The sequence below is a fragment of the Acanthopagrus latus genome, chromosome 21 (genome assembly GCF_904848185.1).
Source record: "Acanthopagrus latus isolate v.2019 chromosome 21, fAcaLat1.1, whole genome shotgun sequence".
Taxonomy (NCBI): Eukaryota; Metazoa; Chordata; class Actinopteri; order Spariformes; family Sparidae; genus Acanthopagrus; species Acanthopagrus latus.
In genome coordinates this window covers 23,622,562-23,765,213 of record NC_051059.1, presented here as the reverse complement: position 1 = coordinate 23,765,213, position 142,652 = coordinate 23,622,562, and the positions used below count along the sequence as shown (strand labels likewise).

Here is a 142,652-nt window from a genome sequence, read left to right as displayed (position 1 = left end):
GCGCCGGCTGATATTTAGGACGCGCTGAAGGGATTCACCCCTGAATGGAAGTGAATTACCCGCCTGAAGATGTGAGGATGCAAAGAGGCCACAAACCAGATAATTGTGGTGTGTTAGCGAGCGCTCGGCGGGGACGTTGATGGGAGTGGAGGCGTTGATAATTCTTTCAGGTACGACGCTTTGGTTCGCTGTGATCTCACAGTTTTTATCGTCCTCATTCATATTCCAGACGAGACGCTCGCGCTGTGTCAAATGGCTGATAATTACAGCGAGCTGAGAGAGTCTCACTTCTACAGCCGCTGTGATGTGACCGAGGCCCGTCCAGCTCCGCTGATGGGAAGAAGGGCTGGACGCCGCCGGCCCACAATCCTCTGCTCGGGTTTCATCACCGCGGCAGGCTGCCATTGGCTGGATTCAGGTGTGAACTGAGCTGATGAGATGAAGATCTTTTTAATTCTGTAGAGTTCATCAGATATAACGAGGGGAGGTTTTATTTTCTGTTAATGACTCGATGCTCAGAATATCTCAGAATATCTCTCGGTAGCAAGTATGATTGTAGGTCACAGAGCCGGTCACATGATCCCAGCAACCATTGGGACGCCTTCTTCTTCTTCTTCATTTCTTCTTAACTTTTTCTTCTTCATCTTCTCCTCCTCCATTTCTTCTTCTTCTTCTTTGTCAGGAGTAGACGAGACGACTGGTACGACTCTCACGCCTGTTGGCTCGTTACGAAGCTTCAGCTCGTTAATGTAAAGACGAGCAACAGATGCAAACAGCAGGTCTGTCTCTGTGATGGCTGGGTGAGTGACGTCCTCCAGACTTCATGAAGTCACTACTCGCACCACCAAGATGGAGTCCATCTCACTAGCTCCAGCTTCAGAGGGTCATATTTACAATACCAGCAGTGTTTTTCAAAGGGAGAGAGAAGGTTTTTCTTTTATTTGGGTGAACTGACCCTTTAATGCTTGTCAATGCTTGCTCCTCAGCAGCTCTGGCTTTGCGAGAGGGCAAGCCTTATCTGAAAATTAATACAACAAATGACTGTACACAGCATTCATTTAATCAGCGTTCATTTAATCACAATTAAGATTCTGACCTGCTGAAAGTCGACACAACAGTGTCAGATTTCATTCTGAAATTTATTCATTAGGACAGAAGGAGAAAGAAAAAAACAAAAAACCCCAGACCATGTGGAGCGAGGTTTTCTCTCTCTCTCTCTCTCTCTTTGCTCGGGTCAGGGCATTAATTAATTCTACTGTGACAAAAAGGGAATATTAAGCATCTAATTAGTCTCGGCAGAACATAAATGAGTGCAACTATGAATAAATGACCTGCTGAATCTCGGCTGCTATTCAGCACCTGTGGAGAATTAAAATGTGTTTGCAGGTTGCACCTTTAGAGACAGAGAGGGAAGAGAAAGATGGGAGAGAGGAGAAACCAAAACCAGAAATAATCAAATCTCCTCTCCTCTCTCCTTCTACTCAGATTACCGTATTACCGCCACATTATTTGCCTTCTTGGCCCTAAAGGAGAAATAATCCATTAACCTTCTGAACCTGCAGCAGCTGAAGCACAAACAGCTCCACTCTGATTCAGTGGAGTCATTAGCGTCTCCATTAATTCCACGCTCAGCAGTTTCGCCTCCTGCAGTCGACGACTCAAACAGCCTTTGGACTCAACAAGCACGTCTTCGCTTCACTGAGACGAAGCTCATTACAGCAGAGTGAGTCGGTTCTCCCCCTAATACAGCAGTTCAAATGGTCCCGTGTGGGTCAAACGCTATGATACCGAATCAACAGATGATTGGTGACATTTTGGTGGCGAGTCGCTGAGACCGTCCCGAGCTCTGAGGGACGGGTGCAGCTCGCCCATAAAAAAAAATGCTGAATTGTCGTATGATTGCTTGACCTTTGCAGCAAACTGCTGATGGGAAATGAGGTGTTTAAGTTATCCGCCGTCAGCCTGACCATTAGTGTCAGCGCAGATTGAGTGCGACCTTTGACAGGACTGAGCGGGATATGTGACACAAGGTAAAAAAAAAAAAAAAAAAGAAAAAAAAAAAAGGATCTGCTGACAGTTTTACGTTCAGGTGTGGAAGTTTCAAGAGCACCGTGTTCTTCTTCAAGGGAACTGTCGCCGTCCAAGGGTTTCATCACCCGAGGCTTCATTAAATCTTGTTTCAGTTTGATGATACAGCCGTAATGATGGATTATACGGAGGATGTAAAATGGGTTTTTTGACAGGAAATATTTAGAAAAAGCTGAACAGGAAGTGGCAGCAGAGGACAGAGACAAGCTGGATTATGATTACGCCACGTGTAGACATGATTATAGTCGTAAATGTGCAGCTTCTGTCACCACTATCAATTCATCCTTTTGATCAATATTTATCATAATTATCTCTGTCTTGAATCAAATGATCATAGTAATGTGAGAGGTTTGGCTCACCTTAATGCACCTGATCGTGGAGGACTGTAGGAGTTTGTGTCTCAGAGGAATGTTTCATTTGTGCGTTGACATGGTTACTCGCCGTCCTTCACACTTGGCATGCTTATGTGAGCAGCGTCTGTGTGTCTGGAGGCTCAGATAGGATGAGCCTTGAGGAGACGCACCCCTTTATAATAATAATGAGCCAGGAGACGGCATTGACCGCCAGCTGCAGGCACATTGTCTGGTGCCCTGCTGTCAGGTGACATGATCATACGCATTACATACTGGGGTCGCTGACAGATGGTCAAAAGCAGCCTGCTGGTTAATGTTTAATTCATTTTTTTGGTTTCACATGAACTATTATGAAAATTACACATGATTGAGAGTTGGTAGGCACTAAAAATGAGCTAAATTGACGTTTTATGTCAGCTGGGTGCTAACACATTAACAATTGGTCAGACCAATGGCTGACAATGAAGGTGCGTTCAGAATAATGCACAATAAGTGCCCTCTATAGGTTTTACTTCCAGTGGACAAAATGTGGTGCGGAGGAGACGACTGGCAGGAAGGAAGTGCAATGGGTGATTTTTTTTTAAATTCAGCATAATGGCACACAAGGAACAGGCAAACATCGACTGGTCTTAAATCCAAACTCAACTAACAAGGGGATGAGGGACAGGTGGAGTAAAGGTGGAGAAACACAGGTGAAGGTAATGAGTGGGAAAAGGTGATGGACAGGAAAAACACTAGGAACAGGGAAATGAGATCATGGACTGGAAGAACAGTAGGAACAGGGATGGAGCTCATAGGCTGGAAATAAACAAACAAACAAACAAAAAACACACCAGGAACAGGGAAGAAGCCGAATGTCCAGAAAAACATGAACCCTAACCCTAAGCGAAGGAAGTGATGGACTGGAAAAACTCTAGGAACAGGTAAGAAGCTGAAAGTCCGGACAAACAGTAGGAACAGGGAAGGAGCTCATAGGATGGGATAAACACTAGGAACAGGGAAGGAAGTCCAGGAAAAAACACTTGGAACGGGGAAGGAAGTGATGGAGTGGAAAAACAGTAGGAACAGGGAAGAAACCAAACATCCAGGAAAAATTACTTGGAACGGGGAAAGGAGGTCATGGGCTGGAGAAAACAGTAGGAACAGTGAACAAGCTGACGGGCTGGATGTCATGTGGAACAGGGTTCAGATTCATCAGGTAGCAACACAACTCCAAGATGTCTTGTGCTCCAAATGTTTTTTGTCTGCTTTTGCAAACTTCTCCAGCTGTGAAACTGTATGTGATACCGATTGTAGCAGCTTTTTCTCGTTGCCTCACTCGCTGCTGATGCTGACGTCTTCTCCTGTCGCGACGCACTGCTGTTGCGGAGAATTGACGCTCGTGGAGTTCCTGTAATGGAAGCAGACCGCCACATGGAAGTGTCCTCACCTGCTGCGGAATTGAGGTCAAAGCTTTCACCGGGTCTGTTGTGTTCAAGACATTTAAAAACACTTCAGCCTCGGATGTATGAGCACTTTGTGTGATCTTACATCCTCCCCTTCTCTCTCTCCCTCCCTCTCTCTCTCTCTCTCTCGGTGGTCAGTAATGGATGTTTTCATGGGAGTAGAAATAGTTTGCTCAGATCAGCCTCGCTGCTGTCAGCAGGAGATTGGTGGAGGGAGGAACAAGTGTCAGCTGTGACAGGTAGAAGCTCCCTGCAGAGGAAAATGACCGACACTGACAGGAAGTCGGTGAGACAGGAAGAGGACAACATGGAGTCAGTGAGACGGGAGGAGAAGCAGAGGAGGAAATTACACATGTAAAGGAGAAACTCCGTCTAAATGGAGGATGTAGCCTGAGGCAGCACTAAACGCATTAAGAGTTAGCGAAGAGCAGGAAATGATGTTATTACCGAGGAGTGTGAAGCAGGTTATTAGAAATTAATAATTGTTCAAATGTATATGTGGCAGTTTTCTTTACATAGATTTGAGCCCTGAAGCCAGAACAGCAGCACTGCAGTGTTTTAGAAAACGACTCCAGCAGATCGGTGTTACAAAACTCACCACTGAGGAATGTTTCTCCTCCTGACGTTTTATACTGACCAGGATTTATCTCACACAATGTTAAAAGAAAAGGGTGATTTTGAATTCGATTTGGTCCCAGTCTGATTAATAAAAGGCCTTTTTTTTTTTTTTTTAGACAGCTTCAGTTAAAAGCATCAATAAGAATTTTTGGATTTCCAGTCTGAGAAAAATCCGTCTGGCTGTTATTTCTTATCGTCTTTAATCACACATGCTCGCTTGCTCTTCAGTCCATCACAAGAACCCTTCCAGTGAACAGTCGGCTCTAATCCTCTGCAAATATGCATCCGGACCAAAATCAGTTTTAATAACCATATTTTTAATTTAACACTCAACACTACTCTCCTCACCCCGGGTCATTATCAGCAGTCGACGCTGCTTGTTGCACTTCGAATGAAAATGAATATTCCACTGATATTCCCGGTAACTTGCCGTCATGCATACTCGGACTGCGATGTGCAAATCTGTGCACTCAATCCATGCAAACTGTTGTTGGCCAGGCAAACACACAGATCTGACCTCAGGCAGGGAAAGTGTGCAAAGTGATCAAATGTTTAATTTCAACATCCCAGGAATTTGCACCATCGATGACTTTATGAATGTCACGACTGCGGGGATCTTCAGGAAAGAGAGTGAGGGAGACGCTATGACATAAAGCTTTTGTCTCATCCAAAACCAACTGAGTTTTCCTCCTTCTAGCCATTTTGCCATGAACAGATCTTGTCAGCCTTTGTCACCCCACCACAAAGCTCAGCACCATCTGTTTGGTGAAGGTCAGTGGGAATGATTTTCTCCCTCTCTTGCCACTTCCCGACCTGGTGTGTCGGCCTGGACTCCTCCTCCTCACGGCGCCCTCGTGTCATCCAGTGATCTGTGGTTCACTTCTCCCTCCTATTGGCAGCTTCGCTTCTCGGTCTCGGCCAAATCCATCAGCGATGTCAAAGCGTTCAGTAATCTGTAGACATTCACTTTGTCGTAATAGCAGGTTTAGTGTGCTGACCGTCTCCTCGTCATTTCACACAATTTAGGCGGTCTCTCCCTTTTAGCGGCGTATTGTTCCAGATGAGAGCGGCTGCCAGTCACAGCCGACGGGTCGGAGATGCTCAGAAGTTGTTAGGACTCTCGAATTCCCTCCCGCTGCGAAGCTCGCGGTCTAATATCACGCTTCACAACACTCCTCAGAGCCCCTCAGCTGGATACAAACCTCAAAATTCAGTCAGTCAAACGGGCACTCGCCCGCTCAGCTGTTCATTCAGTCCTGCAGCGAAGCTCTGGGCTAATGTCACGCTCCATGACACTCAGTGACCCTCAGACCTGCAGATACTGAGTGAGTTCATCAGCCGGTGAGACAGCGATACAGCCACCCAGCAGCAGAACATCAAGTCATTTTGATGTTTTTACTCATAAATAGTGCTCCAAAAACTAGTCAGCTAAAACTTGAATTCCTCCAATAGAACTGATTAATCAAAATCAATATCAATATCCACCATGACACCTGTCGAGATCCTTTCAAATCCACACAGTTCTCTTAATCTGTTCGACCAAGGTTGACTTTGTTTTTCTCCCTCAGGTGTGATGGAGCAGGTGAAAAGCACCGAAACATAAATGTCAAATGTAAAACTCTTTTAAAAAAATGCCTTATTGCCTGACAAAAAGTAAATATTGGCTTTTTCTGATCTGTGTATCTTAAACTGTTCCGTCTGATTTTTTGCTGTGGCGTCTCCTCGCAGATGTTCCTGCATCAGAGGCATCAGTATTGAATTCAGACTGTTTCATAACCGATCGAAAATACTTTTCACAGCTCAGCGTTCAGTCGTCAGACCTGGTTATCGAAGACTTGCTTCTGAGCAACATTAATCTGTAATCTGCGTAAATCTGCATGAGACGAATGGCACCCACACACCGCGCTGCTTTATTGATCACAAACCAAACGGAATAACTCGACTCAGACGTTTTGCACTCCTGGTTCTGATCAGATCTCACTCCTCTGCAGATTCAGCAGCTGGTAAACAATTCTCCACTGACTTTTCACATTTTCCCTTGTGGAAATATTCTCGCTACATCTTGTCTGACAGCGTTTTCAGGAAATCACTGGAGAGCGTCACTGTCTCCGAGTGTCTCTCAATAAATTCTGTACGACAAAAAGTTTTAGTGTCTCTAAATAGTCAGAGAGAGAGACTGAGGAGTTTGTCTCAGCTCTGTTCAGGATACGATCAGCTTTTGGATCTCCGTGACATTTCGACCAAAAGGCATTTTCTGTCACAACTTCCCTCCACCTGATCTGATATAAACAGTTACTGTAGAAGAATTAAGGAGCTCTGCTGTCACTTATCTTGAAAGAAACGTTTCAACTCGCGAGGCTGTTAGTTTGCGTCAGGCGAGATAAACCGAATGCAGCTTTACAGAATCACTTGGCTCTATTTTCATGTATATTCTTGCTTCTGTCTGTCAGCGTGTGAGTAAATCTCCTCTGAGTGCAGCGAACAGAGATCTGAAGCACGAGTCCAACAAAGAAAGGAACATTTCCATTTCTGAGGCCGTTCACTTTATATCAGACGCACGGCTAGAAGTGGAGACACATTGAGCTTTATTCAGACTGCCTGGATAAACTCGACAGATATAAATAGACTTTAAAAGAGAACAAATTAGAACAGAGGCGTTTGTCTCGAAGTGCTTGTACTTTCTGAACTTCTTATTCTGCCTCCTTAACCCCGTCACAGCTGAGCCAGCAGAGATCTGGACCTCCTGTTAGGGGCGGAAAGAAAAGCGACAGGATTTTGGTGACTTCTGAAACGATAAACTGTACAAATGGAATAAAAAGCCACAGCGGAACAAATCCTGAATAATCTGTAAGAGATGATTACAAGCACAATGTACATTCTTGTCATTTAACTTTTATCAACTTTGCCCCAATCACGATGGCACTCATAAACCTTTGAATCATAGCAAACCACTTAATGACCACCTCACTATGTTCTCCACACAACTTACTATAAAAAGTCTGACCTTGAATATTTTTTTTTGTCTCTCCTTACTTTCTTTCCTTCCTCTTTCAGACGGACTCTGAACATTCAACAAGTGTTCGTACCTCAAAAGAAAAAAACAGCGTGTCCAAAATATATCATCCTATTCTCTTAGAAACGGTTTATATGTGTGTTTTCTGATCGACTGTCCCTCCGTATACACAATACACTATTAACTGTTATTACTACTATTATTTTTGTGGCAACGCTAGGAATAATGGTGGTCCAATCCTGTCCAATTAGTGGGCTGGATCGGGCCCAGACTTGTTTGTGGCTCTGATCTGGTAAAACATGGACTGGACCATCAAAGTGGCATCATTATGTGCAGTAATGTAAGATTTTCGTCATCTACACAAGTGGTCATGTACCGGCTTGTTATTGTTTCCGGCGCCTGAAAGACACAAACAGTCAACAGAAACCAGGACTGATGAAACACCAGGATTTCATGTGTCAGTCAGATGCACCACAGCTGTATTCTGTAGCTGACAACAGTGTTTTGTCATCCATTATTAGATAAATAATCAAGAGTTGTGTTGTTGTGTGTTGAGTCGGACACAGGAGCAGCGGTGTGAGCATTTAAATGAACACTGAGAGCACAATACATCATCACTCATGAACTGTAATTGCAGATGTGATTGAATGATACTCAGCAATGTCTGTGTCTGACTGTAGTGTACGACTGGTTTGTGTGTGTGTGTGTGTGTGTGTGTGTGTGTGTGTGTGTGTGTGTGTCTGGCTTCCTGGCTGAACACATTTTATATTTGTAACACTTTACTGTTTGTGTAAAGATAGGATCTTGTCAGGGAGTAAAAAAAAACTCTGTTGAAATGAATTCTCAGAAAAATATAATTTCATCTTGGCCGTCCATCTGTCCATCCCGCCCGTCTGCACGCCGTCCAGCTCGCCGTCCAGCTCGCCGTCCAGCTCGCCTGGCCAATATTCTGGGTAATTGAGCTATTTTTGAAAAAAAAAAAAAAAAAAGTCTCCTCTTCTATTTCTTCTTCTTCTCCTCTGTGCTGCAGCATAGTTGTAGCTACTGACAGTGAGGACGAAACTGCACCCTGGCAGCAATAACTGGAATGAGCCAAACCAATCCACATTCAAAAAAATCGCATTAACACAAAAATAAATCCAAGTAAATCCATATTGAATTTATGCATCATTAGAAATAATCACTGCCCATTTTTTTTCTCCCTCTCTGGACTGAAGTTCTGACAGACAGAGACGTCCAGCCAATATTCGGTGTGGTAATTATGATCTGCGGGATTAATTTCCTCCCCGGTTGAGCTGCCCTCCAATAACGGATGATTTTTGGCTCTGATGAATTTCCTTTCAACAACATTTTTAATGAAAGAGGTGGATTGAAGCGCTATTTTGAGGTTTAATGAAAGCCTATTTCCCTCTTTTCCTCAAATGAGGTCATTAATGGATATTAATAGTGAGGCTCAGGTGGAATCAATGCACAGATATGTTCAAACTATCTGCTAACACAGTATGTATGGGTAGCAGACTTTTTTAAGTAATAATATGACAAACACAGTCTGGGTCAGTAGATTTGCTCCTTCTTCTTCTTACTGTGTTTGATAAAAAAAATATGTATTTATAGTCAAGGTGAATCCATATGTGTTCCAGTAAAAGATGATCAATAGATTAACATGGAGGATATTGTCTTACTGTGGTAAATGGATGTTATGTGCGTCACTGACAAATGCAGGGAAACACAAAAACCATATGAATAATAACATATGTAATTAATACTCCACAAATATGAAATTCAATCTGCTTTTGAGTCCTCCAGAAGTCCACAGGGTTGTATTCTCTTAATATGACGGTTCACCAAAGATATTCTCAGAAGGATCATGATAGACTGTTAGTGAAAATGTGAAAGGACACATCAGCAAAGCTGCAACATATAGAAACATTCAGTTTTCAGCTCTAACATAAATATCTAACATTTATGCTGCTGATTGTTACTAAACGACTAAACGGGTCGTTTGCCAGTCACTCCAAAAATGGTGGAACGGTTGCAGATTGAAGCGTTGGCGACCAGGAACAGGTTTTCAGGAACTTCTTCATACAGTCGCCTTTTGTTTTGATTAGGTTAGGTTTGGTAAAAACATACTGGTTTGGGTTAATAAAATGAGTTACCATGTGTTTAAGTTACGTACAAAACTGCAGTAATGTATGTGATGCATCTTTACTTAGTTGGACACTAACTGGGTGAAAGTTTTGTGCTTGTCTGACTCGTCCATCCGTCCTCGACCTCCTCCGTATGTGGACTTTCTCAGTCTTTACAGTACATCTCCTCACTTCCTCCTTTGCTGCCATAATAACAACTACGGCCACTAGGAGTCGCCACCTAACACCAGCGTCAAAACGGGTTGTAACGAGCTGCTCCGTATGGTCGTTTTTCTGACAAGGAGAGGATGTTAGCCAACTCTTGCTGACCTCAGATATGTTCTGGTTTAGTGAGACATAGGAAGTTAAATCAAACACAAAAGTTTGTTCCATCACTAGCTTGGGTTAAATTTTGAAGAGCAGGGAAACAAACATGGTAAGATATCGGTGGTTTGTTTATTTGTGATGTTAATACAGAGAATGTCATTGTTATTGGTGTTTTTGTGCCCTTTGAAAATATATCGCTGGATTAAAATCAAAGCTCCAGTTTATCCCGACAGAGTTCACGTTGATCCATTTAAGACATTTGGCTGATGATGAATGAAAGTGAATTTCAAAGAGAAAACGAGGTGAAGTTTTTTCAAGAAAAACTAAAAGCAACGCAGTAAAATTAGTAGATTTCTTCTGCTAATTACTGCATCGATATGAATTAGCAGTACCTTTGTTATGTAGATGAGAGTTGTGAAGAAAGATGTATAATCTGCTTGACTTCTTCCTGCTTTGATATTTTAATGTTTAATTGTTCTAAGACTGTGAGGGAAGTAAAGATTACACTGTGACGTCTTTATTTTATAACACAGAAGTTTAAAAAAAAAAGAAGTTTTTAGTGTATTTTCTCTGTGATGTGAATGTAGGAGCTGTTGTCTGCCGCTGTATAATCCATCTGAAAGCGTGTTAATTCCTGTAAGAGATGAGCTGCAGCGAACCGATCAACAGCTTCCAGGAAGCCGCGGCTGCCAGTCTGATCAGCTTTGTTCCAAAACAGCAAAAACCCCGAAATGCCATAAAAGAGAAACATGTAGGATTAGCGGAGGTGTTGTCTGTAGTCGTAGAACATCAGTGTTTCGAGGATAAAATAGGAAAGTTTTACGGCCATTTGAATCTTCTTTCTTCTGCTTCCAATCCAGGCTCATAAAACTCCCTCGAGGCTGTTTACAACCGCTAAATGTAAAATATCTGCCAGGAGGAGCCGCTTCAAGGTGAGGGAGGATAAGATGGCTCAGTCGCGCCCACAGATTGGACCAGATTCACCTAGATGGTCTCATCTGAGTCACTTTAAAGGTCCAGTGTGGAGGATTTAATGGCATTTAGTAGTGATGTTACAGCTTGCCCGCTAAAAACACAAAAGGTTGATCAGTGTTTGGTTTGTTCGTTCTGGGCTTCTGTAGAAACTTTGCAGACTCATGGTTGGAGGACCTACTCCATCTGAGGATATAAAAGGCTAATAACACAGCTAAGTAGCACTTCAATTTAAGTGTATAATTTTGCCATACAACATTAGAAAGCTCAGATTTGTGATAAGGCTTCCGTACAGATTCTTGGGATTACATTTATGCAAACAATTTCGAGATAAAACCCACATCAGTCAGGCAGGTCCAATCGACAACAAACACACCAACTAGCCTGCAAACAAGTGAGTACGAACTTTTTATCTGGGTGTTAGTGTCTCTTATTCCCAAATGAACACTTGATATTTTTCAGTAAAATATAAAACAACCCATAAAACCATAATACAGAGGTACCTACAATGGGTGCCGACCTCTGGACTATTGTTTAACACCTGAGTTGACCAGTTAGGAGCTTCCAAGTCCACCCTGACAGTTAAAAAGTCTCAATTTTAAATTTGACTTGTTCAGAAACGCTGCTAAGAGTGATGTCATAGATTGATGATTCAAACAGATGTACTTATGTTTATGGCAGACTTCATGCCGGTCCATCCTACAAGTGTTGAGACATTTTACACAGTTCAAACAACCTCATGGTGCATGAGGAGGTCAGCAGGCTTCATCCTCTGGTGACCATGAATGTCTGTCCAAAATTTCATCTGTAGATGTTAAACAGTTGTTGAGATATTACCGTTGAAGTTAAAGTGGATCACCGACTCTCAGACCAACATTGCCATTGTTGGCACTTCTAGTAAGGCTAAAGATCGCGATCACATCGGCAGCACGTGAGATTTAACCTGTAACCACTGAACAAACGCAATAAAAGAGCTCGCTAAGACACGTAGCTCTGAATGCTGGACGGCTCTCTGGTTTCAGAAAGCGACGTAATCCCACTCCGTTCTCTCAGGACGCCACTAACAAAAACTATTTCAGCCTTTGTTGATAGTGACATCTGACATTTAGATAGATGCCGTGAACATAATCCTGCTGCATGATAAACATAAATGAGTAATATGAGATGTCAATACAGCGTTATTGCTCCGCAAAGTAAATAAATGGGATTCAGGGCTCGGCAGGCATCTGACATTTAAAGCCAGATTCTGGAGCAGGAAGTCGTCGCTCCTGCATGTTTCTGTCCGCCATGAGTTAAAGGGAGAACCATTCCTCATCACGCTCTGTTGGAAAGCATCTCTGGATTTTAAATTCAAGTGCACAACACCAAAAAACTAACTGAATAAACAGAACTGAGTAGAATTTATGGCACAATCTTGTTGCTTGAAGAAATACGAGAAAACGTTCCTGGATTTGTGTAGATTTTGTCGCTCCAGCAGTGATTTGAAAAGCGAAAAAAGAAAAAGGGGGGGAAAAACAGCAAACAAGCACACGCTGATAGATTAGATATAAAATCAGCAAAAGTGGAACTAGACTGAAATGAATATTATCAGTTGAGTAAACACACGACTCTGATAAAATCATCAGTGGGATTTATTGGAAAGAAATAGGCTGCAAACAATCGTGGCTTCTCTTTTTGTTTGTGCCGACAGATAAATAAGCACGATAATCTTTGGAAGCAGCGTCTGAATTTCAAGTGGTGCAGAACTGGTGGTCATTAAAGATTGTTTTGCATGTGAGCTTAAATGATGATGATGATGATGATGATGATGATGATGATGATGATGATGATGACATGGAGGTGATGGAGAACCTTCAGCTCGACAGCTCCGGTCCTGAAGTCCTGCTGCTGTTTTCATCATCTCTTTCTTATACATAACTATCTTAGAAAATGGTTTTGATTGTGCTTAAAGGTGCAGCATTTACAATTATGTGAGACCTTGTTGTAACTAAATCAAGGAATGAGATTCGAAAAGTCAGATTATTTAAAAAGGCCCTTAAAGTTCTCACAAAACCCATTTTCCTGACAGTTCGTGTCAATTTGATGATGTCCAAACTGTATTATCTACCAGATAAAACCCTGAAAGCTACAAATCCTGCCGTGAGTTAAGTCAGTTTGATCAGTTGCAATATATGTTTGTGAATTTGCACCATTTACAGAATACACATTTCCTGTTCTGGTGGGTCCTACTCAGTAAACAAAGTGTCAGCAAAGAAACAAGACGTGGTATCTTCTCTCGTCAACAAAACAAAGAACAATCACTGAACATTTCTTTCGATGGTGCAGAATCTCCCGCAAAATTTACTCGTCCTTTATTTCCTGTCGAATGCAGAGTTAAGAGCACATGACCTCAGTTCTGACTCTTTGTTTCGGACAGGCCGGAAGTAATTTCATCTCCGAGCGCGGTCATGCGTAGCCTCGGCAAGATCCTAAAAAGCAGCAGAGCTACGAGGCTAATAAGCGCTACAAATCACAGATTGTCCCGAAGCGGTGAGCTGAACTCAGAGCGTTAATCAGGCCTGACATGTGCTGCCAACCTGCCTCATTAAATCACGCTGGATATTCTCCCACAAGTGATATGTTCGAGGTTTTAAACTGTGAACATGCAGAATTTGATCTAGTCTGTTGTGCAGTGCAGTGCCAAACCCACTGAGGTCCAATGGGGGCTCACCAGGCACACCAGCGGGACTCTGGAGGGTCGCTGGGGGGCTTCAGGCTCTGCAGATTTATTTTTTCTTAACAAGACTCTTCTGACTGTGGTGACATGTGATGAACTGTGAAAATGAAACAACATATTTCTGGATGAAAAACAAAACGCTTTCATAATTTAGGACAGAATGTGATTTTTATTTTTTTATTTTTTTATCGGCAGCCAACAGCGTGACTGCGGGACACTGCGGCTCAGCGGGAAACTCTCCGCTCTGCAAAACAAAACCTGCTGCATTAACAGATTAATTAACTCTCAATAAAACTGAGACAAGATTTAAAACATTCAGAGACACACTTGTGAAAAGAAATAATAACTAACACAGTTTGTTAGATGGAAACCTTTTGAACGTTTGATGTTTCTCTTTCTAATTTTAACTTCTTCTTTAATTAAATTCAAACATTGTTTTTGTGTCAGCAGGGGCACAAGAGGATGATAAATCAACCTAATCACAAGAATAAATGTTAGCTAAGTGTAGGCACAACTAACGATCAGGTGCACTAATTAAACCCCAGTTTTATCTTATTATATGCGCGTGAAAACACTTCTACTACATTTCAGCTCATTAGAAAGGGTGACGAAAGAAAGAAGCTTTTATTATCTGTGTTTCTTTCATTTTCCTTCGATCAGTTTGTTGCTAACGAAGCTAGGACCTGCCTGCTAACACGTTCATAACCGATGGGCTCATTATTATGCACTTACTCTCACTCTTTATTTCTACATTTGTGGACTTGATGTATGTATTTAAAAGCTTATTTCATATTTTGTTCACACTGGCAATGTTTTTTTTATTGGTTATATTTGTTTTTCTCTGGCACAGAGGACAATTTAGAGGAATTAGAGGATCGTGAATCCATTTTCTACAGTAATTACTTTCCATGCTTTTGGTCTAAACATGATCATCTACCACCGAGCTGGATATCCACTGATGTTTTTACACAGTTGCCTCTGGTAAAAACTTTTAAAACAGGTCAGCGAGTGTCTTCACCCTTTATTAGATTCACGTCCAGCCGGAGAGCGTTAGGAGGCCGGCGGAGGAGTTCAGTTCGGGATGTCAGCTCTCTTCATTGGCTGCCATGTAGTAGGTCAGTGCCTGCGAGGCTGGATCGAAAAAAACAAAACAAAAAGACACCCTAACCTAAACATTCAATCTTTAAACATCATCACCTACAACTACTTTACAACAAGACCTTTGTGGCAGAGCCTTTTATTTAATTCGGTAAAAGGTGGAAAGCTTCAGTGTACAGCTCACGGTGTAGTTGACTTCTCTTTCAAACTGGTGGGTTTCTCTGCCTCCGGCTTCCAGCAGCTTGATCTCTGCTCTGCTCTCAAAGAACCTCTGAGTGTCTTTTGTGTTTCAGCCAACCGGCCGGCCGGTCGGGCAGCAGGCCTCCAACAGCCTGCAGCTGCTGCTGTGAATATAAAGTACAGTCAGAGTGCATCGATCAACCTGCTCTCGCTCCGCCTGGTATTCAACAGATATATATATATATGTACACGAGCGTGGACAAAAAAAGACGAGGCAGCAGCAAACTCATGCCGGAGACACTTTGAGCTCTTAATACTTCCGTTTACTCCCTTAATAAGTATTTACTGACGACTCGCTGCAGCTTCATGCTGACGGATGACAGAACGGATTTCAGTAGCAAAAAATCTAAACATATTCTGCTTGTGAAGTTTGAGTACTGCGCTAAAACGAACGAATATGAAGCTGTGAATGCAGATGAGAAAACTAATTTTCCTGTAAAAATATGCCCGATATGATTATTGACATAAATGAGATCAGAGACGACGCCACGGTAAACGCACTCAAACGAAATGTGCCTGTTTCTTATCAATATTTATCCACCGAATCAAACAGAATAACTAACCCGAGCCGGTGTTTTCTCACATACTCACACGGTTTGGGTGTAAATATTCAGCTCGTTCCTGTTTCAGATTAGTCACCCAGACACTGTGTTAGCAACGACTGCCTGTGAAAACACAATGAGCAGCCTGAAAGTAGAGACTCTAACTACAGATAAAGAGTTGCCACCAGGACACACTCGTAATGAAGCACTGTCCAGATGACACTCTTGTCATAACACTCATTTGGTATCCACAGAAAAACCTGCCTCTCCATCCAGCGCCCTCCGGCTGTCCCCCGTCTTCTGTTCCAAAGTCCATTCAACTTGTTTAATTGGTTGTTGGGAGTCAATTGCTTTGCGTAAATGTTCACAACAGTTCATCCAGTCCGTTCCTCGTTTAGTGGGGTCAATCTGGCCAAGAGAGGGAAAACGATTTGGACTGGAGGCGGCGGTGATTAACAGAAAATTAAGTCAAGTTTAATTCTCCTCTTCCAGGAGATCTGCTTCAAACTAAATCCAGAGACAGGTGAGGATACACGTCAGCCAGCACATTTTAATACTGAACCAGTATGTTCTGGAGAAAGATGCTGGTTTTGAGGTGATGGACAGATGGTTCATCCAATCACCTGCCAATATTTTCTGGAAGTTCTGCCTTTTAATGGTTTCTAGCACCACATGTCCATATAGTTTTGTTAAACAAACCATTTTTGTGCATGGGATTGGCTTGTGTCTCTCTGTTTTTACACAATGAAACCAAACCCCCACTCCTGGGATGAAAGCCTTGACAGCTGGTGCTCTGTGCTAAATGCCTCCATGATGAGTTTTGACAGGAGAAGTCGAGAAAACAGAGATTTGTGGCTCTTGTACACCACCGCAGGACAACAAGATGGAGGGAGACGATGGGGTCCATGCACACACACGGGTTGATTTGTAAAACAAAACAATCAGCTGCGATACTGACACAGAGGCTTGTGAGCTGTAGTTCCCCCAGTAAACACACCGGCCACTTCAGCGGTCGCAGCTGCTTTGCCACTGGTTGAATTCAGCAGATCAGACAGGCGAGTGTCCACAACAGCCAATCAGTGGTCACTTAGCTGATGTCTGGCATCCAGAAGATGACTGAGCCCGTGTGGAGCAGCAGCAGACCAGGTACGAGTAAGAATTTGGCGTATTATCAGGGAAACTTTAGCTCATAACCAACCAGAGCTGCATCGGACAGCTTCAATGCTTGACAAAGAAAAGTAGGGCATGTTTTGCAAGAAAAACAGTGGAATCCATAATAACACAAATTATTTACCTCTACAATATCAGTCTGCATCCTCCACCCAGAACCCCACAACACTGGACACAAAACGGTGTCACTGAGAACATGGATCTGTTCTATTCAAGTGTCCCAGTAAGACAGCGAGCCAGAATAAACAATATAAGACCCTGAAACTGAAAAAGGTAAACGAGATTCAGTCTCTATTATTTTATCAGCTATGCTTTTCCTACTGTGACATGTCCCACAGGTTATAAGAGAGACAGGCTGGCGTTCGACATGCCGATCAGACATTTGAACCACCTCACCCGGCTTTTTTTTTTTTTTTTTTGCTCTGCTCCTCCTGGATATCCAATCTGTCCAACCCGTCCCCGAGGACACGCTCAGAGACTGTGAGGGAAATGTATTTCGACGGCTTGTATCTGCGATCGTATCTCCTCTGTCACCGCTCAAAGCTCGTGACCTTAACTGGCACTTTGTAAATCAGAGCTCTGCTCCCTCCTGACCTCGGTGGTCCACGTCGTTGATCCACCTGTCACACTCACGCCGCCTGAATGAGATTATCAAACGTCTTCATTGGGGAAACAGGTCACTAATGCACCTTTTCTCCTGCAGAGAATTGTGGAGGTGCAGAGCAAAGTTATGCCGTTCCTGGGAATCATATAATAAAGTCAATCCCCCCCCAAAATAAATAAACAGAATAAAATCATTGTGCACACATTTCTGAGAGGCACAATTCGGTCAGCAACGAGGGAGGACGCATTTTCTCCTTGAAGTGAAACAAATTGCTTTTCCCCCACATTTCCCATTGTAGCCAGTTTCACTCATGTCTGCCAGGAGATTCTATCACACCTTTGTGACCAGCAGCGAGTAATCTTCCCCCGGAACAAAACAGACATCGTATTCCGCTTTCTCACAGGAGGGAAAAGCTGAAAGATGTTTTTTTTTTTTCTCTCTCTCTCCCAACAATGAAAGTGTTAACAAAAGCCACATTGTGTCATCACGCCACCATAAACTGACAGGGAGGAAATGGGAAGCTGGGAGCTGGAAGCAAAAAAACATCATGGTGACCGTTCAACAGCCTGTTGAACGCATCTCAGCTCCACATAGTTTTAAAATCTGTCGCCCGGCTGATTTGAACAGCGAACAGCCGGCCGGTGTCTCAGTGTGAGGTGTGTCCGCGGGCCACCGAGGCGTCTTTTGACGCTAACGTTGATTGTGTGTGTCACGCACGGTGTGATCCCTTGTTTCTGTCCGACTCTGACTTCAGCGTTATCCGATTCCCCCCCGCCGTGTTTCCACTCAACAGGTCTTTTTTATCACCTGATTCCCCCCGCTGTCTTTACTCTCAGTGTGTTTTCATTATCAGATTCCCCCTGCTGACTCTCTCTCTCTCTGTTCACTTTCCCTTCTCCTCTCTGTTTTCAGGGCTTTTCTCTTTTCATGTATAAACCCCAGCTGAATGCTACCAGGAGCTCCCCTCCCATGTGGGTTCACAGTTACCCCTCTTGTCCTGCTAACAGGGATGTTTCTTCGGCGCTAACACAGAGCTGTTTTAGTCAGGTTTTCATGGCCGGCTACGTGAGCTGCATGAAAAATGGGTTTGTATTTTGCATGCCATTTTTTTTTTTTCCTCGCTGCTCCTCATTTTACACTGAATGCCCACTGGTACTCATTTTCACACTGGCAGCTGTTCTTCTCATTAATTCTTTAACATAAAAGTCTTTTTTTTTTTTTTTTTTGAATGGGTTATATAAGCAAATTGTAAGACATGGTTTCCTTGTTGGACAGTAATAGGATGAAAGCCTTGATGCTTTATGCTTCAAGAACCCCCCCGAGGTGCATTCATACGCTTTACCACAGCCTCTTACAAAGGAAACTACGTTTAAATTGTTAGCAGTTCTGGTAAGTGTCGGGGATAACGCTTGCTGCAATATTACCCAGAATCCAACACTCCTCCTCGTCCTGCAGGCTGTGGTGAGTTTGTAGTTCCTGAACCATTAGTAAACTGGAATTCACAAAACTAATATTAAAACGAAATGCAATCATCACGGTTTTACAAAGTGTTCCCGAGCCAGCCCAGTCGCAGTGCTGACATTTGTACCAGACCTGGCACATCACATGCTGCAGTTCCAGTCTCTGGGGGCCATTTTAGTGGTGACCATACAGGGTGTTTTTTCACAGGAAGGCAAAGCATCTCCAGCTGTTCATGTGCCGACCAGAAGTGGTATTTTAAACCAAACTAACAGTAACCAAGTGGTTCTCTTGCCTAAGGGGCCACCCAAAAGGTAAACGCACATGTTTTGCATCGTTGTGGTCGATCGTCCACATGGATCCTGTGAACGCACTTTTTTGAAACCAGGTTTATGGGAGGGGGGAATTTGAAAACGGCGCCCTTGCGTTTTCGTGTGGACGTCGAATCTGCATGCTCTGCGTATCGATGGCGCCATCGCCCCACCCCTCGACCTCGAGCCTTCGACCTCTTCACAACAACAGTGGCGGACTACATGCTTGTGTTCGTGCTGCAGAAGATATTGAGCCTTTCCGGGTTACTAGGGCAAAATATTCTGCTCCTCTGCCGCTACACTGAGTGAAAAAGGATCATGGACATCGATTAGCCATTTTCGTCTTCTTCTTCTTGTGCTCTGAGCAAGAGCAGAGCAACCACAACATCTTAACAAACAAGAGAGAAGCTAAAATTGCAACACAAAGAAAAGTTAAGTTTCAACTTATGGGGACATCACTGTGGAAACCATCACAGATTTTACTTCAGGTGCTCGGGAGAACTAGCGTGAGTAATAAAGTACGATAATCACTGACACACTAGATGCACTTTCAAGGCTTAAGTGGACTAAATATAATAACGGTGTCAGTCACTCTGTAAAGTGGCTAACCTAGAGGTATAGGATCAGCATCCAGTTACCACGGAAGTCAGAGTCGGTTAACTGGTGTGGATACGGTGGATACCATCACGTGTTGACGAAGTGGTGAACCTCGGCCCCGTCCTTGAACGATACCTGATGCCAAGTGAAGTTTATGAGGTATAAGATCTTTTAAATAGCGTTGTGTTTGTGCTGTTTCCAAGCTGTCATCATTTCACCAAAATAGATCTCGACTCGCTGCTTTGTTGGGAGGCAACTGTTCTGTTTTTACGCTCTGCTGGGAGCATATAGGGCCCCTATTCTGTGGAAACTGTGAGTGTTTAGAGCGTATTGAACTTTATGCTGCTGGGATGGTTTTTCTTTGAATGTTTTCTCTCCCCCCCACCTCAGTGTCTCACTGTTAGAATCAAACAATTTCAAGCCAATCACAGCCACTTTTCTGTGCTTGCGTGGAAGCTACGAGCCTACGATAATTTGGATTTCAGGTTCCTTTTTAAAACCAGTTACAACAGAAGTCCAACCAGGCCTTTCACATACACTTCTGGTGCTTTTATTGCACACCTGTGAGCCAGTCAAACTATGATTGTGGCATCAGCGTGAATAATGTAACACCAAATTCATTTTTTTTCCCACAAAGCAGCAAGAAAGAAATTGTGTCACTGCTGCCCATGAAAGCTCTGATATAACTCATGAACTTTACTGACTTTATGTTCGTTATCCGTAGAGAAGCAGGTGGGCGATTCTCGTAAATCAGAGAGACATTTGATTTACCGTCATATACGATAAGACAGCTCTCTTGTGACCTGGATGGGATCACTCAGTCTTCCTCACATCTATTCTGGGATCACGCTGTACCCCGTGAGGTCTGTATGATCCGACCTCCCACTCGTTTCTTTTCTTGTTTGCTGTCTTTCACTCTGTGTCACACTCATTTCTTTATGTTCGCGGCTGACGATCTGTACAGTACTCGATTTTTCAGGCCCCCGGGACGGTATTAGGCGTGACACACTGTAGACTCTGACTTCCTAACGATGTTACTGTCGCTCATATACACTCATCACTGATCCATCTCCCATCTGTCCTGGTTCTGAGAGGAGTCTGTGCTGCTTATAATCAGCTTTACATGCTCCTTTTGTCCATCAGAGTTGTGTATCGCACATTTTTTTACTTACAGAAACTGTGCAATACATCCTTATATCTCCTTCAGTGGAACACTCAGACCGCCATCTTTTGAATGTATGTGATGATTTTTAATCACATCAGTGAGTCTGTAGGGATCCGCTGGTCAGAGGTTGCACTTTGACGTTGGCTCGGACTGACACATATCGGATGGATGGCGTGCAGAGGTGCACAGAGGATGAATCCTAATGACTCTGCTGACTTCTCACCTCGTGCCAACAGGTCAGTTTCCATTTTTTGACATTTCATGCAGACATATGTTTTGGCAAATTGGGAAGAACAGAAGAACCTTGTGCAGCTCTTGAATGCTCACCAGTTTTTCCAAGAGGGAGACACACACTTCAAATATAAACTCTTTATGTTGTTACCTGTTTGTAGAGGTTTAGTTAATTAACTTCATCTTAAGTGCTTTTTAAATGGTTGAATATGCAGCCATTCCACAACAGGGTTTTAGTTTCCACCATATTGGACTGTTGCCGTGTGAGACTGTGACACTTCCAGCTGCGCTCGTGTTGACAAATACCAGATAATTCTGACAGGAAGTCGGGAACATCTCCACCCTTTGTTTGTGGTTAAACCAGGTATTTTAAGCCCGTTTTAATGAAGCCAGTTTTCGTGATGCACCGCAGCTTAAAAATACATTGTGTCTATAAAACAGTGGCAACTTTTTATTTGAGTGTCACAAACTTGTTTCATTATCATAAATTTGATCCCTGAGTTGTCGGCGAGAAGGCTGCTGAGCCAATTACTGCAGCTTGAGACTCTGTTTCAGCGTTTGTAGGTGTGACACCACTGGATATTTTTAAGTTGACCTCAGGATACCAGATGAGTCTGACAGGAAGTGGAGCGTCTCCAGCCGTGTTTGTGGCTAACAAGACAGGTGCGTTAAACCATTTTAATCCTAAGCCAACAAATGTAAAGTCACACATGTGAAGTTTTTTGTGGTGGCCAAATGAAATTGTAAAAGATATTTTACCATACATGTTGAAGGAAGCCGCTGTGAAATGGAGGATGTGTTTTTTTTATTTGCAACACAACCAACATGACTTGTTTCACCGTCAGAATTTGAGCCATTCGGTCCAATTAAATCTGGAACGACTAGAGAAGCAGGACGATTATCTTGTTCACATACAAGTCAGACGGCTGGTCGGCAGAAGACTCCACGCTGCATTGTTCCCCACAGCACGTTACGTCTGGGTTTCATGTAACGTCCTTGAGATTCAGATTGTGTTTCAACATTTGTAAGTGTGACACGACTGCAGACTTTTAACCTCGGGAAAAATTTCAAGCCGTCTTTATGGTGACAAGTACCCGATAATTTCAACAGAAAGTCGGGACGCCTCCGACTGTGTTTGTGGCATTTTAATCCTGATCGATAACATTGAAAAGAAATGTAAAGTCACATTGAAAACATAAGTTAAGAGCATGTTTTATTTCCAGGCTGATATTAGCACTTAGCCCTTAGCTGCCCTCATTTAAAGTCTGGTTTTGTTTTGAACGACTCTCTCAGCAACCTTATATACATATATATGTATGTAACTTTAACCCTTTTAATTCGTGCGCTCACATGCAGTGAAGCTCAAGACAGCGTGGCATTGTGGGTAACAAAGTTCCCAAACAAATCATGTCCAGTGGATTTATTCATCACTGACTGCAGCATGTGGCTCCAACCACAGAGCTGCTGAATTCATGAGGAAACAACAGACCGCACACTTCACTGACCTCTCTCTCTCTCTCTCTCTCTCTCTCTCTCTCTCTCCCTCCCTCCCTCCCTCCTCCCCTCCTCCCCTCCTCTCCTCTCCTCCCTCGGTCGGGTTTGAGGAGATCTCTCTTGGAGCTGGAGAGGAGAGGTTGGCCGTCTCTCTCCTCCAGCAGCCGCCGGGCTTCTCTGCCGCCTCCCGCCGCTTCATCATGGATCTGTGGACTAAAACACTCGCTGGGATTATCGCTCAGGTCTTCCTGCTCCTCTGCAGCTCGCTCGGGACAACCGGAGAAGGTGAGCCGGCTGTGCGCTTTTACACTTTCCTCCCCGGAGGAGACGGAGCGAGTCCGGGCAGCGCGGACCCGGAGGGGGCGGCTGTAAAACCAGGGGGGGCTCCATCCTTCTGTTGCTCCACCTGGATGATACACCACTTGTGTTTTCTGGATAGACTCAGATGTTTGTCTTGTTTACTTGTTTTGTAAATTAGGATAAAGTACTGGGATTTCTTCCACACTGTATCGGTGGGATTTTACGCGTCGCAGTTACGCATCAGCTTTTGGCTTGAAAGGAGAAATAATGAGCGTTTGAGTGATTTGATGTAAACGATGATGATTTAATTACCTTACTTACAAGCACTGGATTACATCTAACAGCTGTCTCCTCACTTCAAAAATCATTTGCCAACCACAATCCTCCGTTTTTAATGAGCTGTGTATTTACTTCAGCAGTTAATGACCACATCCCCTCGTGGGAATCTTTAGATGCTGGAGGACACTTTTTAAATCTGGGAGCCAAAAAGATCCATTTCTTTGGAGTGGAGAAGGAGCCAGTTCATCCACCGTGTGCGTAAAAACAACGTTATCGCTTTTGTTTTTCTGGTTAATTTGGCGCTCAGCGCAGCGTGATGAGCAGCCTGGGACTGAGCCACGGTCGTGCTGGCGCTCTCCAGAGCGCAGGCACAGTGTGGAGGGGATGTGAGAGAGAGAGGAGGAGGAGGAGGAGGAGGAGGAGGAGGAGGAGGAGGAGGTAACCTGTGCAGATTGGAGAGGTTAGGATGAGGCTGGTCTGACCTCTGTGATGGAGACACAAAATAAGTTATTTCCTGTCAGATTTGTTGGTTTGGCTGAGCTGTGGATGTGCAGGTGTGTGTGTGTGTGTGTGTGTGTGTGTGAGAGAGAGAGAAAGAGAAAGAAATCCAAGTGAGGAGATGGAGAGAATCCAGATGAAGGGAGGAAAGAGGCTGAGATGAATTGTGATGAGCCTGAATGTGAGCAGATGGCTGTTTTCTTCCTCTCATTGATTTGCAACCCGATCCTCTCCTCGACTCCTCTCTTCTCCGCTTTTTTTGGGTATATTTTTATCTTCTTTCTTTGCCTTTTCCGATCTACAAACCTCTCTGCTTTGTGACCACATTCTCCCTTTTCCGGCGTCCTCTGTTCTTCTTCTTCTTCTTCTCTTTAATCTGCCTCACGCTCATCACTCCGGTCCTCGTCTCTGTGTGACGGACCGCCTCTCGCCCCTCATCGTGAAAATGTCATACGAAGCCACGTGCACGGTAATGATTGAGATCTGATGCTTCCACTGCGGTGTAATGGAGAGTCAGCCAGCTGTAAGACAGTTAGAGAGAGTCAGAAGACTGATCGCTCCTTCCACAGTTGGACACATGAGAATAGAGATGATGTGAGGAGGAGGAGGAGGAGGAGATCTGTAGTTCTTCCTTCCTGAAAGAAGCATCGACAGCCCACCAAAAATATCTGACTTCCTCTTCGCTCTCTAACTCTTCTGCCTTCTCCTTCCTGTCTCTTTGCCTCCCCGCTGCTTCTCTCCTGCAGTCGCTTTCTCTTCGTCTCCCGGCTGCTTCTGACTCAGATCTGCTGTCTTTCCTCCTCCCCGACTCGTCCTTCAGCCCCTTGTGTTTTCCCTTTTTCTTTCCTCTGTTCTCCTCCTGCTGTTTTGCTGTCAGCTTCTGTCCTCCTCCGTTTCTCCAGCTGTCAACAGGCGTATCTCTCCTGGTTTTGCGTCCCGTCTCTTCTTCCACGCTCGCTGAGTATTCCTGTCGCTCCTTTTTACCCGCATCTCTGCCCTCCTGCTGCATCTGAATCAGAGCTGCCGCTGTGTCACTTGATCCGTCCTCCCTAATTCCTCCCTTTTACCTTCTGCCACACGGGTTTCCTCCTGCTTCTCGGCTCCTGATTTATCTCTCTCTCTCTCTGGCTACACTTTCTCCTCCTGCTCTTTATTTCCTCAGGGAGATTTGATGTTTCTGTCATTACCCCCCCTCTGTGCGGCTTACAAGTTGGACTTCACTCATAAGGGGATTTTCAATGCTAATGCTTCCATTTCCTCCTCTTGATTTTATTCCTGTCAGGGTGTGAAAGTCTCTGAAACAGTATTTAGTCCACAACAGGGCAGTAAAACCCTCCACGGAGGCCTCGGGGGAGCACACATCGTTTCAGGGTTTGCAGCTTTTCCCTGCTGGTTGTCTCAGTCGTCACCACACTGAAGGTTTAAAGATCCATAAACTGAACATAATATCGATGATTATGTTTTTATTAGTGCACAGGATAATAACCTGAAACTAACAAAGGCGCACTTCTGTTTCTGCAGCTGTAGGCAGGGATGTTATCAGCTGCTCCGGCTGTAACTCCATTTTCACTTCCCCAGGAGTTGCTGCTGCAGGTATTACACTGTATATTACTGCCAGATGGACACAATATACACATATATGATATATATTATACATTATCCTCTGCCCAGACTGCACTCAGTCTTTTTTCCATAGAAACCTTTTTCACGGCGTGTTTGTTTATTACAACGAGGAAATAACTTTCTTTGACAAAAGTCTGCTGAAAGAACCAGAGCGCAGACGACGAGGTGACTCAAGGTTGTTTGGCCTGATTTAACTTCACCTGTTGGTATCTGACTGGTGTGCCAGGTACCTCAGCAGGAGGGTAGCAACTGCATGAAGCGGTTCTATTGGCACCATCCAGAACGTTTGATAACGGCAGTGTGAGCCAGTGTGAAACAAACCTGCTGCTTTGTTTCAGAATGAGCCTTTAACATCTACAGAGTGAGCAGCTCCTCGTCCATTGTTCTGCTGAGGGTGAGACCGAGTTCTCAGCAGGAGCGCCAGGCTTTGATGCCAGTCCGACGTAATGGCTGAACCATGTAATTACACCGTCAGGTGGTGCGCTGGGACACAAACAGGCGTTTTCCCATAAACTCATCTTGACACCCCAGTGAAATCACTCACTTCATTATCAGAAGTTGATCCATCCGTACCGATTAGCATATGGCAAGTCAAGAACAACTGTTCTGTTTATTTATTTTATTCCTGTTCAAGCTAGCCGGCTGCTAAACAGGAATGTGGCCAACTCAACCGGCGGGAGTCTCCCATGCAGAAGATCCAGGTCATATTATAGTCGGAGCTCTGCATCCGACAGTGTATCCACCTGACTTCTCTTTTTGAATACGCGGGGTGTTCAGATGTTTGCAGTCTGCAGCTTTTATACCACAGTACGTCACTGGAGTTGTGGCTGGAGAGAAACAACCGAGATACGTATTGAATGTTTGTTAAAAGCTGATATTAAGCTCAGTCGCCTGTTCCTGTCCTGCTTTCTGTCACTTGGTATCAGTTTCTCTTTTTCTGCCTTATCCATTCTCTCTCTCTCTCCTCTGTCTATCTCTATTTGTCTCGCCCGGCCCGACCCAGCAGCACACTCATCATGCACGGACCATAAACCACAGCAGCACAATAAGTTAGCCTGCAGAGGCGGAGGGATCCCAGCCGTCGGGTTCTCAGACTCCGCTTCGCTTCTTCCTTCTCCTCCCCGCAGACAAGCTCACTGTTCATTATGGAGGTGGTACTAAACGACAACAAAGTAGATATACATATTTTAACAGCCACAGATGGCGCTCCGATGACTTGTTAGCCGGAGGAGCGGAGCGCTCGGGGTTTATGTGATGAGATTCAAGGAAGCCAGCGTGTGAAACAGCAACCCGCGGGGCTGTGGAGCCGCTGAGCGTTTAATCGCCTTCTGATATTAACAGCGTGATAGAGTCACTGTGTGTTTTGAAATAACTTTGTGCATGAAGATAGTGGAATAAAGCAGGTGGGGCCGGTGTGTTTTATGGAGACTATGATTTAACCAGAAGATGTGATTGGACAGCAGATCTCTCATGGGGATGAGGAAACAACTGGTTGGTTCAGGTGTTGATTTTGAGTTTAGTGCCACTTTGGGGGCAACGGGACAAGTTTGTTAGTTTATTAAGTTGTTGAACACCAGATGGTTAGGTTGTTGGATCATTTCCGTAGAAGTTGATGGAGACAACAGCCGATCTGACTCGTAAACAGATGAATGACTGACTGTGTTCAATGTGTCTCTCTGCTGTTTGGGCAGGTGGCATAAAGAGTCTCCTACCTGCTGCTGGAGAGGATTTAATGAGCGGGAAGTAAAACAGTTGCGAACCATTAAAAATAGATAAATGAGCTGAAAGACACTAAAAAGTTAGGATGTCTATGTCTTGTCATAAATACTGAATGGTGAAGCTTTATAGAGAACACTGAAATAAGATTTACGTGTCGGTCCCTCAGTTAAAAAGAAGGAAAAGCTTCTTTCCACAGCAACAATTTTGCATTTCAAGAATGATACACTAAGAAGTCGATTGTAAAGACAATGTGGGACCAGATTTTCCGGTCAGAGCTGCAGAAAACAGAGCAGTAACCCCACAAAGCCTCAGGACATGTTGTGCTCTGAATAAAGCTGGTGGACGTCATCGTACTCGGTCCACAAACAAAGTCAGTGAGTCTAAACTTCTTTGTGTCACCACTGAGTTTTCTTAACAACCAGTTATCTGAAGAAGTCTGGCTGCAGAGTAAAGAAGTAGATGAACGATGCATCAGAAGTGAAAATGATGTTTTTTCATCGTGGATTGGTCCTTTTTTTAAGTTTTACTCCAGTAAACTGAGGATTTAATCTCTTCTTGCAGACAAACAGCTGCACATGAAAAATGAAAAAAAAAAAAAAAAAAAGAGTTTTTCTCCTTTGGGCAGCTGTGCACCAATTTGCCGTTGAGTACAAGGTCACCATTTTTAAAATGAGCACCTCTAATTGAGTTGCTAAGATGTCAGAGGTGGAAAATTGGATTTGTATTAAGACCGAGACGGAGAGACGACGAGCAGCTCTGTGACGCTGCGCTTAGGGATGAGGTGGTTTTGAGCTAAATGCCAGATTTAGCATGTTAACGTCCCCAAAATGACGACGCTAACAGACTGACGCTGAGCAGATATAAAGTTTATCATGGTGACCATCGAAGGTCGGTCTCACAATTTATAATTAACACCAAATTCAAAGGGCAATTAAATCAATCACAGCTGTATCTGATGGGGATGGCAGTGGCTGGCGTGCAAGGTGCCGAGAAGCAGTTTGGGGTTCGACATTTTGCTCAAGGACACTTCGACACGCAGACCAGGGGAATCAAACCAGTGACATGAGCCACAGCTGCAGGGGTAGAGCCAGGAGCCAGAAAATGTTTGACATTTGTGCTTGAAAAATGACTTACAAGATTAATCGACCATCAAAATAGTTTGCAACTGGTTTCCTTTTGACTGACGAATTGATCAACAGACTGATTGACATGTTGTTGTAACGCTGCTGTCAATGCAGAACTAAGAAGAGGGACAACAAAGCTGAAACAATGAAAACAAGGTGTCAGGGGAACATTTTATTCAATGTCAATCTATCTAGTTATTGAGATATTTCAGTTTGGACCGATGCGTGTGAAAAAGGCTGACGTTACCTTAAATTGAGCCAGCTTCATTAAAAATGTGACCGTCTGCCATTGATGCAAAATGAAGCCAAAAAAAAAAAAACCCAGCACATTTTATTGCTGACCTTCTCTGAATAACATTAATGTCAGTAACAGTAAAGCCTGCTCTATTATTCTCACGCAGCTGAGAGACGTGAACTGTTGTGCTCCTCCTTCCTCTGTTGTGTTTTATTGGTTTCGTCTCTTAATTGTGCCCTCAGAAAGTTTTCATCTCTTGTGAGTTACTTTGCTCTGGTTTATTTAAGCTTCTCCCTCCCCAATTTCAGTAGGTACAACACAGGCTGGATGTATTTCTACATTAATTAGTGGAATATTTAATTAGTTGGTGCTGTATTGTTATTCTGTTGCCTTCAGAAATCCTCCTGATTCCTGCACTAGTTCTTGTTCTGGATAATTCAGCTGTTTCTCAAAGCATAAATTCAGTCTGTTCAGGACATGTCACACTCTCGTTGTTAACTGCACATGAAGCCCGGCGCTGTGCCGATAAGTAATATGAGCTTCGGGGGATAAACTGTACGTTATTGATTGACAGGGTTTGATTTCTCCACGACTCTTGTGCAATTACGATAAAGAACATAAAGGCCTGAATTATTCAAAGGTGGCTTTGATTTTGAACAGATGTTGAGTACAAGCTAATGAATTCAAGAGTTACAGGACTTATTGTGTGAAGAAATGTGATAATTTACTCTTCTTTTATTACATCTTTTCCCCAGCGGCTGCACTGAAATGTGTTTTTAAAACATCAAATTGAGTTGTTAGTTTCTATTTTTGCTCGGCATTGCTTTACATCTTCGTTATTTTTGTAACTACGATGTGATGTTTTCCGATTGTTTCATGGTGACGACGTCCTAAAGCAAGAATACACAAACCCAAAACCTCCACAGAGTCCTGCAGAGTGTGTGTGTCTGTAGCTCAGCTCCACCCTCAGTCAACAATGCAACTCATCATGCATCCATCACAGACCCAGAGCAGAGGAGAGAGACAGAAGCCATCTTTTTTGCGACTAGGTCCGTGGATATAAACAGAAGGTGGTATATTGGGGGTCTGTTTTGGTCTGCCAATCTAACGCTTCGGAGGGTACAATTATTTCCACCTCCACTGCTGTGTAAATTCAAGTTGTCGATGTGCCGGCAATTGCATGAGACGGGTGGAGGTGTCGATGACGTGCACTGTTGTGCGACCCACAGCCGGGGAGTTTTAAAACCAGGAAACAGCTGATCACAGCTGGACTGCCGCTGAGATCCAGGAGATGCAGCGTCTCCTCGGTCTCTGTAGCTGTCTTCACTATTCGCTTGTTGTTGTAGCAGCAAACTAACAGTCGCTACTTTCAAATTAAAAGCCCCCTGCTAAGAACCCAGTTCTAACCTCCGATGGGGTGCAAATGTAAAGCTCTTATTTTGAAGACAAATTCGACCTGCTTCACTGTTCACAGCCCAACTTCGTGCTTCACGTCACGTCACATGTTCACACCTACCCCAGTTTTTTGGAAAAGAAGGAACATTACACCTCCCTTTTTGAAAGACAAGGCGGCACATTGCAGCCTTTACCTTGCTGCTGTTATTGGCATGGGATGACACAGCATTGCCAAAAAAACTGACCCCCAAAAACATCCTGAACGAAGAAAATAATGCAGATACCGACACCGCCAAATATTTCTAGTGGGTCAAATGTGGTGATTGAAAGATTTTACTTTTGTATGAGTCTAAGGGAAATCCAGCTTTGCAACACACAGAGTGTCCATTCCACTGTTTTCAGAAGCTGTTTAATACTCCATATTGAGTAAAATGAACTTTTAGAGAGCGTTCATCGCCTCTCTGAACACGCTACAAGCTGGTCCGTGTGTGTTTGTGTGTGGATATGTGTGGATATTTCCTAGCAAGAGGGCCTGTGTGTAAATTAATGTGTGTTAGTTTTCCCGCTGTGGGTTGAAATTAATTGCGTTTGCCCCGGGTGTTTTAAGCAAACATGAGGTCAGAGTTTATGTAAGTACATTAATATGAAGATGCAGCTGCCGCGAGGTGGAGGAGACACATCTGACCTGCTTCTGCATCCAGTAATGAATACAGTACATCTCTGCGGAGAAGACTCTTCCTCCCTCTGCGGTTCTTCCTCAGGCTGAGGCTGAAAATGAGAAAGTTGCAGAGGTAAATGCTTGCTTAAGCGCAGAAGTGGTCAGAGAGCAGAAGATAATGTACACTGAAGCTCCACAGTGTGTGTTCACACTTGAAGATAAGAGGGAGATTAAAACGGCTGTTTGGAAAGGAAATAAAACATTTGGTGAGATGAAACTTTCCAGATGGAAGAAAAATCAGTTAGGATTAAATTCATATCTGTATGTTGGAAAAAAAAAAACATTATGCAATAAAGTACTAAAAAGGAGGCGTAAATATTGTAGATATTTGTATCATCTTTCTAGTATGAAAACTAATAATTTAAGCACATTTGTTAACGTGCCTGATAAAGGTTGAAAATCAGGATGAAATCACAAGGTTGGCTTGGACAGGAATTTGGAATGGGTTAATAATATAAAGATATATATGTAGTATAAAGATGGATGACTAACACACGTCACAACAGATACAACAAGCCGGTGGTGTCATAATATCGAAAGGGCAGAATGAACAAAAGGATGAAGAGAGGAAAGGGCAGTAAAAATGATAAAGATCACCAGATTAAATTATAATTGACAGGCAACAGCTGGATTAAAGAATTCACTGCCTCAAAGGAAATTACTTTGGAAAACGACAGCTGTCTGGCCTTTATAAAAGCCACCGCCACACGAGGAAAAGGACCGACAGCTCGCTCAGGCCAATGTGTTGTCCTTCAGCTGTGTATCCCTGAGAGAGCCCACCTATTGTTCATCATTCACTTAATAATCGTCCGTGACTTCTCTCCACACGTCATTTGCTCCGGTGCTCTGCCGGCGCCGGGGGCAAGGTCTGTCCGAAGCCGTTTGTCAGAGTAAATTGAAGGCGCTGAAATGCATCCTGGGAGGTTCTGATGTTTGTGTTGCTCCCTTCAACAATAATTCGGCATCTCTGCGGCACTGCAATTGTTTTTTTTTCTGCATAATGACAACTATGACGAGGTGGCTGATTTATAGAGCTGTTAATGAGGAACAGTTTTATTCCAGCGGTCTCTACATCAGTTCTGCCGAGGGGAAATTACCCTCAGTGCTATTAAAAAAGCAATTTTTGCCGAGCACCTATAGGAAATACTATGAGACTGACATTCAAAGTCAACACTGTTTCTATTAAAGCAAGTCTATGATATTTCCCACACCATGATCACCTAACCAAACTTTAAATATAGGCGGGAGGCAACGCAACAGTCAGCCTTCATCTCCACTGGTTCTTTTGGTGCCTTATACCTTGGTCACACTACATGACTTCCTGTCTGGTAATCATTGCGCTTTACACGCTACATGACTGATCAGCGACAGGAGGTCCAGTCGGTTGTTTGTGATTTGGTTTGCAGCAAGAAAAACAAGGATTAAAACAGAAACAGTACAGAACAGAAAAGGTGTAACTGCCTGTTGACATTGTGGTTCAGCGAGGACGACGCCATTACACAAACTGAAAGGTTTTGAATAGAAACTGTTATTATTTGTGGCCTCTCCACACAAACTGATGCACGATAAGAGTTCAGAGAGCTGCTGACATCTGCAGCAGCTCTCTGAACCCAGAGAAGGAGATTGTTCATGGCGCCCCGACCAGTGAGTGATTCAACCAGGTACTTATCCTCCTAGATATCCAGCGGGCGCTGGCGACACACCTGCAGGCTCTGGATTGTGTTTTTAAATTGTTCACAAATGGAGAGAGGGCACCAGTTTGTCTCTGCTCTGGGGCTTTTCTTCAGCGTTCTCTCAAAACCACGGACAAGTGGAAAATCAGCTTTAGCTTCAGCCTCGTTCATCGTAGCAGTTCGTCTTCGCCATCCCTTCTATCCGTATTTATTCAGGAAGTCTCACTGAGATCAAGACCAAAGAACATGTTAAATATAGATGCAAGAGTCAGTCGCGTGCAACAATCATCACACAAACTCATTTAAATAATCACACGTTTCCTTATTAGATCCCTGAGTTGAGTGAGTGAAACTACTCCTGAGGTAGCTTATAAACATACGTACAACACACACACACACACACACACACACACACACCATGCTGTAGCTTGTAGTTACAGCTGATATTATCTACGCAGATGATTCCGTCCTCTTCATGTTCAGATCATGTTCCCTGCAGAGACTGGGGATGAAAACGGGGTCATGTTGCGTTCAATACACGAACCAGCCACGATGACACACAACCCATCATTTATTCATACAACACACCATCTTCTCCAGCTCTGCAGCGGCAGAAAGTCATTAATCATCTCACTCATCATCCACACATGAAGGATTGAATGGCTGCCCTCACTTTCCCGACCGCCGTCTTCAGGTATGCTGTCTGTCTTGCTCTTCACTGCTCTCTCTCTCTCTCTCTCTCTCTTCGCCTCATCAGTCTTCCCAGAGGTTTTTTATCCTCCGTCTGAGCTGATTTAGAGCCACTGGAGTGTGTGCTATAATCATACCCTAATGACAGATAATCTCAAGAACACTAAATGACTTTAATCCTAGCCTAATGACAGATAATACCACTACACTCCCGCTGTGTGCGTGTGTGTGCTGATGTGCTGAGATGATGGCAGGAGTCAAAGGATTCCCAGTCGTCCTCGATCGGAGAAGTTTTTGAACTTAAAGCCGTTATTAGTCATCCGTTTATTTTCCCGCCCGCAGAGGGAAAGAAAGGCGGCCCGTCCTGCTTCAAGGTCAGTTGTCGGGTTTGAAAAGCTGTTTTCGGGAGTCAGATGTTTGGTCAGGTGAAAGTCAAGGTGAATTTAATTCATATTCAGACGGGCTCTGAGATATCGTTTGCTCCGTGTCCTTCAGCTGCCCTGTGATCACGACAGGCAGATCATGACTTCCTTGCCTTGATCTTGGTATGAGCGTTTCCGATAATTAAAGCCAGATCTGTTTGGTCATTCACACGTTTGAAGCTGAGGGGAAGTGATTGAGATGCTGCAGGCCTAATGGCCAACTCAGGGGTGTTATTACTCATTCAATAAAGGCGACTGGGCTCTTCAAAGAGTTGGTTATTTAAGCTGTGGACGCTCCAGGGGGAATATTAAGGGCGCTTGATTGAATCTCTCGAGCTCATGAAGTAACCCTCTCGTCTGTTCCAGGATTGGCCTGGTTAAGAAAATGCTGAGGTTGGTGCAAATTCAGCAGCCTATTTCAGGTTCTGGCACTGCCCCGTCTCGTGTGGATTTATTGCTTCTCAGCGAGCCGGTTGTTTGCACTGAGACGAACATAAAACTGTGAATATGAACTACGAGGTGTGAATATGGTGAAGTGTAAACCCTCCTGGTGCTTTATGATTCATGAGAGGGCAGCATCAGCGAGAGCCAGGGTGAGGAAGAAAAAAAAAAGAGAGAGAGAGAGAGAAGTAGCTGTGGATAATTCCCTTTCATATTTCTTCTTTAGTGTCATTTATGGAAATGCGTGCAGACAAAGTGGAGCCATGAATGGGATTTGATGAACTCAAGGTTACAGAGCGAACACGCAGCCACCAGTCATGAAACAGGATTTATTAACCCAGGAACAGGCGGTTAAGTGTGCCGCCGTCCTGCTGGACTACTGTATTACATCGAAGGCTGCCCACAGAAGAAATCCCAAAATAAAGCCATTCATCATGGGAGATTCTCGTCATTTCTGTTGACCTGTGGAAGTCACGACTGTCTATCACTCGTGTTGAAGGGCTGATGTTCAGGGGCGTCTTCCACCGAAACGTATTCACTGTGTGTTTACGCACTGTCAGGGGTGAGTGTTTAGAAGGTGTTCGAGAAGAAATGTGCAAAATCAAGACCGAAGGCAGCAGCCAGTCTCACATCAATGAATATGTTATACAGCCGCTGGAAGTAAAGAAGGTGAGGAGGGAAATATACCTGGTGGGATTCTGAGTTGTTGCATGAAAAACTGTTTGTGTTTGCGCCTGTTAAATCTCAGTATCTCAGAAAAAGGAAACTGTATACTTGGTTGGGGAAATATCGCGGTAGCAGTTAATACAAATTAAAAAAGTGAATTACACATCTGTGACAGAATGCAAACTCTCTCTCTTGCTAGTTTGTTCACAGATATCGGCCACGTTTAACCCCCCCGATACTAACTGATGTGAGTAAGACTCAGGGAGACGGTTGGGATGGATGGACGAGTTTGCTGCTCGTTTGGAACGACGTCTCTTGAAATCGTTGCCAGAAGAAACAGAAATATCATTGTGAATGTCTTTTTGATTGTCTGCTGAACCTTCGGTTAGTCATCTCTGTTCGAGTTGACAGATTCTTGTGTGTGTTGTTTTGACCTTGGATCACTTTGAATCACGTTGGTTCAGTCAGTGTTGCGCCACAGGATTTCATGAGAGGGTAGTGGGTGGACCGCGGAGCCTCTGAGTGGGGTCCAGTGTCACGGTCGCTCGGGAAAAGAAATGTGCACAAATTGTTAAAAGTTAAATGCATCAATCTGCTGCACTTGGAGAGGAAAATCAAGAGGCTAAATCATAAATAACATGACCATGAGTAAGAGACTGTCGAGGCAACGACTTCACTCTGATGTTGAAAGAAATGTTACTTTTATTAAAATCCAGTGTTTGGACTTCTTCGTCTTGTCAGCAAGAAACTTTATAACTTTCACGTTGTGCTTCTAACTCTATAATTTAGTTCATCAGTTGTGTCTTACTCATTCGTTTCTGACTACCCAGGATGTTGTGGGTGTTTCTGTTAAATGTTACTGAGAAAACAATTATTATTTTCCTGGCATTTAAAAACAAATTACACCTCGTAGCAACCGCACCCACGCCCGCGAGCCAAATGACTGCCAAACACGTTCGGCGACGGAGGAGCGGCAGAACCCAGGAGCTGATATCAAAGAAGCTGCCTTTTCTAATAAATGGTCATCCTATTAGCCATGGTCATGAGTTATGTTAAGCTCCCACACTTTGAAAGTTTGACTTTGCCTTCACTCTCACTCTCACCGAGTAAAAATGATGAAATACAGGCTCAAGACGCAGAGAGAGGGAGAGGCGGAGGCAGGTGGTGTTGCTGAGCTCCGGAGACGGAGACTGCTGTGGGAATTTTAATGTCACATTTTCATACGTCCCTCCCTACATTAGAATAATCAGTTTCACCTTGAGAATCTGAAAAGTGGGCCCCATAATATGTTACTTAGTGTAGTGGGAGACTACCTTCCTTATCCGTCCAATTATTCCACTATCTGACTCTGTGACTCCGCTCAAAAGTTAAAGTCCAAATCTGAGGAGAAACGGCTCTGAGACTAAGTCCAAAACCAGAGGCAAAACAGCTCAGAGACTAAGTCCAAATTTGAGACAAGACCGCTCAGAGACTAAGTCCAAAACAGAGGCGAGGCAGCAAGTCTTCAGTCCAAAAAGGTGTTTATTCCAAGAGAAGAGTTATAAATCCATGAGGTACCCCGGGGCAACTGAGAAATCTGCCCCGATCACCCTCTTTTATACCCGAGGTCCAGGTCACCAGTGCCCTCCTGGACCACCCCCCTTGTCATGATCACGCGAGACTGTCATCTTACTATTCTCATTTTTGTCTGACTTCCTTAAGGCCTACAAAGTGTCTCACCCAGGCCCCTATCTGTGGCCTTGAGTGAGCTGTAGCTGCACCTGCTGCTCCCCCAGTCCAGCCTTTATTATACCGGAAGCATCAAACCTTGGTCTTTCATCAGGCTCAAATTCCCTATTAATACAGAACTGCAAGTTGTATTCTCAAATCAATTTATATGCATGATCATGACCCTGTTTGTATCTGCCACTACAGTCCCCCCTTTGGTCCTTCTAAAAGGACCAACACTTCAAACTTTAACATCAGGGAGTGCAGTCGTCTTATCATCATAACAGAAACAACAGCCTGAGTATACTGTAAATGACACACGATATATATAGTTTCAAACAGTGTAAATGCAACCCCATCCTACGAGACTGATAATGAGTATCAACCCACAGGGAAGTGCTTCAACTATCAAGACGATAGTTGAGAGCTCTCCCTGAGCCATCTTCTGGACCTGCCCTCAAACAGATGACCCAGTGATATTCATTGACAGGTTTCTATTCTGACCTGGCAACATGACTGGGGAAACGTCCTCTCCAATTAGCTGTTTATGAGAGGTAAAATGCCCTGCCATGTGGCCCACCAACTGACCTGTTCTGTGGGTGCAAACATAATATGTGTACATACAGCATTAAATCACACATTGTGGTTAACTTCTTTGAAGGCACTTGTGACTGTAACACACGTGAATCAAACTCTAGATGCACTACACCACTCAACACTTCTAGATTTGTTTTTAAGCATGCATAATCAGGTAATTCGTGCTCATGTGAATATATCATAGCCCTTTTTTTCTCTTTTTCTCAGAAAAGCATATGATTACATAGACAAACCACCTTCCACCATCTTAAACCATCTAGAATTAGAATATTATCTAGACACACTTTGTAATGACAATCCCTTTTTGGTCAGTTCAACGAACATTAGATCAGTAATTATTAGATCATTGACATAAAACTCTCATACCACCTTTTGTTTTTGTAAAAAAAAAATTTCTTCTGGTATTTTTCCAATGATCCAATTACATAAAGACAGGTAAGAGCTCTATCCAATCTTAGCACCTGGACTTAAATGACACGCTTGGGTTATTTGTTAGCCTTGGTGACATATTACCCGTGGTGTTGCCTTGGTTAGTGTGGCGGCCCTAAGGCCAACATTACACCAGAGTCCCTATGAACTTACTGGTTTCCTGTAAACCACACTGGTTTAATACATTTCTTGTGCTTTTTATGGCACTCAGCTTTCTGACGTGACCTTCACAAATGAGTGCCCGCTTTTCTTCATCAACACATTTACAACATTTGACTCTACATAACTATGTTGAATACAAGGGATCGTCGTACAATTGTCGGAACATAATTTATAAACCTGTCAGCCTGTCTCTCTCCTTGTACAGTAGTCTCTGTGTTGATAGCTCACCCTTCTTCCTGGAGGGTGCAGGCACTGACAGATACCTCTGCTCTGTTGTATCCATTTGGATTGTTCCTCTGCAGGAGTGGACAGCAACCTTAGCCAGGCTCACAGCCTTGCTGGCACATTTATCTAAATTACATTTTGACCTCTATCCATGATGTTGTCTTCCTAGCTGATTATCCACGGAGAGCTCATCCTGTAGTTGTGGTTGGGCTAATTGTTGAAGGGCTGGATTCACACATTTTTATGGTGGTAGCATTGCCCCCATTGGTGGCCGGATACCAGGTCTCATTGCTGCACTTCATTAGTCTCACCACGTCAGGTTGGTTGTGTTTCTCCAGGTTACATACACCAACTCGTCCTCGTGCTACACAGAAAAGGAAGATTAGTTTATCAAGTTTACATAGCTGTCATTGTTTTTAATTTTTCATTGGCATATTTGAGAGTTGGAACTCCATCTATCCAATTTCACTGCCATGTGCACTGCACAACAAGCAAGACATTCAGTTATATCCGAACAGTCACCTCTGTGACTTCCTGGCAGTGGTATTCTTTTGACGTTTGTAACGTACAATACACTCTTATTGGTCTTTTTCTGTGCTTCTTAGTTTGGCCAAATCTCTTTTTTCTCAGTTACTCTTTAGCCGAATCCATCTACTGGCTTCTAAAAGTTTCATTTTCTGATTGTTTCTGTGTCCTAACATGACGTGTTTGTGCGTATTACCTGTAATGTCACCATCCATTCTCTTGACAGTCAGTGGTGCGGGGTAGTCCCACCCAATGTTAACCTGGAGCGTTAGCTATTGTGCCATCGGTGGTTAGTGAACAACCATATGTGTCAGCTTTTACATACAGAAGATGTAGTAGTTCTCCCATTTTCACTATGCCCTTGTAATTGTGGCTAAGGTGACCATGGTAAGTGCACAGTTAACATGTGGTGTGTTAATAGTGGCACATGTCATTAGGACTTCTCTTTCTACCTCCCCCCTTGCGAAACCTGAAAGGGTTAGCACAAAAAGAAAGAAAACAAACAAATTAATCTGAGTCAGAGAACGCTCTGACTCTGGCCAGAATTCAGGCGTGGACGGGTGGTGTATATCTTGCAGGCCGGACGGTCCTGCACGTGCGCTTTCCAGGGTGTCACTGCCCGTGGTTGTGCTGGTGGCATCATCCTCGGCAGCCTCTCCGACACTACTATCAGTCTTTCACCTGTTGGAGGACACATCTGTAGATTTGAGTTAAACCCCATAAATAGTGCTGCTGAAGCGGTCCCTCTATAGGGCCCCTGCACTGTGGCAGTGGCATTGGGCATCCAGTGAGCATTTCATGCAGGGTTAGATGGGTTAGTCTGTTAGTTTGTGAGTGCATAGACATTAGTGCTAATGGCAAAGCATCTTCTCAGGTGAGTTTACCATTACCATCAGCCATGATTTTGGCTATTTTAGTTTTTGATATACCACTGGCATGTTCTACTGAACCTTGTGACTGTGGACATGTTATATGTATGTTTTTATTAGATGCTTGATGTTTCTGTAGTTAAAATGATGATTTTACTTCTTCTGTAACAGGTATGTGAACTTTGATGTGAAAATCATGATGCAATCAACACAGACACTTTATATATATGCTTTTTTGTAAAGGATCTCAGTATTTTCAACATCATTATATATCATTTCTAATATTTCAGTTCTAATATTAGCTTTGAATTTCTTTGTTATGAACACACCATTTGGGCAATAGAGTAGGTTGGTCAAATGCTACTTGATTAACAACAGCCTTCTTCAGCTCACACCCTGTAACTCCAAAGAACAGATCATAGCGTTTACTTGAATATAAACTGGCTTAAACTGTATTTGCAACACAATTGGTTATAATATTTGAAATAGCAGCTTATATGTAATCGTCGTAAATTGTATATATCACTTGCATATAGGTATTCACTTCAGACAACAACCACTAATGAGACAGCATGCTGAAAGGAGCTTGAAAAACAACAACAACAAAAAAATACACAACAAAACCTTGATGTACTAAAAAAGGAAAAGTTCACTGAGCTTGGACCCAGTCGACAGCGAGGAGAGAAAGGGAGGGTGATTACGTCACACCGGACGTGCAGTAGAGCGGGGGGCGCTAGCATCCCCCCTCTCACACACACCAGGGGAGGAGCAATGGAGCTGCAGTTTGAAACACAACTTTTCAGCACACAACTCCCTCAGCCATCAGCGAGATAGGAACCCGCTCTTAAAACAATATAAAACCTGCCCGGGGATGTGTCTCCTCGGCTGTAACCTCAACCGACCGTCACTTGGATTCCTTATCTCAACGACACTTTACACATGCATTTATAAACTCTTAGCCTGCACGAATAGTATTCATAAGTCAAAAACAACACACAAGAACAACCATCTCATAAATCACATTCAATACTAATATATCTATTAGCACACACATTTTAGACCAGAACTATCAAGTTTGTCTAATAACCTTCACATCGTTTGAGTACTGCAACACACTTAACCACTTATTAACAGTAATACAAAGCTCTTTAGAACAGCAAAAATGTCTCCAATGTCTGACAGTTACATCAGCACCAAATCACACAACACTGCAAAATAGCACAATTTATTTTAGGAAACACTAATTTTTCCAGTAGATTCTTCAACACACACTCAAGACACAGGTAGTTGACAACACACAGTCAACAACCTCATACACTACTTTTTTACTTTATTAAACCCCCATAAGAATGTTCGAACATTTATTGTTGGTTTAACTGAAACTTTTTTGTTGGTCTTCGATTTTTGTTAACAACTATTATCGTTGTTTATTTTCAGTTCAGATTGTTTTTTTTTTTGTGTGTGTTTTTTTCAGTTTTGGTTCTCGCATGCATTATTCTCACATTTCCTTTAATTTAGACTTTAATTTACCTTGCTTTTTGATTATTTATCCGATGTTTGCCGTCCATGGACTTAAGGCTGTATTTTAACCTGCATTTCTCTGTCCTACAAATACCCTTTTCTTTTCTCTTAGCCCAAATTGAAGAGTGCTCTTTTTTTTTTTTTTTTTCCACCCTGGATAGTCTCTGCCCTTTTTAGCCTGAACTGTCTTTATTTTCAGAAGTCCATGGTCTCAAACTCCTAGTTTAATCTTTATCTCTATCAAAAGATGACTCGTTATCAGAATTCATGCACTCTGGCAAACACATTTGTATAATTTGTATAATTTTGCAGCAGGAAAGGCTTTCCTCAGAGTATTGTTTGCACAAACATTCTGCTAAAGTTTTATCTACTGTGCTTACACCATAAACCTTTCTGGTGGTCTTCTTGAGTGGTTTTAATATCACCACGTTTTAACCACACTAACTGTACGTATGTCAGCCTCCTTCTGGGCTGCTATTAAGGATGGTAAAATGGTGAGTGGTTCACAGTTTTCGGCTGCCTTCAACCGTCCAACACATGTACCGGTTTCAGCTTGTTTAGTGGCCTCGTCAGCCAGGCTATTGCGTTTGGCTATTAGGGAACTGCTTTTTTGGTGAGCAGCACACTTGATAATAGCTGATACACTTGATAGATGAATGCTTGAATTAGTGTTAAGATGGCTGCTCCATGCATTACTGGTGTGCCATTCCGCTCTGAGAAAACCTCTCTGTTTCCAGATATTTCCATATATATGACACACTGCGTATGCATAGCCCACTGTGAGTATACATTTAACCGCTTGCCTTCTGATAATTTGCTTTGCGGCAGTTAAAAGCTTTAATTTCTGCAAGCTGTGCTGAGCATGGTTGGGCAAGATAGATTGTTTGGACTGTGGTAAATATATCATCTGGCAGCAACTGTACAATTTCTTAACCTGTGTTGTTGCTTGTCACGTCTCTGAAGCAGGATCCATCTACAAAGAGAGAGAGATATGTTGTTATTGGCTGATTATGCATATCTTCACGTGGTCTCAGAAACACATTTGTGGCTTGAAGGCAGTCATGTTGCATTCTATCTATGGGTATCATCATCCATGTTGCAGGATTAACTGTATTGCAGCGTTGGATGTTCAGTTGTTGCTGAGAGCACAACTTCATAACCTAGCTTGTGTAAGCACAAACCTTGGACTGGTGAGGTGGGCATGTATCTGGTGAGATGTATACAGTATTGTTGGGTGTCCTATGGTTCCTGTTGAGGCTCTCTCAAAGCAAAAGCTGCTGCTGCAAGTCCCTGACAACTGGGATGCAGACCAGCCTCAGAGTTATCTAACTTGGTGCTATAGTATGCTAAAGGTTGCTTACCAGTTGGAGCGTCTTGCATCAAAATTCGACAGGCAAACTGCGCCCTATCTGCAACATATTTAATTATCTGTTCTTTTTGGTTTTCTGAGGTTAAATGAAACAGCATGCAGAACACAAACAGTTAGAGGACACATAATTATATCAGATATGGTCATAACGTTAAAGTTACGTAAAGTTAAAAATAATGATCTATTAATCACTTTTCGTCACCGTGGGACTACTCTTTTTTTTTTTTTTTTTTAAATAAACACCTCATTTCAGAAATGTCTTATTTTCATGATTTTTTTTCTTTAAGGGACGTCTATGGTCTGGGAGGCCTAAAAGAATAAAAAAAAAAAATGAATGAGAAAAAGCTCAATCTATGGACAACAATAGCCTGCTAAATCCAATAAGGCAATCATTTGTTTTCATTTGCGGTTTTGGAACAAAGTTGGACTGGAGAAGAAAACTATGGCATCCAAATCCATGAACAAAGTTTACCATTGATAGTGAAAGCAACCTTGAACTGTGAGTCAGGATAAACAGGAATGCTAGAATATGCATTTGTTAAATCAGTAACTGAAAACCCACAGTCATTACAGCATCTTAATTTATGACCCTAAAGTATTTTAAAAATCTCTCCCCCCCCCCTTTTTTTTTTTTTTTTGGTTTCTTTTTCGGGCAAGATGGGGGAGGTACATGGTGAAATGAGAGAGTCAACAATGGCACCCTGATGAATGAGCAATGACCTTGACAGCCCTAGGGCTGAGTGGATATTTTCTTTAACCTAGTCTAACAGTCAACAACAGGATAACAACAGAATGTGCATCTTTTATATTTCTAAAAATCAAACTTGCTTAGAGCCCTAAAGCTATCAAATACTGCCAGAAAGCAAAGCTTAGACTTTAACATTCAATCAGTGTTTCCCTCTGTGTGTGTGTGTGTGTGTGTGTGTGTGTGTGTGTGTGTGTGTGTGTGTGTGTGTGTGTGTGTGTGTGTGTGTGTCTTGTGTATGTGCTGCTCAAAGTTCAGACCTCTGACCTCTGCTGTCTCCTTTGGCTGTGTCAAGGTGAATCCTGGGAAATGAACAGACACCTTTAGCTGGTGCATGTGGTCAGGATTCCTCTGGATCTCTCCCTTCTTGATGATTAAGCTCGGGGTTCCCATAACCTTACTTCTGCAGCATAGCTTATCTGGTCAGTGCTGTTGCACTTTCCTTGATAATTTGATACGGGCCCAGTCTCCTTTTCCTCTGGCTGTTGTGCAGTGCCTGCCATCTTTGTCCAGGACTCTGTGGCCCACCCGACTCCAGTCTTTGTGTCAGGTGATACCTCTGTAGCCTCCTTCAATTTGTTTGGCTGACATGGCCTGTGTATAAAACACTTCTGGATCTCAATGACAGTCTGCTTCCTTGTTTGCCTCAGCACGGGGTCGGGGAACATCATCCCCTCAGTGATCTCGACTCCGCAGTCAGTAGTCAGTAGAAGCTGGCTGGTGGAGAAAAAGGCTTTTTTGGAGAAGCAAGGTTAATTTGTGACTCATTTTAGAAGAGAGAAAGAGGGCTGAAAAGACAGGGTGTACTGGTTATCCTCCTCCCTCCTTCACAGAGTCATCCTGGGATGCCTGACCTTGTGTGGAGAAGGTATTGTTTAAAGGAGGGTTGTAGGTGTGGAGACAGCATGGAGGAGGTCAATTCCTAATTCTGGCCCTACATTGTTTCTTCTTTATGTTACTCAAACTCTATTTTCCCATTACCGTTTCAGTCCCACTACTGATTTTAAAAACTTGTCAGTCTACCTTTTTTTCTTTCCTGCTTTCCTGTTACCTTTTCTTTTAACATATTTTACACTATCTTAAACATTCTGTGCTTAATGTGCCTTTTACTGGAAGCACCCCATGGGTGACACAGTGCCAAAGTTGAACATTTTTAACCACATTATTTCCCCATTTGTCTGCCATTATTTCAGCAGAGCCTGTAAGAGGGTCAGATAGAGCTTATAAATTTCCGGTTTTGTTCCTTATGTTTTCAGCTGACTCACTGGGACAGATGTGCTTAAACTTTCAATGGACTTATCATTCAAACAAATTTCACAATCATTCTGCTCTTCCCATACAGTGTATGGATGGATCTCATCAACCACACACTAACTTTGGGTAACTTTTTGGTTTGTATGACACATTCGTTCCGAGCAACGCACCCCTGTAGTATACAGGCTGTATACTAGTCACTGAATGTCACCACAAAGTTTATTCTTTATACTTATTTCATATATTTATTTTCACTCATACACCCATTTTATTGTAGTGGGGCCTCATGTAATACTGTACTGTATCATATCATTATTACAGTATCTCATATTGTATCATATTATATTTTCTTCCTATTATATGCTATTATTTTCATTGTATTACCCTTTATCAGGTTTGCATAAGTCACTTCCTTTCAATTTCTTACTCACCTATAAGGATTATCTTATATCTTAAGAATGTTAGACTCAGTGTGATGAATCAGATCTCTTTAATGCATGCTGCATGTAGGGAAGGTCCAGACTGTTCTCTCCAGTCTTCCAAATGTTACTGACTTAAATACAACAGAGTGGAGGTCACATACTTTCACGGCACTTCATATCTTACTCCCTCTCAAAACGATAACCCCTCATGTAGAGATAATTGCCTCTTATATGACTTTCTGACACTCCAAATGGGAGTCTCTCCTCCTCCTCTCACATCCTGATCATATTCTTTACAGCACATTGATTACAAACCGGAAGAGTCTGTATTACCAACTTTCGTCAAATGCCATAATGTTTGACTGATTTCTTGCTCAGTTTCCAATGTCCAATTTCCTCATCATCAAAATATGTTTGTTCAAGCCAAAAATGCATTCTGACACCTTGATTTTCCATGTCCCGTTTAGTGGCGCAATAGTCATCAGTAATTATTTTATTTTCATTTTTATGCTTGTATCTGTGTTATCACCCACCACTTTATCCTCATCATTCAATTTATTATCATATCATATTACTTTAATTTGCCTATAATTATCAGTTATTTTAATTACACTTCTCTTATTACTTACTATTCTTCTATTATTTACTATTCTGTTATTATTTACTATTTTCTTATTGTTTATTAAATATTATTATTACTATTATTATTAGCATCATTATTGTTGTCCGTCACCACTTCATCCCTTTTATGGGGTCGCAGGGTTTGTTACTGGAGCCAGTCGCAGTTATCTGTCTGGGTGAAGGCAGGGCACTCCCTGGACGAGTCATCAGCTCAGCGCAGGGCCCTCACTGATGGCAGAGGCTGCCACGCAAGGTGCCAACTGCACATCAGGAGAAATTTGGGGTTCAGTATCTTGTTCCGATGACGAGCCTACCTGCTCTACCTGCCGCCTATATTATTATTATTATTTATTACTTATTTGTCACAGCATCGATTTTAATGCTTGCTCTCTACTCCAAGTCTAAGTTCTCTGCTAAATGCAGAAGGTTTGGCTGAAGTCTAAATTGCAGCTGCCCTGACAGTGTCTCATTGTTTTCTGTGCTGGGCGCTGGCTGGTTTTCAAGGTCTCCCCTGATCTATTTTTGATTGTATGTGTGTGTTCTGCTTCTGGCCCTCTCTCTCTCACCTCTACTGTAATTTTTCCCACTATTCTCCCGTCTACTTCTCACAGTGGAAATTGTCATGTTTCCTTCTACTTATCATTATCATTTATTATCATCATTCTTTAGGTCTTTTCTCTGTAATTCAGCCTCTATTCAGTCACAATAATTTAGGTCAAAGGTCCCTGCTAACGGCCACTTTGTGGCTCCAGAGGATACCCCGTGCCATCTTTTCATGCACTCCTGAATTTTTCTCTTTTGCGTTGGGTGTTTTAACATTACTAATTCTGCGGGTGTCAGTCCCGTCGGCCGCTTACTGTGTGTTATGCCCATCCTGTCGGACGCTGACTGGCACAGCTGGCGCTGCGTTACTTTTATCTTCTATTCTTTCTTCCTTGCTGCCGTTATCTTTTTTGGATTAGATTGCTCCTGCTCTGGCCTTCCGATTATTATTCTCTTTTTTTATTTAAACAATTTAACTGTTTACTTACGTATTTTTGTCAAAGAACAAAAAACAATTTCTTCTACTACAATTATCTATTTCTTTTAATTTGTCCTGCCTCACTTGTTCTATTTTATTATTTACACGGTACCTTACTCCTCTATTTTACATTCATGCATTTTTTTTTTCAGTTTTCACACTTTATGTACATATTTTTACAAAGGCCTTATATTATTTTCTTCTCTTCTACTCTACAGCTATTTCACTATAACAGCCCTCTTTCATAGGCGCTGTTCTTGGATCCGCATTATCTTTTTATCGCTCCAGAGAGGGCACAGCGATTTTGGCTTCCCCGCCAAACAGAACTTCATGCGCGTCTAAATCATTCCTGAGAGGGCACAATGATTATTCGTAAGACCGCCAGTTCTCTTGACCCTTCCCCCGGGTCGAATGAGCTCTTTGTTCAAATCTCACAACACAACAACACCTTATTTAACGACTTACAACAACAACAACAACAACAACAACAACTACAGATTAGACTTGTAGTTCTTTCGGCCCTCTTCACGGGCCGCTACAACCTCTTACTATAGTCTCAAACCACAATAACAATTTATTAGCGACTTCTGCAGATTTCCACAATACCACTTTATCACCGACTTCCTCGGATAACAACAACGATAACAACCGATAAGACACTCAGACAACAATAACAACATGTTCCGACATCAACGCGCATTTTATCTTCAACTTATCTGTCCCGTCTCCTTACACTCCACAGCTCGAGCTATTTGTTTTAACAGATAACTGCTTAGTGCAGTTTCCTTGTGCCATTATTCTCAGTACTGCCACATATTTTACAACATACCACACCATTCCACTTCCAAGACTCAGACACATACAGATCCACATGCAAATTAACATGTTAAAAAGCATTCTCTCACATTTATCCATCCCTCTTCATACATACTTTGTTTTATCATTAAAAGGTGGTTAGGGCAAGCTATGCATGAACATTATTTATCAGACATAATTCGCTGCGCACATGAACTGACTTGACTAAATCATACTTTTACATAAACATACATGAAACATACATATATAATTATCAATCACACATACTCACAATTTTGGCCTGAAGGCCGCTGCCATGCCTCTTAAATACTTCAATTCAGGTTATTACTTTTTTATTTTTTTATACAACCAAAACTAATAATAATAACAATACTTAAAATTACTTATTAATTTTTATAAAGGAAAATTTACAATAATAATTTAATTAAATTTATCTTAATTTAATTTTTATTTTTCATAATTCTCAGTCTTAGGTTCTTTTGGAGAGGTTTTTAGAACAATACCTGAGACTTGGGGCTGGGAAGGAGTAGACGGTATCACTCGTAAATGAAGAAAAGATATAAATATATCCCTTAATGGTGTATGTGGGGCGCGCCTGAGATCCGCCGTCCCGTCCCTCCCGGTCCGCCGCCGCAGGCTGTGTACCGGGCCGCTCCTCCTGGCTAGCTCGCCAAAATGTAGTGGGAGACTACCTTCCTTATCCGTCCAATTATTCCACTATCTGACTCTGTGACTCCGCTCAAAAGTTAAAGTCCAAATCTGAGGAGAAACGGCTCTGAGACTAAGTCCAAAACCAGAGGCAAAACAGCTCAGAGACTAAGTCCAAATTTGAGACAAGACCGCTCAGAGACTAAGTCCAAAACAGAGGCGAGGCAGCAAGTCTTCAGTCCAAAAAGGTGTTTATTCCAAGAGAAGAGTTATAAATCCATGAGGTACCCCGGGGCAACTGAGAAATCTGCCCCGATCACCCTCTTTTATACCCGAGGTCCAGGTCACCAGTGCCCTCCTGGACCACCCCCCTTGTCATGATCACGCGAGACTGTCATCTTACTATTCTCATTTTTGTCTGACTTCCTTAAGGCCTACAAAGTGTCTCACCCAGGCCCCTATCTGTGGCCTTGAGTGAGCTGTAGCTGCACCTGCTGCTCCCCCAGTCCAGCCTTTATTATACCGGAAGCATCAAACCTTGGTCTTTCATCAGGCTCAAATTCCCTATTAATACAGAACTGCAAGTTGTATTCTCAAATCAATTTATATGCATGATCATGACCCTGTTTGTATCTGCCACTACATTAGGAGCATTATTCAACATTTTTTTTGCAAGGCTAATTGGCTAATATCTGTCGTCTGCATGAGCGCATCTGCATAACTTCATACCTCACAGTCCGGGCTCTAATGCGTCCTCGTTACGCGCCGGGATAGATGCTGATCGCAGCTTAATGCTGTCACTGCTGTGTATTTTTTATGAAGTCAGTTCGGTGTGACCACAGCGCTGCAGACTGCTGCTGCTGCTGCTGCTGCTGCTCTGCGGCGACTGCTGATGAGAAGAAGCAGGGCCGGTCGGTTTGCATTAGAGAGGAGGACGGAGCTGAGTCAGTGGCCATTAGAGATGGAAGTGGAAGGCTGGGCTTTAACAGAACGAGACGGAGCTTAATCAGAGTTAGGCGCTAATGTGGGAGGCAGAAGAGGAGGAGGAGGAGGAGGAGGAGGAGGAGGAGGGAGGGAAGGTGGATAAGGAAGTGGAGGAAGAGCGGTGTGAAGTATGAGAGGATAAACTTTAGGGGTCAGTCGGCCGGCTGTTGTAGTATTCCCTCTGTGTTTCTCACAACTGCGCTGACATTTTCTACTCCCTTTCCCATTTTATCCCTCACTGACTTTGCTGTATATGTGTGTGTGTGTGTGTGTGTGTGTGTGTGTGTGTGTGTGTGTGTGTGTGTGTGTGTGTGTGAGAGAGACGCCATCTGCTTTCTGGATGCGCCGCCACACATCGCCAAAAAATGATTTGACTTCATAAGACGAAAGCAGGAGGAGGACAGGAGGAATGAAGGAACGTGAGGAGAGAAGGAAGGAGGACGAGTGAGAGGAGGATGAGGGAAGGAGGAAGGAGGAAGAGGAGGAGGTCGAAGGGTCAGTGGAGGTGAAGAGAGGAGGAGAAGATACCAGCGGGATGAGCAGATAGTTTCATTCTGTCTGTTTTTCCCGCAGTGACACTCAAAACCGCCTCGACAATTTCACCCCCTGCTGGCTTTCGAGTGTGTGTGTCTGCGTTTTTCGTGTTCGGCTCTCAGTTTTGCAGAACTCTGCAAGTCGGGTTTCTGCACTGACATTAATATTAATGTCTGGGCAAAAAAAAAAAGAAAAAGAAAAAAGAAATCGCTGTTGCCGGTTTTTGGGGTGATATTTGAAAGGAGAAACAGCCTCGAACTGTTCCTCCTCACATGCTGTTCTCAGTCAATTAAACAAAGACTGAATCAGACTGATAAAGTAAAAACTACAGAGCGCTTGTATCTCCCACAAGTGTCGGAGGCATAAAATACTCAGTGCATCCATTTGGTATTTCTTAGATCAGTTGAACAGATGCTTGAAGTAGTTATCAGTAGAAGACAAGAGGCTTATTTCATCACTCCTTTAAGTTGTAGAGAACTTCTTGGGGCTTGCTTCATGTTAGTCGACATTAAAAAGATATGATAAGAGAAGAAAGACTTCTCACCAAGAACAGTAACATCGATAACATCCTCTAAACATCATCGCCAAGAAAACCCAAATTCTACACCGACACGATCTGCAATCATGACAGCATCAGTATCTTACGAGGTGGGACTGAGACTCACAGATCAACTTCCTCACAAAGTGGAGCTGTAAGAAAAACTGTGTAGAAGTAGTTTCCTCCCTGACACAGAGACATCAGGATCAAACTGGGACTCTTTCATAACCACGCAGAAGTTCCTTTTTAATGAGGAGTATCTGGTTATATCATCTGATGCTTGGAGGTTTATTTGACAGTACGTTGCATTCAGTACAGAACATGATGTTTTCACTATAGTGTGGTGATCAGAGAGACCTTAAATCTCCACCAACTACTCGGCTATAATAGAGGAAACATAATGTTCCTCCTGGGGTTTTATGCTGCATCAGTTCTCATAAACATAGTCTGTTCTAACAATCACCTAACGTATGTGAACAGATGTTGTGATGCAGAGAGCAGCTGCTGGAGGTTTTTCAAGTCCTGACCACTCGCCAAGCAATAACGTGACGAAGTCTAACTCGGAGAAACTAACGACAAATTGAATTTTCTGTGAAGTGCGTTATCAAGTCAGAGATACGACTGACCTCGAGCTTCAGCGGACGATTAAATTAAAGGCAGGCTGAGGACAAATGTGTGTAATACCGGTGAGGAGGAAACTATTGTCTGCTTCTGGACCACAACCGTCATCACCATCGCCGTGTGAGGAGTGTTGTTTTTATCAGTTGGGTTCTGAAATGCTGCTGCAGATTTTCAAGATATAAAAGTTTTAGTGTTCCTGCAACATCAGTCTGTCGAGAGCGATGTGACCAACACTCTGACAGGAGATCCTCACCACCACATCCCACATGTCTGACTGGTGCCCTAATTGGTGTTTGTCTCGTTTGTCTCTGAAACTTCTGGAAGGGACACAAACGCTTTTCTTCTCTTTAGTGTCCCGTGTGTGTTTCCAGCCTCAGGAGCTGTGAGCGTCTGAGAGGCAGCAGAAGACGGAGAACCTCAGAGAAGTTGTTTCTTTTTAAAGAGCATGTGTCTTCTAATGTCTCCTGAGGGAGGACGGCCGTAAAGTGAAACTCCGGCTGTGGTGAAGAGGCTGCACACACACACACACACACACACACACGCACACACACCTTGTATAGAGCCCTACTGTGGCGACAGTTTGGTTCTCTTCAGGAAAAGGTTGTAGTTTCTCTTAAATATGGACGAGCACGCTGCATCTCTGGACTTTCTAACTTTGAATACTTTGTAAAAAACACCTGTACATCTTAACATTTAGGATTTTTATTAAAAGATGAACACAAGAAATCTTGTTCAGCATCTAAGTTAATTTATTTCTGTGATTAGTCAAAGGAGTTGGAGGAAACGGGTGAAAACTGCTTTTCAAATTTCCTCACAGCAGCAACACTTAAAGAGTCTTCTTGAGAAAAACAAAGCATCTTTTGTGTGAAAACCGGAGCTAGCACATCTTTGTGTTACCGCCCCAAAACATCTGGGAGGATGTCGAGGTGGAAAGATGAGTGTAAACACGGATTGTTATGTGAGAAACCAGGGTTTGTATCCTGTCAGCAAACACTGCTTTTTCTTTTAACCATGAGCACAAAATCTTTTTTGTCTAATCTCAACAGTGCGAGTCGTCACTCGTGGAACTTCACCGTCCTTCTGTGTCAGGACTGAACACATTACCGTCAGATCAATGGATTGCGCAGGAGAAACGGTTTGTAATAAGCGTTTCTGGCATCAGTATTTTCTACATTATAACTCCCTCAACTGAAGCGGTGGTGATTTTTTTTTTCCTCCATTTTATGAGTCCCAAGTGCCCCATTCAATTTAATGTCTCACTTTTGAGATGAATTAATTTGGCTAAGCTGCCTGGCTGATGTGAATATCCGTGTGCTCTCTGCCTGAGTGACGGAGGCAGATTACCTTTTTCTTTTTTTTTTTTTTCTATGGAAATGTGTTGATATTTTCAATTAAGAGGCAAATATATTCAAATCACTTACTTTACTGCAGCTGGTGAATTAGTAGATTTTTATGATACACGTCTCCCCCTGGAGCCATCTGTGAGAGTGATGCAGCCGGCAGCATTCAAATAAAAACTGCTTTATTTTTCCCCACGGGGAAATTCATTTTATCACTCAGTCAATTATTAACTGTACACACACACACACACACACACACACACACACACACACACAGTGAGTACAGTACAGCACCACCTATCCACCCTGTACTGACTTGTCCACGCTGGACTTGAACCCACCGCCGTCTGGCCCCCCTGATCGACGGTGGACGAACTGAATCCTGAGAGAACGTCTGGGTCTCTCTCAGCCGCTCGTTTCAACCCTCTGTCTGCGTTTTAAACCTGGCAGTTTAAAGATGAAGTTGTTTTTTAAACGCTGCGGCGATGTGGCTCCTCGCTGTGTTGATGGCTTCATCTGCTTGATGTCTGTCTCCCACACAGCCTCCCACGTCGCCGCTCGCTGTGACGGGCGCTCGGTGAGGAGGATGATGATCGTGTGCTGTCCTTTCAGAGGCAGCGGCAGATTAGCGTAGTAGTGCATCAGGATGGCGGTTTGTGTGGGCTGTTGACTGCACATATACATTAATGTGCTTTTATCATCCATGTGATGCTGACAGATGCTTTGACACCAGAGGGAAATGCTTTTTATTGGACTTTCTTTCTCTTGAACGTCATCAGAGAAAAAACCTTTTTGTCCATGTTTCCAAGGTTTGGACAATCGTTGGTCTGATTGTTGAAACTGTTTGAGGGGCAGATAAATAAGTATCGCTCACATTTAAACCCTGATAGACACAATACATACAAAAACCAAAGTCTGAATGAGTTATAATATGTACATCATGGAGCTTAGAGTTGCTGGCAGGTGGATTTTGTCACCTTTGGAAAGAGCCATACTAGCTAACTGTTACCTCATGTTTTTAGTTTTTATGCTAAGCTAAGCTGCCTGTGATTTCAAAACATCAAAACAAATGAACATATTTACCACAACTTAAAACTTAAATTGCAAAAATCCACTTTTTTTCGAGTTTAAGTGGAAACAGGCAGCGTTTCTAAGTCAGTGTCTGCAAACGCTGTGTTACATTTGTTTGTTTTAACATTTCTGAAGTGACACACGTGTATACGAGCTGTTCAAGATGGCTGCCAAGAAGCAGACCATTTTAGGAGACTAACCGACAGCTTGATATTTTCAACCAGGTAATTTAAGACAGAATTTATCTTTTCCCAACCCTTACCAAGGGATTACTGGGTCCAGCCTATCCTGATCTTAAACACACAAAGTTGTCACAACATAAAATCAAAAAGTTCTCAGAGAGTTTCAAATGTACAAATTCAACATATGAAACCTACAAATGTAACAGATCCATTGTTTACAGAAACAGAGATGCCAAAATATATTCTGGAAACTGGGTTGGTATTATCGTTTCACCTTGATATTGAAATATATATTACTGTCCTTTCTTTCTCAGACTGTAGCATAAACACATGTTACAATAACCTACATTAAATAACTTGATGGTGGCTGTTTATGGTTGATGCCATATGCTGGTATGAAACCTGATCAGATTCTCTCATCCTGTGCTATTAATTATGTGTCAAAGCAATGCTAATTAAACGAGGAGAGGAGAGCTCCTGCCATGTCCTTACCTTCAGGGTATTAGTTAGCACAGTACGCTGCTCTGCATTTCAATTAATCAATTAACAAGTCGGGCCACAGGCAGCTTTAGAACAGATACTGGCTCCTGTTGAATAATTCAGCAGTTTTAATCAGCTTGTTCTATCTATCACAGCCAGAATATAAATCTAACGTGGTGCGTAACTTAAACAGAGAATGTGTAATGTGGTTTACTGTTTACCTTCACAGATGAAGCAAGTTGTCACAACAGTAATGAAGGTTATTGTTTTACTTTTTCCTCATTTTTTTTTCCCCAGGCGTGGTCGGCCATTTTACTTTGGTGTCGATTCTTTCCTCAAGTTTAGTTTGGAATATATTAAAAAAACAGGACAAAAGCTGCAATTTGACTTAATTGGAGTCAGACAGGGAACATTTGAACTTTGCATTGTACTTTGTGGGAAGTGGGAACAAAAAAAACAGAGAACTCTAAAGGCTCATTAGCACCCGTTATTAAAACTGCAAAACTTTGGCAGTGAAATTAATTAGTTCCAATTATATTGTTGTGATCACTAGACTTTCATTCAGGGTGGATGAACTGTCAAACCTTCAAACTGGCACTCTGGAGTGTGATGCACTTGTACAGTCACGAACGCATCATCGGCAGTTTCATGTAGAGGGCAATTACTTTTGGTAATTATTTTTGGAACAACAAGCATGGTGTTCAAAGTTGTACTCAGTAAGTGTACTCATTTTTGACACTTACAGAGTACAACTTTGAATACCGTGCTTACCATGAACGCAGCATTGTAGTTGTCACATGTTTCACAAAAGACAAAGCCAGGCTCAAACGAAATCTGTTGCATCAGTCACACAAAGACGTCTTCACAGATGTTCTTATCTCTAACTCAAACATGCAGTCGCTACAAGATTTAGAAGTAATTGTGCATCACACACACACACACACACACACACACACACACACACACACACACACACCACCCTCGTACCAGAGGGCGCGATGCACCGCCTCACGTGATCCCAGGGGTAAGCAGACATAAACAAAATGGAGACTATGGCACAACAACTTGTTGCAGTAACATTAGCACCTTGCAGTGATGCTATTGTGGTCCCACTGATGATGTACCAACATAATCATCCAGAGTTAAATCCTAGATATCAAACAAGTTAGATATTTGTCAGGGTGGCTCCAAAGTAGGTCTGTGAGCAGCTCAGAAGATTCAGATGTGTCCTCTAATTGTTGTGTCGGAGGAGAAGCAGCCCTGAAACTCCTGTAGTGTGATGCCAGTCTAAGAGAAAGTCCAACTCGCTCCTCCGGATCAGTGGATAGACAGAAGATAAACACTTAAATCGATTTATTGTTCAATGAAAAATGATCACTTCAGTATGCATTGTTGTGTGAGTGTAAGAATTTATTGCTGTAGATCTGCAACTTTTGGCAACTGTGAGACTTATTTTTCACAATTTTCCAACATTTTATGGACTAAATAATGAGTCGTCCAACTGTAGAAATTATTCAACAAATTAATGAGTAATGGAAATGGCCCTGTAATCTCCTGCGTGCCAGGATGTTCTGGCAATATCGGCTGGCTGCAATGAAATCGAGTAAACAAATAAAAAAGTTGCGGCACGCCGTCTCAGTTATGGTGATGCATGCTGTCGCTCCCTCCATGGACTCACGTTGTCAAGTTATTTATTTCCTTTTATTAAAATCATGACTAGCGCAGCTTGAACTCACACAAAACAAACAGCATTATTTTCATGTTTCTTCCCCCTTTACTTTCAGCCGAGCTCTCTTTCGGGTCAGACTGGAGGTAGAGAGTTTGGCGGATTAGTAAAATGAACATTGACGTTTTCTTGCTTGAGGATGATTGTTAGTGCTCTGGAGCAGCAACAACCGTCGCACGGAGCCTCATTATCCTGCTTACCGCTACGAGCTCTGAATGGCTAAATAAGTGGACTGAGAGGCGCTGAACTCTGGGTTTGTGGGGCTTACAGAGCTCCGGAGTGCAGGACCTTCAGTTCGCTGCTGTTTGTTGAGGTGATGGATGGAGCTCATCGGTATTCAGGGTCTCCGGCTCTGTCACGGACTCTTTGGGGGTACTTTGCTATTCAGCCAAACAGTAAAGAAGTGGACAATGCAGGTGAATGAGCCGTGGTCGCCCTCCTCTGTCCCTCCTGTGCCAAGTATTAGTCCGCCCATCATGTCAGCGGTGATTAATTGCGCCTGACGGTGCCAAGGCCTCGGCACTCCAGAGGATTTTTTTTTCTTTCCCCCTTCTTTTAAATCTTTTGAGACTTTTTTTTTTTTTTTTTTACTGCCGTCAGATTCACAGTTTATTCACTCCGAATGATAAAACTGACACCGTGGGTGGATGGATGGGCTGCAGCAGAGAGCTTTGACTCTCTCTCACTCTAAATCCTCCTCAGGTACCAGAAAACGATTAAACATTCATTTGATGGGAGGATGTTTTTATTGAGATGAAAAGCCATATCCCGTCACTCAGACATCAATATAACGCCTGGTGATGTCCTGAATTACACTGGAACTTCCTAAGGAAGAAATAGCATCCTATTTTGGTCCATTATTAGATCAATAAATACTGTTTTCTCTTCTACAGCAGATTTGAGACAGCAGAATCACCTCCTATATTATGTTACAGGCTGAGATGTCATCCTGCCTCAGCTGGCTGGGTCCTTGATGGCCTGAGTCATGAGGAAAACATATTTTTCTAAATGTGTCCCTCCAGAAGACGTCGAGGCTGACAGAAAAAAAAGAGAAAGAAGGTGCGTTTGTTTTCGTGCAGAGGAGGAAGGTGCAGGAGTTTAATATTCAGGAAAAGCTCTCTGTTCTACACAGCCGGGGTCACTGTCGAGGTTCGGTGGCTGCAGAGTCCAGCAGGTATTCAACATTTAGCTCCATTTTCCTCTGAGCTGTCGGTGTTTGTGCTCCACTGGTCACACTGTCAGGGACGTCCACTCTTAAATGCCAAAGCTCTGCAGAGGAAAAGCTGCCCGGTGTTTTTAAACTCCTCTGCTCTCTCGCTCTCTGTGCTGAGTGTTACCTCAGCGAGGATGTGCTCTCACCACACATTATCTCCTCAGGGATTACAGCACTCGCTTCTGGAGAGCCGTCCCTCTCATTTCACCTCTTCAGACGGCTGTAATTCACCTGCGTTTCACGCTGAGGGCTCCCCGACCACCCACAGTAACAAGTGTCTGTGGGGCCCAAGGCCTGCGGGGATAAAGACTATCAGGAGGAGCTTCAGACGAGCACAGAGCTGGAGGCCTTCAGATGATTGTTGAGTAGTCGGACCGCATGTAAAGCAGCGGTGTTAAATATGTATGAGGCTCGAAACCACTCGGTCACTAACAAAAGAATGACTTAAGACTGAGTCTGAAGTGTAATGTGACTGTACATCGAGACGCTTGAAGAAACTGACTCCAGACTCAGTATCAGAGCCGCAGCGTCACCTTTAAAAACACCGTCTGTAACATTTAACATCAGTGAATCGTTTCACAACTAGATTAAATTATATCAATAATAAAGTTGGGAATTCTAATTGAATAATATTGCTGTTTTTAAATTGTTGTGTAATTAGAACAAACTTAAACGGTCAAAGGAACTGAGCTTTTCTTGGCACTGATGTCTTTTTGGTCACTTGCTGAATATGCAGCATCAGGTGTTGTGGGCCTCCCTCCTCCACTGTGCAGGCAGATCCATAATACTTTGCTAAAATAGTTTGACTGTGAAGTGGTCTTTTTTTTTTTTTTTTAACAAATAAAGTCTATCAAAGCCAAACCTGTTGCGCCATGTACCATCTGTCCATCGCAGTCCAAATACAACCCATCAGATCAACAGTTGGTAAATCAAACTCTTGCTGAAGCCAGTTGGGCGTTCAGCGAAAAATCTCTTTTCAATCAAGAAAAGCCTTCAGTCGCTCTACTTTCACTAAAATATACTCTCCGGTTCTGATGGAAGTGATGCAATAGCAACTTACATCTTGCCTTTTGAAGAGCCAGCAATTGTTGCTTACAAGCTTAGAGAAGACAGTCTAGCTTAGAAGAACCACCTACACCTTTCCTTTTGACCCTGGACGTAAAGCTGCGAGTTGGAGGGATTGTTTGTCGAGCTGGCTATTCACTGTATTGATTTCATCCTGGTGCTTGTGATTCAGTGAAGACAATGAAGCGGTTATTGTAAGCTGCATCACAACGTTTCCCCAGATGTGCTTGTCACATTATTAAACGGATGCTTGGAAGTGTTGGAAATCTCAGAGACAAGAGACAAAAGCGGAGTGAATTCTTGACACGTGTGGTCTTCTTCACTTCGTGCAAAAGAATCCATCAACTCAAGACAAACAAGCCGAAGTTGTTGTGAAATCTGTGTCTGTTTAAATGCAAAACTCCCTTTTAAAAAGCAGCGAGATCACCAGGCGGTGGTGGATAACACGAGGCAGATGAAGACCTTGTGCTGTTCAGATGAAGTACACCGATGTTGACAGAGTAATCAAAGCGAAAGCCTCGTTGTCAGAGTTGTGGGCCGGGATCGGACCGCGGCGTGAATCACAGTAATTGGCTCTTGTCTCAGAGGTGGAGAACAACATCCATTAACAGGGAGGCTTCAGACGGAGGCAGCGTGAGTTGGGCTGGAGCTTACAGTGTGGAGCCGCTGAGGAAAAGCCATGAATATTTACTGAGCTGATGGTCACAAATCTGTGAGTGTGTGTGAGTGGGATGCAATTGCACTACAGGCTGTATTTTCCACTGTTTGTTATGCCGTTCCTCTAAATGATAGACGACAGAGTGTGCACAACGTCAGCGCCTCATTATAGAATAAAGTCGTGACTACGCTTCTTGAAGGATGGATGACGTCTGCCGGTGTGTCGTGCACGAACTGAGACAAACCTATTACAGGAGAGACTGAACTTCTGTTAAAATGATTTTTGTTGAAATAAATCTGTCGTATTTGTTTAAGAATTAAATGGTTTTAAGTTAACTTGGATTCCTCCACGTACTACTAGAGGGAGCCTCAAGATACTCACTAGCCTTTTTACATTAAAAAGGTGCATTATGTAAGAGTTTTAGTTGAGAACATATATGCTGCTCCCTTTATGTTTGGGGTATGTCTTAGACAGCGGACCAGTTCTTTCAAATTGCACTTTTACAATACTTGATTTTGACTTTTCCGTCGATCTACTTTGTGTTCAGATGCAAAATGAAGTGAAGGTCGGAGCTGCTGTAGCCTACTGACAGACAATATGTTCTACGGAGAGATAAGCCAATTAAAATGCTAATTATTGCACATCATGCACAGTATATGACTTTTTTTTTATTATTATTATTGCAGGCGATCATCCACAAACCATTAAAAAGAGTGAAACATTTTGCCTCCGACGACGCTGATCCGTCTCCATCAGCAGCCAGCCTGTAATGAGCCAGTCAGGACGCCATTCATCTCCACAACAGGACACGATTACAGCTTTCATTTATCCATCTCGGGCGAAATTACACCATTCGCTCATCCAAGTGGACATTATTACACTGTTCATTCATCTAAAATGGTATCATTACAGCTAAAAGACCAGTTTCCACCTGGGGAACATTAGACCTGCTTCTCCGTGATTAGACTCCACTCCGACACTTATGTTTTAACGTTCATAGGCTCAATAGGAATGATGATGAACCTGCTGAATACATCGTAACTTTAATTTTGGTGGTTTGGTTTTGATTTAGAGGCATTTCTTCCTCCGTGGATTTCATTATCTGCAGCAGATGGATGGTCAAGTTGAAAGCAACTCTGTATTTCTTTGTTGCTGAGATTTTTTAGATAAAAGCCTCCCACCTCTCAGCATCAGCGAGCTCTCATCCTGCTGTTATTAAGTATTAAACACATTTTACACCAAGGCTAAAAAAGATGAAGAGCAATCTGTCTCCAGCTGAGTCAGAAATAGTAAAATCCTCAGTGTAGCTTTTCTAACTGATCTCTGCCCTCAGCTGTGTTTCCCACTCTGGACAAGAGTTTGGACGCCTCTTTCCAGCTACTTTTATATTTAACCATGAAACTATTTAACTTATGTTAAGTGAGGACACGTTCCTGCTGTGGTGAAGCACTTTCTCCTCCGTGAAGGACCGTAGTTTAATGTCAAAGGCCTCGTTTCCACTTCCATCAACAGTAAAAACTCCACTCCTCTTCAGCCGGTGTTTATCAGGCTGAAACAATATGAACAGCCTCCTGGTACTTCTGGTATTCTGCTTTTCTGAACCTCTAAGTGCTGCATCACTCAGGACAAGTGCTTCTGTCCAACCATCTCCAATATTTGGAGTCTCTGGAAAGATGAATGGATGTCAGGTGCAAAAGGTCCCGCTTGCAAAACTTCTGCTTCCCTGGAAAGTTTTAGCTAACAGGTCTTTTAAACACTTCTTTCACGCCACAGAATTCATAATTAATTTTTTTTTTGCAACTGTAATGGTGCGATGGCAAAAGTAAGTAAATGTAAAACAGGTCACCTGAAAGTTAATGATAATGGGACGGAAATGTCCTTTGATTCACATACAGATCAACATTTCTGGCATCTCGTAAAGATCAGCTGCTATATGATGTTCAAGGAGTATATCAAGGTCAAAGGTCAGAGCAGCTGTTCCATTATAGTACCATGTGACCAAAAATGAACATATATTACAGGAAATGTAAATCCATCTTGTTTGCTTCAACAAAAATTGCTGCAAACCAAACTTTTTAAGCAAACACGCACCTTGATTTGTCTTTTTAGAAGTGTATTTTAAGCGTCCTAACCTTCTATGCATGTTTTTCTGCTTTGTGATTGGTCGACAGAGGTGTGTGACAGCGCGCTGGTGTCCAACCTGCCGCCGTCGTCCTTCAGGAGCTCCTCCCACCTGTCCAGCAGTCACGCGCCGGGCTTCGCCAAACTCAACAGGAGAGACGGTGAGAAATGACTGGAGGATGTTGTGTTGAATGAGTGGGGCAGGATTTTTACTCAATAACAACAACATTTCCCACATTGTGTGACTCTTTTGTTTTTTTTGCTGACTTTAAGATACGCCGCAAGGAAAAACTTTGTTTTCTCTTGTTGTTCATTTCATTATGTTCACCAGGACTTGAGGGGATCGGGCCTTTGTTTTTGTAGGTGTTTGTATCTCGCATACTGCTCCATCAGCCTAATAATATCCTCCCACATGTGTGACTGTACTCTCAAGGACCTCCCGTGGTTGTGGTGAATCACAACTTTTGAAAAACCTTTTTGTATTGACTCCTCTCTCTCTCTCGAATCGATGGTTGGGGCTGCAGTTGCTGCTTCAATTTGCCCCCAGACAAACCTATTGGTAGTGATGCGCCGATCATAGACATCATCTTGATTACGCATAAAACATTTACTTACCGCCCACATGAATCATTTTCACAACCTCATGGACATTTCACGTCACCTCTGTCTCTAATGGCTGTATTTCCTTTAAAATTATGTCAACTGGCACAAATTTTCCAGGTGATTTCTTGACTGTGAGTTTTGTGGTATGAGTGTTGTCTTTAATGATTTTCCTTAATGATTAGAGAGGCTGCTTTCAGTGCATATGTGCAGGTCAATGCAGGAAATATCACGGCACTTTTAAGTAACAAAGCTAAAAGCTGTAGTTATAAGCTTGACAGGGTAAACAGAATTAAACAGCTCTGATGGAGCTCAGGATTCATCACGTTGCTTTATTTTAAAGAAACTCTTTTTTTGTGACCTTTTGGATGTGTAGAACAACACAGGACATTATTTAACATTAAATCCTGACCGATCCTATCCTTCATCTCTGCTCCTGGAAAAATCACTGAAGGTAATGCTGTCAATATTTTATTCAACAATGATGTATTATTTAATCTGCACTCCGTTGAGTGCATCTGCTATTAATCAGAATGTTTATTTTTGACTCAGCTCGCCTGATATGTGGATAATGCCCGTGCATATAACTGCAACTCGTGCATCACTGCCTAAAGGAAATCCACACTCTGCTAGTTAGGTCATTTTTTGGCAGGAGGACTGAAATTGAGCTAGAGATGTTGCAATTATACGGTACGAAACGGGTCCAACCTGATGCCCTGAAACTTGTCAGTTTTTAATACAAAATCTTTATCCCTGCTTCTTTTCCTTTAAAAAGATATTTTGAGGGCTGATAACTTTCCCTCATGTGTGAAACAATCTTCAGTCTGGGATAGGCAGACTGACAGAGTTTCTCGCCTCTGCATCAGAGAATTATGGACGTGACTAAATGAAGATTAAAATGTATCTGTAGTGCCTCTCGCATCGTTCTGTCTTGATCAGATTTTTTTTTTATCAGGAGAGGTGCAGCCATCTGTTACTGCAGCAGTTCATTTCAGCTCTAAAGAGACTGTGTCTGGGCTCAGGACACAAAGCACAGAACAGAAAAGTTTTTACTGGACTAACAGACAAATCACCAGTGACTAGTTTGGAGAGAGAAAGAGAGCATCATAATAATTTATAGGAGACACGTCAAACCGAAAGGAAAACAAACAAGCAATAGCTGCTTTGGTTCGTCTTTATTCTCTGTAGATGCCGCGTGTGTTGCCAGACGGTTAACTGTGAATGAAGTTTGTTTATCCAACACAAAGCCCAGTAGGGAGTCCTTAGCTGGATGCTGGTGCGAGGCTTTGACAAAATGAAGATCGCGGTTTGTTGTGGAGCTCTCTGCAGGGAACGCGCTTCACCGCTTTATCTCAACATCAAAGCTCAGAATCGGCTGGGAGTGTGAGATGGGTCTAATCTTGATCTGAATGATTTCAGCACCTGGGGAACTAAAAAAAAAAGAAGAAGAAGCCTGCAGAACACAGCACTACCTGACGTTTAACCGTCGAGACTTTTGTTTTTTGTCGCTGCTAAATGCTTCCGGTCTGCTGGCTCACTATATAATGCAATAATTTACATGTTAAAAGGTTGCTGCACTGCCCCCAAGAAAAAACAATTACTGCCGCTTTAAATAACATAATAATCAGGCAGCTTTACCCTTTAAAACTACAATACATCTATGCCAGCATTTTTTTCCAACATGCCTCAAACTACCCATGCAAAGATTCAGGCTTCCTCTCATTAATAATAATCACGTCAGTACGAGAGGATGCAGGTATTAGGAGTCGCATCCCTCCGCTACTGCACTGCTGAGCTCTCACTCGAGTTGCTGGTAGATTAGGGAGGGCTGCGCGTGTCACATTTTCCTTCCCCAGCTGGATTAAGTGTGCAAAGCTGACACGATTCCAGCTGTTTGCAGAGGAAATCGATGAATAAATGAATGTCTCCGTCTCATTTCCATCTCCTGCTGCCGCTGCCTCCCCTCGTTGTTCTCAGAGGAGCAGCTTTGCTTTCAGTTCATTTACTCACTAAATGAACAGATTATCAAAAGCCACGGAGCACCACCGCATGGTATTTTACTAACGTGGGCTTCGTACGCCTAGTTTTTCCTCCGACAGCAAGGGGCTATAATCAAAATGTAATAATTTATTTCACTGTAGAGGTTTCTTTATAAAACCAAGACTGATCATAGACTGTATAAAGAACATGACACATGATACCACAGATAGACTGAAAGTAAAATGTCTTAGTAGATTTTACTAAACTTTCCTAGTAAAGCACCAAAAATGTACAAAATGAGCCTTAAATACGTTTTACTGCTGGAATTCGACAACTAGATAGATAGCTTTATTAAAATACATCAAAATACATAAGAAAATGTACTTGAATGCTAAAAAAAATAATGAAAAGCTATGTACAATAACATGCTTACTGTTAAACTAAAAAATGGTTAAATAAAAGAAGTTACTGAGGTATAGGTGCGAAAAGATAAGGTTCTCCATTTACAATAATAATAATTTAAAGCACATTATTTGTACGTTGCCTCATACAGCCCCACATTAAAAGACCTAAACTATCATTTTAATGACTCAGATAATGACAAAACATTATTTTTTTTCGGTACCAAACAAATAATTGAGTTGTTACTTACTGCACCATTTTCCACCCTCAAAAATCGACCGCCCGCCTCTGCAGCCACTTTATTCTTTTGGATGCAAACTCACTCTGACTTCATCTTGCATTACATAAAGTGGAGTTGATGTTCCCTCCATCTGTCACCGGCCCATTCAGTCTCTTACAGGTCTTCACCTAAAAATATCCACAAATTCTTTCTTTGAGGTTTTTCTTTTCCCCCCCTTTTCTTGCCACATTGTTTTATAACACGCAGCTCAGGAGTGACAAATGTGTTCACGTCTGGCCTGAAGCATTCACTGCGATACATATTCCTTTTTTTTATTTATTTTTTTTTTATGTAGGACGGTTTCTTTTTTCAAAAAAGGTGACGGGAAACATTTTGTGCCTGCACACCAACTTAAGAATTGGCTGAAACGCTGTGACAGGCAGCTGATTGGAGATGAATGTCTCCTTCACCGAGAACCTGCCGGATGAATGACTCACTATTTTGGGCTGGCAGCGTTGTGTTGGTCCTCAGTCTGTCCTGTTCTTCATTATGATTTCCTGTTTTCACTTTTATTCCCCCCTCTTTCTCCATCTGCCTTTAAAACTGTCATCTTTTGAATATCCGCTCTATTCACAGCCACATTTTCATCGGTAAAGAACTAAGATGTTAATGGGCTGTCGTCAGTGTTTTAAACATTTCCTTTTCTCTCGGACAACTATGACAATTATCGGTGGCGCTGCTGCAATTAGGCTGGAATGGACTTTTATTTTTAAAAAAAAAAAAAAAAAAAAAGGGAAGTACTGTGCCACAGTAATCGCTTTCTAAATGAGTGAAATTTAATAGAGGAATTAAACTTTAATTGGAAGCCGTTCTGGTTGTGTGTGTATAGATTGAGGACTAATCGAGCATTGTGTGCGCATGTTATTGTAAAGTTCCAGTGTTATACTTGAAAATTGAGTGGAGACGTGTTGCCAAGACTTTCTATCCCTCTAAAAAATGAAGAGTAAAGCAGGAATGGAAAAGGCCAGAGAGGCAGAGCTTCTGCCTCTCTGGCCTTTTCTATTCCTGCTTGACTCTTCATTTTTTCCCCTTTGCCGTCTCTCCCTTTGTATGCTCCTGTCCATCCTCTGTACCTGTCAGGTGGAATATCGGTGCATTATTAATGATCCGGCAGTCCTTTCTTTTACTTATCCGTCCATCTGTTCGTTACAGTGGAGCTGCCGTCCACAGCGGTTTCGCGTCAAGCTTGGTTTCCCTTCAGCGGAGAAGCCAAAAGGAGAGTCGCTCAGACCGACGAGGCTCCCGTCCTCACCTGTTGTTACGTACACTAGCTGTACTGCTCTGATAACAAGCGGCAGAACAAATTGGGCTGGTGTCACGTGTCAGAGAGCTGAAAGAGGAAGTATCACGTATGACAGGAGCGCTGAACCTGCTAGAACACCTGAGGTTTTTGTTTTGTCCGACAGATTTGGCCGACAGATTTGACGTATACCCCTACAGCACATTGTCATGCTACGGTCAATTATTTGATGGGACTTTTGAGGAAAAACAAGCAAAAATAAATGGTTGATGTGCTGTTTTACTGGTCCATAATTTCCCAGTCATTTCCTGTAGTTTACAGGAAATTAACTGGAAAGAAGTTTTATCCATAAATTCCACCTGCCAAAGCCAGCAGAGCAGATAGTTTTCACTCCAGTCTGTGTGCAAGTCCACTGGCTCCGCTGCGTTACGTATCTACTCTATTGCAGCTCCGGCTGTTCGTACCCTTACGTAGCAGATTTGCAAAGCCTCTATTTCTGCTGAGTGCAGGAGCACAGTGCATCAAATCAACACAGAGCAGAGAGGAAGTCAAACACCAAAAGTTCCGGTTAATTTTCATAATAAAACACTTCATAAATTCTCATGAAAAAGAGGAAAGTCCAAGCACTTCTTTTAATCCTTCGGTTGCGAAAACTAACTTTTTTTCTGTTTGTTGTTGTATTTATAACACATAATATAATTGAGATTATTCTGTAGTTATCGCGAGAACTCGTTCTTGCACCTCCAGCTGTCCGGCAGTGTTGCACTCAAAACGTAGACGGCGGGTGTTGACGGACAACGGAGCAAAACCTTAGCAGGGCCGTTACTTTACGTACATGCAACCAGTGGAATTCCCGGGTTAGCTTAGGGTGGCTAATTTACATACTTTCCCTCCTGAGATCTGTGTTCGCGTCCCATTTGTGACCAAGAGTTTAGGGGAATTTGGTTTTAACTTATGTAACACAAGTTAGTGAACGTACGTAGATGACATAAGTGATATCAGCAACATCCCAAAAGTCATAATACATTAAATATCACCAACGCATCATTGCTCTCCTCCTTAGACGTGATCACAGAAACTGTCTTGTTGCATCAACATGAAGTCATTAAGGTTTATTTTAACGATGCCATCAATAATCTCTGCTGGCATCAGAAACGTGTGAGGAGAACACAAGCATGTCAAGCTGACACATCGTATGTTGTTGTTGTTGTGCTCTACGTGGTTCTGTAGCTGCTGTCTGCTGTAGCTGTAATTACATTTTTGAGTAGGTGCGTACGAGCCTCTGTGCAGCCTACAGCTGTCACTGTCGAAGGTATAGACAAAGCAGAGGAGGACTCAAACGCAGACACAATGACGGGGCTGGTTTCAATTAAAGGGATTTTACTTGAAGCGGTCAGCAGGTGTGAGGTTGGAAGACGACAGGACAAAAGAGGCAAACAGAAGCTGGATGCTGGTCAGAGACAGGCAGCAGGCAGGATTGTTTAAAACAAAGGAGAGGAAAGAGAACATATGATGACAACACAGCCATGTTGGCAAGACAGGAGAGAGAGCACAAGAGCCTGGTATATATATATATATGGAGACTTAACGAGGTAACGCAGGTGTGGTTCAGTGAGGTAATGAGGACCAGGTGTGCAGGTGACTGGCAAAGAAAATCACAAGGCATCTAGTGGAAGAGAGGGGGAGGAATCGACACTGATATGGTAACACACAGGTACAGATCTGCAGGTATATAAGTGGTCAGAAGTGCATTTTAAAGTCATCTGTATGGTGAAGTCAGACCGACTGGAACAAAACAAGTCAGAAAATGACGTTCTAAAGGAACTGTGACGTTTACTCTTCATGATTTGGTCGTCACTTTGCATTAACCACACAATAGCCCGACTCACATGTCACATATGACTTTATTGTGGGTTACAGAGGCCCTAAATGGCCACGCATTCATACATTTCATTTCCTCCATTTTCCCGTGATAACGGGATAATTTTCTCAAGATCTCGAGATAACGAAACTTTGTTTTCCCGTGATAAATGTCAGTCAGTGAGTGTAACAACTGTAAATGACCTTTAATGTGATAATTGTTTATAAGTTTCGTTATCTCGAGATCTTGAGAAAATTATCCCATTATCTCGAGATAATTATCCCTTTATCTCGGGAAAACAAATGAAATTAACTCGTTATCACGGGAAAACAAAGTTCAGTTATCACAAGATCGTGAGAAAATTGTCCCGTTATCTAAAACAGAGGAAATTAACTTGTTATCACGGGGAAACAGAGGAAATAAAATACATCAATGCATGGCCGTTCAGGGCTTCCGTAGTGTGTACAATCAGTCGAGTTGCTTTATTTTATTGGTCTGAATAGAGATAAGGTAGACAGAAGCCACACGGCTGCCACAGTTGGAGTCCGTGGAGAGATTTCCAGGTGTTTCTGTGGCGACCAATGCCGCCTGTTTTTCACGGGAAGGCGAACCATCTCGAGCAGTTTTTGAGGCAACAAAACCGGGTGTTTTTTATTTAAAGAGGCCTGCGGACATTTACAGATGTTTATGTGGTTTCCTCTTAGAAAATTAAATCTTAAAAAAAGCAACGGACCTAAAATGTATTCTGCACTTCTAGATGATCCAGACGATGAGATTTACGTTGTCATCGACAGCTGTCTCACTTTTCTCTGAGCCAAAGCACAGGAAAGTTTGGCATTGTAATTGGCTGACAGAACAGTGATGTGTTACTCGTGTATTACTGTCACATGTGCGTTCCAACACTGGTCAACATGTGTGACCGGTAAGTGCAGCGACGTCTCTCAGTTGGCCGGTCAGAGTCAGTTCTTCGACGGACACCGTCTGGAGGGAAACGGCGGAGATCTCTTTGATTTAACGTGACAGCTGTGACAGGAAGTGTTCAGACCATCAGCCATCAGTTCGCCGCTGTTTCAATTATATCTGACAGGGTGGACACAGCAGATCTTTGTAACGCCTCTCGGTCTCTTAGTCGTTTCCCTTTAATCTCTTTCTCTTTTCTCCCCCTGTCTAATCCTCATGAGTAAAGGTCAGGGTGTCTGCTCTTTTCTGTTCCTCTGTCACTGGACACGTCTGTTAGTCGACTGCTTATTAGCCGTGGCCTTTAGCTCTTTAAAGATCAGCCTCCACCAGCCACCAAACCGACACTGATTTATTTTCACGACATGTTTTTCAGAGGCATTTCTCAGTCAGCATGAATAGAAAATGTTCATGTTTTTCTACCAGTCGCACTGCTTAAACTCAAGATCGGAAAGACGTTGCCCTATAATCAAAATACCAAACATATTATTGATCTCAAGAAGAATTACTGGAGGTGCCGGTGCAATAAAAAGCTGACCTTACGGTACCAATAAATGTAACTTTATTAGCTTTTTGAAGACGCACACGACCTGGACCAGAATCTGTGACATTTCTGTTATAGTTGGTATTTTCAGCTCTGCAGTCTCTTTGAGTCAGTGAACAACCAATTGTTGAGCACCTGTTCTGTTTGTGTGTTCAGTACCTTGTTCTCTGTCCATCGTCGGTTTCTCACGAAGCGTCTTACACAAGATTCTTTTTTTAAACTTTTTTTGTTGTTGTTCAGCCAAACGCAACAAACACGGGAGCCTCTTCTTTTTCCCCTCCGTCAGATCACCATCTTGTTTTTTTCTAGTATACATGTGTGGAGCGTCTTTGTACACAGGCCTCAGATTGTAGACTGTATGGAAACAGCTGTGAGGTACGAACAAAGCCTGACACCCCTCGGGCTGCTGGAACCGAGGCTCCGATCGACCCAGCAGATTCTTTCCTGGTCGTGCTGCAGTGGAGAAACTCTTGACTCTTGCAAGACCGCCGAAAGGTTATGAAGAAACTATCTCATGGCAGCCATCCTGTGTTCCTATCACAGTTAAGAGCTGATTTCTTTCTTCACATTCGGTAAGATGTCAGGCTTTAACAAAGACGTGGCTCATCATCAACTTTGTCAGACAAAAATCTCAAGGCTGAGGAGATCTTCAGAACTGCACTTCTGCTTTTTTTGCCTACGCGTATTTGGCCGGCTGCCATTGAGTGAGTGATCGCCGCTGAATGTGACTCAGTCGGGGTGAGTGTCGGCACTTCACCCTTTGGTGGATCACCCACTTCAGGGCAGGAGTGTTTGGCAACCCCCTACGAGGAAGTTCAAACACTCAACAGTCTGAGTAGGTCAAAATGGAGGGTGAGATTAACAGCCAGATGAGGAAGCGGACCAGTTTACCAGTCGGTCTGTGCTGAAGTGCTGACCGAAGTTTCCTGGTGGTCGTTGTTTGTTGAGCGTAGACGAGATTAGCTGTTCGTCCCACCGCTGAAAATGTCTTTACGGGCTCGCGGGCATCGACTGGCCTTCTTCAGCTGCCACCCTAAAACTGAGCAGCTCAGTACTGTCCTCTGGAGGCTCAGGATGAATTCTGTGTGTAGCTTTGTTTGAAAAAAGCTTCCTGCTGCTGCAACAACGAGCAGACAACAGAACGGCATCGCGAGAACAACTGACATTTACACTGTTTGTTTTCTGTTTGTTCTTTTAATGCGTTCCAAGAGCTCGTGTGTGTGTGTGTGTGTGTGTGTGTGCAGTATCGCCTCCTCTCGTTGTTCCTCTCTATTAATTGTTGTGTGTGTTTGTGCCATGCTGTGTTTACTTTTGTGTATTTGTGTGTGTGTGTGTGTGTGCTCAGTGGGACACTGGTCAGCAGCCTCCTCCTTCAGAATCGTCCATCTGGCGTTTGAGCTCTGAGGCGTTGATTTGGCCTGACAAAGCACTTTCCAACACACACACACACACACACACACACACACACACACACACACTCTTCTTTCTCTTGTTGCAGTCATCTCTGTATCTGAAAACACGGACACATTTAATGGCAATGAGCTTGCACGCAGCCAATCAATAACAGCATTTACTGAAAGTGTTTTGGGATGAGACACGTTGTCATTATCTTAATGTGCAACTAGGCAATACTACACGAAGGAAATGCCTCCAGCCTATCAAAAGAAGCCACACTTTTAATTAAAATATTAACGGCGTGTTTCATCAAACCCCCTTTTTTGTATTTCCTCCGCCTGTTGACCTAAAATACAACCGATCAATATGTTACAACACTGCTCCTTACTGGTGATATGTAATACGGGAAATGAGACAAACCTGCAGGGCTACTGTAAAACTAATCAATGTTTGGCACCGCAACCTCCTATTGATGATATTCTATATAGCAAAGGTTCCAGCCCTGCAAGCACAGCGTACAGCTAATCAATAGATCGCGCCACAGCCTTTTAGCGATACTATATTTGGGAGTGGATGCGGATGGTCTGGCCCTCTGGTGCAACAGATCGATGCTTGGCACCGCAACCGCTTATTGATGATGTTTTGATATAGAAATGTAATAAGGGGCGACACAGAAATTTGTGGTTTGAAAATTGTTGTTTCGTGATCGAAATCCAGTAAAACATCTCGTCAGTGATGCTCGAAGTTGATCCAAGCCTCGGATCTCGCCACGAGGAAGAAGTCGTTTCAGTTGTTTAAATCACAGATTTCTACAAATGTTCTTCTTCAGGGGCCAGACGCAGAAAAGTCTGTTAAGATTCACAACTTTAAATGTGATTATATAGTCTAAGGTTACATCTCTCAACTTGTATTTCATGTCCAACTCATCATTTCCTCTGCAAGGCCATGTGGTCCGGACTGAAATATCTCATCAACAGCTAGATGTGACTGCCATGAATTTTGGATTTCTGGCTTCTGCGTCCACAAGATATCCTCAGTAGTGTTTCTCCCCGATGCTCCACACCTGAGTTTCTCCTTCCATTCGCTCAAAGAAAGCTGTACAAACATAAAAACCTACATGGGTCAAAAACACATAATAGAAAGACACATGATTCGAAGTTCGAAGTGTCCTGTCAACAGTTTTATAGATATCTTTGTAAGCAAGGCTGAGCAGCGCTGTCTGTTCCAGGTCTATGATGCATTCAGGGTCCCCCTCCCCATCTTCTGACTTCTTCTCTAGCAGCACCGTCAAGTCAAAATCTGTCCAGCACTTTGGTCATTATCACATGAGACTCACAGTAATCAGCAAACGTTAATATGCTCACACACTAAAATAAGATGGTGAACAAAGTCATCCCCGTGTTAGCATTGTACTTTTAAACATGTTTTAAGTTTTGAACAGTTTACGTACAGCCTCATAGAGCTGTTAGCATGATTACTGACTCTGCAGCCTGTTGTGTTGTTCCCATCGATGCCATTTGTGTGGTTTTTTTTTTGGTTTTTTTTAACATATTCAGCCACATTACACAGCAACTAAAGTAATGCACAATGGACCATTTGTGTGCTGAGAAAGCAAGAGGAAAAAAAATAACACACTGTCATCCAGAAATCCTGCTAATCAGCACTTTGTTGTCTCAATTCGAAGACAAATGTTTAACCAGCATGAAAAGCTGTGGAGGCTGCAGGTTTGCAAATTGGAAAATTGTGGAGAATTGAGCTTTTCATTATGTCGACAGTCTCTCTTTTCTGATTCATGAAGACAAATGGACTCCAACATGTGCTGAGCCTTAACTGGGTATTAAGGGAACGCTCTGTTTAGCAATCAGAGTGCCTTAGATTTTTTGAATTAAATTTTTAAACTCCTGCAGTGTCTCGGATTGAAACCTGTCGTATGTTCCTGCACGACAGGAAGAACACACGACGCTGAAATGGGTTTTAAACTGCTGTATGTGTTTCAGTGAAATGTTCTGTGTTTGACTCGAACAACAAAATGTGATGTTTGGTGAGACTCAAAGGTCAAGCAATCCGTACCTCACACACACGCACACACACACACACACACACACACACACACACACACAGGCTGGTGACTCAAAAGCTTATTACATCTTTTACCTTGTAGGCTGAAATGTGAAAAAAAAAAATCAATCAATCTTTCCTCCGCCTGCAGGAGCTGGAGGCTGGTCTCCTCTCACCTCAGACAGGTACCAGTGGCTGGAGGTCGACCTGGGCGAGCGGACCAAGATCACCGCCGTCGCCACTCAGGGTCGCTACGGCAGCTCCGATTGGCTGACGTCGTACCTGCTCATGTTCAGCGACACGGGACACAACTGGAAGCAGTACAGACAGGAGGACAGTATAGGGGTGAGTGCACACTGCGGTGGACGGTAACAGCATGCAGTGAAGTTATAAATCTATGGAGTATTTTATGATTATTAATGTCAAAATATATACACCTGTAGTTGAAGTCACGTCCATCCATCTGCTTTCTGCCACTAATCTGGGGCTGAAGTGAAAACAGGCTAAGCTAATAAGTCAGATTAATTAAAATAGTTCGCCAGCTCCCGAGGCGTTCCCAAGCCGGGAAAGATCTATTATCTCGCTCCAGAATGTTCTGGGTCCACACCGAGGTCTCCTGCAATTTGGACATGCAGGGAAAACCTCAGAAGGAAGGCGGCGCCCAGGAACGATTCTGATCAGATGTCTGCATCACCTTTAACTGTGGATTAACTTCACGCTCGCTCGAGATGTCGGAGCTCCTTGTTCTGTCTCCAGGGTTGAGCCCAAACACCCTTCAGAGGAAAACTAATTACGGATGCTTGTATCCACATTCTCATTCACTACCCAAAAGGCAAGAGTTGGAACGTAGATTGACTCAGAAATGAAAATCTTTGCTGCCAGAGTGTTGATGTCACGCTCCAGTTTACCCTCATTCATGAAGAAGAGGGAGTAAACACAGAATAACTTAACTTCTTAACTAAACAGAATTCAGATCGGTCAGCGTGATATCTCAGGCTCAGGCTGAATTTAATATCCTTTCAACTTGAATGTATTCTCTTAACATTTGTCACTCTGGCAACAAAGATAAAGCCAAACATGAAACCATTAGACCATTAGAAACAAAGTAGAAAAGAGGCTGTGGTGGGTTGAGACGGTACCACCTGCTGGGTGCTGAGACACGTGCACAAACAGGACTGTACTGTAGGTGCAGAACCAGGTAATAGATGTGAAGATGAACACCGCTCAGGTTCATTACGGCTCATTTTCCTGCGCTACCACGATGATATTTATAGTGGATTTGGCGTTTATCAGCGCCGGTCTGCAGGGATCAGTCCATCCTGCCGAGATAATCACAGTCATCAGGAGCCTTTGACTCCTCGTTAATAATGTATGAGCCGATGAAGGAGCTCTGCTGACTGTGCAGACCTGTTGCCAAAACACTTGGCTGCTGTTGACGGACACGGAGCGCGACAGAGAGGCAGCGCAGCGTCACTTTCCTGGCCAGTGTGTGTTTGTTTGCTGAACCAAAGTGTTTCAGTTTCAGTGTTCAATCTAAGATTTTATTCATTGGCAATTATCACAGTGTTTTTTCTTTCGACCGTGGTTTCAAAGACAACACAGCTAGCTCACCTGGAGCCTGCAGCTTGAAGTAACTGAAGGAGTTACTTCATTTTGTCGCTTTATTAGTGTTCGAATTCAAATCAATTTTAGCTAACAACAACGTAAAACGATATCGCACACCTTAAAGGAGAAGTTTGGCGTTTTGGAAAGTTTAACCGTTGGACCCTGTTTGTGTAATCTGTCGAGATGTGACACGTTGTTCCTGAACTCTGTTTCCCGTCTTTATCCTGGGCTAAGTTAGGCTTCTGCTGTCAGTAGCTTCATATTCAGCATATCTTACAGACGTAAGAGCGATCCCATTCCTCTCATTTAACTCAGCAACACATACTATCTACAATATCAAACTTTTCCTTCAACACTGGCACATTATTTATACGCCGCTGTATTGCTAAAGGTATATTTAAATCAGTGGTGACTCACAAAGTGAAGTTAAATTAAGTTTGTGTGGAATTTTTTTTGGTATTTTAGTGTCAAATCCTAACCAAGGACACTTTGGTTCAGCCAGCTGGAGCGCTAACAACAGAGATTGAGCATCTTCCTGGTTCAGGGCTGAAATAACTCGACACAGGAGATTTTGTGTGTGTTTTCTATGGTTTGATTCAGGCAATATAAAACTAATATAATATAAACATGCTGTAGCAGTGTTACATTATCATAAATCATCAAGTGATGAATGGATACAAGGTTCCAGGCTGACATAATGTAAGAAAAATGTACTTTCTACAGTTTAAAGTCTCCCGTTGTGATCGTACATGGTTTTATTTTAGTTCACAGCCGCAGGAACACAAAAGTCGTTTTGATCTTGTTTGTGTAGGAAGCAATCACAGTGATGAATCCTGTCAGCACAGTGAGCCAGTTCAAATTATGTTTTTCTGAATTTCTCACTTTCATGCTCCTTCTTTCACCAAAATCAAAGCAACAAATATGGAAAAACACTGAGTTATCTCACTGCGAGTGTGGACAATTATCCGGAGTAAAGCCACGTTTGTTACAGCTTTTTCATCAGGAGCAGAGCTGAATCCAGCTAATCTCAACGCTGGGGATTAAAAACAGGTTGATCTGACGCTCTGCATATGCCGAACACAATCCCAGTCTCATTTCAGACTGCTTTTTTTTAATTTCTGTGCGTCGGTCAGGTCAGCTTTTACAGTCTGTCTGAGGAGAACGCTTATGGCAGAGTCGCTGGATAAACCACAACAGATTAACCACTGAGCCTCTGAGAGCGCGAAGACCAGCTGAACAGAAGTTTCCTCCACATTTCTGTCTTTTCACGTTAACTCTTCAAATGTTTTGTGTAAAATTAAATGCTTCTAAACTGAACAAACCTTGATGTAATGGAGGCGTGAGGTGCACATTAATGGGAGGAAAACGAGATGATCTCACTTGCCGTCGTCACCAATTCACAATACATTTAAACAGTGTGGATTTCAATTAACACAGATGTGAAAACAGGAAACTGAGCTCTGCGGGAGTCATTTAACTTCCTTCTCACTCTTTTAGCAGCACAGAAGTCTCGCATCATCTTTCTAAAGATAAATGTGATACTCCTACAATACAAGTGCGTGCAAAATCAATTCAATGAATGTCTGTTTTAGATGTAAAAACAGAAAAGTCTGCAATAAAGGAGATCTACGCACACATAACGGACACTGTTAAAAGACTATGACAACCCAGCGTCTCGCTCTAATCGTACGAGCACATCCAGCTCCACTCTCTGTCATGATTACAGAGGAATTAATACGTTAATTATGTGTCTAAGCTTTCATTCAGCTGTGGGAGAGCCAGTTAACCTGCGTGTCAACTTCAAGGGAGGGACGTAATTAGGATAGATTGCCAGATGGGAGAGATGGCGAGAGATGAAAAGAGCGATCCATCAGGCTCGCAGCCTCAGGACGGAGGCAGAGCCATCGGTTCAATCTTTGAATTGCACGTTTTGGCAGAACACATTCATTGTTAATCCAGAAGAATATCATAAGAGAATAAATTGATTTAAATATCTACTATAACAAAAAGAAGAAAAAAAAAACTGCAGGAACTGAGTTTGCACACAACTGAACTGCATGACAGTGGCAGAATTCGCTGTGTTTTCTAAAATTCTGTCAGTATTTGGATGGAAACCTGCCTTCAGAAATCATCTGTGCATGTGTCCGTGTGTTTTCAGTCTTTTCCAGGTAACAGTAATGCCGACAGCGTGGTTCAGTACAAGCTGCAGCAGCCGGCCGTCGCTCGCTTCCTCCGCCTCATTCCTCTGGACTGGAACCCCAGCGGGAGGATCGGGCTCCGGCTGGAGACCTACGGATGTCCTTACAGTGAGTCTTTTGGGTTGTTTTTTTTTGTCTTCTGCCCGCCATGACTGAGCTCTCCTGGGTTTCTCATAAGAGTGGACAGATGCTGGCTGTCTCCAGGTTCGTCTGTGTCACCATAGCAACACAGACCACACACTTATCCCACTGCTTACAAATAAATCCGCTCGTAATAAAGTACTGGACTAATCATACCTAGAGGAACGTTTGCTGCAGAAATCTAATTTTCAGAACGAGACGTGATTAAAAAATATTGCACTTAAATTGAATTTAGAAGTAATAAAAGCAAAGTCTTCAGTGGGGAACTGTTGAATTATTGTAATAAGAAGGATGGTTATGAGAGGCAACGGTTATTAGAGACTCGCGAGAAGCGCGTTCAGTTTAGAAGAAAATGTGTGCAGGCCATTTATAACAACCATCTTTTTCTTTAAAAGTCAGCCTTAATCATCCTGCAGGTAGTTAATGAGTGAAGAAGATATGTATTGAAGAAACGTGAAAAGAACGCAACCGCCAGGAAGGAAGAAGTGAAAGAGATCAAACGCCAAGCTGCATTTTTTTTTTATAATCTTATAAAAAAAAAAAGTTGTGAAACAAATTGTGTCAATTCAGGTGTGCAGACATAAGGAAAGAAGACAGAATAAGGGATCCCTGTGTCAGAATCAAGAGAAATTGTTGTTTCAGATCTGCTGTAAGCGTCGTCGTCCTTTCAGATGACTTCCTCTCCACGTCGCAGTCGACAGTCTCCTCCCTCCTGCGTCACAAATACTTGCACGACTTCTTTGCCCTCAAGTGTTTTTCATTGATTGGCCCTTTAAGTCGTTTAAGCCGACGGCGGAGTTGATAACTCTCTCTGTTCCTCCACTGCAAGGAAATCACCAGAGCAGGAGGATCCTTCTCTTCCCTTGTTTTCTAAGCAGACAGGACCGCCTCTTCGTGGAGTTCTCTGTCCTGATTGGATGAAATGTGCAGGGATACCAGAAAGTGTAGTTTCACTTTTACTGTATGAACAGAATAAAACTCTCCAAATGAACCCGGGAAATCTGGTAAATGTGAGTAAATTAAATAAAAGGAGTAGTTTTTAACCCAGTCATGTTGTGGGATGTGAGTCTATGTTCAGCTTTATAGATTTAGTGTGAAAACCTAAAAGTAAATTCCGAAAAGCTTAATTTTTCATAATTTTTATGAAGAATGGCAATGTTTTTTATATGATGACTGGTGATGCAGACTGTGCGGCCTGCTGCCTGTGGGGAATGGTTGAAGTGAGTGTGGGTGGAGGCACTTTCTCCGTCATCTGTTTGACTCTTAATTGGTTTCCAGATTGTTGTTTTTTTTCCCCACTCAAAAGTAAAACAACAAACTGTAAATTCTCGGAGTACTTTGTAATCAATTGAAGTGCCATATGTTGTCTCAGTTCATAATTTTCACACTGTATCGCCGTGTTATGTTTAGTATGTGCACCTGCTGCGTTATCAGTTTATACTCTGTTGTGATACATTAACACCTTTCCCAACACGCTTTTTCTAACTGGTCTGAGTTTTGTATGTCATATTTGACACTTTATGGATTCCTACCAACTGTCGTCTCCCTCCACGTCTTAATTTTCACCTCGTCTCATCACTGATATCCATCATGTTTTACACTCTTCTCCCTGAATCCAGAAAAGCCTCGCGGAGAAAGCCGGAAATCACAGTTCGTCAACACGTTAATCGGTTCTGTTTCACGACAGATTTTCAGTATAATTGTTCTCTTGTCATTGGGGGGAAGTATCACATCATATCTGAACTGTAAACACACACCTTTTGTTTTTAAGTGGGGGAAAAAAAAACATCTGTGGTCACAGTGATTCTTGATTTAGACACAGAACAAAAACATGCTGTTTGAAGAATAAAGATTTTTAAAGTACAAAAGGACAAAATCATGTGGATTACAACTTGGAGGTGGGAGCCCCGTCTATTGTGCAGTGGACAGATGAGAGACCAGTCCTGACTTCTAGGAAATACTTTCATATATCTCCTTGTGTCGGCAAACGGAATTTCTGCTTGGATGATATTCGGAGGAGTCGATGTTTGTACTGCAGAGGATCCACTGGGAGCTGGTCTGAGTAGATGGTGGGCATACAGAGACGAAGACTCTGACACCAGAGACACTTCCATCTTTGGCTGGATTTGTTTAGAGTCAGGAAATCATTGTGGATACCGAGACCACAATCTTTCTCTACTTGCATCTCAACTTGCCAAATATGTTAGAGATTCGACTCGGGTCATCAGATACGATGCTTTGACGCTGATGACACCGGGAATGAGACTCAAACATCAACCATCTCCCTCCAGAATTGCTTATTGCATCGTTTAATGAACATCGTCTCATTATGTTGATAGAAAACTTAATAAGGTTGGTGCGACGTTTCCTTCAAAATGTATTCGCTCTTGCAAATTAGTCGCGTATGAACATAAATTCTCAGAGACACGGTTGGAAAAACAAACAATCATTAAATTGATAATGCTTGTTAAACAAATTGCTGTCAAAAGGCCGTCGGCTACATGCACGCCAGTGGCAGCACAAGAGGCCTCAGTGAGCATAAAAATAAGTTTGTCTCCTGATTGCGAACAAGGTGCAAGTGCCAGGCGCTGGTGTGAACTCAAAGAGCAAAGAAGAGGCCAGATGGAGACAATAAAGTGTTACAGAAGAGAAAAATGAAGAAATCTGAAACAATATATGGTTTTTTTTAAACAAGATGCTCTTTAGTTGGCCTAAAAACTCTCTCTATGTTAAAGGATGTGTCCGTCTTACCCTCACTGATCGTTCACCTGCTCCCTCGAAAGGCTCTCTTGTATTTTTCTGTTTGCTTTCTGCTCAGAGCTCCATTGCAGCTGTGGAAAAAACACCAACAAAAGCCGTCCTGCATGTTTACCTTTGCTCAGTGCAGCCCGTTCTCACTCAGCAGCAGCAGCCTGGTCAGTGGCCTTGCACTTCCATGTTTGAGAAATATTCCTGGAGGCTCCCCTCTAGCGTGGTAGTATAAAGCACAAGAGGAGTCCGAGTTGAGGCGGCGGTGTGGGTGGGAGGGTTGGTCATATGCTGGACTTTCCTCCAGGACACCAGGATTTACTTTTCTGTGTGTTGACCTGTGTGATTCAGATGTTTTCCTAAATCTAACCAAATGTGACCATTTCACATCCAAAAGTCATCATTGTTTGTGAAATGCTATTTTAAAAGTCTAACCAGACGCTGAGAGTAGTTTTTTTGTGTCTGAAGGTTTAGTAGAGCTGCTGTATCTGACGAGTAGAACACAGTTACATTCAGCTGTGCTTTTGCGTCACTGCAGTTAAACCGAGCTAAAAGTTACTACATTTTGTTTACTACACGCAATCTCTCGTCACCACCTGCTGTGCACAGACTCTGCTTTTTCTGTTGAAAAACGAGGCATGGTTTTAGGTCCTAAGGTGCTGGATGACCGTCTCACTGCTCTTTAACAGAAACTGATATGACCAAATATTCCTGACTGCTGTATCTCTTCGCTGTCTCTCAGCCTCTGATGTGGTGAGTCTGGACGGCAGCAGCAGCAGTCTGGTGTACCGGTTGAACCCCGGGTCGAAGTGGTCGCCCAGAGACGTCGTTTCTCTGAAGTTTAAAACCCTGAGGAATTCTGGGTCGCTGCTGCACGCAGAGGGAGACGGAGGACTCAGCCTCAGCCTGGAGCTGGAGAGGGGAAAGCTACAGCTGCTGCTCAGACGAGGTACAACACACCACATACTGATATCCTGACAGATACTGGCATCTATTCATGCTGATACCCACTACACTGAAAAAAAACCTGCATAAACACCAGGCTTATCTGAAGAATGATAGCAGGATATAAAGGTAGCACAACCAAATCTGCCGTTATAAATGGCAGGGCTTAAGAAAGCTTATGTTGTTGGCATCCCCAGGAAAAATAAAAACGCGGCAGGTAAACACATTTCTTCTGATAAGGAACATGACGTTTACATCTGTATCATCCGACAGAAGCAACAGTAAAAATCTACAGCTCAAAGCGGGTTTATCAGCAAGAACACCTTTTGTTTCAGGTAAATTGTGACTCACTTTGTGGACTTACTGCTACAAAACAACTTTATAAGGCGGACGAGGACATAAACCCTCTAAAATAAGTTTGGATTTGTTGTGGCTCCTGGAGAATTGCTCTTTCAGATGTAGACTTTAGACTTCCGACTTTGAAAAGAATCTTTTTCAGAGCCACGTGCATCACAGGGGAAAATCAACATTACATTTTACCACCATCATCACAAAACAGTGACAGAGACAAACACATGAAGTACAGCACAACCTCAGACACCGATATGTAGCAAAGCAACATGAAAATCAGACTCATTCCCTCAGCGACTCCCCAAATTTAGACGCACGCTGCCGCCTGATTGGTTTAAATGTTGTCTCGCGCTGCGCTGCTGCGTCTCTGTCTCATTACAGCCGTGATGGATGGTTCTCGTTTACTGTAGCATGTGTTAGGGGCCGGACTCGGCAAGACGTGGTGCATGGATACAGTCTGCACAGGTGTGTGTGTGTGTGTGTGTGTGTGTGTGTGTGTGTGTGTTCTCGGTGATAGGTAGACTTTGCTGAGGGACGTCCCCTCTTGGCAATTTCTTTTAAGAAATTTCAAAAATCACATTTGAAGGAATATTACGGTAAAAGAGCTTAAAATAAGCTTTTCTATTCTTTCTTTCTTTTTTTTTTTTTTTTTTCTTAATGACCAGGTATTTCCTTTTTCCGGTTCTTATCTTTTTAGGGCAAAAGAACTTGGTGACAGAAAGAGAAAAGGATGGATGAAGAAACATGAAGGTGTAGGGGATGAGGGAGTTTGTGAAATAAAAAAGGGAGGAGAGGAAGATGAAGAAAGACGAGAAGAGGGATGAGGGGAAGGAGTAAGGTTGAGGTAGAGGGAGATGAAGTGAGAGCGATGGATGGATGGAGAAGTATTTCAGCAGCCAGATGGGGTTCCTGATGAGAGGTGAGCCATATGCTGATGATTCAGCATGGCAGCCTGGCAACCTCTGGTTTACACACACACACACACACACACACACACACACACACACACACACACACACACACACACACGTGTCAATATTGCTAACAAGGCACTTAATTTCTCCACTGTCTAAGAGAGGACCTTCGTTTCTGGTCATTTAAAAACAAACTAATAGAAAAGAAAAGCTTATTTTAAGGTCTTGTATCTGTAATTCCTTTAAATTTGCCAAGAGGGGACTTCCTTCAGCATCGTCTACCTATCATGGAGAACACACACACACACACACACACACCTGTACAGACTGCATCCATGCGTCAAGTCTTGCAGAGTCGGGCCCCTAACACATGCTACAGTAAACGGGAACCATCTCTCTGAGTCCCTGCACAACTGGGTTAGGTGGCTGCTTGTGGGTCCTCAGCCGTACTGCTGCCGGCATGTTTGGGCCGTTAGCGGCAGCAACAAACTGCATCGGCACTGGCTGAAAGACAGAAACACACACGTCAGTCGTCCAGTCTTGTGTGTTGACGTTGGACACACAGGAAGGAAAACCTGTGCACTTGTTCACACAGTGAAATCTGCTGTAGTCTGCAGGCAGCAGCTCACACACAGAGCAACATGGTGACACTGTTAACTAATTAAAATCAAACATATTCTCTGAAAACATTTCAGACATTTTTGTTTAGAACGTATTATTACTCTACTAATGGTTTTATCAAAACATGTCAGATGTGCTGTATTTCTCATTGTGGCTCACACAAGGAATTATTAATGATGCATTAAATTAATCTTGGATGAAAATGCTTTCTACTGATTTACTAGGTTTTTTTTTTAAAGATTTAGATGAAATATGAAGAAATATCAGCAAATACTATGCAGGGCTAAAGAGTCACACTGCTGAAAAAAAGTGTCTTCAGGTCAAATAAGAACATTTTTCCAGGTTGTTGTTCTCTGGGACGTCTGTCCACACCAGCGCAGTGACTGTTTCAGAGTTGGAATGAAAATAGTCGTCGAAATCAAAGTTTCAAAGCTCAACATGAGACCAGAACGGAGCTTCTGTTGTCGAGTAGAGAGACTTCAGAGACGGCGAAGAGTCAAATACGGGATGATTTATCCTCTGGAGGACATGAATGTCTGTACAGAGTTTACTGACAATCCAACCACACTATGTTTTGATAGTGTCATTATTTAAGATCATGTTACTTAACAGAGAGACTGTTCAGTGTCAGTGTCAGAAGAGCCTGCAGCTCAAGTAAGAGGAATTTAAAGCCGTCCATTGAAACGATAGAAGAGAAAGAGAACTCGACTTCTTCAAACAAACGCCGAAAACATCTTTTCTCCTTATTCCTCTCCCTCTGTCTCTGCCCTTCTTATAACTCCTTTTTGTTTCCCTCTTTTCTGTTCCAATTACTGTTGTTTGTCTCCACAGACCTCCAGTTCCTTTACTTGTTTCCATATCAAAAGAGACCATTTGCAGTTTTCCGATGTTTTCTGTTCTTTTCTTGACATTTTAATGCGCTGGTTCAGTCCTCAGTCTATTTTTTCTCGAGGTCAGATGCCCTTCATCATCCCGTCTCTCATTATCTCAGTCTCTGCCCTCTTTCTTATCTTTTCTCCCCCCCCTCCCCCCATTTCCTCTCCATCCTCTCTGCCCTCTCTCTTTTTTTAGGTTACAGATTGAGTAATTTAGGTCATCTGTTGTGTTTTATTTGACCCTGAGCTCACGCGTGATCTGCTCTGCTCTGCTAACACCGTCACATGCTGGTCTGACCCCCTCCAGTGCATTTGTAGTTCACTTTATGAGGCAACTCTGAGTAACAGCTCTGTACAGAGACTGAAACTCTCTCCTGGATAACAGAAGACACGAAACATTACTGGTTAGAAAAGTGAGGGTAGATTTATGTAATGTAATTTAAACTCTCCTGTCAGTCTGAGAAGCATCAGGATTTCCTTGAGCTGTGATTACTGTCAGATCTTTTGCTTTTTATGCCTCCTCCTCGGCGATAGCTGCGGCCGACGGCATTATCCGCCCCTTCGTCCTATTCTCGTGAACACAGTATCTCAAGAATTTCTTTTAATCAGACACCAATGTTCACTTGGACTTGAGGGTGAGATGTTTAGGTGATAAAAGATCGCTGTGACCTCATTGCTGCCCATTCTTCTTCTTCTTTTGTCCAGCATCTCTTTTACAGTTTGATACCATGTTTAAAAGCCATTAACCTCTCAAATTAAGGATCTCAGAAGCCTTTTCTCCCCCATTTCCTGTTTCCTGTTTCTTCATAAAATCATCAGTTTTATATTCTTCATTTAGGTCAGATTCTTATAGACTCCAAGGATGACATGACTCGACATGTCTGCATGCTGTAGTGTCTGTTGAAGGTTACCTAAATCATGATTTTTTCATAAACCTAACCAAGTAGTTTTGGTGCCCAAAACCTTGTAACAGTTGGCTGATATTATAAAAAGTATTGGCCTGTCACAGATACAGATACAAACCTCAGGAAGTCACAGGAGTGTAAATCTTAATGGGCTATCAAAGTGCCGAAATATTTGCTCCTCTCAAGTGTGTTTACAATTTGGAAAATTATGTTTGGAGCTGATTACAGTGGAAGCAGCTCCTGATAAGTGCTGTCTTTGTCTTCCTGTGTAATCAGAGTGACAGTCGACAGCTGCAGACGTGATGTTCAGCACAACACATCCAGTGTGACCGTCCTCAACGCTCACAGAAACACGCTGCGGTCATTGTAAGCCACAGTCGGGTTATCTGGGCTTTAGAATACTGAACACAGCCACACGGAGATGTGCTGTTCATGCTCGAGCTCTAAAGACTAAAAAAATATTTTGATTTTTGCAACCTCGTGACCTTTCCTCTGCGCCATCACCACCATCTTCTGAATTTTTCTTGACCACTGACCCGCTGCTTGTTAATATTTTCTGTGCACATTCACGCTCCCATCAGGAAGTAACCTATTGATTTCTTTTGCCCCCCCCTCCAAATCACAATTCATATCACAGTCTTGCTCAAGGACTCACTGACAGTAGGTTTTACACTCAGTAGACTTTTTTTATTTTTTACATTTCACACCGAGATTTTCTCCAGTTGGTCCCAAAAAAATAAAAAAGTCCTCTCCCTGCAGAGAAAGACGGACAGTGATGAAGAAGAGAAAAGACAGGGTTGTATGTATTAATATGAATTATCTTTTTATTTGTTTGCCCTCTGACCTCTCATATTGATTCCCTCTTTCTCTTCCCAGTCATTGAGACGATAATCAAATGATCCATTCGTTGAAACCTCAGTCATGATGTCCCCTCTCTTCTCTTCGACAGCATCTTATTTGTTTTTAAGTCTCGCTATCCTTCCCCTCATATCGATTGAGCTGTCTCTCTTCAACTCGTCCAGACTTTAATCAAATAACTCATCGCAATAACTGTGCTGACAGGACAGACCTCCTCGCTGTCATGAGCTCCACATCCTGACTCTCTCCGTCTGAATGAAGTTGTTTTTCTCATCCGAACTGCAGTCAAATAAATCATCTCACAAAATGGGCTGAAATGTCAGAATATGCATTTATCCATCATCATCCAAACTGTCTGTGTTCCTCCCTCTGAAGTTGGACTTGTTCTTCCCGAAAGAATATCTCGATACATTTTTAATGGCCGACTGTATTCAGCTCTTTCTGCGCCTCCTTCTCTCAGCAGAAATAACAAAGTTTCTCTCCCAGCACTTTGGGGGGATGTAGAAATGGATCCACTAATTTGGACCGGCTGGCGCTCATCTATCATTAATGATGTCTCGCTGTGATTCCTCTGCATTATCACATATTTGGCTTCCGTTCTCAAATTCTACTATGCAGATATTCAATAGTCCCTAACGAGGCGAGAGAGGCTGACCTCAGCGTGCTGCTCTCTGCGGGATACTGAGAAAATTTAAATATTATTCACAGTGAAGAAGCTGCTGTTGGCCTGGTGTTCACCTCTCTTAGCATCAGGCCAGATACAGGAATAGTCTTCTGACTGACACCAGACAAACTCATTTTTAATACTGCTATCCTCTCTGCTCATCATCATCATCATCATCATCATCATCTCCTCCAGGTCCATCCTCCGAGCCCCGGCGTCTCGCCTCTCTCGGCAGCCTGTTAGACGACCAGCACTGGCACCATTTAGCGGTGGAGCGGCGCAGCTCTCACCTCAACCTCACCGTGGACAAACACACCGAGAGGGTTCAGATCCCTGCAGAGTTCAGCCACTGGGAGATCAGACAGGTGGGATGAAATCTGTGCAACCGCTGAATGTTCAAGATGACCACAGCCTCAGGAGAAAGAACCTGCATTCAACAGTATGTTCTGTATGTGTCTGTTGGTTCTGTCCAAATACAGCTCAGCGTGGGCGCAGTCCAGAGCCGCGACTCTCAGAAACAAGTCGTCTCCAAGGGGAACTTCCATGGCTGCCTGGAAAATCTGCTGTACAACGGCCTCAACCTGATACAGCTAGTAAAACACAAAGACCACCAAGTTAAGGTCAAGGTAAGTTCACTGAGCTGGACTAGAAGTGATCAGTGCACCAGGGCCACCACATGGACCTGAGTTCAAGTCTTCAGAGGTCATGACACGGTGCCGACTTGTGTAACCAGTCTGATCAGATGAGGATTTACTGACTGAAATATCTGCCGAGGCTTAATTTCTTTAATGTCGATATAAAGATGATCTCCTGTTATGGCATCTTTAATGTCCAAAACCAAAAACGACTGACTGGGTCCAGGAATTTCATCAACAAACAGCCGTCCTCCATGGCAGACATGTTTTATTGCCAGGTCTTAAGTAAAGCCGGATCAATTTCAGGAAACCAGACCAGCCTCTCTTTGAGCCGTCTGAGTTCTCCCTTAATGTCGGACACGTTACAATGCGTAGTTTTGGCAGGAGCCAGAAGTGAACAACAAGGCGGGGAGTTGAGTGCAAGGAGATTTACTGATACTTCTCACGGGTGATGCAGGTGACAGCAGAGAGAGACTCCATCTTAGAGGAGTTGGAGGATGATGAGAGGTAGCTCATGGTGGATAGCGTCACGCGTGGGCGAAGTGCAACAGATTTCAATTTTCCACATGTAATACTTGCACAAGACGCAATTGTTGCTTCGCAGCTTTGTATTTTTGGTTGTAATCAAGATGCGTCTTCACAAATTATATTTTGTTACATGTCCATTGATTATCTATATTCTTCTGCAAACTAAATTTCCCACAATGGGAGAAGTGTAAATAAACGTTGTTAAAATGAGTCGAGAGTCACGAGTCACTGCTACAAAATAAAACAACTTGAAGCGACTTAATGAAAACCCAAACCTTACAAAAGAAAACATATTTTCAGTGTATGACTAATATGTTTTTAATAAAACAATGTTGGAAACTAATCTGCGCGCTGTGTGTGTGGACGTACTACTGAGATCTTTGCAGTGATGTGATTGTCTGTCTTGTGTAGACAGCAACAGCTTTGAGTTTTCAAAGTTCAGTTTCTTCTCCCTCTCTCTGTTCTCTCAGGCTGATCTTATCTGAGAGGGTGCGGCATCAGTCTCTGGACAAAGGTCTCTGAACCCAAAATCTATAGACTGCCTCCACAAAATTCCTTTTGGTCATTCGAACACTGATCAGATATTCCGCTTTTTTTTTTTTTTTTGTGACTTTGTGATCACTTATTCAACACAGTGCATCCAAAAACCACAGACCATCAGATATATATCTTGTGGGATCTGTTTTATTTAGATAATAAGACTCTTTGGGTTTGTTTTTTTTCCATTGTTGTTTACTGGTCACCCTTGCTTGAAAGCATTTCCCTCGTGTGTGTGTGTGTGTGTGTGTGTGTCTGATTCAACTGGGATTCAATAGCATTGACTTTCCCAGTCAGGCGCCTGTAGATGCTGTTTTTCTTTCTATGCAGCTGCTGACGTTAAATGAAACCAGGACAAAGAGGAGTGTAGACTGTAGGTAGACCCTCACTAATGTCTCCTTATCTGTGTTTCTACATTCAAGATGAGTGGAGCGATCTCATCAGCGAGAGGCCGTGAAGCGTTTCTGTGCAGAGTAATAAATGCTCTAAAAAGGCCCAGGCAGGAGTGAATTCTTAGTAGATCGGTTCAGAGATTTCACATGCATGGCTGAAGATCTAATAGAGGCAATTTTATGCTAGTACCGTGGCTCTTAAAGCACTAGCCACAAGTTATGGTCCAATTCAGCGCAGAGACTAAACTGTCCTTCATACGGCTCTGTGAGGGGGCATTAATACAAAGAAAATACGAGCGAGGCTGAAGGAGAACAGGAGCGTCAGTGAGACTTTGTGGGTTTTTTAAGGTAACTCTTTACTACGTGTTGTGCAGCAGCAGCCGGCCCACTCCAACGTGATCAAGTGTACGTCACTTTAACAGCTCTACAAAGGGCTTTTAGATGTCATCTGTGTTTCCGGAGCATTGTAAAGATAGCAGACTGATGTTCCCAGCAGAGAGCAGAGGGGGCTGTAATATATTACTGCTGCAGCCGTAGCAATAGACCCGGTGTCATAACCACTACTCAAAACAATAGACTGTAACAGAGATGTCAAGATGTTGTAGTGCGGGGCTTACTGTACGCTCTCTTTCATTTTCATTCTTTATCTCTTCTACCTCCAAGCTGGGTGACTTTGGTATTTTCAGTTTGTTTTCCTAATCTTATTCTAAGGCCTCGCTGTTATCATTATGGTAATACCGATGTCCTCTTTAAGGAGACTTGCTGATGAGATCATTGCGACAGAGGTCACTTCGACACGCCCTCTGCAGCTGATTAATATTCATGTTTCATGTTGTTTTATCTCTCTAGTAATCACTTTTTCCCGTCCCTCCTCCTCCTCCTCCTCCTCTCTCTCCACTCTGTATGTTTCTGTCTCAGGGCAATGTGACCTTCTCTTGTGCTGAGCCAGTTTCCATCGCCGTGACGTTCCCCGGCCCCCAGAGCTTCCTGCAGTTGCCGGGGGCGTCGGCGTCCTCCTCCTCGGGGGGCGTGTCCGTGGGGTTCCAGTTCAGGACGTGGAACAAGGCGGGGCTTCTGCTCACCTTCGGCCTGCCTCAGGAAGGGGGCGTGGTCTGGTTGTACCTGAGCGAGGCCAGGCTGCGGCTGCAGATCCATAAAGCCGGCAGGGCGCTGCTGGAGCTCACTGCAGGTCAGGGTAAAGAGACAAGTTAGCACAAGTCAACCTAATCCAGAGCTTTAAAGACTGATCACATGTGATAAATAAAAGTTTGAACCAGCATCTGCAGTCTCACTGCCGAAGCTGTGGTCCAACATCAGCATCAGCCTGGCAGAACGCTGTGCAGCCGGTGGTTCTGTAAAATGACTTGGGCGTGTTCTTCTTTTCAGTAAGAAAAATAGAGGAGATAATGAGATATTGATCTCTTCTCTCAACAAACAGATTCTCAAAGCAGGAACAGCCACACGGGTACTTGTTGCAGGTCAATCACACAGATAATGCAGGAAGTGGACGCCTGTGTTATCTGCACTCACCTGCTCCCAGTGGTTTTTGAATCCATTTGTACCATTTCGACCCACCGGCAGAGGAATCCCAAATAACTCTCGACTGATAATCTTCTAAATACTGTTTGAGTGTGCAAACATTTATAAGTTGTTTTCAGATATTTTATTTTGGTGGATGTTTGGCAGGTTTTGGTGTGATTGGATATCTAATTCAGTCCTCGCTACATGAGTGCCGAGCTTGGCTTTAGACTTGGAAAAAAGTCTCGCGCCAGCAGCATCTGCTGCAGGTCTTAACAGCTCGATGTGCACCCATGAACACATTAAAAAGTCTAGTATTCAGCAGCGCGTGTTAAACGGGTGTTCGGTTCCCAGGTTCTGCTCTAAATGACGGCCAGTGGCATTCGGTGGAGCTGAACTCCAGACGAGGTCGTCTGAGCATCACCGTGGATAAAGAAGAAGGAGGCGGCGCTCAAGCAAGCCCGTCGTTTCCTGTCGCCATACAAAGTCAACTCTTCTTTGGTGGTAAGAGAGAAATAGATCAAGAAATTAGACCCTGTCCAGTGTCAGTGTGGAAGCAGATGAGCAAAGACTCAAAAGTAGATTACCGACATTGTCTTCACAAGTAAAAGTGTCAAACTTTATGCATAATGCAACTAATGGAAATATTGATCAATCATACTATCTACTGGATGTATGTCTTTCCATATTTAGATTAGTATTAGTAGCATATTGATACATGAGTGATAGTGGAGTCTTCTCTGACTGATGTTCTGTTCAGGCTGTCCGGCTGAAGACGAAGGGCAGGAATGCAGAAACCCCTTCAACGTCTTCCAGGGCTGCATGCGTCTCCTGACTCTGGACAACCAGGACGTGGACCTGATCATGGTGCAGCAAAAGGAGCTGGGAACCTTCAGCAACCTGCAGATCGACATGTGTGGAATCATCGACAGGTCAGTTTCCAATAAATTGTTCTTTGACATTTGTTGAGATGCTCATTGGAGCTTTGCTTGTTTCCATCTATGTAAATCTGCCCTTATATTCTGCACTGCCGGAGGAGCTTCATCACATTTACCTTCAAATGTTCAATCAACATTGGACAGAATTCATTTGACCTTTGCTTGCAGAAGTAAAGTAAATGAGCATGAAGCTTTGTGCTTCGATGTGTTTGGGTAAGTTCTGTGGAAGTAGAAAGTACCCGGAGTCGTGTGTGAACATAGACGACTGTTTGCTTAACCTAACAGCACGATTCATGAGGAATGCAAGTATTGGAATTCAAAACCTCCACAAGGACAATCCACAGACAGTGTAGAGGTATTTACTACCAGGACAGGGGCTTGAACCCACAAGGACTTCTGTCATTTGGATCTTAAGTCCAACCATAACCACTCGGCCATCCTGGTGACTTCATCTGCTAACTTGCAACAGGAGAAGAACAACATACAGTCAGATAATGAGTTTGAAAGGTCAAAGTGGAAGTGACCGCGGTAGATTTGTCTAGAAAGTGTCAATCTGAGTTGTTCGTTCGAGGACGACAGGTTTCAACAGGTTTCATGAGTCTTATAACAAACACGCTTTGTGTATTTGAGGAGTGAGATTTAAACCAATAACTAGTCCTCTCTAGCATTCTTGTGGCTTTAAACAGGAATGCAATTATGAAGAGCACTGAAAGACGGATTCACCATCCATTGCATCTCAGCTGTCATCTGACAGTAGAGCAGCACATGTTGCCTGAAACACATGGAGTGTTTGAAGTCAAAATCTCCACAAGGTGTCATTAAATTTTTAAGATACCAGTGGCTCTGACTACCAGGAGTGGGGTTCGAACCCACGAGGGCTTCTGCCCATTGGAACTTAAGTCCAACGCCTTAACCACTCGGCCATCCTGGTGACTTCTCCATTGTCCTTTCATGATCTGAGAATGATGATGATGCCATTCTCAAGACACGTGATTGTTCAGGATGATGTTACCAGGATGATGTTACCTCTCTAACCTACTGCAAAGTACACAAGGTCAACATTTCACAATAGACAACTTATACCAGAAGTGGGATTTGAACCCACCAGGACTTGTATCTGTTGTACACCTCAACTGCTGAGCCATCCTGGTGAGATGAAGAGCTACAGGCCATAAAACAATGAAGCTGTTGTTGCTGACTGTGTCTTTTAACATCTGAAGTCAACTATCATCTATTTCGATATCTCATTTCAACAGAAAACGTGTGACAATTCATTCTTCTTCAGCGTCAAAGCAGAATTAAATAAAACAGTGTTTTCCAGGACGAAACACAAACTGTTGATTCGACAGACTGTGATGGAAACGTTAGAAATGTTTCTTCTGTAGCTGATTGTTTTATCACGCAGCGCTGCTTCTTGTTTGGAAACAATGAATGAAAATGTTTCTTTCCTTTTCCGAGCCAACAGAATAATGTACTTGCAAGAGAGAGAGAGAGAGAGAGAATGCATCGTCCAGGACACACACACTTACACACAGAGACACAAACAATCATAAGCCTCCGCACACACACACACACACACACACACAGTATATCCATTGTGAAATTCACAGTTATTGTTCCAGGGTGTTACAACTGTCTGTATCTGTTCCTACGGGAACTCGCGGGGAGCCACAGTGGACGTTACAGCAGCAGGCGAATGCGCACGATTTTGAAAAGAGATGTTCCAACATTCACATTTCAGCGTTCAGGTGTCCACGTGTCAGTAGGTTGTATCGCCCTGCTGTCCGCTGCTTTTCAATTTATACCTCCTGCGTGTCTTGAATTGGCAAGTCGAGCCATAAATGTTGAGTTACATGGCTATTCTTATGGAGTCACATAGAGAGAGATTCAATATAAGGTGGATTTTAGATTGTACAACCACCACATCAACCTCTGGTGATACAATAACATGTAACAGGCACACAGAGGAAAGCAGGGACTATAAAAACCAAGACATAAAATGGGAATTAAGGACTTTAATCTTTGGCATTTGAGACGGAAATAGAGATGAACTCCATTTCCAAGAAGCAATTACAACACTCAAAGATGTGTTTTTCTTCAAACAGTCAATGATTAACATTTGGAGGACAAACACAGTCATGTTCCCTCCATCCATAATCCATAATATCTATTTATCCTGTGGAGGGTCTCTGGGGACTGGAGCCAATCCCAGCTGACACTCTGCGAGAGGTCACAGGTCGTCACAGGGCTGACACACAGCGACAAACAGCCCTTCACCCTCACAGTCAAACCTACGGGGGATTGTTTGTGCTGTGGGAGGAAGCTGGAGCACCCGAAGCTAACAAAATGTGGGCAGAATATAAAACAGTTCTGTTAATCCGTCAGAACTTTGATATTTAATTTTGTATAAATCCATGATCAGGTTTCAGGTAACGTCCCAGTGACACAGCAGTCGGTGAAATAGTGACAAATGAGCAATTTATAGAATTTCCAGTGTTTGAATCAGTCATGAACGTAGTGTAAGTCTGCTGAAAGACACAAAAACGTTTTAAAATGATTGATTTGTGTCCATGTGCACAAATTCAGCCGTGATATTATGTGTAGATACAATCTATGTGAGCGTAATTTTACCACCTGCACAAGTAAGATAAATATTTTCAATGAAAGTCATCGATGTTAAGATGATCAACCAAAGTATAAATCCATACTGACCCCTATGTCCAGATCAGGTTAATTACTAGCAGATACCAGCCACCGAAATATGCCAGATTTTCAAAACAAAAGGGTTTCTTTGGTAATGTTCAAGAAAGTGAGAAAAAAAAAATCCTGAATTCGTCGCTTCATCCCGTCCACACCGAACCTTTTTTGGGTCTACTCTGAGCCGAGACCCATCTTCCATCCAAGTTTTTTTTCCTGAAAATATATTCAGAACTTTATGTGTTATCCTCTGTTGACCAACCAACAAACATGTATCTTCCTTGGCAGAGATAACGAGATAAAACAAAACAAGACCAAACACACAGATAAAGAAATTCAAGCAACACAACAGCAAAAGTGACGTCCAAGTCATCCTTTAAAGAGAAGAGTTTGCCCTCGTAAAACCACATATTCACATCCAAATTCTCAATCTTTACATAATATTTATATTCTAAGTACACTCTTAATAACTAAAATGAAGTCACAGCTCCGTCCTCCATCCATCTTGTCTTGGAAAAGAGCTAAAAGAGAGCGAGAGAGACAGCAGAACAAATTGTTTGCTGTTTTGGTGTGACGCCAAATAGGAGCACAATTAATGAGACAATTACAGCAATTATAAACCTCCCCTGGGGCGTAACACACACACACACACACACACACACACACACACACACACACACACACACACAGTAAACTCAATGTAAACACCAACATACGTGCACGGATATCGAGCCGACCACGTATCTCTGCCAGATAAGGAGAATCTGCTCCAGTGCTTTTAATTTAACGGCTCCACGTTTCTGCGTTCATCAGATTATTATGCAGCTCCTGCACAGATCCGACTGCTCGCTGAAACAAACCTATAATAAAACAAAAAAAACAAAAAAAAAAGAGCCTTTTTTATTTTTTTTCCAGAAAGGAGAAAAATCTTCTACCAGATGCTCTCTGGCTGTAATCCTGCTGATTGAATTTTGGGCCCATGGGATATATTGTACTGTAAACTCTGCTGGAAAATGGACTCACCCACACCGCTTCAGAGTTGTGGTCATACTTCAGAGCAGGTTATTATATCTACAGCTCTGTGTGTGTGTGTGTGGTGTGTGTGTGTGTGTGTGTGTGTGTGTGTGTGTGTGTGTTTTTATGAGTGTTGCCAGCAGCAAAGAGTATTATTAGCCAAAGCAAACAGTCCATTAAAAAGCACAAATGGAGCTCAAACCCACGAGGAGAGACTCTGCATCAGTTCACACCTTGTGTTGAGGCAAACCAGCCTGTTTAAAGGTCACCACAGGACAGTGTTAGCTTAGCACACGCGTGAGAACATTCAGGTGCACGTGTGCTGTGTCATAAAATCAGCATAATTATGGTAATTGTCTTTTCCTTGACTTATAGAACAGCATGTTGAGAAACCTTTTGCCGTTCGGTATGTAGAGTAGCTGTTATCTTCACTGTCTCCTTCTCCTCCTCATCCTATCTGTCCATCTCCTTCTTCCTCTGGTGTCCGAGCCTGAGGAACTTTGACGGAGTTAAAGAGAAAGTATTTGTCTTGTCTTCGTGTGTTGTGTTGTTCTTGTGTATGTTGGAAGTTAATGAGGTCAAAGTCAGAACCAACAGAAGCTCTTCTCTCCCACAGAAAACTCTGCTCCTGAAACGCCTCGTCAGTGGTCCCGCCTTTAATTCTGTGACTTTGTGACATCACATTACATCACCATGCCACAAATTTGCACATCATTGCCGCATCTTAATTCAGGGTCTGCATCCTTCAAAGGCCAAGATTCTTTGCGCACCTGAGAAAGAAGAAAGAAAGAGAGAAAATGGCGACATCACGTAGCGTAGATCGTCACTTTTACAGACCTGGGCAGCAGAAATCGTGACGTAAGGGTAAAATATCTGGTGACGCAACCAGGAAATGCTCCAAACGGCTGACGAGGTTAACAAGGTCTCTCTGAAGGACTCGCCTTCGAAGACCACAAAGGCCGAGTCCTTCGAAGGATGCAGACCCTGAATTGAGACACAGCACATATCCCGAGTGACTAGGTTTGGGACGGATCAGTTCATTTAGCACAGCTGCTCTGTTGTGGTCAGGTGTGAGCTGACCAATCACCTGATCACCTGCTACCTGGCCCACTCCGCCCACTCCCTCACCTTGTTTCCGCTCCCTCACGCACTCTGGTCTGCGTCTTTTTTTTTTTTTTTTTTTTACCATAAATCACTTGACGTTATCCTGCTGCCTCTTCTGTCATCTGCTTTTTTTCCGGTCCGAGCCCTGCTGATCCGTAACAGCAGCCATGAAAGACGGGGACAATTTGTCTGTGTAATGAATACTTCAGATACTTTACAGACTAGAAGTAAATGATCTGAAAAACTTTTTTTTTTTTCCTCACCACTGGGTTTTTTAGTGATTGAACAAAGGCATGGATGGTGCACTGCGTAGTCTGAGGGAGGAGGAGGGGAACTGGAGCCAATATACTCTGTGACAGAAGTTAAATGGCTGTGCAGGATTTTTGGTGCTCAGAGTCTTACCTTATAACCTTTTTTCTACAAAGGTAACGCCAGCCTTTTCATCATCATCATCATCATCATCACCACGGCTTAGCAGAGAAACGTCTCCACCTCAAGAATCGTATCCGTTAACGTCTCGAGCCGATCGATGTCACTTCCCACGCACTAAAACTCCACATAAAAAATAAATGGGCAGCGGCCGTTTGGGTTAATATTTAACACGAGTTTAACGTGAATGCTAACTAGCTCATTTTAGATCAGAGCAGTATTGAGACAAATGGGGGTGAAATTCACACAGCAGCAGGCTGACAGGCCGCTGAGTCAGGGCTTTTTATCTACAGGCTGCAGATTCTGTGCAGTCGTCTGTTTTCTCACACACACACACACACACACACACACACTCCAAATGTCGTCACATACATTCACATTTAATGCTCACAACATGCGTTTCTTTGATATTACGATGCAGTGGAATTGGACTGGAGTTAGTTATTATGGGGTTTTTTTTTTTACGTTTGTGTGTGTGACAAAGAGTAAAAAACGAAGGAACCGGCCATGAAAGCAACACACAAAATGTTGTTTTCTGAGTCAGATACAAGAAGAAAACACAGATTTCAAAAGACGTCGAGGCAGGATCGATATAAAGACGGGTTGAAACACATCGCATGCAATATAATGTAATATTTATCAACGATTCTGAGGCCTACAGGTCAAGAACAGCACAGAAAATTACAGATATGTGGTCAAGTTATAATTTTAATTTTATATGTTGATAGTGCTGTACATACGGTCTGGTCAGGTTTAGACCAACTTGGTTGAGGGCAGGAAAACATGATTATTTTGCTGAGAATTCCTGGTTTCGTCAGCACAAGTATGATTGGAAACGTCCCAACATCTTGTCAAAAATATCCTTTTTTGTCACCACTGGATTTGTTGGAAAATGTCCTTACGTGTAGTCAAAAATATTCCGTTAGTTGCTGCAAACAGGGCTGGAAAATGTCCCGACGCGTGTGAACGCGACATGTTCATGGCTCGGTTTACATTTGAAGCTTTAAAAAGTCCTATAACACAAGATATGATGCTGTGTCTTTAAACTAGATGTTCTGTCGCCTCAAAATCAGGGTTAATCAAGAACCTACATCTGAAAACGTGGTTTAGAATCAGCTCAGAATATTTTCTCCGTCCTCTGTTTGAAGGAAAGTTTTCTCCCGATGACATCGACTGAAATAAAGTTGTGAGGAATTTAAATGATTTTGTTCTGTTGCTCAGCTGAACTGTCTTTCCAGTGCACATTAGAGATTTAACTTTCCGGAGAGTTTTTCTTTTTTCAGTCCAGCAGCCTCCCACCACACGATGCCTAAATGGAAAATGTGACCTTTTCAAAATACTGCGACTGAAATATGTATCTCTCTGCTTGTTTCATTGTTCCTGACCCTCCTACACACATTTGGCCGTGAAACAAATAACATGCTTGAATCAACATAATCCACAGCGCTATTCCGCCCATTTGATGAAAAAAGCTTTACGTAACCGACTAATTGTGCACACTGAAGCGCACTTTGCTTTTGTGATGACAGCGAGAGTTTGACGGCAATTTCAGCCGATCGTCACCGTCTGTGAAAAAAACCGCAGGAGGTCGAGGTTTTGATCCTCACAGCCAGATCCTCTCCAGCCGATGTTTGCCAAGCATTTGTAGGATAAATGACTCAGCTGAAACATAAAAGATGCTTTAGGTGCCTTTTTTGTTTTTTTCCTGAACAAAATGACAGGAAGGCGTCTACCGGCATCGACCGCATCGAAAGCTTTTTGGCAGCAAAACCTGCGGAATTGTTTCCAAAATGTTCGAGCTGCCAAAACAAGCAAATGGATTTTTTTTTTTTTTTTTTCAAACCTGCTGTCTAATATCTAACAATGCATCCGTGTCCTCCTCGTTGTGATGAACCTCTCCTGTCTCCTTCAGGTGTTCTCCCAGTCGCTGTGAACACGGCGGCCACTGCAGTCAGTCCTGGATCGCCTTCCACTGCAACTGCTCCGACAGCGGCTACAGCGGCGCCACCTGCCACAGCTGTAAGTCACCTGTCAGATAAAAACACACAGCAACACGTGGAACAGCAGGGCCAGGTTGACAGTTCCTCCCACTGCATTCACTCTGTGACCTGCTGCTTCCTACATTAAGTCCCCATCAGGTACAGAGCAATCAACGTGGAAACGCAACCTCGGTATGACACTGTGTAGAAATGTGCACGGAATAAGCTCAAATGACATAATTAAGCTATTAAAAGTTGATTTTGATAATATGCGCTGTTGTGTTTGGCAAATACGCTCCGAGGGAATCTGGATTGTTTGTGTTAAGTTGTTTTTTTCTGATGCACACCAGTCGCAGGAAGCTGCTCCGTGTGGCTGGTGGGAGAACGAAGTGCAGGACATTGAGTCCAGTGTGTGATTCGGTTCAGGAACTGGCTGCTGATCCAGTTAATGTCGTTTCTTGTGCCTGTAGTCATTTTTGCAGTTTAACTAAGACCAAAATCAGCTGGTGAGAGGCAACATCAGCCTGTTTACATTTCTGCTGTTTCCTCTGCAGAGGCCTCAGTCTGACGTCACTACTGTGATCATATAACTCAAATTCTGGCCACCCTGCATTTATTCTTTTTATCAGTTGTATTGTTGACCTTTAAGACTTTATATGTCCCTTATTATACCAGACAGTGAGTAACTCTGGTGGCTTTTTGAGTCTAACTGGTGATTTCTACAAGAAAAGGGTCGCTGGCTGATGTAAAAAAAAAAAAAAGAATATAGCAACAAAGCTGTGATGGATAAAATGGAAATGACAATGAAGTGAGCGGCACAATGTGAGAGAGAAACAGAAAAGCTAGAAAAGGCCGATGATGAGTTTTCCTTTTTATGTGCAGTCACTTTTATCTTTGCAAAAATTTCAGCAAGTTGCACAGAAAGAGAAGTATCAAAAGATACGACTCTGCCATAGAAGAGTGATGTCGCTGGAGCACGTTAAGAAAAAGCGGCATGAAAAATGGATGAATGGAACGGCCCGGAGGCTGCTGGTAATGTCTCTGTGTTGGTACTTTAATGTACATGTCAGCTCTCATGTCAAGAGTGTTTAAGGCACTTTTCATGTTGGCGGCTTCAAGTGGCAAAGAGGCTTACGGAGCTGAACTTCAAAAACAGCAGAAAATCTGTGATTCCAGGGTTGCCAATCACCGATGCACTTAGGAGCCATATTGTTCAGCACTTATACAGTTTTGTTGGGGGTTTTTTTTTCTGCCTTTAAGCGTAGCTGCTGCAAATTGTGAGTTACGACTGAACAACAAAAGCCTCGTCCTGGTGTTTTTCGGGGTCTTGGCTGCAGCCGGGGGAACATTTTTCACATCAAGCGACCAATTTGTGAGCTTCATTTGATGCCCGGCTCAGCAACTGTGGAAGATTTATTAAAAAAATAAATAAATAAAATTAAAAAAACCTGTTTGTTTAATGAGTGATATGATGGAGGTTAATGAGACTGTAGCCGTGACTAAACTGCCAAACAGTGAATGGATAATCATAGGCTGAGATTTACTGGTTCTGCGCCAAATTCCCTCGAGTTAAAATCCTTGAGTTTCCCCACACGGTTCACCTCTGGTCTCATCTTCACTGCTGATGTTTCTGTGAAAACCTTTTTTTATTTTTCTAATGACTCTGAGGGACTGTGATGAATAAAAGGCCTTTGGCTGCGCAGAAGAAGAAAGATAAACAGGTGTGGGAACCTTTGGAGAGGCGGAGAGGAAGATGCAGGTGCTGATAACGGTCTGAAGTTTTATTTATTGCGTCTTTGTTCTCCCATCAGTCATAACTGTCCTCTCCAGCTGGACTCATCTTGACTTTATGGGACGCTGCTGCAGAAATAAAACTTGAGATGATTGTCTTCACTCCCGGTTATGAGACGTTGATTCAGTGGAGATGCATACATATGAGGCAGTACCCAGAATCCTCTGCAGCGCGCGTTCTTCATCCCCCTCGTCGCCGATGTCGACGTGATTCGTGTTGGGAGCTGATCTCGTTATTTCTCTCCTCTCCCAGCTGTGTACGAACAGTCCTGCGAGGCATACAAACACAACGGCAACACGTCGGGACATTTCTACATCGACGTGGACGGCAGCGGACCAATCAGACCGCAGCTGGTCTACTGCAACATGACAGGTGACACACACACTCTCTCATTCTTGTGTCACCACGTTACATTTTCTATGATTAATTGTACATAATGGTGAATGATGTTGATCTATTTCAATCTTCCATCCTCCTTTTTTTTTTCTACAAAGCTAGAGTTTAGAGTAGAGTTTATTTTTCTCGGCTTTCTTCTTATAAATCTTTCTTGCCATCTGTGTCAGAGCTCGACTCGATTTACATAATTGTATGAATTTGAATAATGCTGATTCTTCTATTGTTGTGGCTTTCTTTCTTCATGTGTCGTCTCTGTTAATCTGTTAATTTGTTTCTCACGAAACTAAACATGGAGCACCACAATTTCACAATCACACACGATTGTTTGAACGTCATTCCCGAACTGTAGACCGGCTCTTGAAACTGGAAAAATCTTCTGCGGTTCGCCCCAAAACTTTTGATCACAATTCTCATTGACACACAGAAGCATTTCTATAAATAAAATAAAATGATTTGATTTAATCAGATTTTCATAATCAGAACAGCTCCATGTTGAAGTGGGCCTGAGGTGATGGAAATGAATCCATCCACGTACCTGGAACAATTTATAAACTTCTGCATCTTTCAGCGCTTGTAGTTTCATATTTATTATTCCTTAATTGGTAGACAAAGAGGACAAAACTGTGGAAGACAGAAAGGTTGTGAAGACTGAGAAATAAAAAAAGAGATAAACTTCCCAGATCTTTGAACCTCTGACCACATCGTGTATTATATTTGCACCATCGTGACGTTTGTGTCCGTCCCTGCAGAGGAGAACACGTGGATGGTGATCCAGCACAACAACACCGAGGCCACCAGACTCCGACCGTCTTCGCTGGGAAACCAGCATTCGGTTCACTTCGATTACGCGACAGAAGAGGAGCAGCTGTCGGTGGCCATCAGCCAATCGGAGCACTGCGAGCAGGAGCTGTCCTACCAGTGCAGGAGGTCCCGCCTCCTCAACACTCCAGGTGAAGCCTGATTGGTTCCTGTTCAGCTCTGTTACCGTCCTGTGTCAGGGTAACTGACTGTTTATGTAGGTTTTACTTTAACTCAGATTAAACGAGGCCAAAACAAATTGAAAAACTTCTTCTTTCTTTGATTCATTCAAGTTGTAAACACAGAATGCACAACACGAAAGACAAATATGTGCGTCCAATCTTTGCATTAAAGTTGTGTCAGGGTGAGTTATGAGGCGTTTATCTTTTGTTTTGTTTTATAAAAACAAAAGCTGCGATATGAAACGATCTCGGCTCCCTGCGGCTCCACACATCTTTCTTTCACCGCCAGATGAAACAAAACGATTGTTACGCTCGTTGCTTCAGACTCATTCATCCTCCGAGGATTTCCTTCCTCTTCACCAGTCAGCCGGATTAATGGATTGTGTGCGATTTTGTTTAAACATTCGCCTTCTTTAAGTCCCATTTAGTTCGTCTGTATGTTTCTCTCCGTCTGCGTCGAGCTGACAAAGTCATTAATTGCCCGAGATTTTCTAAGAAAACAAGAACAAATGTTTATATTTGCATTTTGCTAAACTCAACATTTGTTTTAAGCGTTATAATCTAAGGCCTGTGTCTTCAGTCTGGTTACAGTTGGAAGGAAAACAAGGAGAGGGGAAGAAACAGATGATGTGTGGAGGGAGGGTTTTACTTTCTGGGCTTTCAGTGGCTTATAACCATTCGTTATTGTCGATCAAACTTCAGTCCGATCATCTAATGACAAGTCGTGAACAGTATGTGCTGAAAGGAAAACATCTATAAGCAGTATTTATGTACATACTGATGTTGTTGTTGTGCAGGAGATGTTCCAGTAAAATACATTAAAAAAGCGATTTAGAGGGATGTTATTGATTTTTTATTTTTTTTTTGTAATGAGGGACGGATCGACCTGTTCTCACCCCAAACTCACAACGTTCTCATTTTAATGATGCTCCAACTCCCAACAGAAGACTTTTTTTTTTTTTTTATTTCTGCGCCTCCATATATTTTCAGTTCTGATTGTGAGAGCCAAGAGTTACTCTGCAGCTTTGTCCCCAGAGGAGGTGGGAAAGTTTCATGTTGCTGTTTTTTCAGCCTCGTCTCTGAATGCATCGTGTTTGTGTGCCGCTTCAGTATTTCAGCCGAACCTGTAAACGTTTCACTGTTGAACAGAACAGTAAGACATGTATGACACATGTTGTTGTTGTTGGTTGTGTGTGTGTGTGTGTGTGTGTGTGTGTGTGTGTGTGTGTGTGTGTGTGTGTGTGTGTGTGTTTCAGAGGGCTCTCCGTTCAGCTGGTGGCTCGGTGGTCCCGGTGCCGGTCGTGTCCAGACGTACTGGGGCGGAGCTCAGCCGGGCAGCCAGCAGTGCGCCTGCGGCCTGCAGGGCGACTGTGTGGACCCACAACACTACTGCAACTGTGACGCCGACCGCATGGAGTGGTACCGAACCTTTGAGAATAGAACTTTGTCGAGCTGTGCACTTACATTATGTGTCTATCAGTGATCAAACCCAGAGAAATCCACTGGTTTGCGTCACGTTTGGTTGACAGTTGCTACGTCTGGGTAGTCGGCAAACTTTAGATAGATTTAAACTTTAAAACTTGACCTAGTAATTGAGGAGTTGTGTCTGAGTCGCATCCGAGGAATTCTTCATCAGCAGCTTTGCGCCCCGAGCTGGACCATCCGCTGCAGTGGCCCAACTCACTCAGATTTACACTGTTGGGCATTTCTAACAATAACAAAAAGTTTTGATAGAGTGTTGAGGTATGTCTTCATTTCTTTTTTTTTTAAAACAAACATCTGCACAACTGAATGTGCCACAGCTGTGTTGGAGGAAGGTGCAACGTAACATCGACGAGAGGAGCCGCCGGTCCGTCCAACGAAATATGGATTTTATTTTGTAGATAAAGCTAGAATGATGTTTTGGTTAAGAGAAACCAACATAAACAAAAGCAAGGGGAGGAATTGTTATTGTGACTGTTTTTTTAATGCATTTTAGAACAAATCAAAATTCCCTTCATGTGGCGCCAACCTATAACAGAAGATGTCAACATGTAGCTGGAGATGATTTGTTGTATTTTTACGTAATCAAAAGTAAAGAAATTGCATATTTAGAAGTTTTGACCTGCAACTGTGGCAGCCAACAAGTCGCCCGGGATAAATCGAGCAGCGGCGAGAACAAAACTGTTTCAACCTTTCCTGCATGTTGTTAACAATCCTGCCTTTGCTTCACTTCCTTCCTTCTATCTTTTTCCCCCATTTCAAACTGTTTGCGCAACGCCGACTCTATTTTTGCAGACCGGAGCTGCCGCTGCCTCTCCTCAATATTTCATCAGACACACAAAGTGCTGTGTACACTTCTCGCTTCCAGTCCTGGATGTATTTTTATAACACAACTCCTCTATCGCAACCAGGCTAACGGGAGGATTATCTCGCGGGGGCTTGAAGCTGCATGTGGGCGTCAAACGGACAGGTGGTGTTGTGTTTCTGGAGTAGCGGTTTCACAAACTGCCAGGGACGGATGCTGACTGTCAAGATGGTTATAATTTAGGTTTTTTTTTTGGTGGGAGGAATAAATAGGTCCTGGAGAGATTGCAACTATACGATGCAATGTTTACATCAGCTGGTTACGACACGTAATACTGTCACAAGAGTGATGTAAGAGGGAAACACAAGCACAGATACATTTCTGCATGCAGATCATCGTAGTTTGGGATTTGTGAGTGAAGTTTGTTGGTTGATTCTCTTCTTTTTCCTTTTTTCCAGGACTGAAGACTCCGGCCTGCTCACGCACAAGGACAGCCTCCCGGTCCGGTCTCTGGTGCTGGGTGACATCCAGCGGCCCGGGTCAGAGGCCGCCTACAGGGTGGGGCCGCTCCGTTGTCATGGAGACAGTAAGTCAAGTCCTCCAGTTGCCTAGTTACACACGATTTCTGAGACGAGAGAAGACGTCTCGGTATGGAAATGACTGTCGCTGCATGACTGATGAGATCGATACCGCTGTATTAGCACGACAGAAATACCGATTAGCTTAGCATGACAAAAGAGACAGGAAACAGAAGGCGACAGTCGTTTGGCTTCGTCCAAGTCGAGCTATTCCTTTGAAAAGGTCAAACTTTTCTACATTAAACTGTCTTAAAACTGTAACCTCAGTTACACATTTTGTTGAGTTGTGCCCTGACGTCATCCCAAATGTTCAACCAGTGTTCGAACACGTCATTTTGTTAAAAGGTAAAGGTGCGTTTCATTCTGTCGCCTGTCTCTGCAACTTCCAGAGTCAAACTGAACATAAGATGAATAACCTCGTCCGTGATAATGTGCGATGTGTGATCCCACTTGACACTGAGCTCTCTTCGTGATTTTTCTCAGAGAGCTTCTGGAACGCCGCGTTTTTCGACAAGGAGACGTCGTACCTCCACTTCCCCACCTTCCACGGAGAGCTGAGCGCCGACATCTCCTTCCTCTTTAAGACCACGGCCTCCTCCGGCGTGTTCCTGGAGAACCTGGGCATCAAAGACTTCATCCGGATCGAACTGAGCTGTGAGTAGAAGCTGCTGGATGAAGACCGGATCAGATACAGTTTAAGGGGATATGTGCGAGACTTTTAACACATTAATGGATAATGATTGTCAGAGGTGGTGGAAGTCCACTTATTCTTAACTCAAGTAGAAGATACTTGTGTAGAAAAGAAGACTCTGGTAAAAGTAATAAAGTACAGGCTGAAATGGACTCAAAGTATAAAAGTAACTCTCCATCTGAAGGATATTTCTGCCGGTCATTTCTGTGCAACACTAAAACAAACAGTAGGATTTGTCCCAGCTGTCCCTGAACACACCACGAAGATCCTTGCTTGTTGTGTCTCATTCACTGGAAGCCAAATAGCCACATTTTGTGCTGGTGAAGCGTCCCGACTTCGCCCCATTCCACAGTCTTTTTTATTCTTTAAAGTTGTTTTGTCCCGTCTTCGATCGTCCGCCGTGCATTATGTGCTCTGATAGGTTGAAATCAGCCTTGTGATATTGAAGGAGCCAAAAATGAAAAATATCGATATTTCCCCTCATGTGGAAGTAGAAATTTTGGATCATGTTGGTCCTGTGTGTTGATCTGTATGGGACTTGAATGACTGGCGGTCTAATGTCGTATTGAGCGGCTGGTTTGTATGCAGCTTGTGTTGCTCTCGTGTGTGTTTGTTCTGCATTAGGTTGAATCGTTTGTTGTGTTCTCAGATCAATTTCCTTTCCCCACCACCTCCAGCAGACTTCAGCTGAATGCACGTCCTCTGGCCTCTCGTGGGACATTACTGTATTCACAACACAAACAAAATGCATCCACGATGAAATCCATAAAAAAAAAAAAAAAGGGAACAGCTTTATTTTTTAATTTTTTTTCCCCTCCTCTCATTTTTAATTTTACAGCTTTATGAACTCGGAGACGCTTCAGCCGCGACCCTCCATTAATTCCTGTCTCTCATGTAATTCACATATTTATGGGCGCCATAATGTGTCATTTTGATTATGACAGCAATAACCAACAGGGTGTTATTTAGTTTATGGGTGCCATGGAAATGTGGCCGGTGAGAGATGTATGTTTATAGCCTTTCATATACTGTGCCATTTAAAATATAGCTGTAATACCCAACAAGGTGTCCTTGTGCTCATATGGTTCCAACAGTGTCATGGCGGCTGGTACGACGTCCATGTTTATCGGCGGCGGTGGTGTGTGACGGCGTTGTGGATGCCTTGTATCCATTATAAGAAGTCCTTTTGACGCTGTTTTACTTCACTTAACCTTTTTTTTAGTTTGGTTTACTTTGCCGTTCTTTGGTTGTTTTCGGAGGAATTTGTTTTTTCGAAATGAGATTTGAAGGGACAAAGAGAATCTAATACGGGGGACACTGTCGCCTCTCTCTCCTCGGGGAAATCATTGTCTGCGTGGTTGTTCCAAGCTCTGAATACCGATCCTCTGTTGTCGGTTTCCTCGGATCGTTTTGCAACACTGTGGGCTGCGGAGTCTGAGGACAATTTCAAAAATGAAGTTACCGCAGGATGCTGGGGGTTTATTGTTTCATCTTGTCCTGGGCTCCCACAGTAATACGTCCTCACCTTCCACCAGCGCAACATGAAGGATGAGGGTTTGCTTCGCCTTTGCTCTCGTAAATCTTTTGCTGTTGGAGGAGAGAATGGAGAGAGAGAGTGAAGCAGACGACTGGGGAGGAGTGGACACATTCAGAACTGAGCATCAGGCCCGAGGAGCCGGCCGCCGTCCTGATTGTTGCTCAGAGAGAAACTTTATGGCTTCACTCGCTTGTTTGGGTTTTTATATCACTGTTGTTGAGGTTTAAAGCAAACTGAGTGGTCTGCATCGTTTTCAGTTCACATTCAGTATCACTCAAAGTGATTCATCTCCAGAACTGTCACTTGTCCAACATGGACGTCCTGCACAACAGGCACAATAATGTTATTCACACTTCTCAGGTCTTATTGATTGCATCTCGTAAGGACACGGTCAAATGATTAAGTGCAGACATTCCTGCACTTTGGTTTAGTTGTTTGGTTTGTGAATAAAGGATCTCAAAAGGAAAGAATATGCACCACTGCTCGTGTGTGTTTCATGTTGAAGATGAAGATCGTCTTAAGATTCACCACCGATGTTGTGCAACAACACATCAAGACCTGCTGCCAAAAAATACAAATATTTCAGATACTTGTTGCAATTTTACAAAAATAAAGTACAAAAAGGAGTGAAGTTGTCCGTCATAAATGAAAATGTTCCCCACAGAAATGTAAAAGTCTGGAGATCTCATCCCAAAATTTACATTTCGAGTAGGATTTTAAAGGGCTACTCCACCAATTCTATACATTAAAGTGTGTTAATGAGTCTTGCGGAGTGCTACAGCGTCTGATAAATTGCCTCCAGTGATGTCACTCAGAAGTTAAGTTGCATTGTGGGTAATGTAGGCAGCAGGTTTTGAAAAAAGGACGAAAAGTGCGCTGAATGAAAAACGTTGAATGGTTCGTCTGTTTCGATTTGTTTTGAAACCGTCCGTAGTGACTCCAACAGGAGCACAACACAGAGCAGTGGACTTTAAAAACCTGGTTCCTACATTTCCCACAATGCAACTGAACTCATTTTGGACAATACAACATGAAAGTCATGGACTGTACATATACTGTACCTGCACATGTAAGCAGCATGTTACTGCTGTAAAGGCTTGTTTGTGTCTGTATCAGTTTAATCTGTATAAATACTTCATATTTTACTGATAATCATTTATTATATTTAGAGTATATGTCGTCTAACTACAGTGTTCATATGGAAACAGTGAAGTAGAGACTAAAACATCCCCCTCTAACGTGGTGGAGTATAAATAGAAAGACGGATAAAATGTTAATTCTCAAGTTTAGTCCAACTATTTTAAAACTGTACACGTGCAGCGACCTGATTAAATGTACCAGCGGAGGCCCGGAGGCCCAGAATAGAATCAGCACCTGCTTCTACCTGGGAGGTTGGCTGCGTCGCATTTTTCCTTTCACATTGTGAGTTCTTCCACGTAATCGGCACACGCCTTCCTGCCAGACCCCGTAGTCTTTTGTTTGTTGTGATCCTTGGAGAACTGTACCCGGGCTGCTGTAGTTAGAAGCCCTGTTGGCTTTTGTGCTCGTTGTTTTTGCTGTGAAAGAGTAATTAAACCACATTCCAGGGAGCCCTACACACACACACCCCCCCCCCCACATCTGCTTTGTTTTGGTCTCTATACACTCGAGTCCAACAGTACCTGCTTGTTAACGCTCCTGTTCTCTATTCCCACGTGTGGTATTGGCAGGTCTGAGACGGAGAGCAGGAGCTGTGTGGAAACGTGCAGCTCGACAGTGAAGACTTGTACCAGCTCTTTATGTAAAAATACAGATTCCTCCTTCAGCCTCACGTCCTCATTCATGTCAGCGCTGGTTAATTTAGTGGCAGGACTTTAAAAATATTCATTATTTGTCCAAAAGAAGGCGCAAACTATGAATAAGATCAGTATTAAATCTCCATTTTGCTTGAGTTTGACACAACTGTCCCTTTGTTGATCTTGTATTGATTAATTCAAGACGAAAATTGGTTTTGGTTGATTGGCAGGACTGGATTTATTTCCTTGATTAAAATTTGGTTCTGCGGAGGCAAAAGAATTAATCTTCTGTTGTAGCGGTTTAATAAAAGGACTGTATTGTCGGTTTGATTTGTTGTGGATTTTTTAAAAAAAAACACATTGAATTGCGTCTGCTTCATCAGGCAGCCGAGTCTTTGTCTGAGGTTTTGTTTGATGAAGCAGATGGTGGGAATTCAGCGATTTCTTTCTATTTTTCTTTTGACCCACTTTCACCTTCTGTCATCTACATCACTCACCCTCCTTGCTAACCCCTCTGTATCTCCATCAGCCTCCACTCAGGTGGTTTTCTCCTTCGACGTGGGTAACGGCCCGCTGGAGGTTCACGTGGAGTCGAGCGTCCCGCTGAACGACAACCGCTGGCACCGAGTCCGAGCCGAGCGGAACGTCAAGGAGGCGTCGCTCCGACTGGACGAGCTTCCTGCCGCCACGCAGGAGGCTCCAGCCGACGGACACTTCCACCTGCAGCTCAACAGCCAGCTGTTCATCGGTGAGGACGAGATGATCTTTGGGGTTTTTTTTTTTTTGTTTTTATGCTGAGCACGGAGACAGAATCTCTCCACAGTCAGATTGTTGTGTTGCTTTGCTGTTCTCTGTGTGAATTTTGGCCTCATTAGTCTCGGTGCTGCCGGGTTCAAGGCTCCTTCTCGGGTCCGGTGGGACCGAAGCGACAGTCTCTTTCTGCCGCTCCACGTCTCTCAGGCACCGAGTTAAAAAACACACTTAGCCTCGTGTCTCGTATCCTCTTCGTTCTCCAGAGAAGCAGCAGTTCAGTGTTTCAGTCTCTGCAGCTCCTCAAGTCAGCAGCTTGATCACAGAAACTTTTAGTCAGTACATTTTTTATTTTAGTGCCTCGCAGCAGGAAAAACTTCTCAAGTCGCAGGGACAATTTTTGTAAGAATTTGAAACCCTCAGTGTTTTTCATCTACCATCTCTGTCCTGCCTGCTTCACTTCAAGTTACTGGAAGTTACTTTTCTCCAAAGTAATGGAAGTACTTCAACAATTACTGCATCACAAGGGAAAGTACAGCTGTATTAGTTTACAACTGGGACAAGACAACCGTCACATTTGATCAATAATTGTGCTTATTATCAGTGTAGTGGTGGAACCTGTTAATACTCCGAGCCACCAGAGGGCAGCAACGACGACTGATCCTACCTGTGAGCTTCACTTATATTAAACCAGGGGAGAACTGAAACCCAATTATTGGTCGCAGGCCAAAACAAATGATTGTTTTCTGTTGCTAAAATGCAAAAATAGAAGGATTCGTCGACTGACTGACCTGCAGTGAAACATGTTAATCTATCTGTCGTGCTCAGATTATGAAAAATTAAATAGTTAATAATTTCAGGATCATACAGCTTTTGACGCCGGGTGACATTGTAGGATTTGTTATAACACCCATATGATGTTTGATGTGCACGTTAGCCAAGATCTGCCACACTAGTTGTTAAATAAATAAACATATTCAATGAAATATAGTTTCTCCCATTTGTATTAGAAACAAATTGATAATGAAAATCAAGTTCATGTCGCTGAAAGTTTGAATGGTGCTGGAATTTTGTCATCTGTCCAATAAGTAATGAGCCTTTTTTTAACTTTAGTGACTGTAATTGAATCATTTAGATTGTAATTAAGTGGAATTACAGTAATCTGACCCAAATCGCCGTGAAGTGCTAACAACAAAATGAGGTAATACTCCTGAAAACATCCACTAGTCTTACAGAACTTCACAGTACATCCAACCAATCAACACTCGCAGATATGAACTGCAGTGAATTATCAGTGAGTGACTGGTTGTTTCACACGTGCGTCACTGTTTGACTAATTTCCATCCAGTGTCTCCAAGTGCAGAAAAGCCATTTTCACACACTTACGCAGGGGATCCGGAATTTTAGAGATCATTAGCCGTTAGTTCAGGATGTGATCCTACAGATTACCATCAGACTGGGATTAAATCCTCAGACGGAGCTAAAAAAAAACAAAAAAAAACAACTTTTTGTTGCTGTTTTAATGTCGGCTCAGCTGTAATGGATGTAAAAAGATGCTGATTCTAAATATCTATTCTACGGGCCTTCTAGCCCGACTGTGTGAATTCTTCATATACTGAGATCCAATCCCCGAGACAATCCTCTTCCTACAAAGTCTACAAGAAATATTCAGTTTCAAAACACTAAACTGCTGTTGGCCGAACGCCATCAGCTGCTCAGCAGTATTGAGTATATAAAAGTGCTGAGTCGGCGGTTTGTGACCACTGAAAATAATCCTGGTTAATAAATAAAGCGCGCATCAGGGAGCGGTAATATAAAGTGTAGTGTGTGATGTGGTTTCTTTGCAGCGAGGGTTTCTAATTGATTCATTAAGCCGTCGTGTGATTAATCGTCTCTGATACGAGATCCATCGGTCCTGCAGCCGTGTTTATCTTCATCAGCTCAGATTCTGTGTGTGACCCTTCACACACACACACACACACACAAAGAAAATCCATCAGTTATTATCAGGTTTTATCATTCTGCAAATATTACGTGTGTCACTTCATGTCAGTCAACACAAACTGTGGAGGGAAAACAAACCGGCACACAGCGACGAGACTGGATGAAGGCAGCGGAGAGACGGGAGCTGGATGTTGATTGGCTGAGTGTGTTTAGCTGATAATCCGCTCTGAGGTCACCAACAAGCAGCAGCCCGCGTATGTTTACCTCTGAATAACAAGTACAGTCCACTAGTATGAGTCTAATGTAGTTATGACGGCATTCTTTCCCAGAAGAGTTTAGTAACAGATGTTTCATCTTCATCAATATAAAAACATTCATAATCTGTTTCCTGTTTTAGTGACCTTGAGAAAGCCGTTCGGGGGGGAATTGGCTGTTTTCATGAAATGTAAATGTGCACAAGTCCACAATATATTCATAAATAATCATTACTAACAGCTCAGTTTGTGTGCAATCATGAGCCGCAGCACGGCTGTATGAGCTGTAATCCTGCCTGCGAGAAATTCATGTGGAGAAATGTTTACTTTTGTTCGGATTCTTAATCCATGTATGCATTTTCTTGAATAGTCATTCTGTGTTATCACATGCACATTTATGAGCCCACCGCAGATTTATTAGTCCGTCGTATTAGTTGCGTGAATAAATAATACAGTGCCGCTCTCCTCTGTGAATCCATAAGTATTTACGAGCCTTAATTATTCCTTGTACAGATTTATAAGGCGGCGAATCACATTGTTTAGATTAATAACCCATTTTTATGGCCGCGCGTGGATTTATAAACCATAGGATTGGCTGGTTCTTGCCCTGATATGTGCAGGTGTAAAATATCCACACGCAGCAGTTTCAATTGGAGGACTTTTGCATTCATTGCGAGCAGCATTCTGCATTACTTGTTGTGTTGCCTGGTCTGGAAAGATAAGCCGTAGTTTTATTGGCGCTGCATCGGCCTCAGTGTCGGCTGGTATGTTGAGAGATTATTGCTCTGCATCCTGCGAGTTGTGCCGGAGGACGCGGTAATTCCATTTAGTTTGAATAAAAAACCTGCTGTTATTAGACGGGTTCGGGGTTCAAGGTGATTTTATTGTCGTTACTCCGCACAAGACGGCATCCACAGGTGTCGAGGCATATAAACATGTATACATGAAGCATGAATACACTCAGGAAATAATTCTGTTGTATTTAAATTTTTTATCTTGCTGAATGTTTGATCCACTTCTCATCCTGCGTGAACCTGATCCTTGTTTGATCAACCTGAGTCCAAGCTTTTCCATTTCATTTTCCTCTGGCTGGATGTTAGCTGTAGGAGCAGTGCATAGCCAAGAGGAGGAGTGCAAATAATGTGGAAGGTCATTCAAGACATTCTGGTTTGGAGAATTTTCCTCGACAGAGTCTGAAATCACACCAGCAGCTCTGTGACTCTGTGATGCTTAATGCTAAATGCTAACACGGCTCACAATGACAGTGCTGACAAACTGAGATTGAGCAAGTATAACATTTAGCATATTAAGATGTTAATATTGGCAAACTGAGAAAAGCTCCTGGAACCAAAAGTGAGTCAAGTTGAAATGAGGATGAAGTTCTGCTCAGCTTGATTGCAGCGTCTTGTTTTGCAGTGAGATCTTGACGATGACGACTTTAGATTAACTGTATTAGTCGCAGCATTAATCTGCTCTCTGGTCATTGTGTCTGGTCTGTGTTTCGTTGTGTAAACGCTTTCTGAAACTCCTCACATTATTTTTCTGAGCCGGCAGGTCGAGGTCCTTTGTGTTTCGAGCCGCTCGCTTTGCCTTTGATGATGTTCTTGATCTCAATTTAACTAATTGTTTTTCCATTCGCTCTTGTTCCGTTTGCTCCATCAGCATGCTCTCGCAGCAGGACCTCGAGTGGAGCGGCTGTAATCATTATAGTTAGAGCTGAGGTTGAAATTCGCGCTGATCCTGAAGGTCTCATTGATGGCTCTGCTCGTTTGGTCAGAGTTTTGGCTTCTTTGATCTTTGCTTTTAATCATTAAGTCCACAGATCCCTTATTATGCCTTTTTATAAATGATCTTACCTTCCCAGACGTGATTCCTCCCAGAACTTTGTTTTTTAATTCATCGTGTTTGTCTGAGCTGAGGCAGAACAGCTGGATGTTTCAGCTGAAACAGTCACTAGTCCTGCGTTTCTACACAACATCATGCCAGAGCAGCAGTCAATCATTGGTGGCTTTATCGGAAACTGCCGTCTCTCCCAAACCCAATCAGCGGAGAGAATCGTTAACTTATTTATGGTTAAGCGTACTTAGCTAACGCTGCAAGTTTCTTTAGATTTAGGCTCTGAAACAACCTGCAGTTAGAGATTTTTAAGCCAAATCATGACGATTTCCTGTTTGTTGCAAAATGTACTGATGTCTCCTTCAAAAACATCTGGTTCTGTCTCCACAAACACAGCTGGAAACGGTTACAAATGCCTGAATGCAGACTCAAAGTGGTTCCCTGTTCAGCAGCCTCATTATTTATATCGTTTTGTATAAAATCCCAACAATTTTACCTTCTAGCTCAAAAGGTTTTTGTATATATACCAAAACACTGATCACTGAAGATGCACAATGAGGATTTGGAGCTCTAATCTTCTACTCTGCTCCAAATCCCACTCTTGATATCTGATCTTTGTCAGGAACACGTCAAATAAGTTAACAAGATGTGGTCAAAATGTTTTGAGGATCAGCTTCTGGTATATTGTAACTCTGAGCTTAATTAAAGTATTCTTCTCTTCTGTGACATTTCTCAAACTCGGCACTGTAGTTGCTTTTGTGAAGTCTACCCAGTTCTGTGATTTACAGCATTCACAGAGCGCATAAAAGAGGGACTAAGCCGAGCTCTGTGATTTATTGAAGAGAAAAGCTGCTGCTGCTGAACGAGTCGCGAGTTGTCAGCTTTGAAGGCTGACAGCGTAGCGCCGGCACATCTGAACTCTGAGGACAAAAACACTTTCAATCCCTGATCATTGCAGAAATGTACCGAATGCATTTTCTTCCATTTGCTGAAATATTGTAAATCCTACATTGTTCACATCCATGTTTACTTGCGAGCAGTCTATTTTCCCCCGCAGCCTTTGTTGGCTCCTGTCTTTGTCTTACCACAACCAGCTGTCATTGAGAAGAACACTGCTTGGTTAGATTGTAACCTTGGTTCTCTGAGTGCAGAGATTCACTCACAAAAGCACTTTTGTGAAACCTGCATGAGTAATTTACAGTTTTGTATCAGCGCGTTGCGAGGGACCAGGCAGAACGCCGCGATTTAATTCGTTTGAAAAGCCGATGGTGCTGCTGTAAACGTAGGAAGTCGACAGCTGAGAGCAAAGTGCCGGTCTGCGTCTGTCGATCCCTGATTTGTGTAGAAATGACGGTCGGGTTTGTTACTTTTGTTGTGCCATTTCATATAAGTGCTTTCAGTTTACGTGTGTGCAAAAGGTGGACATTCTTGACACAGTTTCCTCAGGTATGTAGCTGTTGTAAAAAATCTGAAGAATTGCACTCGGGGTGGAGTCGGTGCATGGAAAGGTGATGGAGTGCAAGAAAACCTTTCTGCTGCACACAGAAAGCCGACACCATGACCAGACACCCGGCCTGACAGCAGCTCGGCGAGGCATTCAGACAGTTTGAATGATGCTGCACGGACGGACCGCGAGACAGCCGATGAAAGTTGTGCCCCTGATTCAGTTTTCCACCTCCAGCTCGTTGCCTCATTGGCGTTTCATCGTTGTGTCACTTTATAAGAAGAGCGCCGACAGTCAGAAGCTGGCGGGGGAGCAGAGGCGACGTGTGGATTCACTGTAGATGACGAGGAGGAGAAATGAACAACCGGGGAGAAAGAAAACATACAGACTTGTTGACACACAAATTAATGTGTGTTTCATCTTTGTTCGGGGTGTGTTAGCTGTGATTCCTTCAGGTTCTGATGCTGATTTTTGGGACAGTAGAGCAAAGTTGTCATGCAAAAATAATAATACGCCATGCAATGTTTCTATGTTTGCAGGAGGCACAGCGTCCAGGCAGAAGGGCTTCCGGGGCTGCATTCGCTCTCTGCAGCTGAACGGCGTCACCCTGGACCTGGAGGAGCGGGCCAGGATCACACCTGGGGTCCGACCCGGCTGTCCGGGTCACTGCAGCAGCTACGGCTCGTTCTGCCAGAACCGGGGCCGCTGTGTGGAGAGAGTCAACGGCTTCCACTGCGACTGCGGCCTGTCGGCGTACACTGGAGTCTTCTGCAACACAGGTAACACACACAAAGACCAGAGAGGTGAAGGCGAGTCATACAGCCAGCGAGTGTTTTCATGTACAAACACGTTTCCTCACCAGGAGGTTTGACACAAGTGCCCATTCATGATACACTGTTTTGAGGAAAGTTTTGATTGGATCTTTTGAGTAAAAAGTTCTCAAGGTCTTCAAGAAGCTGAAGCCATTAAAAAAAAGGGTTTATTCCATCATTTCTTTGCTCTTTAGCTCAGAACAACATTGATGGTGACGCTTGTGATTCCTTCAGCAGGAGAATGGAAGAGCAGGAAATTGTCAGGAAAGAGTCCTTCACTCTGCAGATGAACCCTGAACATCTGCGTCTTAATAAGCCATTTAATGCGTAACTTCTGTTTGACTGTAATAGGATGTGTTATCATAATGTCCTTTACAAAACTCAAAGGCTGGAAATACAAATGCAAGAAAAAAAAAAACACGGGATGAGGAGGAGAGTTCAGAGTGTGTGGGTGTTTCTCTGCAGCTTTCTAAAGGTTAAGAATCTGTACATCGTCCCAGCGAACCTTTTACTGACTAAACACTCATCAGGAAGCACTTAGCTTCCATGTGGCATCAAAGGTTTCATGCAAATAAGTGTCCGTTTGAAGTGTTGGAGTCTATTTTAGTCTCCGTTTGATGTTTAATTCATTGCCCTCATAGCGCGTCATCACATTTAAACTTTGTGTCTTAGTTCGATAACTAAGAGGACTCTCTCCGGCCTCAGATCCACCGCTGGGATCTGCTGGAAGAACTGCACGACCGGAGCTGCGATTCAGCTCAGGGAGCAGAGACGCACTTATCAAACATTGTCTTCTGTAATAAGTACGCAGGGTTTGTGCCGGAGTTTTGAGGAACAGCCTCGTGTGATCATCTCAGAGTTGTTTAGATGCCGCAGATATCCTATCGAGCTAAATTACCAGGAGCAATTCATCCTGTGTTTGAAAGTGGAGAGAAAAAAAAAAAAAAGTTATTGTAAAATGTATGAATTGTTCTCTGCCGGAGGAACAATTGTTCTCCTCCCGGTATTATTGAACAATTATTCCACTGGAGGAAGGAAAGAAAAAAAAAAAAAAAACACAGAAAAGGGACGCTGCAAATTGAAATAAATGTTCATGTGGGATAAAAAGTCGATTCATTCCACTTCCAAGGAATCCATCAGTGAAGCTAAACTAAAGTAATTAACGCCGGCAAATTACTTCGCTGCTATTCGAGCAATTTAAATCCTGCAGAGTTTGAGTTCTGAAAATAGTTTGGAAATTTAGAATAGCAAAGACAATATTATGAACAATTAAAGGGCAATTCCAAATAGTATACATGGTGTTTTTGCAGCTAAGTACTATTTAATATTTGATTAAAAAGTAGTTTACTTCCTTTTGTGGCACCAGAAGAAGCTGTATGCAATCTGATAAAATGCCTCCAGTGATGTCACTCAGTGTGTGTTGCATTGTGGGTAATGTAGGCACCAGGTTCTGAAGTGGAAGAAGAATGTGTGGAATAACAAAAGGTGATATCTCTATTAGACTCATTAGGGACAGTTTAAAACAAATGATCAAAATCACTACAGCAGAACGTTACAGGAGTGCCTACGTTACCCACAATGCAACTTAGCCCATGAGTGACATCACTGGAGGCAATATATCAGAATACATGCTTCTTCATCTAGTGACATAAGAAGCTTTATACTACGTTTTCTCTCCACGTATGCAGTCGTACTCCCTGAGTCTTGTTAATACACTTTATTATTTAAAATTGGAGAAGTCAGACTCTAAACAAATACTGGGCAGAGTAAACTGTAGCTGCCGTTAGCTAGTTAGCTCAGTTAACCGTGCAGCTAGCGGTCACATTAGTTGACTCCACCACGACTGAGCTCGGAGCACCGGGGGACATAGATGTTTTTTACCACTAGTAATATGTCTGGATGTCCACCTCATTTATTATAATTAAATGGCAGTGACTCATCCTCTGAAAACATCACAAGCCTCCATTTATTTAAGGATCAGGAGGTTTAAATGTGTTTGTAGTCTGCAGGAATCAATTAGATTGCAGCTTTGTGATTTTTTTTTTCTTAAAGTTAGCGTTACGTTTGATGTCTGAAAACAACGAGGCCAAACTGGAGAAACAAACTGCACCATGTTCCATCTTTGAAATGTTCCTCTCTGTTCCTAATATCAGCAAATTAAAAAAAACCTCGTGTGGCCGTCTTCTCTTCCTCCAGAGGTGTCGGCCAGCTTCAAGTCGGACACCTCCGTCAGCTACACCTTCAAGGAGCCGTACGAGCTGAGCAGGAACAGCAGCGCTCTGCCGTCCTCCATCTACTCGGACACGACGCTGAGAGGAGAGAACGTCTCCCTGAGCTTCAGGACCAACCAGAGTCCGGCCGTGCTGTTCTACGTCAGCTCGTACTACAGAGAGCACCTGGCCCTGCTCATCAACAAGCACGGTGAGCAGGCTTTTATTTTGAAGGAGCTTGTTTGTTCACCTAATGAAAAAGCAGCGTTTAAACACCTTTTCAGGTTTATCTCCTTTCATTCGCAGTCTTATTTCACCCTCTTTATCGCCTTTTTCTAAATTCTTACTCATCCTATCCCTCCCTGACATTTTTCTTGCTTTATTCTTGGTTCTCTTTATTTTTTTTAACATTATTCCGTCCTCAGCTTCAAATCCTAATTCACAAATCGTGTTTTTGAAATTCTCCCTCCCTCATTTTTTTTTCTCTCACTTACCTTCCTTTAGTTTCCTCCCCTCCTCCTCTTATCCCTGTCATCTTCTCCTGATTCTTCCTCCTCCTCCTCTCCTTCCTCCTCTTCCTCCTCCTCCCGCTGTGCTCGGCAGCTTTACCAGATCCATCAGGATCTGTCAGATCTTTCCTCTCTCTGGTTTCACCCCGTCAGCCTCTGTTGCCTTTTAATCCGTCCAGCCTGGCCGGCCATTATGTTTTGTCTCAGGCTGTAGAAAAAGAAATGGTCTTCACTGGTCTTATCACTGAGACCTGATGTGGAGGTAAAGTTCGGTGTGCTGCTGAATAAAAACTTGCTGATGTGTTTTATCAACTTTTGTATGAAATAATTATGTTGTGAAAATTTGGCTTTTAAGCGTAGAAGGAGGCACTTGAAGGCACAAAAGTGACATTTTCAGCATCCGGGAGTCCAATAAAAATCAGCACTTTGCAGCTAGATTAGGTGTAAATGGATTTTTTTTCTCTCTCTCTGCTGTTAATGAGTCAGAGGAAGCTGATGGACAGCAGGACATTAAGGTTTTCATGCTGACCGTGGAGTCGTCAGGTAAACGCACTTATGCTGAAGTGTCCAATTAAAATCCCTGAGAGCTTTTTCCTCTTGTTAGCCTCATTTCTTCTTTTTATTTTCACCCTCTGCCAAAGTGAAAACCTCCTCAGCCAAAACACGGCAATTCTCCGTCAGTCACTTAAGGCCTTTTCTCAAGAACACACCATTTACTGCCAGAAACAATCGGCTACATAGACGAGGAATACAGCTTTGTTATAAAAAGAACATGAAATGGTCTTTATGGGAGTAATTACTATCCCTAAAAAAGTAAAATAAATGTTAATATGTATGCATTTGAAGGACAAGGCGTTGTATAAGTCTTCAAAGCCCAAAGACACCACAGGGCTTTTTATTAAATCTGCTCTTAAGCCTCACAATATTAGTAAAATTAATTAGATTTGGGGTTGTGGCATTGATGGGGAATTACGAGCTAATCCTCTTAATATGGAAAGCTTTATTGACTCAGATACTCATCATTCAGATTAATCACCGGAGGTGAAAAATACATCCTTCAAGAAAAAAAAAAGAAGAGGGTAAGATAAGAGGAGACGACCCGGATGTTTACATCGAGAGGAAAAAGTTTGAATTGGAAAAACTTTGTGCGTGCGTGTCTGCGTGTGTGAAGATAAGCTGGAGGTGAGATACAAGCTGGACGGCGGCAGAGACGCCGAGGTGCTGAGAAGCAGAGCGAGGAGCCTCTCCGACGGACAGCTGCACACCGTCACCATCAGGAGACTGTCGGACTCCGTGTCTCTGCAGGTAACACATGCACTTACTGGTACGGAGAGCTGAATACATGATATTATACCTTATGACATTAACAAAAGCCTTTTAAAAAATGACTGGCTGTCCTGTTAGAATCTTCCTGCTACTTTCAAAGTAAAAGCCACATGTAGTTTGCAGGGTTTCCATCGTGCTGTCGCTGTGCAGGCTTTAGAAAACTCGCTGTGGCACCACGAGGAAGAGCCGGTCGTCCGCTGATTGAAGGGTTGGTGGTTCGATCCACTCATCACAATGTCCACATGTCAAAGTGTCCTTCAGCAAGATACCGAACCCTGAATGATTGCAGCCATGACCGATTCAAACAGACATGATCCTCCAGACCGGATGCGTGTCGTCTTACACCTTGTTTGTCAGGAACAGTAATCTCTCTTACTCAGGCTCAGTTGCAGGTGCACAAGGTTGTAAATGCACTCCGGAAACCATCTGTGCTCCATAAAATCTGTCTTTAAAAAGAGTTTTTAGTGGCGTACCCCTTCATCGAGTGGCAGCTGGAGTCAGTTTGAGTTGATAAATATATTCCAACACTTTCCATCCAGTTTAAAGTGAGAAAATAAAATATAACCACTCAAGTTTTTCCATCCATGCACTCGGTAGTTTCTTCCTTTTTACCACTAAAACAGCTGTTAATGTTTGATTGGTCGCTTATATTCTGCCATAGATAGACGCAGCTTCTGTTGTATGATTTGTAATATCAGTGCACGGTGGAGCACGGGCTGCTGATGTTGATCTATAAAGCGCCGCTGGTGAACCAGACGATGAAGCATTTTACTTGATGCTTTGATTAATTTTCAAAGTTGTGAACAAATTGCAAGCGTCCATGCTTTCATAAACTTATCAGTTATATAACAAACAGCATTGTGGTTGCAGGATTGCCACAGTAAATCACAGCAAGTTAGATTTTTGTGCTCAGATGTCACACAGGATCTCTTTCCAGGAATCTTCACCTGCTGCAACAAGAAAGTAAACATCAAACATTTGTGTGACCATTTGTCACAAATGCTTCTTTAAAAATATTTCTTCTCTCCTTTGAGATAATTAGTTGTTTGCCGTCACTAAAGATGGTACAGAAGTGTTTGAATACTGTAATTGATAATCTGACAGACACACTTTGTGCATCAGGTGTGGGTGTAATTCAAATCAGTACAAGGTGGGGAACTAACAGAGTCCTTTAATTCAGTCGTGCCAGTGTCGCTCCTCTCCATGATAAAGACTCAGTGATGACAGCGGCACTAAACTTCACAACAGAAGAGCGTCAGATGAAAAATGAATCATCTTAATCGTATGTGGATCTACTGAATGTCGTATCTTGTTAACAGCGGCCCCGGATGATGTGAGGTTCACGTCGTCTCCCCAGCAGACACCTGTCTGAACGTCCGTATAATTATCGTCACCCTGAGATGAAGTGCAAGGTGACCTCGTCGTGCAGCCTCCCGATTCACCGCGTTGTTGAGGCTCCGGTGAAATATGAGCTGCGTCTCATCGTGCCAGTTTCCATCACCTTGAATCATTATATCTTTTTAACGACGGGGACATCAGGTGAACCTCGATGAAGAGTTTGGCCAGCAGCCTACAGACTCCATGCTAGTCTCACAGGTGGACAGGATCGTGTCCTCCTCGCTGAGCAGATGTCCGGTTGAAGAATCACTCACCGAAGTCTCGCTGACTCGGGGCTACGAAACACACACCATGTCCTCCGTTTTTATAATAATGTTATTATGTTTTTACTCCGGGGGGATTCCTGTTGATCTCACAGCGCGCTCCAGTTAGTCGACCGTGTTCAGAGAAAAAAAACAAAAAAACACTCCAACTGAAATAAATCATGTTGATATAAAGCAAAGAGACTTTTTACCTGAGAAGAGGACTGCAGCCTCTCCACCTGCTCGTTCATAGGTGTGTGTGTGTGTGATGGTTTACTTAATAGAAGGAAACCATTTATTTGGTCCCAACAAATGTGCATTTGACCCACTTATTCCACTCAATTCAGCTCTGCAACAGATGTTTCTGACACGTTTTATGCTCAGAGGTGAAACGGTCTGTTTTACGTGCTCGTGGCCTCGATCACTGATATGTTTTGAAAGTTATTCTCGGCAAACTCTCCCTATTTCCTTCTTTTCTCTTTTAAACTTGAAATGTGGAAATCACACACTCTTCTTTCTCTTGACGTTTTGTGATTCATTGCTGCCAAAGTCTGAACTGAATTGGGGAAATAAACAAATCCACAGTCTGAACTTCAACTTCAGAATATCGTAGCACTGAACAGCTTTTAATCTGTGGTGAGTTGTGATTTTTTCCTGCTGTTACTTTACTGAAATTTAGTTCCTGTCATTCTTGGCCAGGTCTCCCTTTTAAAAGATGATATCGGATCTCAAAGAGACCAATCTGGTAAAATAAGGGCTCAATAAAATACTACAGAGCCAAAGACAAACAAGAGTTTCATGTCAAGTGATCAATTTAAAGTATTTAACCCAAAAGAACCCAGAACCATTTTAGGACCTTTAAAAAAGTAGGACATTTAAAAAGATTTGAGGACAATTCAAAAGTAAAATCAAGTTAAATATTACACTGCAATGTATTCTCTCTTCACTTGTTTGTATTAAATAGTGTTTAAATGTTCAGGCTTCCTTCTGTTTTGACTCTCGTCTCTGTGAAGCCTCACCGTGAGACCGTCTGTAGAGAAGCCCTCATTAAAATTATCTCCAGTCGAGAGTTTCACCGCGAGTGACGATGTTTATCACTGAAAGTATGGACTCGAGTCTCCCGCTGAGATGAAACATCAAGGGGAGAAGCTGAGCACACTTCTAAAAATATATCTTCAGAAAAATGGAGATCACGACAGGTTTTGACTTCTAAATAATGAAAACTGTCGCAGAAGTCAAACCAACAGCCGTTTAAAAAGTTGCTCTTCCCGTTTAAATTGTCTCGTGAGGCGACAAAGAAAGTTTTACCTGCAATTAATGAGACAAAACGTTCGTCTGTTGCAGGTCGACCAGAATCCCAGAGAAGACTTCAACCTGACGTCTGACGGAGAATTCAACGCCGTCAAGTCGCTGGTTCTGGGCAAAGTGCACGGTGAGTGAAGAGGCCGGCGGCGCCGACGTGTTCGGCCTCATCTGACATTTATTTTAGAACCAGAGAGTAAACATGCTGAGCCAAGTTTCAAACAGAAGAACTGGCTCAGAAGATGGTGAAGATGTTTTCAGCCACATGATGTACACGTTCTTGTGTCATAATTTAAACGGCGGCTCCAGATCATCATGTGAGCAGTGAAAACCCAGTCATTATCTTCTCACCTTCATGCTGAAGTTTCTTGGACCACCAAATATTTCTGGAGCTTCACAGGAAAACGGCGTTGCAAAATTCTTCTGAAACTGAATTAGATGTCTGGACTCAAATTTCCATCTTCAGTGGGGAAGAAGGTAATGACTATTTTCATTTTAGGGAGGAACTTTGGTCGTTACAAATGCATGATCCTGGTTACTCAGTACATTTGATGTATTGTTGAGTGAGTCAGCTCTCCACCTCCTCGGTCCTGTTACCGAGGTGAACAGGAGTCCATTTAATTGATGCTTTACTGCAAAGCGTCGCCAAACCAGGTTGTTTTCGTGCCATGCTTTATCCATTTAACTGTGTAGTCCTGGACAGGGACCTGTAACAGAGCCGGGGCCAGACAGTAATTGGCTCCGTCATGGCTCCATCAGAGAGGGACTGAGATGTAAGCCGTTAATAACACGAGGGGCTGAGAGGCTTCAGGCTGCCGTCACGGCTCTGTGATAAGACAGAGGACACAGAAACTGCACCGTCGATTTGGAAAAAAAAAAAAAAAAGGAAACACACCAGCTAGCAGTGAGACGCGAGTCAGCTCTTTAAAATGGCTGTACGAGTCAGTACGAGCAAGTGATGGCGAGGAGGAAGATGGCGACGGCGTTTTTTAATTCTCTGGTGTTTCCTGTTTAAGTGGCTCTTTATTGGAATCTAACAGCAGTTTTTTGTTGTCATGTCTCGTGTGAGAGCTCAGCAGCGCCGTTATTGTCTATTTTATGTAAAACATTTCAATTTAATTGGATTCCACAACTATTTTTCCTTTGATTGAATTCACAAGGCCTTTGGTTGTCTCAGGCTGACTGATGCTACAGGAGGCTGTTATTTTAAAATCAGCGCTCAAACACATCTTTTAGGCACAGAAGTGATCAAAACTAAACTCAGTTACTTTCAAAACAAAGACCTTCAGTCATCCCTATCTGTTGGAGAATAAAAGCAGTTAAATTCATAATAAAACTGAAGTCAGATCAGGATCAGAAAAGCTGAAGGAAAGTGGATTTTTCTGTCGTTTTCCTGCCAACCCCGTCATCCATCAGCCTAACTAATGGACCTGGAAGGAATACAGAGAGACGGAGAGGGAGGTGATGGAGTAACGAGTGTCTCGGCTGAGAGGAGCTTACAGGCGGCTGTAATGTTTCCTGCCGCTCTCAACATGCAGATGTGTCGTGGTAAAAAAAAAAAAAAAAGCCACCTCTCGTGTTATTGATGCAGCTGTTTATGGCGGTGATGTCAGCGCTCACTGCTGCTGTTTACACGGCCGTGAACGAGTGGAGGTGAAGGATGAGCTGATGGGACTTGAGTCAATAAAGTGAACAGATAGAGGTGAGAGTGCACATCTGTCTGGAGGAGCGATGGACGCAGACAGGAAGCGGAGACATTGACGGTCTGCCTGTTCGGCTCTCTGATTGGATGTTGATGAGAACTATGGATCCTGACGTGATGTCAGCTTGTCTCCTCCTGCTGCCGCCTTCAGTGGAGTAAACAAACCAGGAGTCAACAGCATTGTACTCAGCATAATGAATGACTGACATGTTTACAGGAGCTCAATCCGATCAGGTCAATGTACTGCCACCAGATGTTCCCCTAATGGGGGATAAGAGGGAGAATCAGTTAGAGAAACAGGTGTGTATTGAGTTCAGGTGAGGCAGAGGTGATGAGGGGGGTCATCAGTTAGAAACATCACAGTTTCAAAAGGCTCCTGACTCGGAGTTTCATTTAGCAAGTCTGATTAAGGGAACTCTGCCAAGGTGAGAGTGAAGAGGAGCATTTGTGGTAATTGTGGCAGCAGCAGCAGCAGCAAACCGTGAATCTCTCTGTCCGTCACCGTCTTCCTACAGCGTCTGATGATTTGGATCCAGACTTGGCCCGGCTGGGGTCTCTGGGTTTCACCGGCTGTCTGTCGGTGGTCAGCTTCAACTCCATCAGCCCTCTGAAAGCCGCCCTGCTCCACCCGGACACCAGCCCCGTCATCATCACCGGGCCGCTGGCTCGGTCAAACTGCGGCTCCTCGGCTTCAGCCAATCCCTACGCAGCGGAGAACACGCACCACCTGTCAGGTAGGAGACGGGGGGAGGGAACCGAGTTAGAGACTTAAAACACTAGAAGCTCAGAGAAATGGATGACGGCAGTAGCTGAGTCTGGAGATATTTTCCAAATGTTGTCATTTCTGTCAGATGAAGTCATTAAAGTATCTTTGGTCAGCTCGTCAGGCCTGAAGCTTTATGATGTAGCGCGACAGGCTGCACCGCTCAGCTCACTCAGATCGCACACTAATGGCTGATGTGTAGCTGAACAAAGACTCTCATCTGACCGTGAGAGTGGTCGGAAGCTGTCAGTTGTCATGGAAATCACAAGATCTTAAAATAATAATAAAAAACAGGAACAGATGTCGAGACGTCACTGTAGTTAACGATCCCTGAGAAGGGAAGTGAGGAAACAACTCCAGTGATCCATTTTCTAAGTCTGATCAAAAGTTGTGTGTTTATGACTTAAGAAAAAAGGTGAATTATAGGATGATGTTAACTTCTAGTCCTGTTGAGATCCTGGTGTATTGTAGTAATGTGCATCTCCCGTCGTTTCTCTGTGTCTTCGTGACAAACCCGCATGAAAGCTGCTTTTCCAGCTCATTAATCACAAACTGTATTCTTCCTTGTTTTTCTTCTGGGAGTCTAATGACGGTGCTGAAATTAATTTGGACCACAGAGGGAAAGTTTCCTGTGGGATTTGTTTCCTCTGGGCTCGTTCTCTTCCATGTACTGATGCTTTATTAATCTGGAGTGAATCTGAATGATGTCCTGATTTTGTCTTTTTCTGATCTGACATGTTTAATTTCTGTCAATTTTCTATCATTCCCTCTTTTTCCACGTGTCGCTTTGTTTCTTGGTACTCTCCTGGTTTCTCACTTTAATCATCTTTCCCCCCCCGTCTTCTTTCTTCCTCTCCTCCACCACTTTCCTCTTTCTCTCTGCTGTAGACCGGTCTGGTTCAGTGGGTTCAGGTCAACCTTTAGTCAATGCCATCAGGACTGACTCTGCTCTGATTGGAGGTACTGAACCTTTTCACCCTGTTGCACTTTACTGAAATAGAAATGTCTCATCTCGTTCTACCAGGATATTTCTTTTTGGTACGCCTCTCTTTGACAAATCATTTCTCGAGCCGGTCCGCCTGATATCCATCTATCAAATAACATTAAAAACAAAAACAAAAAAAACAAAACAAAACAAAAAAAACGCATTTGTGTGGATGTTTTGAACTGATAAAAGATCCGGTCTAAAAAAAAAAAAAAAGGTTTCACATCACCTTTGCTCAAGTTGCGGACAGATGTTGAGCTCCAAGAAAGAGTAAAGTGATGTGCCAGACGAGAGTCCATTTAAAACTTTGTTGCTCTGCCAGCACAGATTGATTCAAAGTGAAGACTGAAAAGGTTCAATCTATAATCGTGCGGATAGAAAAGGGTGAGACACAGAAAAGTCATTTAAAACTGTCCATTAAACCGGCCTGACTCCGTCTCTGTGCACAAAAGGGCAGCTCACCTAATTAAACCGGCGCGGGGATGAGTTGCTGATGGGAAAACTTTTTTTTTTTTGCCGTTATCTTAAAAAAAAAAAAGTCTTTTCCTTTTTTTAAATGTAATGTGGAAATAAATTGATTTCAGAAGTATTTCAGAATTCCAATTAAAATGGAACCTGCCCTCATATTTCCCAAATGTGCTCAACGGAGCAGAAACGCCTGATAGATTCAGAAGATTTACGACGGTGTGAAATGTACTTGAGTCAGATTAGTTCAGCGTGGAGGCAGCATGTTTTTGTTCTGATTTGGGAGTCGATCCTTTAGAAGGTTCATGCATATTGAAACCTAAAGAAAGGATAATTATCCGATATGATGGCATTTTTATCTCTTTAAATTCCTCCTCCCTCGCAGGCCTCATAGCGGTGGTGATCTTTGTGGTCGTGACCGGCCTGGCGATAACGGCCAGATTCCTCTACCGGAGAAAAGAGACGTACCGAAACCAGGAAGTGAAGGGAGTCAATCAGGACGACAGCCCGGATTTCCCGTTCAACAACCAGGCCGACCCTCAGAACGCCTCCAGTGAAAACCCAAAGGAGTATTTCATTTGATGTCCCGATGAACTGGAGGGTGCAGACGGGGGGGGAGGGGTGGCGTCCTGTCAGGCCTCAGGACTTCACGCTGCACTCAGAGCCTTCAGAGACTTCGCCGGCTGCAGCGGCTCCACAGCATGTGGAGGCAAATAAGAACAATTCACGCAGTGTTGTCTTTCTGTTGCTTTACTATACATTGTGAATATACTGATACAAAAACAGGCAACAGCGTTGGACTTTATGAGATGTTGATATCCTTGTTACAACTGTAAATACCCCCCCCCAAAAAAAAAAAAAAAAAATTTAATTAATGTCTTTGTAACGATCTCTGGCTAACGTCACTTTGTCATATTGAAATGTTGGAAGTAATGGAGTGTTTTTTTCAAAAAAGGTGGATCAGTGGGGGAGAAGTGAAGCTACGCCGTCTCGTGGGCGGGTTTCTCTTGGAGAGAGACGGGTGATCGTATGCACAGACAGCTGACAAGTAGAAACAGGCAGGAAGGTGTTTTATGTTGATCTCAGTCAGCAGGCGTTTGGTTGTGATTATCTGATTTCTCCCACCTTGTTCAAAGTCGACCTTCAAAACTCAAAACATCCTCAACTTCTGAAAACCTTCTGACCATCGCACCTTAAAAAGTGGAAGCTTAAACCTTTAACGAGAGGGGATTAACATGTCGCGTAAGGAAATAAGATATGAACTCGTATATTCAAATTTATCAGCTATGCTGTAGGAGTAAACAGATGTAAACAAAACCAGGAGACAAAATGAGAAGGTCGTCTCCAGGCAAGTTTGTAATTGTTCATGCACGACAGCGAGCATCGGCCATGTTGCATGTTGCCCGGAGACGACAAAGAAATGCAATGTTTATAATGCACGCAGCACATCAGTCACGATCAGAGCTGGGTGTTTGCTACATCCGATTCACAAAAGACAAGAAAAACCTCAGGAAGTCTTTTTTTTTTGCAGTTTCTGTAAAATTCTAATGCGATTTTCTTCAAACTGCTTCATGGAAACACAGCTAGCGTCTAGAAACATCACTCCAAATAAATGATAGTCAGAAATAGTTTGTTTTCAGTGCAGCCAAACTGACTCAGGTGGATCTGAGCGATTTGGGTGGCAGAGGATCTGTTCTGGCTTCTGACCGGGTGCTTTAGTTTCAGGTTTGCTGTTGATGTTGTGAATGTATGGAGTTGCTTCTTGAAACCTGGTGGGTGAAGTTTACGCAAAAAAAGCCAGATTTTTCCCACCTGGATCATCACTGACCTTTTCATAAAATAGTTTTAAGTAATCGTACGATGATGCCGTATGAATGGTGGCAGCAGAGTCCGAGCTAGTGCTGATGCCCTCGTTTGTTTTTGCCTTCATGCTTCGCATTTTGACGACGCATGCAGCGGTGCGACTCTGTGGTGGCTGTTGTTGCCAGATTGGATGTTTTCCCCGCTTCATATTAAGGCCTGTTTACGGTGTGTGTTAGCCGGATTTTCACCTGGAAGGCTCGATGGAAATCTGGCACTCTTGAACGAAATTAAACTGCGCGAGAGAGAGAGAGAGAGAGAGCGCCGTTAACGCCATCAGGCAGAAATACAGAACGTTCAGTTCATGTTTGCCCAATATATGAACAAGTTTATGAACATTCATTCAGGCACAACACTGCACTTTAGTTTACAATCCAGGGTTCAAGAAGAAGCGACGGAGCGAACGTCAACAGGAAAACTGGACTAAATGAACCTTCACGGCCGCACACATCAGCTCTGAAGCTCACACAAATGTTTAAACTATTTCAAAGTTGATTCTTGAGTAACGCAGACTCAGAGAAGTTTCCAATCAGAAGAAGTTTCTCACTGAAACTCCACCAGAGTGACTTCTGCTCTTCAAATCATTCAAACTTTGATTAAGTTGAGTGTGAATGTTTCCTGCAGTGAAGGTTCGAGATATTGGCGCCATGATTAAGGCAGCGCAGGGAAGACTCCGGCGTTCAGTTTCCTCTTTCCGTCTTTGATTTCTAAATTTGGTGACTTGGGCGGGAAACCCGGTCTGATCCTCTAACTTTGATCGCTTCCATCACATGGATGGTTCTCCACGTTCTGATCACCGTGCTTTTTCTTTATTCCCCCACGTAAAGAAAGTTTCCCCCTTCCCCGCTGATTGCCGCCTGCTGGGAGCGTCGTCCCCCAGCTCTCTAAATGTCTCTGAACAGTAAAGCTTTTAACACTGACAGCAACACACACACACACACACACACACACACACACACACACACACACACACACACACACACACACACACACACACACACACACACACTATAACACTGCAGCTGTCTGTCACCTCGCTTGCTGCACGCAGAGACACTTAATGTGTTTTTTTGAAATGCTAATCTGCTTCAGATGGATTATAATTCGCTGAAGAGCAGAGAGATGATCGGAATGAGACGGGAAGATAATCCGAGAGGAAGTGTCAAGCAGCGACAAACGGCTCATCGCGTATAAAACACGTAAAGCAAATCCCTCCATGTGTGAAGAGCACCGCTGACAGAGGGAACAGCAGCAGCTGTTTAACAAACACAAACCACCATCTCTCTGCAAGACCCCCAGAGCACAGATGGGATTTTAATGGCTGAAGTTGTTAAAACTACAAAGAGAGTCTTTAAGCTTAATTTCTTTGTGTATTTTTTTTTTTTATTTTTGTCACCCAAAAACAAGGGAACTCGTGATGGCAGCCACAGTTTTCTGCCCAGTTTCTGACACTGCTGTTAAGTTCCTGCCGGTGCCATTTTTAAATTGAAGTCAGTGAGCAAAGAGCAAAGAGGATGAGGGGCAACAGATTCCTATAATGACCAATTATCTTGATTTCTACCATCGTCTGATAAACGGTTGCTTGATACAGACGTTTAAAAGCAGATTATCAGGATCATCATGAGAGCTGAGTCGCAAAAATGTGTCTCAGCTGTTCAGATCTCAGGAGGAAAATCTGGCAGTAAATTCAAGTTCATCAACAGAATCTGATGACACTGTTGGTTCTGTTCCTGGACCATCATGATAAATGCTGTTGCGGGATCGTCACTGTAACGGACCAAACATAGCGTCATGATTCTAATTTAATATCAAATAAACACATTAAATCCCATAAATTCAGATCTCTAAAAGCATGATTCCCTGAGATATTAACCAAAAAAGTTCAAAAAGTGGGATGAAAATTCCTGGATCCGTCCATTTATCTGGATTTGCACCAGAAGTCAAGTAGTTCAGGGAAAAGAAATTCAACCTCAGAATGACGTTAAGAAAGCTAGACAGGTGGCAGGGTCCGCCACATATAAACAAAGTAAACCAGTATGAAACTGTCGTTGTCGTCCTTTAAGGTCAGTTTGTTTCTTCATTTTCATGAATGAATAACCTGAATAGTTTATTCAGTCATTCTGGGCTGAGATCAATAAGTTAATGGAAATCACATAAGCTCTGTGATTGGTCAGCTACAGTGATGGTCCTGCAGCAGCAGATACACCTTCACTGCATGCAGACAGAAAAATGGTGCATCACAACAGTTTGTCTTACACACGAACACCTAAAATCATTTTTTGGCATTAAATTCCAGCAGTTTGCTGATGGCGGTTCTGTTTATCGTCTGGCGAAGGTTTTGTAGTGAAGCTGAACGTTTCTCAGTGTAACTATAATAATGTAATGGTTCTTAGTGTCGGTGATATAAAAACAGTGATGTCAGTGAGTTTGAGTGACACGCCATTGAAAAAAAAAAAAAAAAGATACTCTTTTAACCATATTGTGTTTGGTTACAGATAAAATCCTGTTTGATGAAAATAAAAAAAAATGTTTTTTCAGAGACTGAGTATGATTTTCATTTCTCTTCAAACCCTCAAAGTAGACATGCACATTAACTTAACCTGAGTTCTATGAAGAGGTTAAAGATAAGAAAAAAAAGGCAATACCAGTTCCATAATTAAAGAAAGAGAGAAAGCCTGGCAGACAATAGCGGACCGGCTTAATATGCAAGTAGTCCAAAACTGTACAATTAATAAACAGTGTTTTACTGGAACTGTCATAATTACACTTTGCTTTAAATTTGGCAGGTAGAGGTGAGTGTTAATCAGGAAATGTAGAGTACGATTAAACAATTATGCTCATTACTGCTTTTGTTCTCTCCATTCCAGGATCCAAGCAACCAAGACAAATGAAGACTGCCAAATAGAAAATAAAAACATACTTACAGAAGCAGGAATAATATCTTTAATTCCAGAAGAACAAAAGTGTGAATGCTTAAGAGGATTCGTTGTACTGAAGACCGACATTCCAACTGCAGTTCACAAGTCTCCAAACTAGTAGAAAACATTTTATAGCATAATTTTACTCACTTCTTGGTTCTTCAGTCTCATTCCATTTACCAGACTTCTCTCATAGATTGGAAAAAGACTTGAACGATGAATATATTGACGATCGGCAGGCAACTATACACTTGATCTGGTCCACATCTGCCTGTAACCAGCTGAGAGAAAAATCTACCGCTTCATTTCTCCTCTATGTAACAAGCGCAGCTTAGAAAAGGGGACGTATTTCCTTTGCTTTTAGGAATGTCAACGGACAGGCGGCGAAAAATCTGATCATTTTGGACAAAGAAAAAATAAAAAAAAATCAGGTCTGTGACCTGCTCAGGCCCTGAAAATGTTGAATCCAAACAAATCCACAGATTTAGTCGAGGAAACGATGCCTTTCATTCTGTTACCTGTCGCTTTATAATGTCTGAGACAGTCATAATGCACAAAAACCTCCACAGACCTCAGCTGCGGTCAGGTTGATAAACAGGTGTGAAGATAATCCACTAACCCATGTTCTGCTTGCATCGGTTCAGCTCCAGACCAAAAGCAGAATCCGGTGCGACTCTGAGTGTTTATTCCTCCGGGAGGTCTGGCTCTGCACCCGCCTCTCCTCGACAGCCCATCCACTGTATCGTTTAGTAAATCTGAGTCATGGTTTAAAGATGAAGCAAACTTTTTACAACCACCTTTCAGGCCAAGTTGTGAGACTGTTTGATAATCTTTAAATCGGGCCGAGTGATTTAACTCACTCCATGAGTTCATTTCTTCTTCGTGAGCGGTCCTAACTTCTATCGCCTGATGATGCAGTAAACAGCTGTGTTGATTGCGTCGTGGTAATGAAGCAGAGTAAGTCTCTCTCTTCCTTTATGTGCATCTTCCTCCATCTCATCCTGATCAGCCACTCCGCTGCTCTCCACATGATGCAGCCTGTTGTGTAACAGGAGGAAGTCGATCGTCAGGACTCAATGCTGTTCATACACAGGTTTCATTTATGGAGGCTTGAAATATGCAACGAAGGTAATTTAAAGATTCAGAAAATGGAAAATGAAAATGGTTGAATTCAATCTGCAGCAAAGTTCAGACAAAAGACTCTTAAATTTATTAAAAAAGGAAAAAACACCACAAAACACATGAAAAATCGTCTTAAAACCGTGATTTTGCTATAATTCAATTCCAACACTCAGACCTCTGGTGTCAGTCTGACTGGATCTCTTTCACTCGATCCAGTAGGTCACCGTGACATTTACCAACGGCTCCTTGTGTAGAGATTCACACAAACCACGTCTACAAAAAAACTTGCTCTCTTTCTCATTACATGCACCGATAAGATGAATCTGACTAAAAGCCATTTCATCGTATTGATTTCTCTTATCAAATCCAAAAAGCCGCCACAAAAAAGGAGAAGATGTAAACAGATTCGGTCGAGTTAGGGAGAGGATGAGATGATTGATAAGCGGATCATGTGATTTGGTCTGAGAGTCGATATCTGGAAAGTTCAACATATAAAAATTTGTAAAAAAGTCGATGCAGCAGTTGATATAAAACTTTTCCAAGAGGTTTCTGTGTGGATATCCTCTCCTCAGAGGTGAGGCGGCCCGTCGACATCTTTCTTTAAAGTCCAATTTCAGAACAAAGTCTTTGAGCTTTGATTTGGGGGGTATACTCGCTAAAATATACACAACCATCTCTACTACTTACAAGATTACACAAAGCCCTTTGTGAGACGGCGATATTGCCAAACTTTTACTGTGAGTTATGATCATTTTATATTCATGAGTTTGGATTTGGCGATACCCCGAGAAGTCTCCCACAGCCTCATGTTGGTAGGTATGGAGGTGTCGCTATTAAAACCACCACTGATGAAAAGGTGACGCGATTTATACAGCAACGATCACAAACGAGGGAATGTTTTAAACTTTTATTCACGTCATGTTTAGTCACTTCCTCGCTCTGACTCTCTCCCAGAAGTTACAGCAACACTTGATTAAATGAAACCACAGATACCTTGACTTGAATTACCATTTTCCTCTGGGTTTGTTGGGAACATTTGAGATAAAGTAAACATAACAAGAGGTCTAGTTGGATTTCTCATTACAGAAATTTTAATCGTCTTTATAATTCTGTCAAAAGTTCAGTTGCTCTTTTCAGATTTTAAAGAGGTTGTTGAAGATGCAGAAACGCTGGTCTCGTAACACAGCGGTGGAGTTTCTCTCCGCTTCGACTTCAAGCCCCCCCCGACATTGTCACGACGCTCTGCTGGAGGAAAAAGAAATCTGCTGGTAATTATTCAGCCCACCCACAGTTTTACTATCTGAGCAGCTGTAGAGACGTTTTTCCTCGCTGTGAAGCTGGAATTCAAACAGATGAGTAATTAGACGGCGGAGTTTGTCCTGCTAATTATCAGCCCACCTACAGAAAGAGAGCAGTCGGTCCACGATCACGCCGCATTTCTCTTATCTGACAAAATTATCCAACACACACACTTCATTTCAGTCACGCGTGGGCTTATTCAATTCAGAACATCTGTTGGATTCTGAACCCGCCTCGACCGAACAGCTCATTAAAATCTATTAACACTGAAGAACGTGATGTCTGTGACCCTGAAAATATTAGTTAAGTACTAATGTGAACACTCCAGAGTGCACACAGGCATCTTTTTAAGTACCTGCATTGTATTTGAGGTTAGATGAATAGTGAATTTGCTGGGAAAAAAAAAAAAGCATGTCATGGTGCTCCAGAGTTAAAGCGAAACTCTCGCCAAAATAATGCAACCGAGGCTTTTTTTTTTTTTTGTGAATGCACCCGAGTCAACCCTTCACCAAAACGTGCGCTAAAGTGCCCTCTTGGTTTTGCACTCAGGAGGAGACCAGGGTGTGAAACCAGCACAAGGTTTAAATATCGGAGGACGTGGTTATTTAAAAAAAGAGGAAAGATGATGACGGACTTCAGGAGGAGAGACTTCCCGCTCTCTCCAGGTCTGCATCGGTGGGACAGATGTGGAATTATCCAAAATACCTGGATGTTGTGTTCAACAACCTCAGCAACTTCCAACTAAAGTCAACACACTGCCATCCAGAGTACACACAGTTAAGGACATTGCTTAACTGTCACTCAAAAAAAGGGTGTACGGCGTACTACGTCAGGCTGTTGGAAAATGGCGACCCATGCACAGGTGTAGACACTTAAATCAATACAGGAGTGAGGTGGAAACCCTCACACGTCACATCTTTGTGGGTTGTTGAGTAGGTTGGAGAGAGACGCCGCCAACAGCAGCTTTGACGTCCTCTGGTCAGTTCTTTCATCATGTCTCTTAATATTTAGAGTAAATGACATTTGAATGTGTCTCAACGCCACAAAACATTTAATTTAACAAACACTCCGTCCCTGTCAAACTCGTCTCAGGTCTGTGGTGTGCTGAGCTGCAGTTCTTCTAACAGCTACTAGATGTTGCTGCACCCGGTTCAGATGTCTGATCAATGAACATATTGATTTGATATTGACTGAAAGATGTGAATAAAGACTGAACATGCAGCTGTCCTTCAGGGAGTGTTTCATCAGGAGAAAGGCTGTAAACCTTCAGGATGGTGACCTGCACTACCTGTGCAAAATTAAAAAAAAACAGCTGCAAACACCTGGCTAAAGTTTTGTTGACTGCACCGGAAGCCAACTCCATCTCTGAGGAGTTGGTGGATATTGTGGAATCGACAAGAAACTGCACCATTATCTGCAGGTACCTGGGATGTTGGACGACCACAAATGGGTGAGTTGGTATCATCAAACTCTTACGTTGACACGTGCTGCACACACACCTGCCACCATCCTGGTGCACTGAGGAGTGTAACTCTAGAAGTCCACATGGATGCATGTACGTTACTGATCGGCTCCGATACGGAGTTGGCTGAATTGTCGCGTTGCGCTCCGGCATCTAACGGAAGCGAAACCTCTCAGCTCTGCTGCTGTGGCAGAGCCTGACACACACCTGGTGGAATCAATGTGGATTCTTGCAAATGTAGGAGGGACTGTCTGTGAACTCTGAGCTAATGTGTCCGTTCGTCACAAATTTGACTTCTTCTAGGTTGCTCAGTGTCCTCAGTGCCAATCCACGAGGGCAAAATAAAAGAAAAGAGGCAATACAACCCAACAGAGGCAGAGGCAGTGATGGCAGACAGGCAGCTTTCAGACACATTTTCATGTCCTATTGTCTTTTTCCTCAGGTAACTAAGCCTCGAGCTGGTTGGGATGGACTTGGTTGGTAAACTCACACACTAACAGGTGGCAGTAACCACTACATGTGTGTCACGGTTGATTTTGATATTTCACTAAATGGACAGAGGCCTACCCACTGAAGAGCAAGAGGTGCAGTCGAGGTGACAAACTGTATACTTGATTTCTTTTACAAAATGTGGTACACCTAAAAAGAGGCTGCTTACAGACCAGGATGTGTGTTTTGTTTTTAGCTGGATCTTGTTAACCATGATGTGGTAGCCGGAGCTGTTTGCTACCAGGAGCACTGGACTCGGGGGGTAATTGTTAGCAAAGTAGATACAAATCATGTGACCATCTGTTGTACAAGGGGTTGCACAAAAGAGCAAGTAAACCACTGCAGGGACGTCACATCTCATCAGCGCTGCTTCGTAGACTCTGTCCGGCCACAGAGATGGGCATCCTCCTCAGTCAGTCAGCCACTCAACTATAAAACATTACAGTTAAATGGTAAAAATCACAAAAACTAGAATGATGTGGGCAGCCAAGAACACAGTATATAGGGCCTATAGAGAGCAGAGTTTCTGCCAGGAGGGAAATGCCCCAAGCTGCTTCCACTCCTCAATCAGGAGTCAGTCTACGCACCGTGCACACAGGTGATCTGGATCCACTGCAATTAGTCCTGAGGGATTTTTTGAAAAATCAGAAGAAAAAAAAAGGAGCGCAAGTCTCAAACAATTGGACTGCGACAGGTTTCTAAATCTAAGTTATAAGTAAATGTATGTTTTCCAAAATCTAAACATCTGTTCTGTTTCTCTTTTAGAGTTGACCTCCATGTACAGTCTCTACAGAGGGGGACTACTTGTGTACGACGTCACAGCCTACAGTGATTATTAAAATACGCAGCCTGCACACAGAAGTGTATCTGTTATATCGTGGCATCACAGTGACCGTGTTGTGTCTTTTCATGCATGAAAAGGTCACAGAGGAGATTAGTCGACGTGTTATTTTCAAACTGACACTGGTATCACGGAGCTAAATATTCTTCCTGTGTCGTGCTTCACGTCACGTTTACACCTACCCCAGTGGCGGCTTTTGAAAAAGGAACATTACACCTCCCTTTCACATTGACAAGATGGCAGATTGCAGCATTTACCTGGCTGTGAATGTGGTTTGAGAGAGGTGGTTAGTGGTATAAATGTCTGAAAGGCAGTAGTTGATTGGAACACAAGTATGGTGAGTCTTCAAACTGTCTTTGAGCTGAGATACAGGTCAACCTGGAGAAAATATATTGGCTGGTGATGCACTCAGTGGTGATTACTGCTGTCACAGTGTGCAGAAACAGGCCTGCTGGGTGTGTGATTGTGTCTGGAGTCACAATCTTTGTAAGCAGACACAAATGTAATGCCTAATTATCCCTTAAGTCGATAATATCAAAGAACAGTCATCACTAGTGTCACATTCCCCCCAGAAAACAAAACCTGGAGGACGGAGGTCACAGGTCGGGAAACTAACAAAGCACTGCAGAAATCACAAAAGGGGTCGAAGCAAACTGGACCCTCCCAGTCTTAAAATGTAGCAGGGTGAATAAAACTCAGCCACCCACAAACCAAAGCTGAAGTGTGAGTCACTGAACACTCAACCCAGATTTTGACCCCGGACAGAAACCGTAGCGAGCCAACTGATGGTGTCGACTCCCTGAAAACACACAACCACCTGAGCAGGGGAACTGCAGCCCTCTTATAAAACCTCCCAGCTGACTGATTGCAGCCCGCTGAGGGAGAAACATCACAGGTGAACCCGATATCTTCTGATGAGCTGTGACCAAGATCTTGGAGACATCTCTGTTCACATCAGGACGTTGGGGAATCTCTGATCTGTCCACAAACACCAGGAGATGTCCAAGTCTGTGTGAGAAGTTGAACAAAATGAGCTAATGTCTGAAACATGCGAGGGTCAATGTTTCTACAGTTTCTTTCCATCCTGTTTGTTCTCAGTGGATCATCAGTCATGTGTGAGGTAAGGAGGACACAGGAGTGGTACAACAAGGCAAAGATTTGAAAGAGTTCATCAAAGCACAGATCAAAATATTCTTTTGTGTGTCTGCAAAGAATATTTCATCAGATTGCTCTGTAGTCTCACAGCTTCGGTTTAAGAGCACCTTGACTCTCCCAACCTTTCCTTCTTAATAGGAGATAACAGTGGTCTAATCTCTAATGGAAAAATGTGATGGGAAATAACAGCAGTGGAGGACAACTTTTTAAACATGGCTGCCTGCAGACGACGTGTACTTTTTAAAGGATTATCCTCGCGCTCGTCTCTCCCCCGAAACATTTCCAGATTCTCCTCCCTGTCTGCCTCCACACAGAGGAGTCAGCGCTCATCCCGATACATGTCAGTTATCACGGCCGAGCCACCTTCCAGCCTCGCTATCCAGTAATAAATTGATTTTCTAAAAAAAAAAAAAAAAGAGTTTCAGCTTCACCTCTGGGTGCTCTTATCAGGCAGGTGGAGAGCTGTGAGGGAGAGGGCGTTCGACACGGATGCAGACAGACAACCTCGACTATTAATTAAGATCTTTTGTCTCCCTTCCAGCTTTAAAACCGTCTGATAAGCAGGTAAAGACGTAGATCATTTGGAGCTGATGCTCTGTTGATTAAATCTCCCGTTTCATGTACGGAAGGCTCCGTAAATAAAGTGAAGACGCCTCACGTCAAAAACTTTCTTTTTTGTAAACTCTGTGTACACAATGTTCTCAATGCTGGTGTTCATGTGTAGAGACCCTGGTGATACTACGAGCAGAGTTTCATGTTGTGTCGAGCCTTCCTAGCATTTTAAAAATAGCGAAAACAAAAATGTGTTAAATCTTCAAAGTGGCTCTTTCATCGTAATCATGCTTTTACACGAAGGTTTGACTCGGATACACTTTCACAGGTCATGCATCTAGTTGTTTCTATTGGGGAAGAAAATGATTCTTCCAGGACACGATGTCTCCAAACAATAGGAGGTCATACGCGTCTTGTACAGACGCTGAAGTCTCGGTAATGATGGCGATGAACTATTGAACTATTGTTTGGAGGAAGAATCGTATTTCTTCCCCAGCAGTTTTTCCTGAGAACTGGCTGTCCGACACACACGATGGTTTCTCAGCTCTCTCTCTCTCTCTCTCTCTCCTGCGTTTCCTCTGAGTTACTTCTTTCTTACAGTCTTCTTATCTCCAAGCCAGCCATTAGAGATGTCCATGGAACATCCTGAGCGTTTCTGCTCGGTCCCCTCTGGCACCACAAGTCCGATTATTGTCCAAACTTTTCAATTCAAAGTTTGGAGTGCAGCCTTTTTCCTGAGGGTTACATTTCCTCCTTTTTTTCATAGATTTCCTGTACAGCGCTGAAGTGAATGCGTCTTCGTGAATGCGAGACTTCTATGTATATCTTAGTTAAACAGCAGAATCCTGCGTCAGTGAACTGCAGGTTAAATACATTGTCGTCTGTGTTTTCGTGGCACTTGCTGACCCTGTGCTTTCTGTGCTGACGCTGTGCTGCTGGATTAGTGAAGACAATCTCAGTTTAAAGACTTCTGTTTTCAATTATACTCGTTTTAAGGTCTCACTTCTCTTGAGATCTTCTGCAGGTTAGTTCGCCATCATCAGTATCTTGAGGCCATTTACTTGCTTAAGTGTCTCATTTTCCCCCGCCGCTCCTCTCCCGTCACACACACCTACATCCTGACATTTACACTGGGGTCTATTTTGTTGTTACCTCACACACACACAGAGGCTATAAAGCTATTTTCATCTCAGCGGGCTCCGTCTTCCCATCGTCTCTGCAATTTACTTTTTTTTTTTTTTTTACGAGCCAGTTTCTTGGCCTATCGGCGGCTTCTTCTTCTTCTTCTTCTTCTTCTTCTCCCCGCCTCAGCTTTTAATCCTGCAATTTTTCTGCATGATCATTTTCTAAGAGATCAATACACCATGCCTGTTTATCTGAGATAAAACACAGGGAGGAGGCTCTGCACTGTGACTTGAGGTGTAGCACGAGCTGCCAGTGATGCAATACTGAACTGAGGGATCAGCAGCTTTACACAAACATCTGTCCTGTGATGTTTATTTTGGTGGCGGTGAAGACGTTTTTTTTATTAAGCTGCTCTGCAAATTTGAGCACAGATTTAGTATTTTGTTGTCGTTTTCCCTCAGTGACAGTGAAATAATTATTGTTCTGAGGTTTGTGTGGACGTTTGGACATATGGGTTGGTAGATAAAAGGGTTTGGAGTTTAGTGAGTTTGGAGTTTTATGAAATTAAGCTACTTAAAGTCCCCATGAAACAGCCAATAGAAACACTGGTTTGTATGTTTGTTAGCAGTTACTTTAACAACAAGTAAATTACAAATTATGAATCTGGGTTTGTCTCTTTCTCTGGCGACGTCCTTTTTATGCACCCATAGCAGCTTCGTTAAAGTATTTATCAGACAAGAAATTAACATACGCTCCAGAGTGCAGGATGAGTCATTGTTTTTAATGATATTCCAGGAAGTTACAGACTCTAAAATAGTATTGAAAATGTCATTGTTGGGCCTGATACCAGTACGAGACGTAGCAAGCAGAGAAAAAAAAAAAACACTTAGAACAATTTTGACTTCATGGGAACTTAAAATTGGTTCTAGAAACAAACTTTGTATCAGAACTGACACCTCTTTTTCTTCCTGGTGATTCTTGTTGAACTCTGTTGCAACATTTTTGCAATTAGTGTCGGAGTTTGAACAGAAAAAGTTTGGCAAAGTTTCATTTGGCACATTTTTAGAAAAACTGAGAAAAAGTTGCTGTAAAAGTTAGGTACTGTCATGTTTTTTTCTTTTAGGGGAAAATTACTTTTTTTCTTTTTTTTTTTTTTGCCACGAACTGACACTCAGCACTTGCAATCTGTCCCAATTTGCTAACCCCTGGAGAAATATTTACAGCTAATGCAAGGGTGATTTTGGCGCTCAGGGAATCATTAGAGCCAACCGAGGGTATGCAGTGACTGAGTGGACGCAACAGCCTCTGAGAAATATCACAACATATCTCACAATTTATTTCCCCCAGTTTGGAGGGAAGAGAAATGTCTCTGGGTAATGAATTAAACATGGCAGCAGGTAAAAATATATTAGTGCTTACAGGGGGAAACATGAATAATGTATTTGCAAATGGATCTATTTAAACCGAGATAGGTTTTCTCTGCTCGTTTGTGTGTTCACACAGAGCGGCTCAGCTGAGGTGGAGTTGACAGCTACACTTTAATTTTCCCAGCGGGCAGATTTGGCCCTGTTGAAAATGAAGGTTTTGGAGAAAGCGCTCCCATCTCTGCAGGATACATATAGAATGTGCAAAGAAACTGTTGAACTGGGCGAACGTCATGTGGGCGGAAGTGTGTGTGTGTTTCAAAAACCAAACACGATGACTGCATTAGTCACGTCTGTCAGTCGCTGAAATCTAAATGACGCAAATCTTTCAGCCGAAAAGACTGGCGTGTCGAATGCAATAACAACGGCAAACACAAAGAGTATCAGGCAGCAGCAGGAAACAGCCGCGGGGGGATGTGGAGGTGATGGATGCGATGCAATTTCAGCATCAGGTAGATTTGGTCCTCTCAACACGAGGCTGTGGGGAGCATTTTCAATTCTGTAGATTATGTCTGACGTTAAGCTGATCGCGCAGCACGTGCAGCTTCGAGCCGAACATGGACAGTCGGACTGAGATCTGACTCTGCTCAACAGATCAATAAAGTTTAAATACCTCAGATTGTTGCTTCACAACATCACAGGTTCCTGTGTGTAAAATGAGAGATTTCACCGGAAACCATCCCATCATTAGCTCTCTGTGGCCTCTTTACTTTTACTTTTTTTAGATTTGGTCTCATCTCTCCTTGTTGTGATGAGGATAAGGTGTTTTTCAGGTTGTGGGACAGAGCTTGTGAGGTCTTGTTGTTATTTGGGTCTGTTTGCTGTTGTTTTGGCTGCTGTCGATAGCTGTTTCCTCCTCGGTTCAGGGGTTGAGGAGGCAGGCCAACCAGTCGTATCACCCGTCTCGCGCCAAGAGTGTTCCAGCAAGGACTAATAATTCCTGGATTCATCATCTGAATTCACAGGACTCCTGTTCTGTCGTAGCATCGTTGGGGCTAATTAGTCGCGTGTGTCTGATTCCATGGAGAAGTTGTGTCGTTCCCACACAGTCCATTCTCCTCCGCACTTACTTCCATCCGCTGGACTTTGGTTTCCAGCACAGCAGTTTTTTTTGAATGATCTTCTGAAATATGTCCACAGTAAACGGAGGCAGGGAGGCTGTGAACTGTAGCTTGTTCTCCTGCTCAAAAAGTAAAAACAAGTTTGTGGGTGTTAAAACATTTTTCTACTTCGCCTTCATTTTTGTTTTCAATTTTAATATGATTTTACAAAGATATACCTCAAATGTTGAGCTGGATGTACTTTTTGTATATCTAGTAGACCACACAGAGAACAAACAGGGAGTGTAGCAGGTGTCTCACCTGCTAATTGCCGATTAGGAACCACAGGTGTGGCAGGTGGTTTGGTGTATAAAGGGAAGTGTGACACTGAGGTTCTGTTTGCTCAGAGAAATGTCAGTCGAGCTGAAACACCTTGACGTGTTTACCTCCACATGCACTAAATAACGTCTTGTTTTGGAGGAATTAAGTATTCAAAGTCAAAGTATGAAAAGGATATTTTAAATCCTGGTTTGTTTTCTGAATCTTGACTTGTGATAGTTTGATGTTCCTTGTTTCTTCACATCACTATCTGTTGTGTTCAGCAGTCAGGAGCAAATCTTTCCGACTGATTTATCTTTATTTCACCTTTCTTTCCTACCACTTAATTTAAATCCTTGTATAAAAACTGATGTTCAGCTGCTGTTTGTGTCGCTCTTTTGCGCTCAGCTACACAATCACCTGTTCAGTGTGTTGTTTGCATCTCTTGGGATTCACCTGGGAAGAGAAAACAACAATCTGGCTTTGCTGTGGGGGTTCTTGTCTTCATTCACGGTTCAACTGAACACACACCGAAACAATAAAGCAGCTTGTAACAACCCCAGAAAATCAAACCCCCTCTGTGTCTCCCTGTTCAACAGGCCTGCTGCGGTTTGACTGTTTTTCAGCTGCAGTCTCAGGAGTTTTGATAAGCGTCGGCACGGCTCGGTGCTCCTCAGGGTTTTCCCTGCTCTGGTAGTTTGATGGGAACAGAAAAATGACTGCAAGATCAGAAATATTGGGTTTCTAGACTGTTCCGTGTACGGGAATCACGGGGGACTTTAACTTTTTCTCAAAGGAAAACTCTGCAGATAGATTTTACTGGATGGTAAAGGAGCCATTTCTCTCTTGCGCTGACATTGCAGGAACTTGAATTTCTGTTTTGTAAAGTGTATTTTCATACGTGGCTCCAGCAGGTGACAGGTCTTTACTGTCACATTCTGACAGCGAAACACTTTCTCTGCACACACGGCTGATTCGCAGGAATGAATTCACACATCGAAGGAACGCACCTGCACTCGCAATGATTTGATCCTTATTAATTTCAACATTTGGTTGTAAAAAAAAAAAAACATTTGCTGCAGTTGGAGATGGTGGATCTTTCCATCAAGAGTCATTACATTGGCTGTATTGGACCTGGACTGGATGACTGAACTCTGTGTAGGTGGGACAGATTGACGGACGGACAAAAAGCAGATGTAATTTAACGTTTTTGGTTTTAAGTCAAGTGTGGATGCTAAAATTTGAGAAGGAAAGTGGAAATATCTCAGATTTTCTGGCCTGGCAACGCTGTTCAAGGCAGAACTGCAGATTATTGGCATGTCTACCCAAAACTGATCTGAGCTCTGGTTTTTGTTTCCTTATAGTACCGTCTCCTGGTGCATTCATTTCTCTAAACCCACAGATGAGTTCTAGTCTTTCAAACTGTATATAAACCCACTGTTAGATCTTTACAGGCCTCTTTAAACCTCCTCAGTGTTTGTCCACATCGTCTCCGGCGCCTCATTTTTCCATCTGAACCAGACGGCCGCATGAAAGGCAATCGCTCTGCGGCCCGGCGCGCTGTGTTTTCAGGTGAGAAGGTTTCATTATGGTGATTTCCCAGGAGCCTCGCTTCACCTCCGTACGGCCCTGTTTTTTATTGGGTCATTTGTGCTCACTTTCTCACATCCTCACATTACTCTGCAGCCCAACACCAAAACAAATGAATCAACAGATGATTCTTCAGCTCCGTTCGGAGCCCATAATACCCGGCGTGCTTCTGTTCTAATGCCCGACCTCCAATGATCTCATTTTTTACTTTTTATACTCCACGCGGCTGTGAAACCACCAGCGGCCGTTAATCATCAAGTGTTTGTTTCTCACGCAGCCTGCAGATGTCATGGCCGCCTCTTCCCAGACGGCCGCTAACTCGCAGCTTGTTACCGTGTCAACTCGGTGAGCACCCACAACTGTCTGCGTGTCTCCGTTTGTCCCAAGAGGCTTATGGGTAACTGTTCATCCAGTGTCTGTGTAAACAGAAGTGTCATTATCCATCGTCGATGTTTCAGCCTCAGCGGCTCAGACCCCGCATCCTCTCCCACTCAGTCCTAATTAACTGTTCAGACAAAGACGAGACAATTACTGCTGTTTTAAGTGTTCCTCCATTTGTCCGCAATGGTTATCAAAAAGTTGTTAGTCCTGGAGCAAGAAGGTGATTAAAGTGAAGATGTGTAATCTGTGTTAGCTTGTGAAATTTGTGAACTCACTGATGCTCCTAGATATGCAGAAAGTTTTAACCACCGGGTGTTTTTTGGCCACCAGGCTTTCATCAAGATCAAGAGAGAAACTGAAATGGTTACAAAAGGGAAACCTCTAACTGCCTGTGTGATAAAACATGCAATATCAGGCTTTTTTTTATTATTATTGTCAACAGTCCAAGGCACAAAATATGTAATAATGCTGCAACCTACAGCAGTTTGAGATGAGATGAGCGTAAAAGCAGCGTTCCACCTGCTGATAAAGAAACTGCAGAATTATCCTGAGGATTATTTCATGACATGCGGAGAGGCAGCTCATCACATGTTTAATACAAAGTGTGCTAGTTTCATCTGGATCCACAGATATCGGTCAAGATCACGGTCGATCGATCAGTCTCAGCTCTGGAGAGTCAAACTACGCTTTGTGATGGATCCAAAAAAAAACAGAAAAAAACACAGAAAATGGAGCATCTTCTATAAAAGTCTGATTAAACATGATTTACACCACAGCTCGTCGAGAAATATGCCTTTTTGTGTTCACCGAAGCTTTGGGATCTTTTACTCCAACTTGTGAAAAATGGGAGCAAAAACAAAAGTGTCGTATAGATTTGTTTAATATAAAAGAAACTCCCGGATGCAGTGGGCTGGTACACTTGTTTTGAATGTTTATATTTGTGTGTTGTGTTGTGTTGTGGTTCACCTGAGCTTCACACTATGATGCAGGAGACACTGACACACCAGTTAATTGGACTGTCAGCGGAAATGCAATATGTTAAAAATGATCAACCACCGGTGCTGTCACGAAGCAGCTTTTTTGTTTTGAGCCGAGTCATTTTGATGCAAACCCCAAGAACATAACTCCGCCCCGGTTCCACATCTCGACTTCGGAAACCCGCATTAAATTTCAGAAGACTCTAATCATCGCCTTCCAATCTCCTGAGCTCCATGTTTACTCCGGCTGCAGGAAAAAAAAAAAAAGGGGGGGGGAGATTGGGTCTTTGTCCTGCTGCGAGTGCAAATGAATCTGAGCAGCTCGATGTGATCCTAATCAATTCAGCCGAGTGTTTTTCTACAAACACCTTGTCATCAGAGCAAGGGGAAAAA

The 142,652-nt window shown here is 43.0% G+C and overlaps 1 protein-coding gene, 4 long non-coding RNA genes and 1 other non-coding gene across 8 annotated transcripts in view; 2 read left to right on the top strand and 4 right to left on the bottom strand.

Moving 5' to 3' along the window:
- The first annotated feature begins 22,644 nt into the window (after positions 1 to 22,644).
- On the top strand, positions 22,645 to 128,092 carry LOC119010717 (contactin-associated protein-like 4). 3 transcript variants are annotated; one of them, XM_037083093.1, is made up of 24 exons: positions 22,645 to 22,853; positions 59,866 to 59,976; positions 71,284 to 71,477; positions 74,896 to 75,043; positions 78,567 to 78,773; positions 84,153 to 84,322; positions 84,437 to 84,583; positions 86,968 to 87,238; positions 87,922 to 88,071; positions 88,328 to 88,499; positions 95,662 to 95,768; positions 97,773 to 97,892; positions 98,666 to 98,866; positions 100,153 to 100,315; positions 101,642 to 101,769; positions 102,245 to 102,415; positions 106,294 to 106,512; positions 112,532 to 112,771; positions 115,001 to 115,225; positions 116,695 to 116,828; positions 119,834 to 119,921; positions 122,009 to 122,227; positions 123,145 to 123,216; positions 124,092 to 128,092. In XM_037083093.1, the coding sequence occupies exons 1-24, from the start codon at positions 22,769 to 22,771 to the stop codon at positions 124,286 to 124,288; spliced, it is 3,939 nt and encodes a 1,312-aa protein (XP_036938988.1). In that variant the 5' UTR covers positions 22,645 to 22,768; the 3' UTR covers positions 124,289 to 128,092. The 3 variants fall into 3 exon arrangements, with proteins under 3 accessions (XP_036938988.1, XP_036938989.1, XP_036938990.1); XM_037083094.1 differs by lacking the exon at positions 123,145 to 123,216; XM_037083095.1 differs by lacking the exons at positions 123,145 to 123,216; positions 124,092 to 128,092 and having other exon boundaries at positions 116,700 to 116,828; positions 122,009 to 122,149.
- On the bottom strand, positions 37,042 to 47,120 carry LOC119010718. The gene is made up of 2 exons (XR_005072044.1): positions 42,768 to 47,120; positions 37,042 to 41,359 (listed from the first exon to the last, which is right to left on the bottom strand). It is a non-coding gene; the product is annotated as an uncharacterized LOC119010718 (long non-coding RNA).
- trnal-uaa lies at positions 89,354 to 89,436 on the bottom strand. The gene has a single exon. It is a non-coding gene; the product is annotated as a tRNA-Leu (tRNA).
- On the bottom strand, positions 91,640 to 92,045 carry LOC119010719. The gene is made up of 2 exons (XR_005072045.1): positions 91,919 to 92,045; positions 91,640 to 91,723 (listed from the first exon to the last, which is right to left on the bottom strand). It is a non-coding gene; the product is annotated as an uncharacterized LOC119010719 (long non-coding RNA).
- A 2,408-nt stretch (positions 128,093 to 130,500) lies between the features above and the next one.
- On the bottom strand, positions 130,501 to 132,557 carry LOC119011408. The gene is made up of 2 exons (XR_005072184.1): positions 132,330 to 132,557; positions 130,501 to 130,851 (listed from the first exon to the last, which is right to left on the bottom strand). It is a non-coding gene; the product is annotated as an uncharacterized LOC119011408 (long non-coding RNA).
- An 8,228-nt stretch (positions 132,558 to 140,785) lies between these two features.
- Positions 140,786 to 142,652, top strand: part of LOC119011545 — a 3,727-nt gene continuing 1,860 nt past the window's right edge. The window contains exon 1 of the long non-coding RNA XR_005072218.1: positions 140,786 to 140,883. This is a non-coding gene — a long non-coding RNA (uncharacterized LOC119011545). The remainder of the gene's footprint in view (positions 140,884 to 142,652) is intronic.

What these genes read in the sequence shown, in the direction of transcription:
- LOC119010717 (XM_037083093.1), top strand. Translation starts at nt 22,769, where the DNA reads ATGGATCTGTGGACTAAAACACTCGCTGGGATTATCGCTCAGGTCTTC. An exon ending in GCTGCTGGAGCTCACTGCAG is followed by an intron (nt 87,239 to 87,921) that starts GTCAGGGTAAAG and finishes TTCGGTTCCCAG; the next exon opens with GTTCTGCTCTAAATGACGGC. An exon ending in TGGAGTCTTCTGCAACACAG is followed by an intron (nt 112,772 to 115,000) that starts GTAACACACACA and finishes CTCTTCCTCCAG; the next exon opens with AGGTGTCGGCCAGCTTCAAG.